The 144,179-nt window shown below is 27.2% G+C and overlaps 7 protein-coding genes and 1 long non-coding RNA gene across 11 annotated transcripts in view; 5 read left to right on the forward strand and 3 right to left on the reverse strand.

Moving 5' to 3' along the window:
• The first annotated feature begins 11,104 nt into the window (after window positions 1–11,104).
• LOC113555701 (glutamate decarboxylase) lies at window positions 11,105–43,111 on the forward strand. Its single transcript, XM_026960214.1, has 10 exons — window positions 11,105–11,147; window positions 11,856–12,092; window positions 24,449–24,646; window positions 24,805–24,923; window positions 29,879–29,958; window positions 32,887–33,126; window positions 37,838–37,916; window positions 39,609–39,758; window positions 39,869–40,063; window positions 41,438–43,111. Exons 1-10 carry the CDS (start codon window positions 11,105–11,107, stop codon window positions 41,609–41,611), a joined length of 1,515 nt encoding a protein of 504 aa, XP_026816015.1. The 3' UTR covers window positions 41,612–43,111.
• On the reverse strand, window positions 13,681–21,915 carry LOC113555495. The gene is made up of 4 exons (XR_003405396.1): window positions 21,602–21,915; window positions 14,215–14,273; window positions 14,028–14,088; window positions 13,681–13,964 (listed from the first exon to the last, which is right to left on the reverse strand). It is a non-coding gene; the product is annotated as an uncharacterized LOC113555495 (long non-coding RNA).
• Window positions 43,112–52,932: 9,821 nt separating the features above from the next.
• On the forward strand, window positions 52,933–55,389 carry LOC113558876. Of its 3 annotated transcripts, none has more exons than XM_026964461.1 (5): window positions 52,933–53,145; window positions 53,966–54,164; window positions 54,422–54,524; window positions 54,967–55,040; window positions 55,248–55,389. In XM_026964461.1, the coding sequence occupies exons 2-5, from the start codon at window positions 53,972–53,974 to the stop codon at window positions 55,301–55,303; spliced, it is 426 nt and encodes a 141-aa protein (XP_026820262.1). In that variant the 5' UTR covers window positions 52,933–53,145; window positions 53,966–53,971; the 3' UTR covers window positions 55,304–55,389. The 3 variants fall into 3 exon arrangements, with proteins under 3 accessions (XP_026820262.1, XP_026820264.1, XP_026820263.1); XM_026964463.1 differs by having other exon boundaries at window positions 53,966–54,143; XM_026964462.1 differs by having other exon boundaries at window positions 54,967–55,044; window positions 55,248–55,311.
• A 3,869-nt stretch (window positions 55,390–59,258) lies between these two features.
• Window positions 59,259–77,062, forward strand: LOC113557434. The gene is made up of 9 exons (XM_026962953.1): window positions 59,259–59,378; window positions 59,440–59,620; window positions 59,713–59,877; window positions 60,740–60,927; window positions 74,292–74,457; window positions 75,306–75,501; window positions 75,751–75,853; window positions 76,595–76,668; window positions 76,923–77,062. Exons 6-9 carry the CDS (start codon window positions 75,312–75,314, stop codon window positions 76,955–76,957), a joined length of 402 nt encoding a protein of 133 aa, XP_026818754.1. The 5' UTR covers window positions 59,259–59,378; window positions 59,440–59,620; window positions 59,713–59,877; window positions 60,740–60,927; window positions 74,292–74,457; window positions 75,306–75,311; the 3' UTR covers window positions 76,958–77,062.
• Window positions 77,063–81,498: 4,436 nt separating this feature from the next.
• LOC113556088 (5-aminolevulinate synthase, erythroid-specific, mitochondrial) lies at window positions 81,499–86,453 on the reverse strand. Of its 2 annotated transcripts, none has more exons than XM_026960825.1 (9): window positions 86,156–86,453; window positions 83,818–84,077; window positions 83,423–83,633; window positions 83,148–83,332; window positions 82,859–83,070; window positions 82,642–82,774; window positions 82,303–82,571; window positions 82,028–82,237; window positions 81,499–81,936 (listed from the first exon to the last, which is right to left on the reverse strand). In XM_026960825.1, the coding sequence occupies exons 2-9, from the start codon at window positions 84,071–84,073 to the stop codon at window positions 81,805–81,807; spliced, it is 1,608 nt and encodes a 535-aa protein (XP_026816626.1). In that variant the 5' UTR covers window positions 84,074–84,077; window positions 86,156–86,453; the 3' UTR covers window positions 81,499–81,804. The 2 variants fall into 2 exon arrangements, with proteins under 2 accessions (XP_026816626.1, XP_026816625.1); XM_026960824.1 differs by having other exon boundaries at window positions 81,500–81,936; window positions 83,818–84,082; window positions 86,156–86,452.
• A 16,456-nt stretch (window positions 86,454–102,909) lies between these two features.
• Window positions 102,910–119,578, forward strand: LOC113555468 (reticulocyte-binding protein 2 homolog a-like). Its single transcript, XM_026959780.1, has 16 exons — window positions 102,910–103,650; window positions 107,815–107,926; window positions 108,053–108,228; window positions 108,315–108,450; window positions 108,527–108,623; window positions 108,970–109,150; window positions 109,240–109,326; window positions 109,450–109,496; window positions 111,040–115,391; window positions 115,469–115,591; window positions 116,210–116,261; window positions 116,327–116,400; window positions 116,532–116,576; window positions 118,080–118,217; window positions 118,678–118,855; window positions 118,924–119,578. The coding sequence occupies exons 1-16, from the start codon at window positions 103,623–103,625 to the stop codon at window positions 119,206–119,208; spliced, it is 6,111 nt and encodes a 2,036-aa protein (XP_026815581.1). The 5' UTR covers window positions 102,910–103,622; the 3' UTR covers window positions 119,209–119,578.
• Window positions 119,579–127,321: 7,743 nt separating this feature from the next.
• LOC113556817 (cuticle protein 8-like) lies at window positions 127,322–130,674 on the forward strand. Its single transcript, XM_026961977.1, has 2 exons — window positions 127,322–127,557; window positions 129,256–130,674. The coding sequence occupies exons 1-2, from the start codon at window positions 127,546–127,548 to the stop codon at window positions 129,871–129,873; spliced, it is 630 nt and encodes a 209-aa protein (XP_026817778.1). The 5' UTR covers window positions 127,322–127,545; the 3' UTR covers window positions 129,874–130,674.
• A 1,289-nt stretch (window positions 130,675–131,963) lies between these two features.
• Window positions 131,964–144,179, reverse strand: part of LOC113556052 (arylsulfatase B-like) — a 20,105-nt gene continuing 7,889 nt past the window's right edge. Inside the window, exons 2-8 of the mRNA XM_026960772.1 lie at window positions 139,115–139,274; window positions 138,101–138,327; window positions 136,857–137,121; window positions 136,129–136,319; window positions 134,735–134,870; window positions 134,173–134,331; window positions 131,964–133,946 (exon numbers count right to left, since the gene is read on the reverse strand). Coding sequence (XP_026816573.1) covers window positions 133,492–133,946; window positions 134,173–134,331; window positions 134,735–134,870; window positions 136,129–136,319; window positions 136,857–137,121; window positions 138,101–138,327; window positions 139,115–139,274 — 1,593 coding nt within the window. The 3' untranslated portion in view covers window positions 131,964–133,491. The remainder of the gene's footprint in view (window positions 133,947–134,172; window positions 134,332–134,734; window positions 134,871–136,128; window positions 136,320–136,856; window positions 137,122–138,100; window positions 138,328–139,114; window positions 139,275–144,179) is intronic.

The raw sequence follows: 144,179 nt of genomic DNA on the forward strand, positions 1-144,179 counted from the left end.
CTTTAAGTTAAATATTTTGGTTGTGGATCTTTAAAATTGAATTCTATAAGTCATTAAGCTAATAAACCAATTATTTATAAATCAGAATTTTCTTACAAAAGAGATTTTGGAATGAAGAAGTTAGTTTGTGAAATTAAGGTTTAAGAACTTTATTTTAGTTTTAACAGGTTTGATAAATTACTTCTAAACAAGAAACGTAGACTGAACAGATATCAGATCATATTTTCATATAACTTACAACTTAGGTAGTTAAATATTCGTTTATCATTATAATTTCTGAAATTGTTGACTATAATTTAATAATATCGTTTTTACCTAACACTGAGTTTTGACAAGCCAACCATAAAGCGCAACATGCGTACATAAATTAATTTTGAATCAATGATAGATTTTATTTCCTATGGTATTATACTTTCATTTTAAATTCCACATTTTCTACTTACTAGTTTTGCAGTAAACGTTTTATCATGAATCATGATTTTTAGTTTAACTATGTACTTACGTAGTGTACTGCGATGTCAGCTGCAGCAGTCGTTTTCTGAATTCACCACATCATATGTGATGCGTATAATTTATAGTTATTAAAATGTTAGCACATTTTTTTTATTTTATCTTCCAGTATATATTGCCATTGTTATATTATTCCGTCCGTATTATTAAAACAGAAATATATAAAATATAAATCATGAGAATCGGATATACATCATAATACTATTATAATTCCTAACTAATTTATTGAAGAAACATTTATTAAATAGTAAAAATTTTTAGTGGCATGATCGAATGATATGACTAAATATATTCATAGTAAAAATCATAAACCATATTTAAATGATTTGTTTAGAGATTATCTTTACAGGGTAATTCAATAAGCATTTTTCAATAACAGCGCAGTTATAAAAATCTAATTTTAGAATTTTAAAATATATTTAAAACTCCACAATTCATTTAGGTTATAATTGTTACATAAATAGTCCGAAATATAAACAGTAAATGAAAATACATAATTTACATGTAACTTATAATTATTCAAAAGAATCCTGAATTAGTACAAGTTTGCTTAATTGAAAAAAAAATCTTTTCAAAAACACACGCGTGACTTTGAACAAGTATTAACGGTCATTAAATAATTTTGAAGATTTATTTCCAAGTTTATTTGTCATAATATGTTACATAACTTACAGTATGCGTCTAAAATAATAAAATACTTTCATTGGTAAATTGTCCATGGTCGATAACCAGAATATTTTCAATCCCATCAACGAGAACACAAATATATTCTTAAGACTTTAGATGAATATTATAAGACATAAGTATAATACGAAAACAAAAATAAATTAAATTAATTTCGTCTTGTATTTCCTTCATCACAATTAATTTCGTTAAATAGTTATATTACTTTTCAAAATAATATAATATCGCCATGTGTACAATATATTTATTATATATATATAATACTATGGTCCTGTAGCATATACATTCGATCTCGCGGGTAATTATCCCGCCGCATATTACATGGCGAAGTCCTTTTGCGAGAGACTCGATCCTTATGTATTACACATAATATTATACGATCACCGAACGGGAAGAATGTCTAAATTCCTCTCTTCTTTGGTGTTTCGGCGTGCGCGTATTGTTGCAGACACACCGACCCTGCAGCCGATCGCCACCCTCGCTTGGGCACAAAACGGAGTGCAACGGCGGTCCCGGACATTTTGCAAATAAGGGTAAAAAAATAAACACACGCACGCTGCACATGTATATCATATATATATAATAGCAAACTCCGTACGAATGAATGAAAGACGCGCGAAGGGTGAAAAATTACTTTTCGCTGTTCAGCAACAGATGTTCCACATCCGCGAGCGAGAGCGAGCTCTCGTCCTGTCCCCGGCCTTATGCATTCCGAACCGCAGTTGTTTTGATGGGGAAGAAAGAAAAATGTATATATAAAATCTCTTTTGTTATCCCTCCGGGTTATTGCAAATTCCTGAACACGCGTTAAGCTCTTTAATTAAAATGCCTGCCGTTCTTGGGCTTTACGATATATGTATATATACGGTACCATCGTCCACCCGCCTATGTAAACGCATTTCACATAAAACAGCCCCTGTTTTACTAGTGCTATATTGTTGTATCGATATATTGTGTAATAGTGTTACAGACCATCGTCCGTCATGCACCGGCGGTGGTGATACGAACAAACGCAACTGCAGATGCCTGCAGCTTAGTCGAAAAATAAACGGTCTTAGCAAAATTCTAAATAAGTGGTTAACTAAATGATAAACTCTAATTACAATGGTTAATGGAAATTATAAAAAAATCTCGCTGAATGAATGATACATTTATTTAATTTAAATAATGATATTTATTTATTCTGAAGTATTGAAGTTTACAAAAATAGGTTAAAATATATTTTACTAATATTTCACCGCATCATCTTCCAGTGACTTCCACTAAGAATAAAATCCTTGTGATAGACGAGTCTTCAAAGAATAACATTAATTTAATATTATGAAATAATAATAATATAATGTGATTACCTAATAAATAATAACATATAAAAATGTTATAGTTTATAATAATATTCTAAGTGTTTATAATATTATAAAATTATTTTCATGTTTATGTCATTGATTAATAACCCTCTCTGCTATAATCACAACTAAACATTTACAAATTCTTGTCATTTTTTTATTAGAGTAGGGAACATTTTATTTAATATTAAGCTTGTTACGTATAACATTTTGCAGTGTTTTTTTTTTTTTTTTGAGAAATATTAAATATAATAAATTAATTCATAATTTATAAGGAGAAATATTTTCAACTTTTCATGTCTATCATAATAATATTAAATTACGCATCTATAAATAAACACTGTGTAATATTAAAATTATTAATTAAAAGATAATTATGTACTACAATATTTACAAGTGATTGGTGGCATTTGCTAAAACTTTATAGTTTGTAACACTGTCCTATTGGCTATTACTTTACAATAATGTCGATTTCGGCCTAAATCGAGCTTAAATTCAATTTATCAAAGCCATCATCGACCCAATAATAATAATAATATTATTGTATTGTTACTGGACCTTTGCGTTGAAATCAAAATTAATTCCTCAAATCATATCATAAGATTATAAATATTTTTTTTTATTTTATATTTAAAATCCAAGAATTTTTTTCTAAAAAATTGTTTAATAGCAGTTAAAAACTCATAGCTCAATCAATTTTATAAAATTTGTATGATACATCTTAGTTCTTATAGTTTGTTTTTTAATACATTTTTAATGCACAATAACGCTAATTATTAAACAATCGCTTACGTATTTATACAAAGAATTAAAACACGAATAGTTTGAAATTCAATCACTCATCAAATATCAATTGTTTTATATACTTTCATTAGAAAAAATTTATGAGAACCTTGGTCTTCATTTTCATATCATAAGTATAAATATTATTTTATACATTTTTACTTCAAATTGATTTGCAAATTTTTGTGATTTTTGATCGAAAATTTTCATTGATATTTATAGAAAAAAATCGGAACTTTCAAACTTCTTTAAATAGCTTAAAATATAATATACTATAAAAATTCTAATATAAACATTTTTGTTAAAATTTCAAGCATGCAGTTATTGGTTGTGTATGAATTATAACAAACAAAAATTTATTTTGTCAACTAATAGGTTTGCGTAAAAATTTGTTTTTCCCAAATACTAAAAAAAGTATTGGACACTTTTATTTTTATTCCCCTTCCAATATACCAACTAGATTCACTTTTCTACCAAAAATAGAAGATTGAAGCATTTTTGCTACTCACAAATGTAATACACAGAACAAAAAAAATCAATAAAACTATGCTTTGCTCAGGATTTAAAAATTAATTCAACCGTATTTTCTACACGTTCTATTTATACACATCCATTCTAACACTTTAATATCCAACAAATGACTTGCGTTCTTCTAAACTTTAATATTTAACAATATAATTTGATATTAAATAAACATACAGTGAAGTTGTATTACAACTTACATTTTTGACTATCGATACATAATAAGCATCTGGCATTTGAAGCAATTTTCTATTTGACTGTATTGTGTCATACGCTGCCATCGTATTGTATAGTATGCTCTGCTTCTATATATATCTACTGCAACTATGTCACTACTGCCGAGCGATAATAGATTATACCCTTGGGGTGCAGACTCGAAAGGGGTTTAAGGAATTTCCGGTGTGGCGTGTTGTATATACAGGAGTCAGTTCCTGTGGATAGGATACACGTTTCGAGTCATCGGTATACGAGCTACACACACCACACACACACACACACACACACACACACACACACACAAATATACACACACAGACACGTATAAAATATTGGAATAATAATATATCATCCAGATAACGACGAGCTGCGGTCGGTATGTGTATATGGCATAATAAAGGTAGGTACTTAACTTTATTCGGAACGGGAGCGATAAAAACCATACGTCATACATACACGTTCGACTGATACCGACATGAATAATAGGATATTCACATAATATAATATATATTTTTATTACTTTGTGGTCAAAGGTATTCTAAAATACTGATTTAATCATTGATTAGGTTAGCTTTTTCTATTCTAGATGTAGATCATATTATATATTTATAGTAAGTTAAAATTATATAAAAAAAAACATATTATATTTGTTCGCTATTTTTTTGTCATGATAGTTTTCAATTTTTTGTTTTATAATTTAAGCAATACTTAAACTCTAATTTCTAATAAAAGATAAGTTTTTGAAAATATTTATACCTACTCAATTATTGTATGCAGAATTTTGTCTATACTGCAAATTATAACTTTAAGTGCTCGACGTTTAGATTAAAATAATGATTGGCAGATAATTAGTAAGTACGCTGTTTATTTAACAAAGATTTGCTCCACTTTTCTGGTTAATTCAAAATATGTTAATAAATAATACTCATTTGATTAAATAATTATTATTATGATTATTACAATATGTACTAAATTACACTTATTAAAATATATTTATACTATGTACATATATTAATTATTATCTATCATGCCTTATTCTAATGACCACGGCCAAATATGAGTTGTCAATTATAATTTATTAACTATCGGGCATTTATTTTTGATTTTATTATTATAATTATTATGTATTATAAATCCTATCGATATATTGAGGTATTATGGTGCATCATATTATAATATAATTATTATTATAAAAGAAAAAAAGAAAAATTAAAAGTACACATTTAATGTATTTTAGTTTTTAACCAAACGTTCATTTTGTAATATATTATTCTAGAACATATTTGGCCATTACGGACGACTTTGAGAAGTAATATAAATGTATATTGTTATTAAAAAAAAAAAAAAGGCCATGTGATACACGTACATTCCAGAGGAATATTTATGTATATTTTTCCATGTTCAATACGAATACAACAAATACAAAGTTTACTATGGGTAAAAAAAACATGTGGGTTGTAAAAATTTGTTTTATACAAAACATAAAATGTTATATTATTACATAATATATATCAAGTGTGTAATTAATTCATTGCCTATTGTTCATTAACATTTTTTGAATTTAATGAAAATTATTTTCACTACAAATATCGAACACCATAATCGTTGCTTTTCGAATAAAAAGTTTTATTATATTTTTCGTAACGGTATCAAACTTTTAACAATATAAATATTTTATAATATCAGGTAACGGACATTACAATACAATATCATCCCGCAGTCACAGCTGACGGTTGGTCCAATCCGTTTTGTTGTGTAATAATGTACATAAATATTGGCCAAATAGGTATTTATTCAGTCATAAATTAAAAAATAGTTGTTATGATTCGTTTGAAATACTTTAAAATGTCATTTACATTATTTTTCGTTAAATTCTCCTCAAAATTTCGTTAGAGTATAGCACTGTTTAATACCTACTAATTATTATAAATTCGTATCAAAAATAAATCACAGATTAGATAATGGTGTACTTATAGTCAGTTTAAGTATAATATGTAAGTTTCGATTAATATGGGTTGGAGAATATTTATTTTTAGAATCCATTAAGTAAATAATGTTGAAGTATTTAACATTTTAGCAAATAAACTCGTTACAATAGTTATCTAAAAAAAATATAGGTACCTAGATACCAAATGCAGTCGAACCTGGTTATCTCGAACTTCTTCAACTCAAAATCGTCAATACTTCAAACTTTTTCCTGGTCCCTGGAATTTCCTATTTAAATAATGTGAAAAAATCTTGTTTAACTCGAATATTTTCGTGAATAACTCGAAGTTTCGAGTTCTATTAATATTATAAAATCGTGATATTTTCCTCGTGTACCTACGTGGCTATGTGTATTTACTATCGAAAATTACACAATCACATATGCATTATAATGAATTGAGGCAATTTATCGAAAACAAACCAGAGGTCAGTGATGGGCTTTTTCGAAGCTTTAATAAAATAGAACGATTCATTACAAATGCTGTGGCGATGAACAGTAAAACTCAAACAAAAGTAAATACCTTTTTAAAATTATATATAAAAATAAATAGTAAATATTTTTTATTACATATTATAATAAATACATATAGTAATTAATATATTGTACTGTTTTAAAAAAAATACCTATATATATTTTGAAATTTTATTTGGATAACTCAAACTTTTTTTCCGATCCCTTCAACTCCGAGTTGACCAAGGTCGACTGTAACTCGTATTTGTATAGCCTACATAGTCTTCGAGTAAAAATTGATGCATCTGCGTGTAATAATAATATCCATTGTATTTCGATAACTTTTCATAAGTATATATCTATTTATAGGCTGATGTCTATAACCATAACAAATAATATATCGTAATATAATACGTTTAATTAATATTCTATGGGTGTACACACAACACCCGCGATAGTACCTCGTGTATAGCCTTTATACTATATTGAACTATATAATATATAATAAGCGCCTTTTTCCGACCAAACCTATATAATATATATATATATATATTATATCCCTCGACCGCACTTGCGGTCGGCACGCAGACGTCGAGTCAAGTACGCGCGCGTAATAATATTCTTCCACCGCACATCACCGCTGCCGCGAGTGTACATGATAAATATACGTACTTGCGAGCGCGTCTCTCGACCGGGAGTGTGTGTACGAGTGCATCGCGGAGGTGTGGCTGTGGCGCGGAGGGGTGGCGGTGGAGGTTGTTAAATTCAGCCCGTATATAATAATACCAAACAATCGGCCGCGTGATTTATAGTGGTGGCAGGACACGCGCTGGGGCGGACGGGGCGAGCAGCGATCGCGCGCGCGCCCGCGCTCGTGTCGCAGAAGTGGCATTTACGGGCGGCGGTTACCATAAAGGGCCCATTGGTTGCAGCTGACGTTACAAACAGGCGGCCGTCATTAATAAAATCTCATCCCACCCCCCCGCCGCCCGCCGACTGCCGCGGCACCGTCGCCGCCGTACCGTAACCCGCGCGCACCGCGGCCGGAGGCTAATTAATTCTGCCTTTTGGCACAGGTGGCTGACGGGTTGACTCGGCTCATTGTTTCCCCGAATAATTCGCGCGTATATGGTTCCAGCGCGCCGCCGGCCGGGAGATTGATGGTCCGCGGCGGCGGCGGTGGTTTTGGCGACGACCGACGACCACCGCGAAAATACAACAATAATAATGTATAGTATGTATAGGTATGGGTATAATTATAGGCAGATATGTGAATAACATCGACAAATGATTTTATTTTTTCGTCCCCGCGGTCGTTCCGCAATAATAGGTAAATAAAACGGTAATCAAACGGTCGTAGTTTTGCTCGGTTCGGTCGTTTTCGAGGAGAGTTTCAAACGGACGCCGCCCGGTAACGTCTATAGTGAACATGATACATATTATGGGTTTTAGTGGTCTTACTCGCTAACTGAGGCCCATTAGAATTTATGAAACATTATAGACGCCCGGTAACGACTACGAAATTTTCAAAAATAAAATACATTTTTTAAGCTTATAGTCTTAATTAATGTATTATAATATTGACAAATTACTGTTACCAATCTGAGCACCTGCTCTAGCTACATATGACTATAAATACCGTAGTCGTTCAATGTGGTTTACGTGTATTTTCGTATTAAGTTATGATTCGTGAAACAAAATAATAATCGTATTGAATTAAATCATAGTAATTTCTTTTTGAAAATATTTCGAAAATACCGTACTATATTTATAGCAATATAAATTTCAACATTAAATAATGACCTAGAGTAAACATATTTTTTACTTATTTATGCTCACATGACGACCTTGTTGTACGCCACTACTTTAGTTAGGTATTTAAATACAGGGGAGTATCGATTTTTAGAAATTGGATTCGGTGGTACCGCAAATGGCGACAAACCGACAAGTATAGTTACTGCATACGTTACCTGTGCAATACCGTAATTGTAAAAAAAATTTTTAGGGAGGGATGAGCGATGATTTTAGATATAAAGTAAAATTCTACATTATAATATTTTATTATTTTAGTTAAACTACTTTTATCAATTCACTGCATTGGTAATTTTATATATCACGTGACCTGTGGTACCTATTGGTTTTATATTCGTCATGGGCTTATTATACATAAATGTAGATGTTTTTTGGAATTTTATTTTTGAATTCTGATTAAATCTCATAAAGTATATTATTGGTTTTTCAATGATTTCAAATTTTATTTATAGAATTTATAAATAATATTATAAAATAATGTATTCGTTTCATTTCTTTCCTTTACTGAAAATCATTTTCGGAGTAGAAGGAATGAAAGGATGATCAAAAAGTATCAGACACTCTAAATTCTGGATATGGTACTTTGAAACTTAAATAGAAACTTGAAATAATAAAATGTTCCTTTTTGGATTTCATAAATAGCTTTTTCAGCGTGCGTAGAATTTTCGCAAGAATTATAAGTTCCATAACCAAATCCCATCGTTTTCTGAATGCGATAAATTATTTATTTTTATTTTTTTGTTACTTGGTTTTTCGGAGTTGCTTAAATTTGTCTACGTTTAAAAGTATAACGTACAATTTTTAATACTATTTCAATGTATATTTTATACAAAAAAATAATATTATATTATTAATTAAAAATACTACTATATTTCATAAGAAATACATGAAACTTACACCTTACCTAACATTATAGTTTAAAAACTAAGATTTATGGATATTAGATACGCTATCATGGTCGAAAATTATAGCGTTTGATTTATTTTTTAACTGGTTTTGAAATCTACCAGAGTGGTATGGAAATTTAAGTATGAATTTAGTAGATATGATTTCAAGTATGCAAATTTAAAGTATTTATTTTGATGCTTTTCAAACCAGAAAAAAATATTGATGTTAAATTCTTAGTTTAACGTTCACGAATAAAATAATAGTATAACAGTTATTAATTCAATTATGTAAATTATTATGGTGCGCTGTATAGTACGCAAAATATTATTTTTATCATATGTGTAATTATCGTAATATACAATGAATATTGTGTAATAGTCAATACATTATAATAGATATTAAACCATTGTATTAAAATACCTTTACGAACGATCCTATATAAAGCTATAAGCCTATAATACATTTTAATTAACCAACTCCTGTGCTTTTTGTCCAAATAGCTTATAATTTTGGTTGCGTTCTCATTGTTAAAATATTTTTGAAAAAAACCGTAATATAATTTCATACGACCACCTAGAATTAAGCAGAAATTTGTCGCCATAACTATGAAACTAAAACAACGTTATGTTCATTCTACTGGAATAAAGTAACGGCTAATTGTAATTTGTGTTGGCATTATCTTTTAACAAAATTATAATTAAATTATTCGTATAAACAGAAAAATAAAACACTATTACTCTTGCTGTGTCTATATATATATTATACTTAGATATTGTGCACGAAAAAATATGTATAATGAAAACATTTTTATGGCTACTAAATTCGCTTTTTTAGAAAGAGACCTCTTATTAAAAGAGGTTTTTTTTCAATCAAATATTTTAATTTTTTAATTTAAAACCAATTTTTTAGTAAAACAAAATTACACACGTGCACAAGCCAAGATAAAAGTGTATGCAAATAATTGTGTAATTTAATTGTCAACGCTGTATTTACAAGCACTGTTTTGTTCAGATGATATATAATTTGTATTCAAGCAATGTTTTTGAGCCCTGACAGCTAACACAACACGAATATGATAAATATTTATGAATCTTCTCCATTATTATACAATACAAAATACAGACCGACGAATATTGTATATCACAGTTATTTTGTTATTGTATTAACGCTCAACCACAGAACCTGTGCTTGTACCCGTAACTGCAGTCTGCAAGTGTCGTTGACAATTATTTTACTCTATATTAATACAGTATAGCTACTTTAGAGCTTAGACGTTGTTCGAATATGATTAACTAATAATTTAGAATTTTAGAATATTGTATATCTTTGCTTATTAATACACACACAGCTCAAGATACAATTATTTTGAATAAAAACAATCTTAATTTTAAACAGTTTATTATGAAATAAAATTATAATTGTGTAGATTAATAAAAATAAGTTGCTTAAAAAACTCTAAACACGAATAATAAATTTAAATCCATAAACCATAATCACAATGCTTAAGCACAATTTTTCCCCGGGTTGTAGTTGGATAACACGGTCGAATAATACGTTGTTTCAAGTGAAAAACTTTTCGGTCAGGTCATGATGCTTTCAGTGCACATACAATTCAATATCTAAATAACTTGATAACTATTACATACGCGTATTGAAATCCATTGAAACTCACTCTACCTTACTTGTATGGGTTATTTCCGATTATCAACAATAACTTAGTCATCGGTGGTCGGTTTAGATTCAATTAGACTTTTGAAAGAGGAAAAAATAGTAATAATAATAAAAAAAAAAAACCGTTACATGTTTTCCTCAACAAATGGGGGATGAAAGATTCCTATTTTACGGTTGGTCACACATTTTAATATCCGGCGTACGTCGTTGATTTTCGCTCGACACAATACCGGCAAAAATGACATGGATTATTGGATTTGGACCCATAAGCCCTGCCCAAAGTGGGTTCTATTGTATCGCGGTTCTTGATAAAATAATGGTTTATGAAAATCCAATGATGTTTCTGTTGTAGTATACGTCGTGTTTTAACAGAGGCGACGGAAAACAACAACGACATATAATAATAATAAAAGCCATATATAATACAATCTATTGACAATTCGATTTGAACTTTGGCATTATTTAAATACCATTGGTTTTAATATTTGATCCAAAATCAAAAAAAAAATTGACAATAGAGCTGTTTAAAATTTTTGCTTTCCAAATAAAATTAGTAAGCTATTTTGTATACATATATATAATTTTTTCGTAATCATAATTTATATAATATTAAATTCGGATGCTAATAAAGTCGATCAAAAATATTTTATTGAAGGAAATATTTAGATAGCTTTAAGATAAAAACTTTTTAATTAAAATTTTTAGTTCAACAATAACAATATAAAAATTTAAATACAAATATCCGATAATATTATGTATAATATTTAAAGTTATTTTAAATTTTAATAACAATATCATTTTTAATTTAAATCGATTTAGTAATTATTAAGTTTATAGCGTGTATAATGCATATATTACTAAGACTTTTTACTGTACATTATTTTTTTAAACATCTTAGTATGTAAACATCAGTTGAAGTTTTCTTTTAAAATACAATTTTTTTACAGAATTTTATATGATTTACAAATGTCTACCATTTTTTTTTTCAGATTTATTGCCTCATAATTTATCTGGACAGGCACAAACCAGAGAGTTTCTTTTAAAAGTCGTTGATATCTTAGTAGATTACATTAACGACGTCAATGATCGAGACGAAAAAGTATTGCATTTTAAGCACCCCGAGGAAATGTTACGACTGCTGAAATTAGATATTCCCAACGAAGGTGTGCCATTGCAAAATTTAATCGACGATTGCAGTTTAACACTCAAGCATCAAGTAAAAACAGGTAAGAAAAACGTTTCATTTTTATTGCTTTTCTTAAAATCCGTTTCAGTATTTGAACGAGTGTATACGGTTGTTGTACAGGATTTTATAAAGTTCATAGTCAAACGCGTATTACTGTTTTTACATAACATTATATTACTATACATTACATATACATACATTATAATATATTATATATTTAATATAATATATATTTGGGTTTATGGAGAAACACATGTTCCCAATGTATCATATTATATGGTTTCAAACTTTGTCGAGGGATGGGGTGTGATGATTCTGATGACAAAAACACCCTTGATATTAGTGTTTTGAGAACAAGTGGTGCTCTACACATCATATTGTGACCGATGTACGTGACAGCTTTTAACGCACGAAAGAGCAATCGATTTTCAACAAATACCACTGAACACTTTCAGTACTCGATTAGATTGTTTGATTATACATTATACTGATGTATTATTTAACATTAACACTTTTATAAATATATATAAAGGTACGAGTAGTAGTAGCAATAAGTATTAGGTATTCTAAACACTAAACTTGATGATTTAAATATTGAATATATTATGTAATATTATTATTATATCATCGTTCATTTTTATCTATCAACTGCGCGTACAATATAATAAATAAATAATATTTACTGTTACGCCATTACGGACATTGATATAACGTCAAAAAATTACCGAGAAATTAAACATCAGACGCAATCTAAACATTGATTTTTTTTTTTTTTATGTAGAAAGTAATCATTGTTTTGGAAAGTATTAACCTTTTTTAAAATATCTGTTATTTAAATTTATTACAAAACATAATGTATGATGACATATATTATTTTTAATTCTATAATACAAAGTAGAATAATTATTTGAAAATTTTGATTTAGTTAATTTGTTACTATTATAACGTTGTAAGTATTTAAATTGTATAGTTTAAATTTAGTGAGTTAACATTCTTCGAAGTTTTCTTGTACTACTCCTCTCTATTCGTAAAAACACTAAAAACTTTTATTACAACAATGTGCACTTTATTCTATCATATTATGAAGGTATTTAAGTTATGTTATAAATGTTACTATTTAGCTATACTTTAAAATTTAGGTATTTCCTAACTTAATATAACATTTTATTAGTGGTTGAAACTTTGAAATTCCAGAATTTAACAGTGTCTTGAACTGTTTTCAAAATAATACGTTATAAGCATCCATATATGTTACTTTTGATCAAAGCATGAATAAAATGCAACACATTATCTATACCTAAACATTAGACACTTAGTCTAACAAATATGACATTACATTTGTATGAAATTTGTTATTAAATCAAAAAGCTAGTTTAGCACTTATTTTCTGAATTAAAAAATATTTATATCTTATTTTTAATGAGGTACTCATTTATGAAAGTAAATATATGCATAAGTTAGGTAAGTATATGTCTGAATGTTGTATAAAGCATATGTTTTTATGGATTTATTATTCTTATAGTACACAAAGTTAATAATATAGAAAATAATAATGTATCGACAACCATTGCAGTAGCCATCGACAATATGCATAATATAAATAATATTTTATTATGATGTGAAAAAGCAAAGTACTCGTGGTCATAACGCGCATAATGTATTTGTATAAAAATCTTCACCACGGCTGTTGTGTATATTCACTTGGGGTGAAATCGTTTTTGAATAGTAGTGGTGATTGGTTGGCGAGGGGTGTTATCACCACTGACGTCTGTCGTGTGCCCGCAGTGTAAGTGTGTTCGGTGACATCCGTCGTGCCACGATGTTTTCATTATCATAATCTTGAATCGGATTAATTTCCTGGTACGTCGCGTTTCCGACCACCCCTCGACATTACCCATCCTTAAAATGACGTCTGGAATGATTATGATAATAATTAAAAACAAATTGCAGCGTATACTCGAGGTACACAAAGTACAAGTAATAATGCACACGAATTCTCCGAGTGGCGTCCACGATTTCCCATTTACAGTTCATCACTGCAACATTTTGAATCATAAATCCATCAGAAACTCGCATGGTATAAAATCTATTTATTTATTATATATATTACATAATATAAACATAACTCCAATTTATTATTTTATCATGAAGTAGGTACTTACCACTCGTACACGCCCTTTTACGTATTATGTGTACAGGACGTATAGTGTATCAGGAACATCTGGAAAATGAATACAATAAAATTACATTTAAATATTATGTCAGGTCTTCTATAAACATTATGTAATACGTATACTAGTATACATAATATAAAGTAAATACTATCTAGCTACGAGGTAGGTAATCCACGTAACTGAAAACACTAGTTTTCTAGCTTTCTAAGTCAACTTTAGTCTTCTCGAATGAAAAATATATTTTCTTTATCATAATGGTGTTTTACATTTATTTTTATTTTTATAATAGAATTAATTATGATCTTCAAATTTATCTTTCTCGTTGATGATATAATTTTTATAACTACATTTTTGTTTTATAAATGATATCCCGCTGTCGTGTTTGATGACTATTAATATATTAGTCATTGGCTATATTCATTCACTGTTCGTTATGTTACTTGGCACACATTCTATAGTAAAATAATTTTATTAGTTTTTATTTTGCAGACTCCTATTGGCCCTATTTATATCTATAATCTATTATATCACTAAAATATTAGCATGTTCATTTTTAGACCATGCGTATATGACATCCATTTATTATTATATTTAAAGACCACAACGTAAAATAATAATGGATTTTAGGTAAAGGAATACAATAATTATTTTTGCATATTTCAAATCGATTTGACTAAAATAGATATTTCTATATATTTTATGCAGTGTACGAGTGTTTTCTGATTCAAATCTCAGTCACGTCTATATATAATAATAACAGATACGATTCTTTTCAATTTATGTTAATATAATACAAGCAGAAAATTCTACACAATATAATACCATCCATCATCGTGCATTTCTAGATAAAAAATAAATATATTCTCATCAGCCTTTACAGTATTCCTTTAAATCATTTTAGTATAAGTAACTTGATAAATTTTTCTTATTTTTTTTTAAGAGAATGTAATAATTTGGCTGTATTTTATGCCGAACCTTTTCTTTGGCTTTTCACCTTCATTATACGTAAACATTTATGGGCCCCGGTCTAAACTTCCTTATTGTTATTTTTAAATAATATTATATTATATCATATTACTTCCATAAAAGCATTAGATATTACTTATGAGGCAGACCCTATTTTTGTATGTAGTAGCACACACAGTGTGCAATAGCAAATGACAAATGGACGAAAAAACGTTTATGTTTACTAGTTACAAGCCTTAAAAGATGTTTGTCTAGATAGACTAAAAAAAAAAATGGTGTATAGTGTGTGTGTGTATAGTATCAAAATTTACAAAAAATAGGGACTGTTATGAGGGCATAAACGTAGTAAATCCTATATTAAACTCAAATAATAAAACAAAATTAAAAGTTGGTATATCTTAAGGTTTGTTTTAAAAAAAAATTAATAGAATAATAGAGGAAAAAAATCTTAACTTTATAATAATAATAATAAATTATTAATTATTTCATATTTACATAGGAAAGATAATTATGAGTAGAGTTAAACTCTTCAATTTAATAAAAATAGCTATGGTTTTTGATTTTGTTAAGTACAGTTGGTTGAATAACTATCTATTTCTATAGTACGAATCAGTTGCGTGTACAGAATTTTTTTTGTGGATGAGCCACAAAAGTTAAGTCCAAAATGGTTTTACCCCCTTCCTCATATTATAATTTTATCTATTTAATTTTTAGTGTTTTTATTCTAAATGGCTAATTTTAATACTTTTATAACAAATGGTAGCTTATCTTTTATTAAAACATAAACTATATGATATAATTTACTTTGGTTCTTAGATATTTCATTCCTAGATTAACCATAAGCAAAAGAATTATAATAGAAAAAATTATGGAAACAGAAACAATATTTAGAATACAATATCCTGTATAATACAAAAAATAAATCCACAATTTTTCTTTAAATATTAAAATCTTAAATTTTTATTGAAATACCTAACCTAATCAAAACAATTTATTTTCTCACTTTAAATTAGATTTTCATTTTTTATTGAGCATTGGACTTATACTAGTATAGTACCAATAAAAAAATGTGGGTGGATACTTGTCTATCCCTTAAACACGTCACTGGTACGAATTGTAGTAGAATCAAAGTGTTAAATTTTTGATTTATATAAAAGCTGAGATTTCTGTAAAACCAATAACTCATCTCTCGTTCCGATCTAAATTTAAAAATTAATATTGTATCATTAACATAAAATATTTATTCTCAATCCTGTCCGTGTCATACTAGTTTCTATTTGTTCATTATTTCAGTGTTAATATGTTTTTGTGTATAATAACGATGCCTGCATAATTACCCATCTGGTATTCGATGATAAGAGTGAACCCACTCAATCAATTTATACTATTTACATTAATATTCATGTTACAATCCATCATCATTTTGTTTAAACAAATCAACGTATTTCTGTTTTGTCAAGGAACAACAACTATTGCGAGGTTTACATGGAAGACATTGTAAAAAAATGTGTGTTTATACAGCCCTTGATTAGTTTATTATTACACACACGTCATAACACAGTTGGATTCGATTAAGATATTATTCAATATGTCTGTAAATTATTGTTCTCTATTAATGATCACAATCTAATCATTTTTATTTTTAAGTGACTGGGAGCCGGGACTCCGAGGACCTGTACAGGTACAGCTCTATGGCTTATAAATTGTAACTCACTCCAGGATATGTGTGAGTTATTAGTTTTTATGAGTATATTATAATTCAGTCAATATCTATAAAATTACTAAACAAATTGCTTGGTGATACCATGCTTTACCTTGTCAATCAAAAAAATTTGAATATGTTTTGAAGTAAAGCAAATTAGATTTTTTCAATAATATTTTTTTTTTGTACGAAATATATATATAGAATAATTATACCCCCGCGGGTTTGAATTTTCATTTGATATTAATAATTTTTAGAAGTTTGGTGCTATTGTTAAGATCGCTAACAACTTATTTTTTTACTGATTTAATTTTATATAGTAGACTATTTAGACAATCCAAGCTAGTTAGTTGTATCTTCCCACCCAAACAGCCGAAATTTACTTAGTTTATAAGCTACTGACATCAATAAGTACTAGATCATGGATCTTCAACCTTTTTATGCACATATTATTTTTTACAAATATTATGGGTCTTATTTGTAGTAAATAACTAAAAACATGTATTTTATACAAAAAATTAATTTATAATTTTAATGATAGCATTTTAAATTACAATAACTGATAACTGACATTGTTTTTCATTAACTAATTTTTCTATAACTGATTGGATCTGAGACGATACAATCCTCAGCGAGTTTTCTAAATGAAAGTTAGTTAATCAAGCTCTAATTTTTGAAAAACAAAGGTATTCTCGCTGGTAGACCGTTACACATAAATTTATAGTTGGTAGGTATATGTACTAAACTATTAAATTGTATTATTTTCCGGGAATATTATCATCTTATATTGATGACAACGAATGCCGAAAACAAATGTCAGTATACGTAAATAAATTTTAAAATGCACACCTAAGTATAGTAAACATAAGTTTTAAATGAAAAATAAAAACGGATTCACGCGAATTACAGTATACGTATATCTCCCTCCCTCACACAATTGTAATCAAACTACGGATGTGCGATTGTGGTGCGGGCGGTAGCGTCGCGTATAGGGCGGCGGGAGTAATGTGCCGTATGATTGTGCGCCGCAGCCGCCGCGGGATTACGACGCGCGAGCGGTTTTACCCGTATGATGTGTGCGCGCTGCGCACGCCCTCCACGGAATCCGCCCGGGCGCGCGCGATTTGTATAATACGTGCGCGCTATCGTCCGCCCGCCCGGCCGCCAGCATAAAGGGCCATTAGCCAACCGGCCCGGAAAAATGATCGCGAACGATTTTCCCGGACGATTGTCCGCTGCAACCGACGGGTCACGTCAAAGACCGCTCTCACAGTCCGCTGACGATGACGGTTCGCCGTTTCTCCGCGATCCGCGACAATCTTATACACTCACCCCGCATCATCACAATAAAACCAGTGCGCGGTGGTGTTATTTAGACAATATAAGACAAGGGATGAAAATATCCCTATATATATATAATGAAATTTTTTGATTTTAATTTCAATTCCGGTTATCGACGTTAATTTTTTTCTGATTTATAAATTTGAAATAATATATTATAATATAATATACAATATAATCAAATACAATCAATTTTAAGCCCTTACGTAAGTTATAAGTTCGCGTATTTTAAGTTCAATATCAATGTGATAATAATATAGTTGCCTGCTTATTCAATTGGTTGACCTGAAAAATGAATATACTTTAGACAGGGTTTGTGACCCAGATAAAAATATGTATCTTAAAAAGAAAAAATTGAAATGACGTCGCACTGAATAAATACTAAATTCTAATATTACAGTAATATGAGGTACATACGATTAATACGACCGTATTAAAATAAACAAAATGGATTACTGGCGATGTGACTATATTTCATCGACACATGTATCCGATCACGCGCCTACTTCTCTCAACCGGACGAAGCACTTCACACATTAGTATTTTTTTTTGTTTTTTTTTTGTAAATGCTTCAACTACACAGAGTAAAAATAAGTTAATAGTAGATAAATAGACAATTTTTAGTTAAATTAAAAAAAAAAAGAAAAAGAAGAATAAGATTATTATTATTATTAATTTATTTCTCCAGAAAAGAATTTTGATTTTTCTTTAGAATAATTGTACTAATTACAGTAGATATATATTATTAATCAAAAGATAACAATACAAAAAAGGTTAATTGAGTTCAATGAACAAGATACACTTAAATTTATATGAATATAGAAACTAAATAGTCAGTTTTTTTGTCGTTTAAATAATTGTTTTAGAAATTAGGATAAATCATATTTATAAAATAAAAATATAATATACTAATATTACAAAGAATATATTTAATTAAATAGCAGAAAAATGCATTAACACTCTAGGTATGACATGTGTGTCATAAACTGTGCATAGCTAGTAAAGCGATAAATTATAATATTATAAGCAATGACTGTTAATTATTGTGGCCTTTTTTTAAAACAATAAAAATATTTTTTTTTATATAATTAATATATTATAGTTAAGCATTATTCAATAACGAGTTATAATACTATACGATTTAGTTAATTATCTATTTGTTGAATAAATTAGTTGTTGTCATCAATCACTGTAGGTATAATATTATGTACGTTCATCAATTTTAATTACAAATTAATATACTTTAGTCAGTTTAGTCCCTTATGCAAAAAATAGTTATTCGAAAAAATAAAAAATAAATGCTTCAAATACATTTGTTTAGGTAACAGAAGAGCCGACAGAGGTACATGAAACCAATATATTATTATTAAAAAGAAAACAACACAACTAATAAAAATAAACAGAAAAAATCATATACAAAAAAAAACATCTTAACGATATATTATAATAATAAGCATATTATGCTTTTCAAAAAAAATTTTTATAATTCTAGAACCGCATAAAGTGTTAATGCAAGCAAACTTTTTGTACGCTTTAAACTGTAGACTTTAAATATATTGTTAATATACTTACCGAAAATGTTAGTATTTATTAAAATTTGACACACAAATTTAAATATACTAATAATAATTTCTTATAACATAAACCAAGTTATATTTGAGTCATTCGAGATTTAGAGACCTTTTTTCCAACACATACTTGGGTTAACTAGACTTAATGTAGCAAATCGATTAGTTAGTTAGGAAATAAATGTATTAGAATAACTGAATAACCTATTGAACAAACACTGATATACTCAAATTCATAACGAAATAATTCTGCCCCGTTCCGCCATGCAAACCGATCAAAATCTTATCTCGAAAGTTGAAATATATCGTTGCTTTCGCAGACTTGTGACTATGGCAGTAAAGATTCCCATCCAATTGTAGGTTTCTACTTATCGTTATTTATCAGTAACTTTTCTTTTCAATAGTAATACAAATAATACCATTGCATTGTGTCTACAAGACGAGATAATGAACAATAAAAAAAATTATATAGCTGGTATTTTTTTATAAAATTTTTTTTATTTAATAAGTTTTTATCACATATATTAAATCCATGGAAATCGGAAAGAATGTTTTCAAAGAAATACGCCCTAATGCTTGTCCATTTCTTATCTAAAAAAGAGTACGCTTTTCCGAGCATCTCATCATTGTGACTCGTAACGCTTAATGTCGGTTTTGTAAACGTACATAATTTATAATATTATTATATCGTGTGCTGAAAACTTTTCTAAGAAAAAATAATAAGAAAAAATACTAAGAAAAACTATTATTGTGTATAAAATAATTTCCTAGGAACATTTTAATCTCATTTCCAGTACTTTGGGTTTCCGAAGCTTTTAGAATTTAATGTTAAACTTTTTGGATTAATAGTATTCAAAATATGTGATGTAATAGCGTAAAATATAAAAATTAAATATGAATTTAATTTTGTAAATTTATAAAACATTAAATTATTTTTTTAATTATATTATTTTTTCTGTATAATATTATAGCTTAAAGAATTAATAAAATTTAAATTAAAACCATTCATTAAAGCTAATATAGTATTGTAAATAATTAAGTTTGGTAGTTATTATATGTATAAATTAATCTACAAAATAAATAAATAGTTGTTAAATTAAATTTTTATCATTTAAAATATAAAATTATATAAAAAAAATTTTAGACCATTTTTTATAATTGGCACCTTCCACCTATTAAAATAAATTTATTAATCAATTACTGTATTTTTTTAATGTCTTAATCCTTTAACATAGTTTTATATTTTATTTTGAATATATAATGTAAATAAAAATAAAAAATTTCATTTTCTTATATATTTATACATTAATCTTTGGAAAATAAATCTACTGTTGTCACTCTTTTAGCAATATAATAATATTTCAATTTGATGAAGAAAAATTAATTTAAATTCAATTTCCCGCAATTATTAATTTTTATTTAGGTATTTATTATTTTTAAACTCAAACTACATTTTATTTTCAGAGTAATTTCACTCAATGTTTTTCTGCACTTGAAATATTATGCTTATAACGTAGGTAGTAGGTACCTAATCGAAGCATGAAATTACAATAACGTTTATGGCGTGGAAAAGCAAACGTAAAGCTACGTTTTAGTAAAAAGAAAAACACAAATAAAAAATAAAAAAATCTAAGTTATATATTATATATAGGTATAGTGGGTGGTAAAAGAGTGATGACTATTCTGTGTGACAGACGTTGACTAATCGCCAAAGAGAGGCTACGAAATGAACGACTGTTCGCGGGTTACGTATAAAATAAATATAAAAAAACTTAAACACATTGTATATACACACTACCTGCAGCGGCGACGGTGTAAATCCGATTTATTTCCCGGTCACATCGGAAGTATATGTGTTTTGCAAAAGAATCTGAACGAGGGCGATCCGTCCGAAGGGATTGTGTGTATACCTATATATATATATATATATATATACAATATATACTTTTCGGTAAAAACGTACATACGAAGGAGAGGAAGTGTGCGAGTGTGTGAGTAAGGATGGGCTATTAAGTGGTCCCAGGGGTGGGTGGTAGTTTGGAAGTTCTTGGTATATGTATATATATATAATATATATAAATGTATTAAACAGGCGCGGTGAAAGTTTCGGCACGCGCTCCGGTGCATGATTGATGAGAACTGGCGTTCAGTGTTAATGACGTCTAACAAGCTGCTATTCAAACCGCTCGCTCTTATCGGCAAACCTCTTTGGCGGGGGCGGAGGGATCAATGCGGTGGTGTGAGGAGTGGTTGAGTCTGCCGGCCGAGTGGGGACTGTGGCTGTGTACATATAATATAATATACGGCTATATACGTCGCGTCGCTGTCACGTGTGCCGAAGAGATTCAATGAAACAATATTATTTATATATATATATATATATTTTTTTTATGTTATTTATTTACACCAAACGTGCACGCTCCCGGACGCACCCCCCCCCCTGCCCCGCTATTTCGTGCTCGTATACCGATCAAAACCAGTGCATCGCGGTGGACCCGGCACCGAGGGGATGGTAGCAAAAAACAAAACCGATGATATACGACGATAACCACACAAATATAGATCGATCGTTTTCAGTCACGACGACTTCGCGATCGTCGCTCTCCCCAATCTCTATATTATAATGTATTATAATAGTATATTATTATTATTGTATACTTGATATTATTACGGCGGTTGTTATCGACGCGTGCCGTCAGCTATAGTTCCGGCCCGCCGGGAACGCGCGTTTCCTCGAGATAGCACGGTCAGCAGCGTCGCGCACCGTCGTTTCCTTAACGAAACAAACCTTATAATATTATAAATAATATGTCAGCGCGACGACTGAAAGCTCAGAGTTATATTCACCCGATGAAATATCGTATCGCATATTATTATTATAGTATACGTACAATAAAAAACAATTTTTTTGTTATTTTTTTACTTCCCCAAAAAAAATCGCATTGTAGCCATGTATATAATATATATTTGATTCGCCGAGGGGACTTTTGTACATACATCGCGATCACCTCGCATATATATTATACAAATTGCTATAAGGGGACGATCGAAATTGAAAGCCGTCGCAAGAAGAAAAAAACATAATTTAAAGGATACGCGTATTTAATTAGTTTGGTGAAACGTTCTAGCTCTATATATATGAATTAATCTCCGTGCTTCATTTGTGAATACTTTCTTTCGTAAGGAGAAAGGGAAAATCTTCAAGAATGTGTATACTCAGTGCATTATTCGAATTTTCACCGTAGGCGGCAGGCATTTTAGACGAAAGTTGTGGATATCTACCCATTATAATATAGGAACAAAGTTAATACACTATAATATCAAAACTTGTAAAATATTATACAGAAATAATAAAATAATCTAAACTGTTTGAATATATTTCGATTAGGTACGATTCAAATACAATGAAAATACATATACTATTATGACTGGACAATGTCTGTTTCCACCAAAAGTAGACCTTTCCTTTTCCATCAATATCCATTTCCACCAAATAAGATATTGACCACGTTTTCATCAAAATAACCATATACTACGTGTATATTAATAGCTACATACATCTAACACTTTTATTTTAACACACACAGTTGTAATCTACAATTTAAACTGTGCAACCTTTTCACTTGTTCATAAAATATTGTCCCATTAAATATTATCTTAGTTCATCGAAGTGCGATAAAAATTTAACATACAATATTATACATTGATTATAATATGTGTAGGTATACGTATATTTATAAAAACTCGCGAAAAGTATATTCTGCAGTTTAAAATAAATATAATTTTTTCAACCCAGCATTATTATGTTAAATACATTTTTTACTGTATTAAAGGTTTTAATAAAAGCGTAGTATACAAATTGATTTGGTAAAAACGTGGTTAAGTTTAGTGAAAACGGATATTGGTGGAAAAAGGAAAAATACACTTTTTGTGGAAAAGGGAAAGGTCAACTTTTGGTGGAAACATATTACGTCTTTATGGATACCTACATAATACATTTATTATGATTTATTTTTTTATAAAAATCTTATTATTATTATTATTATTAGTTTCTCCTTATACCTATATTTATTTTTCATTTAAAATTAATATTATCTTTAATTTATTCTTCTAGTTAGTGTATTATAAAGTTATCCTATGTAAAAAAAATTTCAACTTGTTGTTAATCGAATACTGCATTTTATTCTGTAACTGGACCTAGGTCCATGATTTATAAAATAAATAAAACAGTTATCTATTATAAAATTTAATGAAATACATATCCTTATTTTAATATAATATTTAACATTTTTTTTTAAGGAGTTTTTATGTGAAATTTATTGATTATGCATTAATTAAAAAAACAGTCATATCATTATTTAAAAAAAGATTATATTTTAATACTTTATGTAGATACTATATTACACAATTAATCACTAGTATTCTTATAGGTGTGTTTTTATACTCAAAATTCGGGTTTACCTACCTATTAGAGCATAACAATGTTTAAAAATAATATAATCTATTGCTATAAGAATATGGATCTTTCACGTTATGTAGTGATACACTCATGATAAAACTATATATTATATATTATAAAAATAAATTATAATCATATATACCGTGCATTGTATATTTATATATATAAGTTGTATTTATATTGCAGGACATCCGAGATTTTTCAACCAGCTCTCATGCGGTCTAGACATCGTGTCCATGGCGGGTGAGTGGCTAACAGCAACAGCAAACACGAACATGTTCACGTACGAAATCGCTCCAGTATTTATTCTTATGGAAAACGTGGTGTTAACCAAGATGAGAGAAATCATCGGGTGGAAGAACGGTGACTCGATTTTTGCTCCAGGTGAAATCAATAATGACATTATAAAATATACGATTAATAATAATTATTCATTATTGTGGTGTTCGTAGTTGGGAAATTGCGTAATTTACGCGGGGAGGGAACAATTATTTTTTCTTGATTTAATTTGATTAAATATTGTAATTGCGTTTTCCCTGTAGGTGGATCGATATCGAATATGTACGCGTTTTTGGCAGCCCGACATAAAATGTTCCCGGGGTACAAAGAACAAGGACTCCACTCAATCAAAGGACAACTGGTCATGTACACATCGAACCAAGTGAGAACCCGCAATCCGTCTCATACAATATACAATTACAATATTAACTGTACGAAATGTTATTTGAACGTTTTCGAACAGCTGCTGTCTGTCGCACGTGTCACGGTTTTCAAAAACGTATAGGGTGGGAATAAATGGGTTAAGTCGCTTCGACACTGATGAAATAGGTACCTAACGTAGAATCCGTTTACACTGACGCGGGCAGACAGTTTTGTTTGACATGACGTGTGGCAGACAAATGAGAGGATTAGATTACGATGGACATACATATATATTATTATAACGTTCTCTGTACATAATACAATATTATTTTTATCACCTACAGGCCATTTTTGTATGGATAACACGCTTATTGTCAATAAATCGTTGGTAATTTTAATGCGCATCTCGCAGTAGTGCGTAATAAACTGTATTATTTACTTAAAATGAATAAGTAGCTACATGCCTACTTGATATAGACTATTGAGGTGTATGATATATTACCTAAATTTGTTGAGCCGATGATTCTGGACTTGCTGTACAAGTTCGATAATATTTACTATTTATGACACCAAAAGACACCCGTATCTATAATTTAATACTTTTATAAAACATACAAACATACATACTATTAACGTATACTTTGATAAATAATAATAGCCAACTGTAAGTAGAAACTACAGAAAACAGTTTATGGATTTTCAGTTTTTCGTATTTTTTGTAAGGAAATTAATAGGTATTAATTTCGTTGTTTTATTGTGATTTTGTGAATATGTGTGCTTACAATTTTTCATTGACTAAAAGGTATAATAAATACTTATTTAAAGATTAAATTATCTAAGGCAGCTGTTGAGTAACTTTAAGGTAAAGAATAAATCAGAACTTTTGGAACATTTTTCTTTGTATTAATTTATATTTTTATTTTGTACACATATTCGACCTGATTAATTACTCTTTTTCAGAACTTGTATGCGCCCTTTATTTTGTGGTGGGTACCCTTATTGTACATTTCTATAGTAACTTTAATATGATTATATTACACTTTTGGTCTTATGTTCAATGCAAGTAATATAATTGATTCAATGTCAAATTATAATAAAATAAGTAAATGCAATTAATCTAGTAGTGATGTTATAGGGGAGTATCTGGAGTATAGTATATAATAGAAATCAATAGAAAATCCCTTTAAATTTAATACATTTATAACTACCTTTATATACTGTTGTATACATTTGGTATAACTTATTATTATTTTTGTCTTTTTTTTGTTTAATTTATTAGTTCAATTAATCAAATATATATTTATGTCAAATTAATTGTCGTAATAATATTCCTACATGACTGTAGTCAAAATATTAGTACTTATTAAGTATTAATTAAAATACGCATGTTTATATCTACATACTATTTATGGTTTTTTAATAATTGTCAAGGAGGATCTCATTTATTATTTGAAAAAAAATCTGACGTTTGTATAATAGTACAAACGCCAATATTAATTTGAACGAGGGCAGGCACACATATTTATATTTTAATAACACATCGCTCGACATACACAAAACAATCGACGGTTTCTGTGATGCAAATGCATGTGGTGCAACGAACTAGAAATTAAACTTCGCGCACTCGTCTACTGAAATGAACAATATGTGCATAAACTGTGTGCGTGTGAGTGTGTTATACTTCCGCCCCTAAGCGCTGCAATGCCACGCGCATTACCATTATAGGGGTGTATTTTTATTTTTCTGATTTTTTTTTTTTTAATTTAAAATAACACAAATACCAGAGGCACCGACCATATATAAAAATACGACTAGTGACTACTCGGTCGTGCAGCATTATAGATTTGGAACACCGCGTGTGATACGTAGATGATATAATAAAGATATATTCTGTTTAGGTACTATATACGTATCAAAACTGGTCTTAGGACGTATAATATTAGTCGATAATCAATTTATAGCCTTTACACCGTTCCAGCTTAGATAGATTATGTGCTTATCAAAATAATTCAACAATATAATTTATAAATATGTTAAAGAATATCGGATTTTGTTATTGGTACTTCCAGTTTTTTCTCGATAAACTGAAATATCGCGAAGTATAATAAAGCGTGGATACGGTCCGCAATTTATCGTATATGTGAAAATAATAAGTTAGAAATATTTTAGCATAATATTACACTCTTTTTTAGTTAAATACTTCAAGATATTCGATTATTTGATTATTAAAACTAAAAAACAAAACATGTTTCAAGATATTTTACAGTTAAATAAGAATCAAAAAAAAAAATTTAAATAGGTAAGTACATCTTTTAAAAAAAAAAAATGTAATAACTTAATAATATTTTAGGTTTTGGTGAGCTTTTATTATTTCCTTTATTCTTAATATATGTATAAATACGAGATACCCATGTTGTAAAAAACGTTTAACCATTAATATTATAATTTATAACAGTCAGTGGCCTTGTCTGTACCGTGGACCATAGTATTGAACAAATTAAATTGGTATAATATAGGTAGCATTGTGTGAGATGAATATTTGATTTTTATTTAAATACTTAAATCGACATAAAATCGAGACTATTTATTATTTAATTTAATGATTGTATTTAAAATTATATTGATACACCATTTTTTAGATATATTATCCGCCCTCAGTGTTCAGTGAAAAAAAAGACTAGATTCTGAGAGAGATATGAATCATATTATACTGGGAATTTTTGAAAAATGAATTTAATAGGCTTTGCCTAAGCTTTAACGTAAATATTGTTCATATAGTTAAAAGTTATTTATTTCAACATCAATTTTATTGACGAAAAATGGAAGTATATTTATTGAAATTTATTAATTTAAAATTATAGATGCTATCTTTATAAACTTTAATCATCGATTAATCATAAAAGTTTTTTTTTCTCAACGCTTCATACCACGAATTTTGATTTATTATTAATATTTTACAGTTTTAATCATTTTCGAGCTGGCACAATATTACAATCTATTTTATTCGATTTTATAGTACGATAATATATTCTTGCCCTAAAGTAATATTTTTATTCGTCATAAAATATACGATCGCAATGCCGAATCGTATAAGTATTATAATATATATATATAAGTCACACGATGTATCTATATATATATATATATATATACTTTTTCTGTTCAGCCTAAAGCCTTAAATCTATATATATATATATTAAACAGACGGTTTTTTCATACCCTTACAGTCTTACAACTATGTATAAGGGTGCGTGAGCACCATTTACCGCTCTTATGATTTCCGTCTACCCGAACAGATCGAAACGTTGAGGCGTATATACAAGATCGTGACAAGAGAACGGCTCCAGATGTTGCTGTGCCAAAGCACTTAGAATTTTGATTCGCTTGAGTAACGCGATGGGTTTTCGCTCACAACAACAATAATAATAATGTGTATAACAGAGTCTAAAACAAATCTATTGTTTTCTGCGTATTATGTTATAATGTGTAGAGATACCTACTGCAGTAGTCCTGCAGGTCACAATATGACATCTTTAACCAACAAGAGTATTGTGGTGGTGTACGTATATGTCATATGTGTGTGTGTGTGTGTGTGTGAGAGAGAGAGAGAAACAACCCATTAAGAGTTAAGAAATTTTACATGAATTATAAATTTATTACTATTTAGTGTTTTATGTTCATTATAATTTGTATGTACCTATCTGTGATGTGTATATCCGCTACCTTCCTAATAAGAGAAGTGTGTTATACATAGAGCCATGTTAATGAGTAAATGACAAAAGGGACATTTTCCAGGAGGCGCCTCACTTTATTTAATAAACTATATAGCCATAATCTGTTTTCACACATTTTTAAAACTCTATCTGAAAATTGGTACACCATTTGGATACAACTTTATTGGAAAAGGATTTTGATTTTTTAATTTATTATAAAACGTCCTCGTGAATTTTCATAATTGTGTACTATATTGTTGGCACATTATTATTTTCCTATAATATCCAATGAACAAAATTTTTACCTCCTTATAAAGACGTACAGAATACACTGAATTATTCCTAAACAAACGGTTGAACGGATAACAATTAATAGTAATTTCACAAATTAAATCGGATATATTACGATATTCAACTTGTTATTTATATACCACTTGCGGTTTGTTTGAGTATTTAAGTAATTTTTAATGTCACAGACATGAACCGTATATTTTATTAAAACACGAATTTATCTGACATTTATTTTACTTACATAAAATTTAACATCAATAATTTTATAGCTGTTATTCAAAACTGAACAAATCCAAAGACCAAAGTCATCAATCTAATTTTCAATACACGTTTATGTCAAAAACTGAATGACGTCATATTAATTTGTCACCCCTAAAATATTTCCATTCAGAGTAATATTGCCACTTCGCATCATACTTATTATAATTATTTCGGTATCTATACAGATTTTTGTTGCTTATTTTTAAATAAAATATTAGTAATATTACGATTTTTTTAAACATAAATTATTTCTATGTAAATAATATGTATATTTTTGTGTTTAGTGATCTTATAGTAAAGGATTAATACTTAAAATTAAAATTAAGAGATTTTATTTTGAGTGTTCTATGCCTTTGTGATAAAAGTAAATATATTCTTTGCTAAATAATTTTACCTAAAATTTGATAATATCGGGAAATACTTTTATTAAAAATGTATAGGTACATTATAATATTATTATTGTATCAGAATTTATTACTTTTTATCTTACACGGGAAGAATACCGTACTATTTCTATTATCAAAAAATAATCTAGAAAACACTATACATTTAAAGAATTTCTAGTTTTTTCTTTAAAATAAAAATTCAAAAAATTGGCATTTCGATTACACAAAATTAATATTACGGTATCAAGTATTAGATACCAATTGTATTTACCTACGAGATAATTGTATAAATATATCATATTAATAAACTTGTTGTTTTGCAGTCTCATTATTCGGTTAAGAGTTGTGCATCAGTATGCGGGTTAGGAACAGAAAATTGTGTCGAAGTACCTAGCGACGAAAGGTAAAATGTATTCTATTCTTATAATTTTATAAATTTTAATCAATTTATATTTATTTTTTAATGGTTTTATTTTTCGAAAAAAAGTTTAAACTAAAATGAAGTTTAAAATACTCAACTTTTAAGAATTTTGAATTCCTAAAAGTATACGATGATTATAGATTTTAAACCTAATGGCTTACACTATGTATACTATATTTGAACTTTCAAATACTTATAATTTATTTATTTTTTAATAATACTGTAATTTTTTTCACGATAAATTATAATATAATGGTAATTTGCTTAAAATCAAAAATGCTATAGTATAAATGACTCACGTTTAATTTTTACCAAGTAATTTTATCGTTTGTTTAATTTGAATATTTTTTTCAGTTACTTTTTTATTATAAAAACTGATTAAATATTCAGTTTAAACTATAACATTTATTAGGGACCTTAGTTACTGTACTTTTCAAAATTTAAAATTACAAATAATTAGTAAACACAGTTTAGTAAATAAACATTAATAATTTATACATAAATGGTGAATTTGTTTTGTTATCTTGTACATTTAAATTGAAATAATAGAATACTATTATAGAAGTAATACAAATATAATATATCATAATTAAAATAACAATATATAATAATGTATTAGAATCATTAATGTTAAACAATAAAAAATATGTTATCACGTATTTTACATTAACATTACAAAATACATTTTAATAATTGTTGTACTTATTGGCCTTATTTCAGATGTTTGAATTTTAATTTATCAATGTAATTAAATATTAATAGTGAAATTATAACTTCTATTATATTGTATTTCCCATAAAAATACTATATAATTATAAATAACGCTTTAATAATTGTCCTATTTTTTATAATATTATTACAAGTGTAAATAAATACGTAATATAGATCACACAACAATAATTTGAATTATAAATATAACTTTATACGTATGACAGAAACTTTAATTAAAAATTAAATTTTCTTAATTTGTAACTTATTTTTCAATCAACTTTAACGATATAAATAATTTTAAATTATGATGTTAGAAATGTATAAAAAAATAACTATCCTGTCATATATTTGTACACCATATAAACATGTACTAATAATATTTTTAAATATCGTTGTTTAAATTTGTTGAAAAAATGAAAATTAACTAAATCGTCTGTTTATGAATACCTAATCTACTTTTTTTCGCCTAATTTCTTCAACAATACGCTACAAAGATTTATTTTCAGAAGGAGTTATACAGTGTATAAGCTATATTAATATGAAAAAACTGAACCATTCCTTAGTGGCAATTTACAAATGTTCAAAAATAATAAACCATCAGGATATTTTTGAGATTTTAAACCATGATATAATATTATATATGACTCAAGAGTTAGTATTTTAGTTGGACTAATTAATATTTGGAGTTTAAAACGTAAATTTCTAATTTCTAAAAAAATTACTATTCCTAAATAATAGAAAATTAAGTAAAATTCTATTAACTATAAATTTATCACCTTTTTTAATTGTTGTGTTAATATAATGCTAGACTCGCATTTTTTTCAGTCTAACATATAAAATTTAAGTTAAGTAGATCTCGTCTAATTTTGTTAGTTTTAATAGAAAAGTTGATCGACTTGTTACTGAAAGAGGACAACATATTTTTCTTACTATTTTTACTTAAAAACAAGTTATAAGCTTGTAACAAATTTGTATTAAAATAGCTTAGATCCTAGACCTCTTTCTCTATTTCTTACTGCTGTTAGTCTATTTCTTTATATATTTACATGATTAGTTATATTCACGCACGTGTAGCCTAATAGCTTCAATAGTTGTATCACTGATTATGTAAATAATAAACTGCATAGTATTCATCTTAAAATTATCTGTATATGTGTATTGATTTGTCAGCTAATCGAAGTCAATCTGAAGTCAGTAAAATCACAATAATAATTTAATATTATACTCGAATAATTCAAGTGTAATTTTGTTTGTAATTTTTGTTATTATTATAAAATATGGTAATTTTTATAGACATAAACCCTCCTATATCTTCAAGAGTAATGTCCATCACATGGTACCACAATGTAATTGTAGGGGTGAAACTTCACCCTACATGAATGTGTATATTAAAAATGCTTAGCTCCCTCAAAACTTATTGCCGTATTGCGTCCATAAAATACGAACATAAAATACAATTTTCTAACTTCTGCTCAGATTGCAGATCCGTGTAATCCATCAGACCGTCATTATACACACTATCAAAATGTGTGTTTATAAAATATATATAAATCTGCTTAAATGTATAATAAGTATTTAAAAATAGGATTTAAATTGGTGTTTTTTATATTTTTAGCGGTAGAAAAATTACTCGTACTTTTAATTTGTATTGTTCTTAATCAATATTTACCTACTTATACTATTGTAATTCATAGTTTAAATCTTATTTAAAACTCTTCATTTTAATTTATGGTGATGGAACATATGATATGTATATATCGATCAATTTATAAATGACTATTTTATTATATAATGAATCTATTTGTAATGCAAAAGCAGTTTAATGTTTATGTTTTCACGTACCTACTTAAACTTAAGTAGAAATATAATAAATGTCGGAAGTACATAGAAGTAAAACTTACCTATTACTTGTAATAAAGTATAAGGCGATTACGTAAAATAAAATCTTAAAATTAAACATTAAATAACAAGTCATAATAACTTATAATAATAAAATCTTAAATTATTATAGTCATTAATCATATTTTTTTTTTTTTATTATCAAATCTATCAAATAGAACAATTGATTTGCATTATAAATAATTATAATTGATACCTATTATACCTACTTGACGAAAAATAATATAAGCTGTTGGGTTAGGATTAAAATTTGTTTTCTATTTTCCATTAAGTTTAATTTTAACACTGTATATGACATAGGGGCCGCATGATACCTTCTGAGCTGGAGCGCCTCATATTAGAAAGAAAGTCTAAAGGTCACATACCGTTTTTCGTTACTGCCACAGCGGGTACAACTGTTCTTGGTGCATTTGATCCAATCAACGAAATTGCGGACATTTGCGAAAAATATAAGCTGTGGCTCCACATCGATGCTGCCTGGGGTGGTGGGTTGCTTCTATCTCGCAAGTACCGATATCCCCGTCTGGCTGGCATTGAACGGTAAGTATTTAGTATTGTATCAGTGTATATCTCACTATATTATATTAAGTTCCCATCGATATTTTTTCATCTACACTACAATAGCATATATGTACGACCAAATAAAGTAATAATATTATTACAATACTGTTGGTTATTATATTTATTAGTACTTAAGGTTCTACGACAGTTTTAATAATAAATATAAAATCAAGTTTTTATTTATAATACTTTGTTCATTTTAAAATGTCAATGAGAAAATACATTTTATTAAAATATGTATAATAATTAATAACAACCTAAAATTAAATTGGTATTATTTAATTATGTAACAATTGAGCAATATTAAATACTTACGAATATTATGATTCTGTCAACTAATAATAATTAATAGCACTTCTTGTAATTTACAAACATTTTCAAAGATAATTCCAATAATCTTCTCTAGTTCAGTTACTTTATAATTTTTATAATTATTATTTAATGGGATTATTTCCTTTTAATTATCATATTATTTATGTATAATTATTATATTCAATTAATCATATTAGTAATTTAGTTATATATAGGCATATGATACACAGGTTAGGTAGCAAGATGTATTTTAAGACATGACTAGTTTAACTTTCAAAATAATTTCGTATAAATATTAACTCGTGGAATATATAGACACAAACACAACAACTTGAAGTTTCTATAATATATGACTTTTAATTGAGTTATCTTAAAAAAATCATACTTATTATGAATAAAAACTATTGTCAATTATTAAAATTAGAAAATTTTAAGAATTACCCTACCTAAGTGCCTATAAACAATAAACAAACAGGACGCCAGTCAGTACGTGATGATATAGGTTGAAAAAAAAAATGGTAAGATTCAGTGTTTTGATTAATACAGTTTTAAATTATAATTATTATTTAGCACTCCGCTTGTATTTATATTTATTATGCACCTGTAATGTGATGTAATATAGATTCTTTTTATTGCACATTTCTGTTGTCGACGGTCAGTTTTGTTGAGGTCCTCGAAAACCTGTGGTAAAACTACGAGTATGTATAAAATACAAAACGTTATCATTTTTTTCAAAACAATGATTTGCGACATAATATGCTAATAAAGTGACGGGTGGTTTTTTTATTATTATTATTTAGCAATAGGTGTAGGTTGGCGGTCGGCTTAGTGGGCGATAATTAGATTTCGAGCCGGCACGTGTCGTGTGGGCAGACGATGATAAACGGAGCCGAACCAAAGGGTTTTATGTGTAAACACAGTGCAAACTGCACGATAAACACATTCCCGGAGGACTCACTATCGTACGATTCAATATGTATGTGTCACTGGGTGGGCTCTACGCGCGCGCGCGCGCGTGTGTGTGTGTGTGTAAATCTACTACCGCTAATATCACGTACTGCAGCTATTATATTTACAACACACACGCTGTTACGACGAAACCCGCGTGCCCGCAACAGTAGCCGCGTTTCCCCTACACGTTCGCGTCCCTTCGAAGCGCTTAATTGAATTTTAATGTCCGTTCATTAATCAAACGTCTACCGTCTGCCCTGAACACACGACCCTAACCCCGCTGTAAACAATATTGCTCAAAAAAAAAAATTAGATTTCCATTCCCGGCCCCAATCAGTTCGACGTAATCCTTTCGCGCGATCCAGCAGCGGTTTCGTCCGTTCGTATTTTGCTGCCAGATCCATTATAATATAATGTATATAGAAAACGAAGACGAATATGCTGCAATAACACGCATCAAATTCGATCATTATTACTTTAATATTGTTATCGTTGTAATAACAAAATGATCATCGTTCATATCTTATCGGTATACTGACACACACATGAATTCATGACATATAATTTATTGTATAATATGCACGCATGATACTATTATTGTAATATAAGATATTCGATCATAATATTATCTTATGATTCCCGATTTCTTAGATTTTTATTACTTATAAGTTATAACTAAGGCTTGAAACTTAATGCACTAAAAAAAAAATCAAAATTATGCACTTAAATATGTTCTGAAAAGAGTTAAAATAATATGAAGTTAAGGGTTAAAGGATTCATTATTAATGAAACATAGATACAACAACAAATTTATTAAAACCTTTGTTTTTCCTTTTTAAATTGTTTGTCTTCTCATCTTATAAGTAAATAAATTTACTACGATGTAATACATTATTTGTTTATGATTATTTAAATTATCTAATCAACATTTGTTTTTTATTTCTTAAAATTAACTAAACTTCACTTAATTTTTAAATTAAATTTGATTATTATATATACATCTATTAAAAGCACTGGCATTAATTAATTTTTTTATTAAATAAAATAATAACTCAAATAACAGTAAGTAATAGTGACATGTTAAAAACAATTTCAATCTATATGTATTCGATTTAAATTATTACACTCGCTATGTACATTGTACAATAATACTTCTTTATTTTTTCAAAATTAACTATTAATACTATTGCTGGGGTGAATTGTCTACAGTCGGTCTAGGAGCTTAAGTCCCTCCTATAAATCCTTTAACATAACAGTTGGCCCTACCAACGATGGTTCACACATAAATGTGACAACTCGTCTAGTATAGATCATACATTAAACATTTATATTAATATGTTAACAAAATGCCTTAATTATAAATACGCATAATATGCCAACTATTTTACCTATAACCAAAGACCGAATACTATGAGAAAGAAAAGATTGTTCAGTTTGTGTAATGCGTACAATAGAAAACCATAATAATTTTATAATAGGTACATTATAAATAGGATATCGCGCGCGTAGAGTAATATTACACTATTAAATGTCTATACGTCTTCAAAGTCACATAGGTCACATAGGTCACATTTTCATAAATATCTCAGTTATGTTGAAGAATGAACTGAATGGAGGTGTTTCCGAAAATTCACAAAACTAATTAACAATTTTTCCGTTTAAAGCTGCACACGCTGGCTAGATTAATTAAAAAATATGACGTAAAAACTATCCTCTTCACTGTTAATTGTAATTTTTTTAATATTTATGTATATAAAAGAGGGAAGAAATAGTTTATAATGTAAATGTCATCACAGAATGCTTCTTTAATGATACAAAACTCTAAGTATTTGAAAATATGATATTAATAACTTATTTATAAGTATCCTTAAAAATTTCGAAAATAGGATTTTAAATAAATGTTTTATTATAAAGTAAAAAAATAGGGGCGAGTATACTGGTGAATCATGCTGTAAGTATTTATATCCCTCATGCGCAACGATCTCAAACTTCTCGGTCCTCGATAACAACAGTGATAACTGCTTTAATAATAATATGCTTACGCAGTACACGTTGATTATTTATATAGCGTAGTCGCTTAGACTATTATATGAATTGGGAATGATTCGAATTTTTTTCAACTAATATCGCCGAAAGTGCCGGGCGTATGATTATAGTGTGGAGTGGAAGGAATGTGTGCGTTTTACTGCAGGTCGTATCCTGTAAAAGGTAACTCACCCGTCGTCGGAATGAACATTACCGAAGCGAGCTCCGCAGTCGCGTGCTCTTGTTATAGTTTTTCGCGCGGAATGGATGCGAATTAGGCGTTGGGACCAAATCCGGGATTATCCGGAGCACCGCGAATGTCTGGCTTTAAACGTGAACTAAGCTCGTCCGCCTCACATTAATGCGTTCAAATCGTAAATATCCGACTGGGTCCTAATCCACCGCGCCGCCATCCCACCGCTACTTCAGCACAACCCCCGTAAAAGGATCGTAGGTCTTTTTATATACGTTTTCGTTAGTAGTTTTATTTTTTTTCCTTCTCTCCCTATTTTTCCGACACAATTTTTCATCATTTGTGCAAACATTTTGTTTACCGACGGAATTATCCTCGGCACAACGCCCCATTTTTGTGGAAGTTCTTATACCTATGAGTACCTTACTTATTAATTTCCAACCACAATATGTAACCACACGTGTTCCGTCATTTAAACTGCAATTACGAACATTTTCATTATTTACTATTGATTATCATTCAATCAACTCTTTTCAGTTATAATACTAACTATATCGATACCTATGTCCAATAATACAATTATTTTGACTTATTTTATATCTCATTCTCATTTAAGACTTAATTATAGTTTATATATACTAAATTATTTGCAGCATGCTTTTATACATAACATGTACGCTTAATGAATATCTTGTTTTATAATGAATATTTATAATACCTAAACAAATAAATAATAATTTAATAGGGATAGGAAGTTAATGACTTAAATAATTATTTATTTATTTAATTTTAAATTAACAATTATAATTAAAAACCAAACATAACCAAATAATTTGGTTTAAATTTAATTTCTGCACTATATCTTAAATTGTTACCGAAAAGTAGTATTAGTATACTTAGATACCTATGTATCTATAATATAAAAATAAATAATTTATATTTATAGTTACATAAACAATAAGGCTATGAGGCATTATATATTTACGACATTTTATAGGTATACTTAATCGGTAAAAAATAGTTAAAATTATCTGAATTTTAAAATATACAAATGATAAAAATTACTTATTTAATTTATTATAAAAATACATTATTGGGTAGAGAATAATATATTTGTCTAGGACGTTAAAAAAATGAAAAAAGTTATCAACTTCCGAACCCTTAGACTAATATTAAGAATATAATTTAGTTTTTCTTCTTTTATTTAAGGGCTAACTCGGTGACTTGGAATCCACACAAACTGATGGGCACCTTACTTCAGTGCTCCACAATACATTTCCGAGAGAATGTGAGTATTAAATCATTATTAATCTCAAATGGTTAATCCTTATAAATTATACAATATTATAAAATATTATATAGGTAAAAATTAGAATAATAACTAATAGTATATATAGTAGATATATGGGTTTAATTTAAACTGTACAATGTGTTTAATACTTTATCGTCTGTATAAATGTCTATCAAATATATTATAACCTATATTTATTATTTTTATATGTTTTGTATAATGTAATATTATTGTTGGTTATTTTATTATTTTACTGAAATAACAATGTCTGATTAACTAAAAAAATTTAAACTAAACTTTAAACTTAAAGTATTATGCCCCCCAAATAACTATAAGAAATAAATGGAAATTTAATCTGTGTAATGTTCAAATTTAAGAGTTTTTTTATCATCCAATATAATTTAACTAAAAAATTGTCTCCGTATTTTGCTATAATGGACTAAATCGCTCCTTTCGAGTGACAAAGTCTTCTTGAGCTTATTATTTTATGTATACAATGTATTACCATGATGTATTTACATATGATTTGATGTATAATAAATAATAATGTTTTTATAGTTATGGCTAAAACTTTCATCTTATTTAGTTATATACCTACCAATAAGTGTTATGTTTTTATTTCAAAACCATCTATAAATAATTTTATTAACTTTACGACGTAACTGCACCTGCAGCTTATGAGCTATAGCACTTAAATCTCCGCTAATGTTATTGTAAAATCTTATGGTAATTTATATTTTATTTATTATTGTTGACATTATGGTATGAATTATAAACCTAGAAAAAACAACAAGTAAATACTATACATAATACATAATACATGTGTATGATGTATATTTTCAACCTCTTTTTCATTTACATATATATATATATATATATATATATATATATATACATACAATTTATATTGTTATTTAATTTTAACAGACTAAATATTTATTTATTTTACCTAAACAATTTTGGTAAAAATATCTTCAGCTTACAATAATACAATCAAATACGACTAACACAGACGATTTTTCAAATATAATATGTAGTAATCAATAAACTCATATTATGCATTTGTTCAACCTGTATCCCAGATTCCCAGAGCCTTAATAATTGGTATATTTTAAAATTAAAAAAAAAAACAGTATTTTTTGTTTAAAACGTGTAGTCTTTTGATCCCACTCTGTAATACGGACAATTAATTTTTAAATCGCTTTAATCATGGTAAAACGTCAGACCCCCGTTTGACGATAATGTTTCTTAAAAAATAAGTTTGAGATTTTAATAATTTAAAAACAAAAAAAAACTTTTTTGACAACGTTAAATTATCCGACACTTTCAAATTTTTTGGTAATTAAAATCAGCTTTTATCATTTTTAAAATTGAAATAATACAATACTCATAAATTACTTCGGTCATACTATTCAATTGACGTGACTGTGTGGAGTTCACAATAATCGTTGATTGTTATAAATAATACTTTATACCTATGATATAAAATGTATGCAAATATTAGGTATAGCATAGCCGCATAGGATTATCCCAAATTTTTAAATAAATAAATTACTACTCACTCAGATACATAAGTACAAGTTAAATAAAAATTGTCTACACGTTATCCCTTATAAAACAGCAGTGTGTTCGAGAGGACTGAAAATAATCATAATAAAATTTCATATAATAATAATGGTAAAATTTCAGGGACTTTTGATCAGCTGCAATCAAATGAGCGCGGAATACTTATTCATGCAAGACAAACTGTACGACGTCCAATACGATACAGGTGACAAAGTAATACAGTGTGGTCGTCACAACGATGTGTTTAAACTTTGGCTACAATGGCGTGCCAAGGTATCAGTATAATAACTGTTTGATTTTTGTTGATAAATTGTACCGTTCTTTTTTGGCTTACCTAATTCCGATGTAATTTTTTTCACTCTACACTACTGTGGCATATCCAGGGTACTGAAGGTTTCGAAAAACACATGGATCACTTGATGGAACTCAGTGAATATATGGTGGAGAAAATTAAAGCATCGCCAGACAAATATTATTTACTCCTTGAACCGGAAATGGTGAACGTCAGTTTTTGGTACGTGCCGAAACGCTTGCGAAACATTCCACACTCGGCAAAACGAGCAGAAAGTCTTGGCCAGGTATAAGTTTCTTAATTAAATTCAAACAGTATTAAATTTTAAAAAATATACACAATAATAACGAATGTCTACTAGATACATCACAGTTCTGAGTTTGAATTAATAACGTTTAAAAATGAAAACACCGGCAATATGTTTATATATATAAATATTATTTTAATATTTTTGTAATAATATTTAATTTAATACCATTGATTGTAATCTTCTTTAAAATCAAAACTAAATCAGTTTAACAAACAAAATATAATGCTTTCAGTTAATATGCATTACTTATGCATAGCACGATTATTATTATTATTTATTAGAATAATACATAGTAAGATACTTAAATTGTGTTGAATTCAAATAGACATTAGGTTTCAAACGTGTTACCCCTTTTATTATTTTTACTGTGTAAACAATAATTCCGATAAGCTTGTTTAAACATATCATAACAAATCACTAAGTCCCTTTATATTGTGAGGACTCCCTTTTATACTCCCCAAAAATAATTATGCAATAATTCCGTCGTAACCATAGAATTACTTCCATTAAGAGTTAAAATAAATTCTCTCCTTAATAATTTAATTTTCTAAACTATGTTTTAATAAATAATATTATACAAGTATATACGTGTATACTATAATAATATCTGATTGACTCATTTAATTATTCTAATTACATTTTAAACAACAAATATTTTATCAAGAATAAATAAACTGACATTTATATTCGTGTTTGAAAAAAAGAACTAATGAAAACAATTTCTAAGCTAATATTGATTGTATAATACTTAATATGTACCTATATTTAAATATTAGCATAGAAAATATAAGTATATGTAAAGCTTATAAGCTATATAAGTTAATATTCTAATAAATATATTACGAAATACGGGTACCTATATATTAACTTAAAAATTAAAAATAAATTAAAATAAAGACTATAAAAACGTATTTCATTGGTCGTATTTTTAATGTAGCTTTTAATGTACATACATTTATTCGTTTATCTTAATTATTAATATATAATATTAGGTACTTAAAAGTTTTAGGTATTATCGATAATCTATATATATTTAACTTTATATTTGTAATCAACGATAATATTGATATACATACAAATACAATAGAAACTAGAACATGATCATATACAAAGGCTCGTTTGCGTTACACTAATGAAGATTTAATCTCAATAATACAGTAAACAGCTGATATTACATTCAAAATAAATACTAAAACGTGTTTAAGGTATAAAATTAAAAATTGTTTATTTCAAACAGATAAATTCTGACTAAGTATTTAAAATAGCATTTGGTCAGCCCTTACCTGCAGTTATCATCGTACGGCTATATAATATTTAACCAACTATCTTCCGGTAAAAAAATTGTTGCAGATCACGCCAGTTCTGAAGGGAAAAATGATGGAAGTCGGCACGCTAATGGTCGGATATCAGCCACTGAACGAGATACCGAACTTCTTCCGGAACATTATATCCAGCGCCGCAGTTACCAAGGCGGATGTCGACTTTTTGTTGTCCGAACTGGACCGCCTAGGACAAGACCTTTAAATCGGGAGGAAAAGAAACGATTAATGATAAATTTCGCTAGTCTCTATAAAATGTTTAGTTATTATTGTGTTATGTTTTCGTAGACACTATATTATCACGATCCCCGGCCAATGGCTCTATTCCAGCCGTGCGCCGTAAATAATAATAATAATAGGAAGCCTGTACAGACAGGCTGTCTGTGCTGCGTTTATAATATATAGATAAATCCCATAGTTATTAGTAATTTTTCGTTTTAAATAAATAATAAGTGATAAGTGTTATCCACGATTTTTCTGAATTATTATTATTGTTGTTGTTGTATAGTTGTAATAAAATAAATAGTGTGCCTACTATATTATACTATTATACTGTATAATATATTATTATAATATGCGTCGACCGCACGTTATATTATATTACAAATTTACAATATTATTTTTGCTTTTAAACATCGACTTTTCTTTGATTGCGAGTATTTATTATTTTCCTCTCCGTTTTTAAGACCGCATCTGGTATTTATGTGATGATGGAAATCGGCTAATAATTTTCTTAAAGGCGTGAGTTGTAACAACAATAATAATAATAATTATTATTATTATATAGGTACCTACTAAGATTAAACACTTCTGTCTAATGACCACACGCAAATCTAATATCGTTTATAAGTCTTCAATATAAAAACCGTTCGATAGCATTGTTTTATTGGAATAATAATATCCCTTAAAATCAATAGGGTTAATAGTCCATTTAAATGTATCCAGAACTTTTATTCTTAACCTACAATAAATACCAACCTCCCGATAACTGTTCAATCAATAATAAATTGTTTCAATCGAATGATGGCAATAATAATAATACGACATAATAATAAACCTATCCATTACGGTTTGGTACACTAAAGATAATCACGTAAAACGTGAACAATATTCGAAACGAAAAATTGGTGTCTGTTAAAATAAATAAGTAATATTATTAATTACGGTTTATCTTAACTTTTGTACACGATTTTTCGGTTCGAGTGGGTTTGCGTCTTATATAACCAGGTTTAATATATATATATATATATATATATGTTTGCATGCTTCAAAAACACTATAGTGAAGAAAATCCACAAACGTTTTTCAATGCACTTTTTTTTATCTTTAGATACACCGTTGTTTTTCCGCACCGTTTTATTCGCACATTTGCACAAAAGTTTTTTATTCGCACTGTTGCACTTCAAAATATTATGCACTTCAGTCTTACACTCTTACACAATTTACACTTTCTATACTTTTTAAGCATATATATATTATATGTATAATATAATAATAACATAATCATGGACGTTCTTAAATAGCTGAGCGTACAAGACACGAGCGACAAAAAGCCCAGTCCATCTCCGAATCTCCCAAGCTTAATATTTAATATATTACTACATGACTATTTAAAACACAAAAAGTGTTAAAATCTGTTGTAAAAATTTACTTTTTATAATTTTAACGTTTTTAATATTTTCTAAAAAAAAATGGACGTTCTTGAATATGTACCTATCGTATTATTATATTATTTTTTATATAAAATATATACATGACTATTTTAAACTTTTTACTCAATATTATAATATATAATATATATACATAATATATACTAGTAGCACCGTAGCATATAGTCACTTCAAATGCACTTTATACGTTTCGCACTTTTTATTAATTCATAATTATTGCACATTTTTGTATATTGATTCAATATTCTATTTATAAAATAACATTTAATACTACGATGTTTATGACTATATTGGCACGCTTACTTAAGCATGCGATTAGTATCATATAAAACATTGCAATATTGTTACATAATCACTAATGACTAATACTAATCATTAATGACTTTAAAAAAATGTTTTCTTTATAACTATACACAATATTATTATTGCCATTAAACAATCTATCTGAATATCTTTGAACACCTTCCAACACCTCTCCATTAATCATTATAATATATTACAATATATATTGTTCATCTCGTAAAACTTTCTCTTCTATAGGCACCTCACCCTCTTGCTGAACCCTATTCTAATTTGACGCCCTTCGGTAGACCATTCACGTTTTCCAAGCTATTCATCAAATCTTGAGTACCTATAGGCACCCATCGTAAAGAACTTTTTCCCTACGGCGTGCGTTCACGATATATTATTTTATTGAACGGACTTCGATCAAGACATATTGTTAGAACCTAACTATCCGCATTTTTAAAGACGGTAATCTACCGTGTATCGGGTTTGTATTGTCTGTTAATGTTTTCTAAAAATTAAATCTATCCAATTTAACTATAAGTTATAGACGATTGTATAGTGCATGTTCAAATCTTGTCATCGATCACACATCCGCATTATATAATTATAGTTGCGGGTACAGCTTAATGTAAACCTACACTTTCGAAAGTAAAATAAGTGGCAGAAGGAATCTGAGATGAAAATATCACTATTGGTCTCAAAAGTAGCTCACTTAAACGTTCCAACTCTGATATTGCACGATTTAGTACCAGATACACGTGCGGAAAAATAACGTTTTTGCCTAAATACCATCCACTTTATCCATACTATAACATTATAAAATACTTAGATTTTGGCAATTTTTCACGTAAATGTCCAATAATTTATCGGTTCACCTGATTCAAGAAGAATCAAAAAATATATAGATAATATTATATAATTAAAGGTACCAGGTTTACTTATTATATTAAATTTGTTATCGATTCCACTGATTCAATGTATTATTATTTTCCCTTAATAATATTATAATTAAATATTTCGTTTTTACTGTTTATGTTATTTATTTTTATGTATTATATTCATATTATAGTCGTTATATCATTACGTTTGAGCTAATGTCGGTTTTATGTGAAGTGTCGGCGCGCATCGGTTACATATATTAATATATTATTATCTACGTTGAATTTCATTCACATATATAGTATAATATTAGGAACTAGGAAGTATAAATAATTATAATATATAGTAGATAGTAGGTAGGTGTTTAGTAAAATAAAAAAATATATAAAGGCGATTTTTGTTTCTCCAGCTGCGAAATAAATCATAAATACTGCAATAATAATATGATACTTAGAATTTAGATACCATGATCGAAATCGATCACACATTAATACATGAAACACCTGATTTATTATTATAGAAATATTTATATTACGCTATATTGTTCAACAACTGCCCTCTTAAACCGCAGTCAATTGAAGCTGAGAATAAACTTAATCGTCCGTTTGTTGTACTAATAATTTTCAGAGTGATTATAACATTTTTATGACATTTAACAGATATTATATAATATAATAATATAAATACAATAATGTTAATATAATATCCTGTATTATTTAAATATTATTGTGATGACATTATACCGTTTTCTAGTGTCTCGTGTAATCACGACGTGTTCAAGGAAATACAATACCTAATATTATTCATTATAATATACTCATAATTATATTTTAATAATAATGTAAGTACCCAATTTAAATACCGATTCAACAAGAACTAATACATATGTCGTAATTCACGTAGCATTACTAAACATTTTTTTTTTTTAAACACTTCTATACTTAATAGACGTTTTGATGTCATTTACACTATTTTATTTTCGTTTTATAGTCGTTATAATATATTACTATTAAATAAATATATATATATATATATACAAACGTATAATATAAACACAGCACGACACACTGTGCTAATATATTATATATTATTATTATTATAGCTAGATATATTCTATTATATACATACTTACTGTTATTAAAATTTTAAAAACGTAATGTGTTGAATATTATTAATCATTATTTTATTGTTGATCATGTTACCTATATATATTATATTATAATATATTATTATTATACCTATATTATACAATACTCCTTCAACATATAGTATATTACTGTTTTCATTGATAGCCGATCGATGGCTTAGTTGATAGCGCACGCGATATCATTTTTATCGCTTTTTCAAAAAAATTTTAATAGCATTAAATTAAATATTAAATTCTCTATTTTTTGTGATACAGGTTGGGTTATACTTTAAAATTGTAATTCATTTCATAAAAAAAAAATATATATTTCTTTAAAGATAATATATCATATTTTTTAATAGTAATAAAACATCATTTGATATTTCTGAATGATTTCATACTTTTATTAATTGATTTATAATAATATGGCTGCGCTAAGTCATCGATATATAGACTATTTTAGTGTGTAATTTCCTCAAGTATTGGGTAACACCGATAAGACTTTTGTTAATTTTTGTTTCTGATCTCTTTTGCTATTATTGTACAATAAATAAATGACAATAATCTTGCGTATTACCACTATTATTAAACTGCATGCATTTAAGTTATTATTATTATTTATTATGTTTGTAAACGTATCAATGGCTGTTCAAGTAAAATAAAGTGATCCAATCACTATACTCAAACTCGCGTAACCAATAAAATTCGTATCTAACGTTTTCTTTTCGTTGTCAAATATACAATATATTATATGTTACCCGCCTAAAAATAAAATATTATTACCGGAGCGTATATTCGTTGATGTATAAGTACATTAATAAATGTAGGTCTTGTGTTAAGCCTGATGCGTATTTAATGCCGGGTTTTGTTGATTTGTTTTAAAACTGTTACCTGTAGAAAAAGTATTATATTATAATATAAAATATAACCTAATACATAATACAATATCACTATCGTTTGCTTTATTTTACAATAAATTATTATTATATTAAATGTGTCGATTTGTGGTAGTAGGTATCCGTATCTTTATAACCTAAGTATATATAGGTAAAATAGTAGACATTAGTAGTTAATATTATGCGTTACCTATATAATTAATAATTATTTTGAAATTATAACTTAAAAAGTGGTACGCCGATGACAGTTAAAAAAAACAAAAAGCGTTTTTAAACGTTTGAGTATATACTATTCGCCCAGTTGTTAAACATTTAGGTATATTGTGCAATTTGTGATTTTACTCATCTTTTGTATAATAATTAACAGTAAAATAACACTGCAATGTCTGCAATTATGTTAAACAATATAAAATAAAAAATTATAGAATAATCGTTCACAAATTCGAAAAGAGTATTTTAAACCTACATTGCTGAAATATTTGATAGATGTGTCAAATGTGTGATTAGAAGAAATACCCTTTAAAGAGGGAATCTAACTTTTTTGTTTTTTAAGTTATGATAAGGTATTCAACTTTTTTTAAATAAAACCAAATCTACCACGCATTTTATTATGATGTTTCTCCAAAATTTTTGAACACTAACATAATTTTTTTTTTTTTTTAATTTAAAGCTATTTAATTATCCTATCAACCAACTAACGCAATTTAACCAGAATTTAGTATGGGTTTTTTTGTTTGTGTATTATTTTACTGAATAATACCTAGAATACCTTGTAAGTGGCTTTCATATCTTCCATAATTGCAGAGTTATACACAACTAATCATAACAGATATTTAGTGATCGTAATTATTGGCTATTTATAATTTTGCTAAACATGAGGCATAAACTCACCAGAAATAATAAAGATAATTTAATAAGTATTAGTTCATTTTTTAAATATAACATGGAACCTAATTAACGAAAAAAACACAAACTAATAATAAAGTAGTTTAATATAAAAATAAATAACAAAGAAATAAATGTTATGTTTATTTAATTAGTTAATCAGATTTTCAAAGTTCCCCACCTGACTGTAAATAAGCTTGAACTCTAAATGAAACACTTTTTGTACCTATTCCTTTGTTTAAACGACCGATATTCGATTCTAAAAAAATTAAGACAATAACCATATTAACAAACAGCGTATAACTCTGCAATTATAGAAGATATGAACTCCTAACTTATTAAAAAGTAAAGAGTATTCTAGGTATTATTCAGTAAAGAAAAACCCATACTAAATATTAAAATATTTTGAGTAAAACAAAATTTATTTTTAAAAATTCTAAATTTTGATAATAAAAGTTTACTTTTTTCAATTTAATAATAATAATTTTCATAATTCTGGTTTAATTGAGTATATTTTTTGATAGGATAATTAAATAGCTTTAAATTTAAAAAAAATTATATTAAAATGTTGAAAAGTTTTGGAGAAACATAAAAAATGCATGGTAGATTTGGTTTTATTTAAAAAAAGTTCAATTGTCCATAACTTAAAAAATAAAAAGTTAGATTACCTCTTTAAAGGGTATTTCTTCGTAATTTTAGGTATACTTTCATATAACGTCGGCCGATCACTTCCCCCCGAAACACATTTTATATCTATATTCTTATGGAAAAAATAGTAAGGAATCGATTGAGTTATTTATTGTCAAAACGTACGACTATCCAACTAAAATTAACCTACTTAACTTATTTTTCAAAATGTATTATTTCTTGTACTAAAGGTCTTACTTCGCATATTTTTCCAAAACGTAGTATAAATATCCTTATGAATTATTTCCTTTTTACATCAAAACAGTGCTGTGTTATAACCAATGTTATTAATATTGAACTACATTTTTTATAAAATGTGCTAATGCCAATACTGTTGAATCTTTTAAAATTAAAATTATTTCATTAATTCGTATTAAAATATGATGTGGTTTAATAGTTTAAACGGTTTAGTACAAAATCAACTATAATAAATAATATGAATCAACATAAAAACAATTATATGATAAGCCTATCCATATTCAATGAATAAAAATTATTCATATGATTGTAATTTCCCGCCAAAGTCCGTGATAGCTGTTTTCGACTTCTTTGTGATTGTAAATACTAAAGGCTGTGTTATCGTCTATTCGTGTAATATTCGTAATTAAAACAATGAAAAATCGAATTATGATTTTGAAAATTAAAAATTAATAAATTGGAGTTTTGATTTATAGTGAAGATACTCAACAATTTCTATACTCTTTTATTATTTTAATATTACCAATTGGTACTTATAATATTATATTTATAATTTACATTATATATATATATAGTATGATCTCGTATTCTCATGAAGAACCGTACATATTATGCATAATAGACAATAGTAGAGTACCTTATACAGTTATACCTACTTATAATGGCTATACTAAATCTTAAATTTAACAACGATAACTAGGGCTGAGTTTACGATGCACTTTGCATTGTTCTCAGAAGCTTTCTGTGCGGTACTTGTTTTGTTGCAAATACATTTAAGGTACCTATTTTTGAATAAGAAATTTTATTTTGCATTTTTTGATTTTAAAGTAATTTTTGGGCATTATAAGGGCTTATAGATCATTTTAATGATCATTTTAAAATGGGTTTTAGGCTCTAAAGTTCGAATTCAAAATTTCTGTCTACAAAAACTTGTTGGCGGATAAGAGGTTTTTTCTATTCGAAATTATGAAACACGCTCTCGTAATTCAATGTTCAATAAAGAATAAACACTTTTTTCAATACATCCAATAAAATAAAATGTTTATGTAATAAAATACTATTTAAAAAGTAATATTATTTTTTTTTAATTTTTAAGCTATTATAAATAAATTTCAAAGACATTTTTCCATGCATTAAATTTCAAACACATTAAAATCCCGGGCCTAGTGATAAACTGATAACTTTATAACAATTGGTTTGGCTAGGCGCTAGGTGAAAAAAAGAGGCTTATTTTTCGACGACAATTTTGTAGTTTACTTAAAATCCATCGGCATTATACAATTATTATTTATTAAAAAAACAATAAACTATATTTGCATCTTCATAAAATTATAAATACCAAGTCATTTAGTTGCCTGATAAGTTTAGCTCTTTTAATGGAACTAAAAATACCCATAACTTTTAATAATAATAAAATTGTTCTATCATTATTGCTTTTATTTGAGCATTATTATTTTCAGGTGCACACAGCTAGAGTCGTGTAACATATATCACAATTTTTGGTTGGTTTCACTTTCCTCATTTTCCTCGCAACATATCTAGCAAACACAGTTGGCGTATGAGGATTTAAGGAAAGCACAGTGTAATAATTATTATCAGTTTCCAAACTAAATAAATAAATAATTAAAATTCAGGTATAATTATTACCTGTAACTTTTTTTCTTAAAATATTTCAAATTTATTATATACTTCTAGGATATCTTGGTTGATACGTCTAGTCATTAAATACTTGTAACCAACTTTCTTGGAGAGATATTGTATTAATTCCAAAGCAGTATATGTTTTGAAATTTTTAAACCAAGTGCTGTAGATGTTGTTAATTTTTGTTTTGAAATCTACTCATCCACATACATTAAAATATCAGTAAGTACCTAACCAGTTATAAAATATTTTTTAAAATCTATATTTTGAAAACTAATTTAAATTTAATTTTACTTTGTTTTGAATTGATTCAGGATCTGGTCTTAAAGCACAAATTAGTAGCTTTGAATTCATATCATCTACTGTTTTATTAAATTTTTTTATAAATGAAACAGTAGCTTTATAATCTGTCAAGGCGGGAATCGAATCTTCATAATACTCCATTCTAGCTGCATAGATCCAACAAAAACTAACTACAAGTATAGATATATTATGTACATATAGTTATATGAGTATTGAGACTGATTTGAGTATATAAATTAAGCTAAAAGTTATTAATTATTAATACTATATAATAATATACTATTGAGGATTAATGACATTTAGTATTACCTACTTTAAATTTAAAAATAATCATGTAAATGTTTTTTTGTCCCTTGTTGTCTTAGTAAAGCTTGAAATAATGAAATAGTTTTTTCTTCACTTCCACTAGCGTATCCTGATATACAGCTCGGTACAAAGCATTTATTAGGCTTTGTTAATTAATTAATTTAGCTAATAAACTTTTGAAAAAAATATTATTTGTTATTTAGTAACTCAACAGTCAATAATAGACATTTAAATGGACAGTCATAGTTCTTAAATTTACAGTTCTAATAAATTTGGTAAAATATTGGGAGATAATTTCTATTTTAAATATTGTTTGTTATGACTGGAAATCTACCTCTATAAATTTATTTCATTGAATTTATGGCTATATATAACGTTTCCATAATTCTGTAACAGTGAACAGTCAATCGTAACACATCACCGCTCTTTGCGCTCACTGCTCAATAAACTGATGATATTCAACCAGTGTTTATATACTGTATATATTAAACCGTTATTTAATTTATAATTGTATAAAGGACTATAAGAAATAACAAACTTAGACCATAGTACTTAATATAATATTTAGTATCAAGTAAGAATAGTAAGAGGAAAACGGAATAAGTATACCATTAAAAATGTAATACATTATCTGTTTTCTCACTCTAGCCTATGAAAAACGCTGACAAAACATATTTACTAGGTATAGTATTCCTAATTCGGTTTATGGCGAAAAATACTTAACATATTAGGCTTGTGGATTAAACCGAAAAATTATTTATATATTTTTAATATTTATAAGATTATATGTTATAAAGCTATAAGGATATTGCACATTTTGATTGTCGGTTGTAAGCTATTCGAAGGGTATAGAATATTATTTTCAACAATCCAATATAAATAAAAGTATATTGTACAAGGCTTTCTTTTCTATAGAAATACTATAATACATATAATATATTATATATACATACACATAAAACATGTATTTTGCTTCCTTAACCTTGATCCTGGAATGTCAGTGGCAGGTGAAATGTGTTTGGGTATCAAAATTGTTGTTCAATAATATGCATTGTAAAATGTTGGCCGGTGGTTGGTGACTGTATATAGACACTCAATATATTGTCTGCTTCGACGCAGCTGCCAACTGGTTTGTGTCAATATATCGTATATTCGTGTATACAATATTAAAATCCCAGTTTTGTCAATATATATGCTACGAGTATATCTAACATTCCAAATAAAATACATATCTACGTATAAATAATGGATATAAATATGTTGTTAATGGTGATATTTTTTATGTAACACTCATTATTATGAAATACCTACTAATGTTTTGCAAATATTTAGTACTTAAAATGTACTATACTCTAATTTTTTAAAAAAGTTTATATTTCCCAGGTAATTTTTCTAATAAAAAAAAAATATATTAATAATCTGTATTTATTAATTTTTATACAGAAAACTACTGATTTAATTTCTTCAGTTATTCAAATGCCAAGTGGCCAAAGATATATTATTGCAATGGCTTCATTGAATTTTTTTTATAAAATCATGGCCATGATTTATACAATTTATATTTATAAAAATAATGACAATATCTCTGTTCATATTATTCAAATGTATAGGAAGTGTTATAAAAAATATGGGATATAAATGTACATTTTTTCAATTACGCCAGTATAATCTTGATCATAACATCTATAACCTATATGAGAAATACAAACAATTTCTGGTTTTTATTATAATATAATATGCCACTGAGCCTATCTGGCATCGACTGTAATTTAATTTTCTAGTTTGTTATCGCTCCGCTATCGGATGATCGTTCCTTGTGTCCTCGTACCTACTGTGATAAATGTATTATAGTATTATTATTACAAATGTTACAATACTTATAAAAGTAAATACTATCAAAATCTTCTGCCATCATAAACAATAACATACCTAGTAACTATTTACGAATATGTAGATAATGTTTCAAGCATAATAATTGGTATTATTTATTTTATTATTACTAACAAATAAAATAATAATGAAGAAGCATTACTTCGTTAATAAAAAGAGCAATATTTTAGGTAATAATAATTAAAATATTATTTTTTTTTAAATATTAAGAACATTTAATTCAACTTTATTTTTTATTTCACTTGTTACATTTTATGCCTGTATCGTTTAGTTATGTTATAGGTTATATAGGTACAGAATGAAATTCATAATGAGTAATGTCTAAAAAAGTATGTATGTACAATATACATATACGTTAATCGTTAATCTACGTTAAATACGCATTTGAAAGATATGTAATTCCATTTCCGCTATAGAAATAGAACATAGGTAAAAACAGTGTTAGGGTTTTATCGATTCCGCCGTTTTATTATCAATAAATTCCGCCCGATATTTTTCTATATTGATTCTGCCGTTGAATAATTGAAAATTATTTATTTTAATAATAACAAAATACAAAATGCTTACATTAATATAAAATTAATTTTTAGTTTAATTTTAGCAATATTACATTGCTAATAAAAAAATTCAGAGGAGCTGATATGCAGCGCAATCGATAGGTATCTTACAGGTCACTTAGGCGCAATCGATATACGTCCGTAGGAAACTTCTACCTAAGATAACGTTTTAAGGTTCCGTTGTTCTCTGATTAGCCATGCCGATCCCCACTACTAAATCTTCTCAACCTATAACGATCATTATTCAAACTAATAAATACCGCGGGCTGTGCCATACCTCAAACGTGAAACGATCGCAATTCAGTTTAGCTCCAGTAGTCCAGTCTTAGTACAACCACTAAGCGCCGTCTCTTCGTGATACTCTCAGCCATCACCATCAGTTACATTGTTCACGAAAAGTGTTCTCTGAGCAAGTATGTTACAATAATGATACTATCAGCAGTATCAGCATAATATATTTTATTATTTTATCAATCACTTATTATTTGTATAATTTTTTTGAACATCATACAGAATAGGTATGCTAGATTTAGCATTTGTAGATAGATTCATTAGGTATATCAACTACTATACTTTATTTCACAAATTTTGAAAACATTAAAAGACTTATTTAGATACTGTTTAAACCTAATCACATATATTTATATATTATATAAATAATATACTAGTTATAAAAAACAATTATAAATTATATATTTATATTATTATTATTAAATTAATTTTTTTATTTATAATGTTATTTTCATATATTTATATCATCATATTATATTAATAATAAGGATTTTTATAATAAATTATCTATCAAAAAATGTAAAGTAGGTATTTAAATTAAATGTTAAAAAAAATGTATATATTAATTAAGTACCTTTATAAATTATGACAAAAGAATTTCAAAATTATCCATACTTTTATTTTTCACAAGTACATTTTATAAACATCTTAAACTATAAAAGAAATCGTTTGATTATTTCAATGTCACCAATACTTTTTAATTTAACCAATTTTTGATCAAATTACATCTTGATAACAGTTAGCGATTTTTAGAATATTCATAATCAATCAATAGTATTAACACTCAAAACTGTACGATACAAATGTATTTTTTAATTTATTAATTGATCTTAGTTACAAATAAATGCATTAACACACAAGAGCAATACTTAAAAGTTATTTTAATTTAATTTTAGTTATACATATCTACTTCTAATCCATATTATGTTTTTTATGTTTCAGATAAAAATGAAGACATCAATCAGTATCACTATTATCCTAATTGTATGTTTGAAGTGTTTGAACATTGTTATGGGGTCACCCTTACATCAGCCGTTACACCGTGATGAGCATTATATGAATCGGATGCAACAGTTTTGCGGCCAGCATCTAACTCAAGAGCTTGAAATTTTATGTGGGGGTGATTACAATGATGTCAATGGTTAATATAATTTCTCTTTAGAATCTATTATAGTATTATATTATAACTATAAATATTAATTTAATAATTGTTATTTATTTTTATTATTAGTTATAAAATATATTTAATATTTATTATTTTATAATAAACTGTAATTTAAAGAATTGTGTAAATATTACTATCCAATAATCAAGTAAACTCATCATATATTATATTATTTTCATTGGCTTATTTAATATCTATATTTAACATGATTAATGATTTACCTGTATTTACAGATAGTGCCCATCCAATGCAAAAAAGGATCACTGAAGAATGTTGCAGTAGACAATGTTCCAGAAATTACATCAAAATGAACTATTGTAGTCCTTTAGCCGAAGAGTAAGTAATTTGTAATTAAATTAAAATTATAATGATCGTGTGATTAATGATTTTTATTAGATATCTCTAATTTGGAACTTAAATCAACTATTCAATAAAACTAACATACTTGTACTTGCAAATTTGTAAACAAATTTGGTATCCATATATTTTTAAAACTTTTTTTTAATATCATCGTTAAAAAACGTTTATTGAAACAATTTGACATTTGTTTTAAAAAAAAAAAATTGTTAACTTATTTTAAAACTTAAAATTGATAGTTGGAATAATAACTAACTTATAATAATGTATTTATTTTAAAAGATCAAACTAGTAAATTTTATAGTAGTTAAGTTCAATTTTAACAACTGTTATGAAAAATACTCATATTTGAGTGAATTCTTTTCAAATTATTGATTTGATTTTTTTTTGGCAATAAATTAATATGTTTTATAAATTACAGAAAGATATATACTGATTCGCCAGATCTAAATCCAATAAAAGAAGTTGATTACCTTGGATATTATTTTGAATTGCGTAAGTATGTAATATTTCCTCAGTTTTAAATCAATGTATGGTGATATTTATGACAACTAATTTTTTATACTTCGATTGATTAAAATAAATTAATGATCGAAAACCTCCTCTATCTATTCTTCCTAACTGTAACAATGAATACACTTAAACGTTTACCTAAACTCATGAAGTGGAATATTTTTAATAATTGTTATCGATATTTTGCAGTTGGACGTATATTGGAGCCTATGGTGGAGAACACCAGTACACCAATTAACCATTGACAACAACAACGAAAACACAATATATATATTCATTCAATTTTTTTTTATTAATATTATGTATATGTAGTAATGTATTTATATTTTATAATAACAATAGTATAATATTTTAACACAATAAATTATTCATTTCAAGATATCAATAATGAATTATTTTTAATTAACTTTTCCTTATAATTTAATAGTTTAATTTTTAAAATAGCTGTTTTTTCAACCATTATTTGATATTTTTATTTTCTAAGTTATTTTTTTAAATTTTTTACACTTATTACAAGGTAGATTATCTCAATTCAAAATAATCAGAAGATTGTGCCTCTTTTTAAAAGATTTATAGCTAATTTAACTAGTAAATTGTTAGAAATTAAGAAAGAATTATATAATATTATTAACGAACAGTACATAAAGAATATCAAATAATCCCTATAATAATATAATATATTTGTAAATAAGTATATTTTCTTCAGCAGGAAAATAATCTAATCCAAAATATTTGTTAGATATGTCTATACCCGTGTTATTTTTTTCTTACAAATTTATTATTATTCACAATATTATAATATGTCAATTGATGTCATACAAAATTCAAGCATTTATATAACTGTATAAAAGTAAGTATGATTTTTTTTAAATGATTTTGTACATTCTGGCATGAAAAATAAATTAAATAATGTTGAGGTGAATTTAGTTTTTGTTTATTGATTTAGATTTCATTAAATTTGTGCAATTAGTAATATGAAAATAACTATTGAACTTCTTAAGATTGATCAAACATCTAGTTGTGCCTCTAATATTTTTCTAAATTTTGAATTATGTAACAAATGATATGATTTTATTTTCTTAATATATCAGATTTGTATAAAGAATAATTCTGTAGAACATGCTTAATTCACGTGTGCAGTAGGACAAACTAAATGTAGCTATATAAAGGCTTTATTGTTACATGTCTATAAACATATATTGGTATTAGATAACTGACTGAATTTTCTTGGAGAAAAAAAAGAAAAATTGTTGATGATATTGTTTAATGTATTGATGGATTTTACTTAGATTTCTCTGAGAATGAAATTCTCAGAATTGACAAGTTCTATGGAATTTCTCCATCATTAAAAATTCTAACAGCGATTTAAAATAATATATTTTAAATAGCATAATACAAGGAACCATATAGTAGAATTTTCTTGGTCACTGAAACCCAAACCTATTAACCATTGACATGATAATGTAAATTTACCACCTTTAGAGTTAGAACTTTTTTAAAAAGAATTTGAATATGCTTTCAATAAAAAAGAATTTATTTAAATTAGACCAAAATAAAATAGAAAAAATAGCTACATTCACAACCGGCATTAGAAAATATAAAATGGTCTCTTTATAGACAGTATAGAATTACTGCAACTAATGTCCACAAAGTTTTGAAATGCATTAATCGAAACAAGTTTCCTCCATTACTATTTAAACACTTTTAGCCATTTACAATCTCAATTCAAAACGAGCTATTCAATGGGGTAAAAATCATGAAGAAATGGCATTAAATGAATTTAAAATCAAAAATAAACTTTATATTTCATCTATACGTATTTGGATTCATGAAGCAGAAAAAATAGATTTAAGTCCTCATGGACTTACTACTATAAATAATAAAAAATATTGTGTCAAAATCAAATGTCCATTTAAATATCGTAATATAAATTTAAAAGAGTATTTGTAAGAAAACTCAAATTATATAATCAATTTAGAAACAGATATAAATGATTAAAAATTAAATATTCTAAACCACGAATACTTTGATCAAATAAAAGGTTAAATATATTTAACTAAATTTGAAGGTTGTATTTTAATCATTTGGACCATTAAAAGCATAAAATAAGTTAAATATATGTACTAAAAGGTCTCAGTGAATTTTAAAATGATTTTGCATAAATACGTATTATTAAGGTCAGCAATATAATAAATTTGTTTGGTCACTGTTTAGATTCTCAGAGAGTTTATTCGCTACTTGGAGAAATGAGAACAATTAAGCCAAGACAAAAAGTTTTGTTTTATAAGCCAATGTAATAAAAGATTAATCGTCACTGTAAAAAGTACATTAGAGTAATTGATTTTCTAAGTGAAGATATGTGTTATATATTATATAATTTATATCTTATGACAAAAACAATAAATCAAGATAAACTAAAGATAAGTTAGTATTTGTAAGGATAACCTCATACCAATATTTGATTTTATACATTATTATATTAAGTTTTTATTTTTGTAAAGCATTTCTTAGGTATTGTGCAACAAGCATATGGTCAAACCAACATCCAGATCCTAGACAATTTGTACAAATATATCGATTACTATCATGTTACTTTTTGATCAAAGCACCAAGAAGTAGTAATTTAGGTGGTGGAGAAATAATTAAAATAACCAATCATGAAGTTATCCAGAAAAAACAGACCTAGAAGTGAAATTAGATTACATGTCTAGATAATAGAGATTTGGAAACCTTAAGTGATCACTTATACTATCAAAATATACTAAAACTAAATATAAATAAATCAAGTATTGATTCAAGTGCCCTTACTTATTTTGCTGGTTACATTGCACGGAATGTAAAAAAAACATTCATCTCCAAAAAATTGTACAGTTTGTTTTAATTCAATAGTTTCAGAGAAAATTAATTCTTTAGATGATACTACTATCTTAAGAATTTAATTTTTTTAAACATTTAATAATTTAACCGGAGTACGACATGTTTTAACAAAATCTTACTTTTTTCAGATTTATTGAAGCCTATTTGTCAACCGATGGAAGTGGCAACATAAACTTAGGTAATAAATAAAAATAATCACTATTTATTATTAATACCCTGGGGCTTTATTAAGCAATGTTACATATTTTTTATTTTAAATGTGGTGAAATGATGATTTGAAATAAAGGATTCTAACTACAATCAGCAAAGACAACATAAATATTATTTATTTTAATTTTTATTAATTTTTTAAATATTAGGCGTCTTACATAATGTTTTTCTCCAAAAACTTATAATACCCTACTGTTAGTTTCTTCTAAAATAAAGATGTATAAAACAATAACAATTAATTACCTACCATATTTTATTAACAATATAACAATAATATTTATTGTATTTATAATGTCTCTCCAAAAGTTTTAAATAGTAATAATTTTTTTTAATATTTCTGAAGGTAACTAATAAAGTATTTTAAATTCTCCTTTCCGTTATTGTGACTTTTTCATTTTTTAATAATAGTTATATTAAGGCCGCACTAATGGTAGGGCTAATTATGAATACATTAGTACATTGCATTTTTTAAATAATCAAAACTGATAAATTCAATTTTACATTTCTCTTACTATAGTGAGTACCAGCTATTTAAATAATAGTATACACTCATAGCATAATAATGTAAAAAATATAAAACATATGAGATTATAGTTATACCTACATTAAAATACATTTTATTGTCTCAGTAGAATAGAAAGTTGGAAAAAATACTTTTTTAAATAATAGTATTTTACTTGGTAAATTTTAAGCATGACTAATACTAATCAAAAATTAAAGGAATTTGCTCAGCTTTTAAATCTGTCAAATAATGATGCTCAGTATTGTGGTTACGTCAAAAAAGTACACTGCAACCAGTAAAAGATAAAATACAGTAGTTTATATAGTAGTAGTATAATTTTTTCAATTATCACTTAATATTTTTCAATCCGATTACAAGAAAAATAAAACTTATTCTAACATGATAAGTGGAGGTATTATCATATTAAAAAAAAATTTTAATATGGACAGTACAATAATTATGAACAGTTTCGATTTCGAACTCATTATCAAGGAATGTGTTGTTTATTTTATCTTCCATTTCATTTCTGTTAGAATGTCTATCACACTAACACGGACAAAGATAAATATATCTTTATCCGTGCATACTATCAATAGCTTCCAAAAGTGTTTCTCCTAAATCATTACTACCTTTTGGAGGACGTACTAGTGAATATATTGACTTCAGTCTGTCTAAAGAAAGCTATTAAAAAAAAAATAATAATAATAAATAATTCATTGATTAACATTCAGGTATAATTATTAATTGTATATTTTATTAATATAATATTTCAGATTCATTGTATACTTCTAGGGCATCTTGGTTGATACGCCTGGTCATTAAATACTTGTAACCAACTTTCTTGGAAAAATATTGTATTAATTGCAAAGGAGTATGTTTTGTAACTTTTAAATCAAGTGCTGAAAATGTTGTTAATTTTTGTTTTGAAGTGGTCTGTACGTTTTCACATCCATCCCCGTACATTAAAATATCAGTAAGTACCTAACCAGTTATAAAATGCTTTTTAAAATCTATATTTTGAAAACTAATTTAAATTTAATTTTACTTTGTTTTGAATTGATTCAGGATCTGGTCTTAAAACACAAATTAGTAGCTTTGAATTCATAGCATCTACTGTTTTATTAAATTTTTTTATAAATGAAACAGCAGCTTTATAATCTGTCAAAGCAGGAATCGAATCTTCATAATACTCCATTGAAGCTGCATGGATCCAACAAAAATTAACTGCAAGTATAGATATATTATGTACATATAGTTATATGAGTATTGAGACTGATTTGGGTATATAAATTAAGCTAAAAGTTATTAATTATTAATACTATATAATAATATACTATTGAGGATTAATGACATTTAGTATTATCTACTTTAAATTTAAAAATAATCATGTAAATGTTTTTTTGTCCCTTGTGGTCTTAGTAAAGCTTGAAATAATGAAATAGTTTTTCCTTCACTTCCACTAGCGTATCCTGATATACAGCTCGGTACAAAGCATTTATTAGGCTTTGTTAATTAATTAATTTAGCTAATAAACTTTTGAAAAAAAATATTATTTGTTGTTCAGTAACTCAAAAGTCAATAATAGACATTTAAATGGACAGTCATAGTTCTTAAATTTACAGTTCTAATAAATTTGGTAAAATTGGGAGATAATTTCTATTTTAAATATTGTTTGTTATGACTGGAAGTCTACCTCTATAAATTTATTTCATTGAATTTATGGCTATATATAACGTTTCCATAATTCTGTAACAGTGAACAGTCAATCGTAACACATCACCGCTCTTTGCGCTCACTGCTCAGTAAACTGATGATGTCCAACCAGTATTTATATAATATTATATATCTTAAACAGTTTACTTTGATTTGTTAATTGTCGAAATGGGATATTAAATGTGTTATTAGCTATTATAATATCATATTGTCTTAGTTCAGACTTCTGCCTTATGTTGTTGTTTGATTCGAAATTTTAAAACTACTATCTACCGTTATGTAATTATTAAAAATTGATTTATAGTTAGATATATAATTTTGTATCATGTTTAATATAATACTGATTGTTATAACTATGTATAATGATAATTCTTTTCAGGACGATTCTGATGTTAATGATGATAGAATTATAATTTAGCCACGAGGGCTGCCTCTCTTAGATTCTTCATACTTCAAAAAGATCCTTATTCTTATTGGAGTAATGACAAATTTTTCAACAAATTTCAAATGAGTAAAATTCAGTTCTTTTTGTTTTCAAACGCCAATTGCATCTGTAATAACTAATTTGTAAGTATTTTCTTATTTTTTTTTATATTTAATTGTTTATTAAGAGAATTCATAAATTCATAAAACCATCAGGCGCGTATACAAGGAGAGGGGGCCATGGGAGCGCCCCTAAATCACGAAAAAAAAATCAATTTACTTTATTAATAACATGTCAAACGATGAAAAAAATTATATTTTTTTATAATTTAGGATCTTACATTTAGTTTTTATTTACCTTAAATAATAATAAATATATTGTTTAGCGGATTCTTTAATTTCCAATTGTGCCGACTGACGCTACGGTTGCCGAACGAAGTATCAGAATTTTTTTTATCTTGACCCTAAGTATATTTATGTGCTTAAGAAGATGGTGTGATTTAAAATTAAATATATCTTGTTGTTGAATACATATCATAAATTATAATTTAGTAAAATTATTGAGTTCACATTGTATTGCCGCGCAAACCAATTTTTTTCATTATTATTTAACGCCTGTATCTCTTTGAATAATTAGTGATTAAGTGTGAGACCCATACCATATTATAAATAATAGATGTATTTTAGTCAACTTTTTTCACACACTGACACATATTGTAATAATAATTTATTAATGCAGAGATAGTTGTATAGATAACACTTACAATGAAAATGTCTTCAAACGAACACTAAATATTTCAAATCAATAAATAAAAATTTAACAAATGTCAAATATTTTTCATAAAAAAAAAGGAAATTAGATTTTACTTTAGAATTATTGTTGGTTTATTAATATTCAATAGTTTTTAGTAATTGTTCTTAAATAAAGAGTGTTCTTTTTAATGCACCTACCTAGGTTTTTTTTATTAATTTTTAATTGTAAGTTAATTCCTTTAAAATAAAATAAAATATTTATAGTTATAGCATTACTATATAATAAGATTAAAATAATAAATATATGATATATATATATTGTATATATAATCGATGGTAATAATTATAATATAATAATATAATTATTGTACAATATATAATTCCTCCCTCCTAATAATTACTCTAGATCTGCGCCTGAAAACCATAATAAAGTAATAACACACATAGTTATATTTTCATTTGTTTTATCTTTATATTGACCTATATTTTCATCTTTTGTTTTTCTATTACTTGTTTTAAATATGAATATAGTATACAAGGAATGAGTCTTAACAATTTAAACACATGTTATAGGGTAACATGAAACTATGGCTCGAGTTCAAAGCATAGAGTAATTATAACACTAAGATATTATGCAACAAGTTCAATGTTGATTGACTGTGAAGATTTTAAGGAAATTTGTCCATTGGCTTCAAGGTTTATAGTGAACAAAATTTCACAGATCATTGCTACATTTTATTCACAGTTTATCAATTTTCTTGACAGTCAAAATGGCATAATGAAGCTGAAACAAGATTTCTATAGCATTGCTTATTTTCCGATGGTTATTAGCACATTAGACAGTACTCATGTTAAGATAAAATTACCTAGAGGAGTTACCTATGATGAGGCACACAGAGATATAAAAAACTTCTTTTCAATCAATATTCAAATAATTTGTGATTCAAACTTGATTCGATTCTCAATATAGATGATAAATGGCTAGGATTATCACATAATTCTACCATTCTTGATAATTCGATCATACGAGAAAAAATGGGAAGTAGTGAAAAGAAGAAATGCATTTTAATAGCCGATGGTGGTAATACACAACATAATAATACTGTTATAAAGTGCTACACTAATTGGAAATGGTGGTTTCCTATATTAGCTACAGGAATAGATTTCAAATTACATCATCACAAAATATAATTACTGCCACAGCAATATTACATAATATAGCTCATCATTTTAGAGATGATATACCTACAGTTACAATTAAATTTTTATAATCAAAGCAGTAAAGACATGAATTCAGCTATCAGATCAAAAATTAAATTCTTTCGATATTTTAACAATTTAAGATAAACATAACACAATAATAAATATATGTACATTAAAAATAAACCTATGACGTTGAAAAAACAATATTTACTAAAACAACTTAATATTTTATGTATGATAAATACTAATGAGATATTTTTTAAAACAATATTAAATATATTATTTAAGTAACAAAACATATAAATTATAATAATAATATCAGAAATTTAATTTAGTAACTAGTTTTTTTTCAGTTTCATTTTGTATTCGTAAAATTATGTTTTTCTTTTATAAATTTACAATTTAAATATTTTATATTTGTCATAATTTCTTTAGTTATATATTATTTAAGTTTATACTAACTAAATAATAAAACATTAATAAACTAAATATTTGTGTAGAATCATAATAATTATTCTTATAAAAGGATTAGATTTTAAAGTAGGTATTAAAATTTTATAAACAATAAAAATTGATTCGACTATGAAGTACAAAGCCTTTGTAATAAAGGATGTCAATGTAATTAAGTTGTATATTATTAGAATAATTAAAAAAAAAAGAAGAAGATTTATAAACATTATTGAACTTTTGAATCAATAAAAATGTGATTACAAATGTATTTTGTTAATTCTGGAGACCTTGAAGGTTTTACCATATTTTAATTTTAAAACAAGCTTTTATTTTTACAATAATAAACTTCGATTTATTTAAACTCGGTTATATACATATTGTGTATAATTTATAAAATTAACTAATTAATTCAATTTAAACAGTAATCTAGTAATCTACTAACCACATTCTACTCTAACATCTATAACTAATACGGGAAAAGTGACAACTAGCAATAATAACTTGTGATCCGCAAAACTTTTTTTACGTCCTTCAAAGTGTTTAAAAATCTTAATTTTATATCTCAAAATCTCAAATTTTAAACACGAATCGTCACGAAGTATTCATTTTATGATTTTGATTCGTAGTTATTATATTTTTACAGTTATTTTACGAGCTTATCTCAAAAATTGAGGTCAAGTTTTTAATAATATACCCAAATATAGTGACATTACATTACACACGATTAGAATACGCCAATTACGACAAATATTTTTCTGATTGTCGATATTGAGAGTTTTTACACTCGTTATTATAGCTATGTTTTTGTGCAGCTCTTTTTTAAACTTATCAACGTTCAGATCTCGTATAACCTGAAGTGTATTATAATTATCATCATTACAATGTCAAAAAAATGTAAAATATGCTATGAACGTCGTATCATGGATGTATAGATTTATATCAAAGGTGAACTTTTATGTTTAATTTTCCAAAAAACTATATTATCCGTAAAAGAATATTATAATTATTAAAGTAGGTAATAAATTATGAAACAGAGCATAAATGATTAAAAGTATTCAAACTCAAAAATTCCATTAGAAATTATATATTTGTAAACCTTTTTCATAATTATTTTTTTTTTATTCAAAGCAATTATTTTATATTACCTTCTTCTACAGGTGGAATTACTATCAAGTGTTCGTAAATTACTATAACAATTGTTTCTCTATAAAGTAAACCTTGTTAATCGTGTGTATGATAATATGTGTGTGCTGATAATTAATTCGATAGTAGAGATAAATGATTTACTATTATAACTATTAAAGTATTAACTATAATATAATATGAGCTTATATGTCAAATATGGCCTAAGGAATATTATAATAGATGACCGATATATACGGGAGTTGATACTAAAAATGTCCTGGCAGATGATCTGTTTGGAGGGGCAATTTATACTATTTTTTTTTAGGTCAAATCATCCCTAGTGTAGTAGTGTGTTACCTATAATTTTATTGAAAACAATTTTTACAGTTATTATTATAAATAAATATTGTTTTAGTGTAAATATATTACATTGATGTGAATTTTATTTTTTCTTGATACTTTGTACATATAACATATGTTATTTACATTTTTAGTCATGGTATTTCTAATACTACCTATAATTTAATAGTTAATAAGAGTGTTTGATTAAAATATGAAAATGAAAATATACATAGTTTATTTGTATAAAAGGCGGTTCACATTCTTATAATTAAATATTGTTTTAGTTTAAATATTACTTTTATATGAATCATGTTTTATCTTAATACTTTGTACATATGTTATTTACTTTTTCAATGTTGGTATTTTTAATACTACCTATAATTTAATAATTAATAAGACTGTTTGATTAAAATATGAAAATTTAAACATATATAGTTTATTTGTATAAAGGGCGGTTCACATTCTTATAAAGATTATTTTAATGTAAATATTGTAACGGTGAGAAAATAATTTTGTTGTACCTACTATACTATATTACTATATTATTTATAATTAATGCTAATATAGTGTATTCAAAATTATTTAATAACAAATTTAATAAGATGTATCTACCAAGGTATTTTTATTAACGATTGTTTTAATTTTTAATGCAGTTTTTTAATGGCCAATCACTGTACAAAAGGAAATAAATCTTATACATTGGATTCAGATATTCAGTAATACATTTAGCCAAAAACTCTTTAAAAAAAATTATAAACCAAATGGTTTATAACCAGTAACTAAACATTAAATAATAGTAAAACTATTTTTAACCTTTTCTAATTCAATAAAAACATCTTCAAATATTTCTATTTAAAATAGCTCAAATAGAAATCCATTTTGCAAATTTCTATTCATAAACAGTATTATTTAAAAATATAAAATATTTAGGAGTTACATTCGATCAACTATGCAATGAAATATTCATTTAAAATTATGTATATTATATGCTTTCTATAATATGGAAAACATAGTTTAAATGTGCTCTAGTTAAAATATACATATATTGCTTTATCACAACTTATCATAAAATATGGTATTGTGGTATAGGATGAAGCTCGAGGTGAAGCTGTATAAACCTATATTAACTGCATACAGATAACATAAAATACCACTCTAAAAACTATTAATCATAAACCTAGACTTTTTCCTATTTAACAATAGTATATTCAGAAATGAAACTAGGTATTAACCGTAAAAGTTAAATTGTAAAAAACTATCACAATAAAAGCACAAAATTGCCAGTTATCCATAATTATAACATGAAAACTGAAAATCAATTATTTCCCAATAAAAATATCGTAAAATATTAAACAAGTATTAGTTTATTCAAAAACCTCCATATACAAATAAAACGTTTTGGTATTAATTAGTGAACTAAATTTGTAAAATAATTTTATCAATAATTTAAACTATATTACCATGTGTAATTTTTATTTTTTAGAGACTTTAGTCTATTTACTATTAAAACACGGATTTTATTCTTAGTTATATGGTGTGTAATGTAAATATACTCAACCTATTCTTGTAAAACTAATAAAAAAATATACTATTATTATTTATTATTAAGGTTTCTTAAAATATAAATACTTTTGACTGATGTTTTCCAGTATCCTATTTACATCAGTATACTAATTAGTCATTATATTTTTCTAAATTTTGTATACTTTTATATACCTACATAAAAATATAGTTTATTTATACAAACGATAAAAATAAATATTATGTATTAACACCGATTAATATTTTTTCTTAACGTCTTATCTCAGATTATCTGCGGTTGACGCGTTACCCAAATATTCCGTGAGATGCGAATATTCAAGTGTTTACTGTATATGTGTTTATTTATTTATCAAGTTGTTTTTTTATGACCTAAAAGTTCTTAATTTGTAAAAAAAATAAATAATCTTCGATGTGACGAATCTAAGAAATAGTATACGTCTAGGTACGGTCAGTACCGGCGCCAGGTATTGCGAGGCCCTGGACAAGGTATTAGCCATTAGGTACCCTATTTTAATATTATACATGTGTGATGTGTAGTATAGAACAAGGCGCACCCAAGGGGGAGGCTAACGGGCTTCAGCCCCCCCCCCCCAAAAAAAAAAGGCTAGCCCCAAACATTTTGATAATTTGATTAGGTATATTGACTTTAAATTATTATATAAAAAAATTATCAACTAACGAAATTGAAACATTAGGTATAACATAATATTATATATTTATACCTGTCATTCCGGGCCCTCTGTTTATGTTATTATAAATATTATTAATATTTAAAAATAATTTGAATTTAGCCTCCCCCCCCACGAAAAAAAAAATTTTCCTCGGTACGCTCCTAGTATAGAATAATACATTTATAGACTTATAATTTGTTTATTTAAATTGTAATTATGTAAAATGTGTCTCGCGGTATTAAGATGATAATTAAAAATCGCGGGGCCCTGGATATTTGTCCCATTTATCCTCCCCTAGCGCCGGCACTGGGTACGGTCGATGAAAAGTAATAGTGATTAGTGATATGATATGAGTAGGTATACGACCCATTTTTAGTAACCACTAACCAGACATTCAAACAAAATTTTTAAGGTGTTATTATTTTCTTAAGGGTGTTTATACCACCGTGTACTGTTATTTTTCACAATAAATTTATTACTGCGGCTCGTAAAACAGTTATCGTGTTGGTCATTATTAAATACATAATAATAAATAAATTTTACATTTGTATATGTCACATAAGTAACGTTTACAAAAAAAAATGTTCTTCAAGATTATCTATTCAGACTATTACATTGTATGAGTGTATAATAAACATTTTTTTCTTGAAATTTTTATAGGTACACATTTTAGCAAGTGTCGGGAACCTGCGGTCTATAAAAAATTCATCAATATATCAAGACCCGTAAAATATTAATTATATTACACCTGTGTTGTTATAGTGATAATATTTCTGAATTAAATAATATTAAATTTGTATAAACAATATATAATAATAATAATGAATTAATGAAATAAAGTAATTCTTATTAATTCTAAAATACAAGACCTATTATTATGTTTTTAATGCCAACCAATTTCTCAATGAAATAATAATACTATTTTTATTCTAATATCTATACTAACAACTTCAAGAAAAAATTAAAAAGTTGTCCAAACCTTGTGCGGCTCCCTGGACATATAATGGTTTTGTAATTTTTTGAAAAATTGGCTCTTTCCTACAAAAAGGTTCCCGACCCCTACATTATAGGAATACTTATAATGACATATGGGTTTCGTTTTTTCCATTTACTACCACCGATTTCATATACATTTAATTGTTTGGTCCTATGCGGTGTTCGGAGTCCACACGTGCACACAAACGCGTTAAAAATCATGGACGCATATTTTATGTTCACATTCCGTAGCCACAATAAGATATACTCTATGGAGTCCTGAGCACAATGATCAATGATCACGAACAGTACAAAATATATTCTGTCACCTTCCTATGTACACATGTATTTTGGGTATATCAGTATTTTAAGTACATAGACTTGTAACACTAAAATGTATAATATTATAATAATAATGATGTTCAACGACCTTCCACCTTGAGGGTGATTTCTGATGGCAAATTGGATCTAGATGGTAATTTTGAGAGGTAAAAATTAAAAATTACCGATTTTTTTATGTATTTTGGTATAAACAAAACGTTAACATCCATTGCAAATTCAGTAAAATTAGATTTATTTTTGCAATATAAGTAATCAAGTTAGCATTTAATAATAATATTGATATTTTTGTTTCTCTCACACTTTATTTAAAGTGTATTATTAAGTTGTAATTTACATTCAAGTTTGATAATAGGTCATTTTACTCTAATATTTGAGCTAAAAACACGATTTTTGGAGGGGTAAACGTTAAACTATTTATTTTTATTTTAAGTACTTATTATCTATTTAGTCGTGTGTACCATTACTGTAAATGTAATTGTAATAATCTTGTTTTCTTTCTTTGAAATATCAAAATAAATTATAACTATAATCATAATCTATATTTTGTTTTCGTTATTTTTTTACTCAACATTTTTTTTGGGAGGGAGAGGTATTTGTTAATATCTAACCTGACTTATGGGTAATAGTCTCAAAAGGGTTAGGAACTGTTGGTATAGAATATTATCTTCAACAATCCAATATGAATAAAAGTATATTGTAGGTACAAGGTTTTATTTTCTATAGAAATTCCATAATATATATTATATACACATAAGACATGTATTTGGCTCCCCTAACCCTCGCCCTGGAATGTCAGTGGCAGGTGCAATGTGTTTGGGTATAAAAATTGTTGTTTAATAATATGTATTGAAAAATGTTAGCCAGTGGGCGGTGACTGTATAGTATACCTACACGTATATACACTTAATACATTGTCTGTCGACGCAGCTGCCAACTGGTTTGTGTCAATATATCGTATATTCGTGTATACAATACTATAACCCCAGTTTTGTCAACATATACGCTACAACTCTACCAGTATAACATTCCAAATAAAAATATAAAATACATATCTACATATAAATAATGGATTTAAATAAGTAGTTAATGGTGATACTTTTTATGTAACACTCATTATTATGAAATACTAATGTTTTTACAAATATTTAGTACTTAAAATGTTCCATTCTCTAATTACTAAAAAATGTTGATATTTCCCGGGTAAGTTTTCAACTAAAAAAAAATATATTAATAATCTGTATTTATTAATTTGTATACAGAAAACTACCGATTTAATTTATCCGGGTATTCAAATGCTAAGTGGCCAAAGACAGATTATTGCAATGGCTTCAGTGAATTTTTTTTATTAAGTCATGGCCATCATGGTCATATTATGTTTATTGTTTCAATCAAATCTGGAATGGACACTTATTTTGCTATTTTTTAGAAATTGTTGATGCGGTTATGATTTTTCAAAATTTCAATGAAATCATTTATTCACCCGGAAACATTAAATTTAATTCAAATAAATTAGTTAAGGAACTCCTATTATTTTCAAAAAATTTTAATGTGAAGGAATTTATAGCAAAAAACAATCAATGTACATATTTCATATCAAAAGTGACTAAATGTATTCAAAAAATTTCAATTATACTCAAAAGTTCAAAATGTAAAAACTTATTATGCATTAATGATTCGATGTAATTATAACACCTATTAATTATTATACTTATGTTATTTAGAGCGCGGATTTCTATGCAATTTCATATTATTTTCCTTTTCATATTTTTATGAATAAATAGGAAGTACCTAGTAGAAATGGAAATTAGTCTAAATGATTTAAATCGCTGTCGTTTTATGAATAATAATAATAATATGCATATCTACATTTGTCGTTGTTGTTTTTCTAATTTTCTATGTACAAATAGTCGTAATTAATACACTTATAAATAATAATTACATTGTGATGTATATGACGGATGTGCGTAATGCGATGTAGAGGACTTTAATTATATCATTATTTCTTTGAGTGTGAATTCTGGATTTCTTATTTTTTACTTTAAACGATAACTAAAATGTATAGTTATTTAGGTACTTATACAAACGTCTACGGTCATTTGCAGCATACCAGTGTGCATAACCATATGAGGTCAGAGGGCTCACACGTCGTATGCATTTATTGTACGTATTATATGCCATTGGTCGAGTTCTCAGAATGTTATTATAATATTTTATAAATCTTTATATAATTTCAAATACGGCCATACGATACAGGGACCAGATTTAACGTTTTCGATCATTAAATAATGATTTACTTACAGCAGTATTCTTATTTCCTACATTATATATTATACATATTATATACAATTCATATTTTGTTAGTCCTCTATTGTAAGATTTCGTATAAGTATATTATAAATGTACAGATTTAAGTTGGGCGGGTTTTAGTTCGTCCTTGTTAAGTGTATTGTTATTGTGTATGGATTATCTACGTGTGCGGTCATTTTTAGCGCGAAAGAAAATATATTTCTGTAATTTGCGCCACTTTTTAAGTTTATAGTTAGCGCCACATAAAACTAAATAAAAGGCATTATGTAATGTAATCTGTGCCATTTTGTACCTACCTTCAAAAATTGTAATTTGTGCCAGTAGGAAATGAATATACAAATTATGGCGTATGGATAGGCCATATCACGACAAATAATGTTTTTTTGTAATGCAGATATACGTGTTTTAAACATACTCGTAAATCTTTTTGGCACCAGTACCTAAGCGAGAATTTAAAAACTCACCCTCTGTGGGTCGTATATATATATGTGTGAGTGTTTATGAATTACATGTATATATATTTACAGTAGATTCTCGAATCTCAAAAGAAACATGAAAAATATTCAATATCAGATTTTATTAAAATTCTTAAAAAAATTGGTAAATAATTTGAATGCTTAAAATCAATTATTTTGAATACTTAAAGTACTAATACTAATACTACATACATATCAGTGGCGTAGCCAAGAGGAGGATAAAGGGGCTATAGGCGCTATAGCCCCCTCCCATTGGCTGTATTATTTATATTGTTTTGAAATATTTAAATTTTATATATGGAAATTGTCTTAAATTTTAATTATTTAAAATAGTAAATACGTTCGACAATTGTAAACTGCGCCTAATTTTTTGAGTGAAATACCTGCAGTGTTTTCGATGTCTATAATTATTATTAAAATTATAGAAGTATTTATTTATTTATTTATTTTTATTGATATTATCTGTTTAAAGTGAGTTATGAACATTTTAAAGTTTTTATACTTTACATAGCTGTAACTCACTTTAAAATAATAATATCATTAAAAGCATATACCATTGTCTAGATAATATTCTTACCTTTAAATTAGATAATAGATAAATTTACTCTAATATTAAAGCTAACGTAACAAAATGTATTCTACTGAACGAAAATTTGTTTTGATGTACGTTAGTAAGACAGAGACAACACATGCGGGTATGGCGTACGCTTAATGTTTCATTATTATAAATTTATAACTCTTCATTATCTTTTATTTATTTACGTATATTAATTTTATAATTATTTAGCTATTATTCTTTAACTATAATAGCAGGGGAGAGGGTGATTTAGCAATTAAGCTATATTTCAATAATTATCTATAACAACGACTACATCAGTTGGTGAACGCTGTAGCATGGAAGTATTGGAATCATGTAACATATTGGCATATGGTATAATATGCTATATGCCAATTGAAAATTATTTTTGTTTACCGTGAAACATATCTAAAAACTGTTTACACGAAGATAAAATTATTTATACATTTAATTATTATAAATAATATAATAAGATCTCTATTATCATTTATCACTCGCTGAAAAGTCGTATTATAGTTGTAGGTACCTATACGATGAATTTTCGTGGTCTGAAATTACTACGCCCAGGCACCACTTATTACACATTGCATTGAAGTAGGGACCTACCTACCTATGAAAATTTATAAAAAAAACATCTACATCGACTACATGCAGTACGTTTGGGTACCTACGCTAATTGCCGATCGCAAAAAATAAAAATGAATAAATGATTATTTTTTCTTTATAAAATATGGTTTGTGTTTCATATATTTTAAACGTTCAATTTCGATTTGGCTTTCTAATCGGCAGTATCTTTATAAGATTATTCTATTCGTTGTAATTATTATATGGACGTGAGCTCTGAGCAAACAGCGATGTCACTTTTAAAGCGCAAAGCAATAACTAGATACCTACTGATCGTGAAGCCAAATAAGCTTATCCGACAAGAACTAAATAACTGCACAGTTAGAGCGTCTAAATCATTCAAAGTTAGATTATTCAGGAAAAGTATGTAAGTATGAAGCTAGACGAAAAATATTTCTTAAAATACTTACCAAAATCTTAATTCAAAGCAAACGCTATGATTTTCAAAGTAAAAAAAAATTTGTTTCATGGATTCAGAAAATAGTGTACCATACTACCATAATATGTATATACACTATGTAGGTACCTAAACGTGTTATTTTTCTAGAGCTGATGTGGTGTACGTCGTGTACCCAAACAGTATATTCATTTGTACCCAAACGTTTTGCATTTGGGGTCCTAAATACTGTACCTAAATGCGTTACGGCCGATTTTTCTCAAAATTTAGTTGTACTTAAAAAAAAATAGTTACTCAAACTTCCTCCGGAAGTTATGTTAAAAAAACTTCAAAATAATTATTCGCTAATTCGCTAACTGTAGATGCCCTGTCACATTATTCCGCAGATAATCGAGAATACAGTGTACTTAGATTATTATATTTAATGACTTTCAAAAGGCAATAGAACTAATAATGTTTAATTTTCGTGAACAAATCTTTCATTTTCCAAACATTGATAACTCTTATAAAATAAATTAACACAATATCACAACTCGACTTCACAAATCACAATATCCCTCGGCAGTGACTACGAGTGTATCGGCGGCACTCGTCGCTACGCTCCTCGGCGCCGTCGCTTCGCTCCGCAAATCGAAAATATCTCTCGACTTACTATGCAAAACCACCACATATAAGTCACTGGGTAAAAACTAAAATATGTATTAATAATAATTAATATTAATACGAAAACGTAGGAAAGCAAAGTATACAGCGTTTCGCGTATGCATGCGTAAATGCGTAAAATCGTAAACTTTGGAAGTAGATAACTTCTAAAATAATAATTTGCGAGAATTTTTGAATTAGATTTTTCTATTCAGAATTTTAAAACACACATTTTGGTGAGAAAAAAAATAGAAATAATCGAATGGGAACTAAACTGCATTTATACCCAATAATTGTACACAAAGTAAGCATTTAGAAGTTTAACATAATAAGTAAAGTACGATAGATAAATTTTGATTTTATCAAAATATTTAGTATGCAAACATTAACAATAAAATAAAAAAAAAATTACAAAATTACAAGCTTTCGGTATTTTAAATTCAAAAATTTGATTTTTTAGAAAATCGATTATTTTGAAGTTTTTTAAACAAAACTTCCAAAGGAAGGTTAGGTTAGGGACTTGTTTTTTAAAGTACTACTAAATAAAGCATACAAAAACACACATTTTGAGAAGAAAAAATTCAAAAAAATCGCTTGGGAGCCAAACTAGAATTATGTCTTATATTTTTCTTTATAAACTAACAAATATAATAACAATGGAGAAGTATCATTTCGTTAATAAAAATCACAATTATTTAGGTAAAAAAAATTTTTTTTCGGAAATGTTAAGAACATTTAATTCACCTTAAAGAATAAGTTTATTTCATTTGATGCATTTTATACTTGTATCATTTAGTTACTTATACAAAGCATATACGTACATTCGTACATGTATGTTAATCTATATTCTACCACAGAATACCAGAAATATCTTACTACAGGCCACACTGATATTCCAACAGATGTAACAAATCTGTGTCCCATATTAAGAACCCGTGTTAAATTCAAAAAGTGTCCCATCTGGTTATTCTGTGGTTCTACATTAAATACGCATTTGAAAGGTATGCAATTGGCCATACCAATCCCCACGACCCCACTCCTAAATCTTCTCAGCCTACAACGATCATTATTTGAACTGATAGATACCGCGAGCTGTGACATACCTCAAACGATCACAATTCAGTTAAGCTCCAGTCTTAGTGCAACCACTACAACCGCTGTCTCTACACAAATTCACATTACACCGAGCCACCACCATCACTCATCACTCATCGGTTATATTGTTCACGGGAAGTGTTCGCTGCACAAGTATGTTACTATAATAATACTATTATACCATGTTACTGTAGTTATGAATTTATGATACTATCAGCATATTAATTAATTATTTTATCGGTCACTTATTGTTTTTATAATTTTTTTAAACCTTGTACAGAATAGGTATGCTAGATTTAGCATTTGTAGATAGGTTCATTAGGAGGTACCTATATCAACTACTATACTTTATTTCACAAATTTTGATAATACTAAAAGACTTATTTAGATAGTGTTTAAACCTGATCACATATATTAATATATATTTATATATTATAGAAAAAATAAACTAGTTATAAAAAATAATTATTAATTATATTAATTTTTTTATTTATAATATTATTTTCATAAATTTATATTTATATCATCATATTATATTAATAATAAGGATTTCTATGATAATTTTTTTATCAAAAAATATAAAGTAGTTATTTAAATTAAATGTTAAGAAAATTTATATAATAATTAAAGTACCTTTATAAATTAAGTCAAAAGAATTTCAAAATTATCCATAATTTTATTTTTCACAAGTACATTTTATGAACATCTTAATGCATTTATTTGTAACTAAGATCAATTAATAAATTAAAAAATACATTTGTATCGTACAGTTTTGAGTGTTAATACTATTGATTGATTATGAATATTCTAAAAATCGCTAACTGCTATCAAGATGTAATATGATCAAAAATTGGTTAAATTAAAAATTATTGGTGACATTGAAATAACCAAACGATTTTTTTTATAGTTTAACACGCAAAAGCAATATTTAAAAATTATATTAATTTAATTGTAGTTATACATGTCTACTTATGATCCATATTATGTTTTTTATGTTTCAGATAAAAATGAAGACATCAATCAGTATCACTATTATCCTAATTGTATGTTTGAAGTGTTTGAACATTGTTATGGGGACACCATTACATCCATTGCATCATGATGAGCGTTATATGAATCGGATGCAACAGTTTTGCGGCCAGCGTTTAACAAGAGAGCTGGACATTTTATGTGGCGGTGACTACTATGACACCAATGGTTAATATAATTTCTCTATAGAATCTATTATGATATAAGGCTAAATATTAATTTAATAATTGTTATTTATTTTTATTATTAGTTATAAAATATATTTAATATTTATTATTTTATAATAAACTGTAATTTAAAGAATTGTGTAAATATTACTATCCAATAATCAAGTAAACTCATCATATATTATATTATTTTCATAGGCTTATTTAATATCTATATTTAACATGAATAATCATTTACCTGTATTTACAGATAAAGCTCATCCAATGCAAAAAAGGATCACTGAAGAATGTTGCAGTAGACAATGTTCTAGAAATTACATCAAAATGAACTATTGTTGTCCTTTAGCCGAAGAGTAAGTAATTTGTAATTAAATTTAAAATTGTAATGATCGTGTGATTAATGATTAACATTAGATAATTTGGAACTTAAATCAACTATTCAATAAAACTAACTTGCTTGTACTTGTAAGTTGGAAAACGAATGTGGTATCCATATACTTTTAAAAAGTTTTCTTTAATATCATCGTTAAACGTTTTACTAGATGTTTTGTTAAAATATAAATCAATATAATAATAAATGTTGCTTGATATTATTTAGATAAAATTAGAATTAATTAATAAATCCTAAAATTAAATTACAATTTTCATAATTATTTTTATAAGTATCACAATTAAACAATAAATACTCACATTGAAATCTGCCTACAAATTTTCAAAACTGTTGTTAACATTGTATTCTTTGGTTATCGAATATATTTGACTAATTAAATGTATAAATTGGGTTAAAAAAAAAACAAAAAAAATAGGTATATCATTTTTATCTATTTTTTTTTATACTCAGATAGATTAAAATAATTTGACATTTGTTTTTTAAAAAAAATTGTCAACTTATTTTTAAACTTTTATTTGATAATTGGAATAATAACTTACTGATAATGTGTTTATTTTAAAAGATCAAAGTAGTAAATTTTATAATGGTAAAGTTCAATCCTAACTACTGTTATGAAAAATACTCATATTTGTGTGACTTTTTTTTCAAATTATTGATTTGATTTTTTTTTCGGCAATAAATTAATATGTTTTATAAATTACAGAACAATATATACTGATTCGCCAGTTATAAATCCTATAGAGGAGGTTGATTACCTTGGATATTATTTTGAACTACGTAAGTATCTACTAAAATTATGTAATATTTCCTTAAATTTAAATCAATGTATAGTGATATCTATGACAACTAATTTTTTATACTTAAATTGGTTAAAATAAATTGACTTTAAATGGAAACAAGAGGGTTTCGATCAAGAATGATCAAAAACCTCCACTATCTATTCATCCTAACCGCAACAATGAATACACTTAAACCTTTACCTAAACTTATGAAGTTGGAGAATTACAATAATTTTCATTGTTGTCTTACAGTTGGGCGTGTATTGGAACCTATCGAGGAGGATTAACCAGTACAACAATTAACTATTAACAACAACAACAAAAACAATATATATTCATTCAATTTTTTTTTATTAATATTATGTATATGTAGTAATGTATTTATTTTTTTTAATAACAATAGTATAATATTTTAACACAATAAAATATTCATTTCAAGATATCAATGAATTATTTTTAATTAACTTTTCCTTATAATTTAATAGTTTAATTTTTAAAATAGCTGTTTTTACAACCATTACATGAAATTTTTATTTTCTAAATTATTTTTTTTAATTTGTTACACTTATTACAAGGTAGATTATCTCAATTCAAAATAATTAGAAGATTGTGCCTCTTTTAAAAAGATTTATAGCTAATTTAACTAGTAAATTGTTAGAAATTAAGAATCATATAATATTATTAACGGATAGTACATAAAGAATATCAAATAATCCCTATAATAATATAATATATTTTTAAATAAGTATATTTTCTTCAGCAGGAAAATAGTCTAATCCATAATATTTGTTAGATATGTCTAAACCCGTGTTATTTTTTTCTTACAAATTTATTATTATTCACAATATTATAATATGTCAATTGATGTTATACAAAATTCAAGCATTTATATAACTGTATAAAAATAAGTATGATTTTTTTTAAATGATTTTGTTCTCACCTATGACACAATCCTTAAGTATTCTGTTGAAATGTATGCTCTTCTATGTCTGCTATAATAAGAATAGTGATTAGTGTGGCTCAATTATAACAATTACATAGGTTTAATCATTTAAAGTTTAAGTCACTGTAAAGTTAACTATTAAACAACAGTTTGGTTATAAAGTGATTGTAAATGAAAAGGAACTTGGTAATAAATACATTGGTTTTAAATATAGTGCAAATCAAACAGGAGAAGCTGCAAAAAAGAAATCAATGTATTATGATGTTATGCATGCCATCAAAGATAAACAAACATAAAGTCCCTTCCTATAATATTGCTAGTCACCCTTAAGGCAACAAGTGTCAAGTACAATAACAACTCCATTGAACAATACATTAGAAAGTACTTGACAGACTAATGTAGTAAACTTTGAAATAGCTAATCCGAGTATAACAAAAAGTATGCATAATAATCCCATAAGTAGTCTTAAACTTTTAACTAAAATCTAAGGTGAGTCCATCCGATATATTCAATTAAATGACCAAACAGCACAACGGAGTTTCGTCTTCTCGACGTGCATGAAAAACATTAAGAACGTACCAGGTGCTATCAAAAAAATAAAAAAATATAATTTAATCTATTCTGTGATATGATTACACAATTCACTTTGAAAATAATCAATGTCAAGAATTAATATATTTTTTATGCCATTAACATATAATAAGAAAGATAGAGTGTAGTTCAAAACAAATGGCTATTAGCGCTCATTCCATAAAAAAATCGTTGAGTGTTGAATTTTATTTTTATTCATTCCGATTTTTCATCTTTTCAATATGCAATTGTTTTTTTATTGATCTCAGTGTTGTATGCATGTTTAAATATATATTTAACCAATGAACATGTGGATAGATTCGCTTTTATATTTAATACTTTTGGCCTAAAGCAGGCATGTCAAACGCTACGTTGACCGTTTTTTTTTCGATTCTCATTTGCATAGTTTTTTGTTCATTATTGTTGATACTTAATGTTTGAAAAGCTTAGTCTAAAGTTAGGTATAGCATATAATTATATTTAATTGGTAGGTATATGTTATATTATTCATTATTCATTACAAAAAAAAATTAAATATATTTAACTAAATCTGAAGGTTGTATTTTAATCATTTGGACTGCTAAAAGTATTGTAGCTATGGAAACTGGGTTTCAAATATTGACTGTTAAATTGATTTTTATTTTTCAGTATGTACTCAATGGTTATTAAACAATAATACAAGTACAAATTAAACATTAAACTATTTCACTATAAAATATTATATTATAAATTAATGATACAATTTATATACATATTAGTATATTACTTTTTAATTAATAAACTAAACTGTGTCAAAAAATATATAAATTATATATTTAATCAATACCTAAATTGTTTTATTATATACAGATAGACATAACCAAAAAAAAAAAACATTGCTTCTTAAACGTATGACAAAAATTATTAATATTATCTGATGAGTAAATAATTTAAGAAATATATTCATGTTTGCAAATTCTCAAAAATCATATTTTTATAAACAGATTTTACGTTCCAAATTAATTGAATCATAAAATATTAATAATTTTGTATGAGGTATTTTAATATATATATATAATATAATTTTATACCGACATAGTTGTGGTTACTTACTTGTTAAAGGTTAAAACCAGGTTATTCAGCTAGTATAATAAAATATAAAACATCATAGGCATGTTTAGACTTGAGGTAAAAACACTAAAACTTAAAAATGTATTCAATTTTAAACCTTTATAATTATAATACACGAGGTTACTCATAGTTTATGAGTCACAATAGTTACAGACGTTATAGTTTTTACAGAAATTCAAAAATATTAAAACTACGTTACATTATTTTTATAGGTAATTTAATTAAATTTTTTATGACAACATATTTTAATATTTACATAGTATTTACACAAAAAGTAATCTTTTAAGTTATTTTATTGTATTTTGAACAATACTAATCCTAGATATGAAACTTTTTGCTTGTATTGTATTATTATTTCTATATGCACTATGATTGGTACTGTATAATATCTATCGATTTTCACTACGCCATGGCTATAGAGTAGACTCTATGATGGTTACTACGCGTATTTACCTATAATTCGTAAATTTATTATTTATACTCTACTATTTTTGTTTAATTTTTTAAAATAAAATATACGAAATTGTGACTAAAACATTATTATTTTCCATTTCCATTTCCATAATATTTATTTTACTTTTATAGTGTACGTCAACGTATATACCATAAATATTGGCAGTGAAGACTTTTCCTTTAAAAAAAGTTGTTTTCAGCCGCCATAATAAATACACTGACAAAATTAATATATACCTATAATCTATATATAATTCATGACCAGTGCCAAATTGTGAAATAAAAATGACCAGTTAAAATTAAAAAAATGGCTCGACGCCCAATTAATGAGTATTTTTTTCCATAAAATGTATAAACGACAAATTTTACTGTTAAATTTAAATATTTTCTTAAGACTTCTAAAAATGCAATCAAATATTTTGTTAAATTTACAAATTGTCAATAAGTTTTAATTGTTACAATAACACAGGATATTGTGGGTACATTTATGCTAGTTATAATATAATAAATTCATATGTATGGAAATATGTAGACATTAATAAAATGATATATTCATCTTTGTTATCTTATTCAGCCTTAATTACTTGCCAAATAGGTAGTGCCATTGGTTATAAGTATAGTATTATAGTATTTATAATCAATGGTAGTGTATACATAGAAAGACCGGATTAAGGATCGATTGGGCCCCAGGACACCCTATACTTGGTATCACTACATTTTACAAACTATAAATTATTATATAATTTTGTACAATACAAAAAATATATATATATATATATTAATAATTATAATATATACAAAAAAATTATTTGTTACTAAAGAATTATAAGTTATAACTTAAATTTTTTTCCTTGATTTTTCTTTTGCAAATTGTGGTATAGTTTCATTCAAACAGATATCATTTTCTGAGTATAATATCATTAATGATGTTAAATTTTTTTTGGTCTGGCTTGTTCCACACTTATTTTTATTCTTGTTAACTTAGGAAATGCTCATTCAGCTGAACAATTGGCTACTGGGATAGTTAAATATAACCTAAAATCAATTAAAATGTTTAGGAATACTTCCTGCAATAATTTTTTGTAAAATCATTACACTATTATTTATTGGTACCTCTACGAATAGATCAACATTACCTAATATCAAGTATTATCATATACATGTTAATACATAATAATTGATTTATTAGAATATCAATTTAATATTTATTATCATTTAGTAATTTTTATGATATGAAATTAAGAAAATTTTTATTTTATAATCATTAATTAGTTACTCTACTAATTTTTTTTAAATCTATTTTAAATGCATTCAAAAAAATATATTTGGGACATAAAGATGGGCCCCCAAAATCAATGTGCCTCGGGAACATGTCTTCCTTTAATATGGGCTTGATACATTGTAACACATATTATAAATCATAAATTTATGTAAATATTGAGAACCACATTAAGAGATCAAAAGTTAATTAACAGATGTATCATAGTACAATGCATATACTTGCATTTGATTAATAAAACAATACTGAGTAATAAACATAACATTAATGTTTACCCATTTAACATATTATCGGTATTACATTCATTCATTCATACAACTATTTTCATAGTAAAAACAAAGCATAACATAGTTTTATATAATGACTATATTTTAATTACTGCAATGAGAGAACAAAACAATTTTGTAAAATTATGTATTAAAAATTAATAATAATAACAGAACTATTGTAACAATAACAACTCATAGATGTAAAAAATTTGTGATCAGTTATAAAAAAAAAATTTGGAGTGTAAGTTTTGGTAAGTAATATAATTTAGCACAATTAATGTATTACAAGAACGATGAATTGTATCTAACTATTGGAAATATTATATTAAATAATAAATTATTGAAGTTTCAGAACTATTATTAGTTAAGCGGACAATCCCCAAATCATGTGTGTAAATACATGTAATAACAAATATTAAGAAAAATAAGAATGTTTACCCATTACCAAAGATTTAAAATCAAAATAAAAGTTTAGTTATTTAAAATAAGACATGACCAGGAATACTGATTTTAAGCTGAGGCATTAACTAACTGATAACAATTGGGAGCCAGACATGACTCAATAGTAATTCTACAGTTGTTTTGTATATGGTTGCTGATTCGAGCACACAAAGGTTTTTTCTTGCACATACTACAGCGAGTCTGAAAAAACAATAATCAATGGATAAATTTTGAATAAACATGTAATATAATAAAGAATTTTCTTTTAACAAGAATAATATTGATTACTTACAGCTTTAAGAGGAATGCCAAGTGTTACCCAGACATCAAGCATGTCTTCCACAAGCGTATCAATCATTTCTGGAGTATGGTGTGGTGTAGGTGCCAATCTTAATTTTTCTTGGCCAATTGGTACGGTGGGATAATTGATGGCTTGTACATAATGTCCTTTTTCTTGAAGTAGTATATCAGATATTTTTGAACATAAATTCGGATTTCCAATCTAAACAAAATATATTTCATGTATAAAATTAAATAATTATCATTAGTTTTTATTTAAACTAAAACCTTAATGGGTATGATATGAGATGGTGTTGACTCAACGGGTAACCCAGCAGCATATAATTTTTGACGGAGGTACGCAACATTTTCCTGATGTTTTTGTCTGAGCGATCTTCCTTCTGCTGATGCTAATACACTGACAGCTGTCCGAGCACCGGCTAAAACCATGGGTGGTAATGATGTGGTAAAAATAAAACCAGCAGCATAACTACGGATCATATCAATTAAATTGCTTGAAGCAGCAATATATCCTCCCACATTACCATAAGCTTTACCTAAAAAAAATATAAAATAATAAGTTACACAACGTGTACATTTTTTTTTCTGTCTTATTCATATAATAACCCAATGTGCCAGATATAATGTCCATTTGATTCATTAGACCCCGCAGTTCACCAACACCAGCACCATGATCTCCGTACAAACCAACAGCATGAACTTCGTCTACATAAGTCAACGCTCCATACTTATGAGATATCTAAAAACAGTTGAATAAGTTTATAATATTGTTATAAAATATAAATCATTTTTAAATAGACCATTGATAGTATTTATTTTTTACCTCGCAAAGCTCTTCGAGTGGACATATTGCACCGGTCATAGAGTGAACTGTTTCAAATGCAACTATCTTAGGTACAGCCTTATCAACGGACATTAATAGTTCTTCCAAATGTTGTGGATCATTGTGACGAAATATATGCTTGGGAGCCCCACAATTACGAATACCTTGTATCATTGATGCATGATTACCAGAATCCGAAAATATATGTAAACCTAAAATATTTAACAATACAAAATTATTAGTTGATACAACAACTTATTAAATATTCATAAATATCAATTGTTTATACCTGGTACCATTTTCCCCAACGTAAATAATGTAGAGTCATTTGCAACAAAACATGACGTAAACAATAAAGCCGCTTCTTTTTCATGGAGTACAGCCAAATCCTTTTCCAAATTCTCATGAAACATTGAATTACCGGATATATTACGTGTTCCTCCAGCACCTGACCCATATTTGTTTAAAGTTCGTCTAGTAAAATAATTAATATCCAGTTTTGAGTAATAATTACAATTAAATAAATATATTATTAAGAATTGAATAATAATAAACACATCTTACTGAACTGCACCCTTCACTTCTGGATGACAAGACATGCCCAGATAATCATTTGAACACCATACTGTAACTGGCTTTTCATGTCCTGTGTATTCAACCGCATATGGAAAATCCATAGCCAATCTATTCACTTTTTTGAAAATCCTATAAGAATGATCTACCTTCTTACGCATAATTTGTTCATGGAAAAATTTTTCATAGTTGTAGATATTTTCTTAAAACACAATAAAAATTAAAATTATACATTTATTACAAGTCCATAAAATTGGTAAAATAATTATGTATCTATCAATTCAAAGTATTACAATGTATATGTATACATAAGTACTAAATAAATGTGCTATGAATTATTCAATTAACAGCATAAAATATTGGTAATATTAATAGTAATTTGGTACCTGTTATAGATTTGGGTTCAATAACATCCTCTTGAATTTCTTTGCTAACTTCTTTAACTGCTTTTGCAGTACTTTCATTTTCTAGAAACGGGCACTTTTTTTTATTATCAATTTTTTCATTTATAACACTTGCAGGAGATCCAACATTTATAAATCTAGACATAACTGGACACGAATGACCATATGTCTTAAGCAAGCCCGAAACATAGTTCTTGACATAAGTAGTTGGCAGTTTAGACATGAATGGGCACGCCATGATTCTGAACTAAAAAAATATGTAAATAATAATTAGTATCTAACTATTGATGACTTAAATATTAATTATAAATTTAAATTACTTATATTTTTATAAAATATAAAATTATATTATTTTTAAACAGTATCTACTCACAAAAAATAAATGGAAATATATATTTTTATTTGGTTAAAATAAATACAGTGAAATTTGATTATAATGATTTTCAAGGAACCTAGAAAATCATATTGTTATGCCCAAATTTAGTTATATCTCTGGAGTCTGGATATATATAAAACAATGATTATACAATTTTAAAGTTTAAAATTAATTTTTTGAAATATATAAAATATTATTATTTGTTTATTTTATTATATACCCATAAGTGTTCTCTTAGTAAGTTTTAGCTATTTAAAGTACTTAAAAATACTCATATCTCACTATAAAATTATAATATCAATAAAACCCTATGAAATGCCCTAGATTAAATTTTTATCTTTAAGTTTGATAATTGGTAAATTTAATTAATATTAAAATTAACAACATAAAAAGGATTTCATCTGAATACAAATTTGCACGTTGTGTGTTAGTAAGATGGAGACAGTACATGCTAATAGCTTTTTATTAAAACATAATTTTTATTGTATAGAATCATTATTTTTAAATTAATACATTTATTTTTTCGTCATACATATTTTATGAAGAATAACAGTTACAGTAATATTACCTATATGAAATGTATAACATAATTAGGATTTATTAAAACAAATAATTAATTATAGTTACTATAGTTAAAACTACTCCATATAAGATAGAAAACCAACAAAATGTATTACTGGAAATCATTATACCCAGAATATTGTAGTATGTAGTACAAAATTATAAGCTAATTTGTTTGCACTTATAGAATTCATTAATGCTTTAAATGGTTAAAGAAGGTCCTCTAAACCTAAAGGTAAGTACATATAATAAAATAAATGTCTACAATACAAAATTTAAGTATGATATACACACACAAAAAAAGATCAATATTAAGATTATAGTTACTGTAAAATAGTTAATAGCTACTTATACAATAGAAAAAGAAGTAAATAGAAAGTAAAACCATTACCCAATATACTTATAACATAATTATTTATGCTTAATGGTTTATTAAAATACATTAAGATTTTAAACAAGAAATTAGTTACAATTGTTCAACATTAGCAAAATACATAAATTATATTAAAACTATAATCATATATTATTACTTATTAGCATAATAAATTATAAACTTTCTAATAGTAAAAAAAAACCTGTTATAAAAAAAACATCAAGGATCAACAAATACTTAGGTAATTATTACATTAAATGTTACCTATGGTAAACAAAATATAATATAATATTCACCAATAAGTAAATTATAATATTAACATATTGGCTAAGAATACCAAATTAATGGATTGTTGAATAATATATCATTCAATGTCAAACATTGAATTATATTATAATTAGTTAACCTTCAATCTAAGTGTAATAATATAAAATATTTATATATTAGCATAATAATTAAAATATTATAATTAATTTCAAATATTTTTATTATAATTATTTAATTAATTATTCCATTTTACTGAGTTACCGTGTACAATAACCTTTAATTAGATCAAATAGTATAGAATTGTATTGGTCTTGGCCAGTAACAATACAATTTAAAAATCAACAATTTTAACGGGCACAAGGTTAACCGGGTCACCTTTCACCCTAACCATATCAAAGTAATATAATGATCGCAAAGAACCTTTTATTTTTACATTTTTAAATTGTCGAGAAAAGGAATGCCTCAAGTTCATACGTTTGTAAGACATGTTAATGTGTCTGGCCACCATGACAACAGTCGGACCAGTAAATTAAAATCAATTCAAAAGTGATTTTTAGATGATTTTCCTTTTTTTTTTTTTATGAACATAAGATAGAAAGACTAGTGTCAACAAGTAGTAAGGTTCGGGCAAGACGCTACGGCAAAGTGTATATATCATTATAAAGGTAATATCGCGCAATAGTCAGACCGACGATTTTCGTAACGGCACAGCGCCAGTGGACATTTGAAGCAGATACACTCACCTTTTACACTACACGGGGTAACACGTCCAAGTTGCTCTGCTCTCGACGGATATCCGGACTTAGTGCCTGACGTGTAGTCTGGGAACTGTGAAAAGTGAGAGTTGGACAAACGGCGACCACCTCTGACGTCAGAGTGCGAAGAATTTCTCTCGCGTCAAACGTACGCCAGCGACTTGTCCGTCCGGTGTGAACGGGACGAGGTGAAGATGAAAATGTGCACAGGTCGCGATCACAGACGACTGACAAGTGACGGTGATAAAGCGTGAGCGTTAACACTATACTTTACAGTTATCACGGTCGTCGGGTGGCGGCGGAGGACTGGCAGTCAGTGTAGCAGTTGTGCGATCGTCGGCGGCCCCTCCACCACAGATATCGTACAACTATTATTGTTATCAACGACGGCGGCCTCCACCGCCTGCCCCGCACTCCACGGACGACGGTCGTCATACGAACGTCCGGCGCCGCCGTCGTATTATTTTTTTCACGATCTTTTTACTCTGTAATTATTCAAAGGCGTATGTGCGTGACTCCGGAAGGGGTGGAAGAAGCTAAACCGCTAAAAGCCCGACACGACATCCGCAACTGATTGAAAACCACTCATCAGCTTTTCTGACTAAATGTATATGCGCTTTATTACATAATATTATTGCTAACTTTGTATAACTTATGTTACGTGAGTACTTTCAATTTTAAAAATACCTATTGTGTTCTATGAAGTAACGTAAGAAATATTTAGTTGGTGGTTGACCAAGACCTGATTTGGGCATTTTGAGTTTTTAGGCAAAATACAAAATTTGGCCCCTTGTCAGTTGTCAACAGTCGTAGCATATAATATAATCCCTTTCACATATGAGTTGTATAAAACAAATCAATTTACCTATACATTTTCTCAAAAAAAATTACGATGAAAATTGTATTCTACTTAAAAAAAAAGGTTCATACAAATCAGTCACCCTAATAACGGGGGACATAGGCAGTTGCCTATCCTATCTAATGTTAAATAATAAATATAGCCCCGCAGTGGTTCGGATTCAAATCCTATTTCAAATGTTTTGAAATAATAAACAATATTGTACTTGTAAATTCTAATCAAAATAATATCAGTAGGTATATTAATCGTTTTAGTTAAAGATAGACGTAACTAAACGATCGACAATGTTGTGATGCTGTCATGCCGGCGTGACGATAATATCATAAACGTATTTAAGATTTGTTTCTCGGTTTTTGTACATGACATTTTTTTATTGAATTCGTTTTTAAATTTTAATTATTTTGTGAAGAGTAGTGTTATATGAATTATATCATAATATTATGATTATAGTCGTATTTATAAACTAGGTAGATAGGTAATTAAACTAAATTTGAAAACAAAAAATTTTCGAAAAATGTTTGTTAATACATCCTATTCCTATGACATCACGTAATTGAGTGTTTAAGTGTTATATTCTCATAGGCACTTAAAGTAAAATACTAAATAATGTTAATTGCAAGAGTACGAGCTACTGAACTAGTATAATTACTTTCCTTGTCATTAAATTATGAAGTATGTATCATCCAATATTATAATTATTATTGATGCAATTAATAAACAATTTGTGTAAAAGCACTGTCTATGACGGTGGGTAAAACCAAGTATTTTGATTTAATAATGTAATATTATATGATATATATATTATATATTACATATATGTGAGGGTATTAAATTAACGAATTTAAAAATATTTAAATTTAATGTTCTCATTGTATTTCAATGTAATATTCATATTATAGTGTTATAACTTATAAGTTGATAACTGTGTGAGGGCGGCTTTATATTTCCCATACCTTATTTTGTTATCGATAAATGTTAAGACTCCCCCCCCTCACAAAGGCCTAGTTATGCAAATGATACTTCAAATTTACTGTATTAAAGTACATTTTAATATACTAATACTATACAATATTATTATAGGATGTTGGCATTTTTAACTAAAAATAATTTTTTTCACAACTACTAGAAAAAAAAGCTAAAATATATACAAATGTACTAGGGCTAAAAGAAAACTATAGAAGCAATGATCCTCAATTTTAAAAAAGTAGGCGAATGGGTACCGATTTTCTGAACATTAGGCGTTGAGAGGGCCATTATATAATGGATTTTATGAATGTATTAAATTTGAATTTAAAAATATGTATATATACATGTAGCATAGTGTACGTAAAAAAGATTCTGAGCGGAAACCATCTGTCAGCCTATAAATTATAATAACACCAAGTATAATGTAATGTAATGTGTTTTTTTTTTGTTAATATTTTGATATAGCTATTATACATGTTTTACTTTTAGTATTCTGATAGGCTGATCTAATTTATCTTAGACAATGTAGTATTTAATTTTTTTAATTATTATAATAATATACATTTATACAATATTGTACAACTTTAAATAATTTGAAATTTAATTTTATCTTTCTGTAAATACCGTAAAACAGTAACAATATAAATTCATAGTATAATTAGGATAATTTTATAGATATTATCTTAAAATAAATCAAAAATGTCATTGCGTGTAAGAAATTTCATAATCATATAATTTATGTAGAAGTAAAAGGAATGTACTATAGTTTTTCAATATTTAGATATAAAATGAAAAGTTTTTATGAATTTCTAAGTTCTAATTATAAAATAGTTAGTATTTTTTATGTGATTTTGATGAATTTTGTGAAAATTCTAAGTTCAAATGCATATTGAAATAAATTGTGCCTAAATATTTTTAATATTTTTATGAAAATATAAGAACAGTTTATATAGAATTGTGTATTCAATTTTCAAGATTCTTAACCAAGCGAATAATTTTTAATTAACATTTATAAAAATAGAACTAAAAAATATCGCAAATTTACCATGCCTATATAAATAGCTCAAATAAATTAACAATTTTGACAATTTTATCATATAATCAAAATTATAATATATGCATTTTATGTAAATTTCAAGTATTTACTTGGTTATTCGCAAAAAAATATACACAGATGACATATGTTACAGTGGTTGCAGATGTTCAAATATTCGATACCTTTAATACTGAGTACCTACCTGTGCGTTTATGTATTTTATAATTAATTCATTATAATATTACGGTACTTACTTTATTTACAACTAAATACTAATTAAATACAAATAAGATAATATTAATAAGCTGCTTATTTGATTAAAAAACATATGATTGATGCTAATCATATACATTTGTTAATATATTTCCCAATTCCCTTTATATACAAATCACAATATACCTAATTAGCAATAACAAATATATTAAATAATAGTATAAATCGATTGGAATGAATGATATGATAATTGACAATCCTCGTTTCATTTTTTTTTTAATCTCATTTAAAATAATGGCTATACACAATACGGTTTAGGATGAAATCAAATTATTTGACTTTATATCGATAACCTTATAATTATTAGTAATTTTTATTAAAGTATTATTTATGTAATAGCCAATTGGTTATAATGTCCACGTGTTCAATAAAAAAAGATTGCATAATTTTTTTCTCAAAAAAAAAAAAAATAAATAAATAAATAATAAAAATCTTAGTAAGATTGGTATGAACTCCAATTTAGCCATTTAAATTATAAAATAAAATGATTAAGGTTTGCGATTATGCAATAATACTTATGTGATTTATCATTAAGAATATGAATACAATTAGATGAAATATGACATCTCGTATAAACATATTTTTTAATATGTTATGTATGAGTATATATAATAAGGTTTCAGTCTTCAGAATACAGAATGTAAAATTAAGTACACACCCAGATTCAGTAGGTATTTATACTACTACAGTATTAGGTACATGTAAATCCTTCTCGTTAAAAATAATTCATTAAAATTGTGAGTTATAATATTTAGGTTAGTAAAATACTAAAATTCTAAGTTAAACTGTAAAAGGTGTATCTACCTATAAATTAAAATTTTTATACTATTTTTTTTAGCATTATTTCGATTATCTATGTAAAATTTAAAATGTATATCTTGAATGCTTGAACATTTGATACAAGGTTCTCTACAAGTTTGTCATCTAAAAAAATTGAAAACTCATAAGCACAATAATTATTTTTTAAAGACATCTGGAAATTCTATCTGGAATTCTGAAGTTTTATTTTTGATTTAATTGAATTAAAAAATATTTATCTTAGGGATTTGAAAATTTTCGTTATTATACGCATATCATTATTGTCTATAGTCTATACATAATTCAATTTTTTGTGGGAAAACACAACTCCTCTATTACTCAACCCGTATAACGTTGCAAAAAATACGTCCGGACGAATACGTGTCGGCATTATAACGACCCGCTTATACTAATAGTAATAATATTGATTAATATAAAGATGGTAATAGGTATTATATTATCGTATATTGACGAAAAAAATATATTTACGCGATATTGAGCTGTTCTCGTAAAAAACTTTTTTTACTCATGAGAATTATCAAGAGAAAATAGTGTTTATGAAATCAAAACCAAAAATAAATTCAAATGAGTTACAAAATAATATATTTTTATTATAAAACATTAAAATGTATTTACATTATATTTTACAGAAACATTAATTAACATATAAGAGAACTAAAAGAAGATTAAGCGGAATCACATGAATGACATAAAGAGAAGACAATTCATTAACAAAACCTAAACATTTAAAATTTAGGAAAATTATTTTCCTTTTCTATTTTATTTTTTATTTTTTCTTATAACTTACATCAAGAGATTTCTATTCGACTATTCCAGTTTCTTTTAAAGTGGTGGTGCGTGGTTATGTATAGGACATTTTTAACGAAAGGGTTTGTATACGACTATGAGTACTGATCTAATGATTGATTTGTACTCGAGTAGTTAATTATTAAAACAAATGTTAGATTTTAATATAGGCCGAAGTAGGTGGAGGCAAAAGTTAAGTTATTTTAGTTATTGTTTAGTGTAATTTGATCATGTTAACCTTTTATTAAGAGTGATACCAATAAATACCAAAGTATTTTGTAAACTGATTAAGTCGAATTTGTTGTTAAATACAAGTGGGGACATTCCTTTCTCTTAAGAGAGAAAAAAATAATTGTATATCTTATCAATCGCTCTGTAGTTTGTAGAAAACACACTGTATACATCAAAAAAATATTTTATAATAGACCGTTTTATATTAGTAATAATTAACTGCTGGTGGATCTTGGTGAACCTCGAATTGAATTTGTATTTCGTAGTACGGTTCGACGATAACGTTTCGTACAATGAATATAGTCTACTCTATGAGAACGATTCTAAATCTGCGGTCACGACCCACATTAGGGTCACGGAGGTTTCGTATACCTAAAGTGGTTTGCGATTCACGAGTGCATAATTCACATTAGTATGTTTTCGGCGTAATTTTTAATGTATATTAAAAAAAAAAAATAATTAAATACCTAATTAAAACGATCGAAGATGAAAATCATTATGAATATTATATTTATATATTTTACATCAGTATATATTATAATAATATACTATGTGTATCATAATTGTTATAGGTACTTGTAAGCTAGACAATTTTAACACACCTCTCTTCCTTCCACCTATCAAAGATATTATGGTTTTATATGTTATCAGAACAATAAATTAATATCGATTAAAAAGATTTAGCTATAAAATGAAAAGTTTGCCAGTCATGGCACAGAAATAAAATAAAAAGAATGATATCGTTTCACCGTGGTGCGAATATTTATATGTATGAGTTTTCCTTATTGTTTTCGTTTTTAGGTTAAAGTACACACATTTAAACAACAATTATAAACATTTCAAAATGAAACTATTTAACTATACCCTGAAAGTTTAAAGTGATTATTGAGATGTTAGTTTTTCGACGACTAACAAACAAGAAAACATCAAATGAAAGTTAAATTTAAAATCAATTCATCTCGTATTGTTTGAAATGAAAATTATGAACTAGAATTTGTACGTAAAATTGGTCAACATTTAAATATGTAATATAATAATTACCTATATTGGTATATATTTTAAAAATCAATTTTTTATTATTATTAAAATAAATTATTTTTTACTGTAAACTATCATGCTTGTTATTTATATTTTTATATTTTTTACATTCAATCTTTCGTAGGTACACAACAAACGTACAATACAATATTATGATCATTTGAAAAGTTTACGTTCGAAAAATAATCTTAGGATAGATCACATTCGAACATTTTAAACTAGTAACTTTACCCTTGATTAGACGTTTATAGGTACATATTATTACGAATAATATACGAAAAACTATTATTATTTTGATATTACATAATATTTTTTATTAAGGTTTCACTAATCAAATGCACATTAGTTATGAATTTGGTTTTATTTTTCTAACTTCCTTAAGAGTTAAGGCGTCTTTATTTAAGCAACCAAAGGTCTTATAAATACAATATAAAATAGTGAGTGTAAACATGATAATCAGTAAAAAATTTAATATAAAATGTGTAAATGAAGTGACCTGCTGCAGTTTATTGAAACGAAAGGATATTGAAAAGGGTCAGTATGGTTATCAGTATTTGTATTAAAATCATAAATTGGAAATATTAATGTGTTACAAATGAAAAGCAATAAATAATAAGTACTTTAAATGTTTTAAAGTAAATATTAAGCTATGTAGGCACTTGTGTGGAAATAAAATGTCCGATATCGTAAAACACTAGGTAGAGGTCACTATTACACTATAATACTATATTGTAGTACTTACACTGAGCTACACTCTATAAGACTATATTTGCTGTGTAGTTTACACAACAAATAAGTAAGGATATAAAATTGAATATAATAAATTTATACATTTATGAAATATTTTAGACTCTAGATATATTTATATCAATATTAAACTTGTTTTTGCTTTTCCTAATTATTTTCTAAATTAATGAGGATTTTTGTATTTGACCTCCTAAAAATACAAAATAGTTCCATTTGCTAACAAAAACCACTTTTGAAGTTGAATATTGAAGCATATTTCCTATTATAAAACGTGCACACAAACACAAAATAAAAAGCATACAACATTGTTGAATCATCGCGCCGTTCAGAATTGAATACCAATATACACATATACATTGCCTTGGATGCCTGATACTAGAGACGTAAAGATATTAAATGATTAATTTAAGAAAAAATATTATTAACAATATAAGTTTTTTCACAGTTTCATAAATATAATGTTTAAAATTACATACTTTTGGCTAAGACTTGTATTTCTTGTTTTGCTCAAAATCTAATTAGTAATTTTCAAATTTTTCCAAATCTTATCAAAAAATATTAAAAATTGCGAAAGTGTCACCCCCACTAGCCAGGTGACGCATTACTAAGTTTTGCCTCAGAATAAAAAAATAGCTCGGTACGGCTTTGGTTAAATTTATTTTTATTTTATTACCTAGGTATACTAGATAGGTATATAATACAATTTCCTAAAAACTCAACAAAAAAAAATAATTTAAAAATGACCAAAAAAGTCTACTTCAATAAGTGAAAAACATTTAATTTAAATATAATATAATTACAATTTATAAATATAATACTCGATAAACGTTAGGTTTGATAAGCGTGTATGTGTGTAAAAACACTTGTAATATAAGTTATAAATTATAATAGATACATCATACAAGTGTTATAATTTAAACACGTGAACAGCATAACTGTATCAGTATATTACTTTTTTATACATACGAATTTATTTTTAAAAATGTCCCATAACATGAAAAATGACATAAAAATATAAAAAAATAACGTTAAAAATTAATATTGATATTGGTCTATAATTAAATAAGATAATTTTCACTACCTAATCTTTGTTCGAGCTTTTTTTCAGAGATTTTTTAGGTATTTAATTAAACTCATTTAAATATTTTTAAATTGTTTATATAATTTTTCGAAATTAACAATAAAATCGCATGACAAAAAAAGAGAATTTTGCCATATTTTATTTTATGAAAAAAATATTTTTCTACGATCAGGATAACCGCTGTAATTTATAAAATAGAAAACTATGTTTTTATGTTTGAATTTGCAGTGTGATTTCCTTTTCAAATGTAAATTTATATTAGTTATACGCGCGCATATACAATTATTACGTATACCCACCTATTACACAAATTTATTTTAAATTGTGATTATTAAGCATGTGTGTTGAAAACTTTTACGAGTAACTACAGTATATTTTACTTCATACCATATTACGTATCCGTATAAGTAAAAAAAATATAATTATTTACCTATGTATTAAATTTTTCTGAATAATTTTTTAAATAAATAAAATATGCAAGTTTTAAAATGAAATAAAAAATTACGTACTGTTGTAGTAGTTTATATATAAAATTATGTAACTATAGATAAAAATTATTAATAATTAGTAGTAATTAGTATATGATAAGTTTATTTAATATTATTATCACTATATCTATATATACAATATTCAATACTTAATTATACAATTTTGTTAGTTCAACCTTCAACATATTACCTATATAGATATAAAAATATTATTGCTCTTTGCAATTAATTGTATCAAATTCTGCAGGTACCTAATACAAACCTTAATACGATATCCTCGGTAAAATAATATTACATTTTAAATTTTTTATCTACCTACCAAATAATATACCAATATATACAATATGCCTACATAATATTTATTATTAATACAATCATTTTACAGAGAATAGATAAATTATGAATTGGTTGACTTAAAACTTCTACATTTGTATGTAGTATGTACAGCATGTAAAATCTACATATCAAAATAATTATTAAATTAAAATATATTTGCAAAATTTTGAAAATTGTATGATATTGTTATATTTACAAATATTCTATACCTACGAAAATATAATCTTTAACCTCTAATATGTGGAATTTTAAGCAAACTATGATTATGGTTTTATTCTTTCAGAATTCTATGTCTTATAAATCGTAAGAATATATCTTATGTTTAACTGAATAGTGACTATAAATACTATAACTAATATAGACTATGAGCAAATATACTAAATCATAAAATTCTGACTTCTAGTCTTATTTGCATTAGGACAATCCACTACGTACGATTAAAGACACTTGTGGTGTCAATAAGTAATAATTATTTTTTCATATTTTAACGCCTATAATAATATTTATTTAAACCAAAATAAATAAAACCTGCGATTGTAAATGTATTTTAAATGAATATTTATAAAATAAAATTGTGTTATAAGTTAAAATAATTATTTTTCTACACTATAAATTAATTTTTATTTTATTTTAACTTTAAATAATTGGCAGTTTATTTAACACATTCTAGATTAATAAACATTTTTGAATTTATTTATAAATACCTTTTAAAGATTTTTTCAATAGTATTAACTTTTGTCTCAAACTCAAGCCTCTTTAAAATACGCTTTTAATTTTTAAATTACAATGCAAAACAACATAATATTTTTACATCGAATGTTTTACCTTTCTGAATTTCATATTAAATGATAATATTTTAAAGAGACGAATGTAAGATCCTTTTGTAGATTAATTTTGTATCTATAGTAATAAAAATTATAAGATATTAAAAAAACAAAATGTTTATCTACACATTTTTAAAGTTTTTATGGCCATGGTAGGAGACTTGTAACAAATTCAAGGATAATATGCATTTGAATAAAATATAATAACATGTGTGAAATTTAATAACCGATATTAAAGCCACCAGTTATGAGTATATGTTATGAAGAGTCATAACTTAAAAGTTATAAACTTATAGCCATTTCTTAATAAACTGAATAATGAATAAATGAACAAATGTCATACATGCTTATATAATTTTTTACGATCCACGTATAAAAAATAATAATAATATTTAAGATAATATTGTAATTAATTGTAGATAATTAACTGATTTCTATCATTTTGGTTTCCAAATCATTAACTACGCCCACATACCTAAACTCAGAAATGTTTGACTTGAATATTTTGGTCAATAAATTTATTCACTAACTTTTACATACACTTTAGATCAGTGTTTCCCAACCTGGGGGACGTGAGCACATTTCTAAAGAGGCACAAGATAGTCATCACGAAACACAATTTGTATTTATTAAATTATTTGTATTTTACATGAATGAAAGAAAAACGAAAAATTAATAGCGACTAGTTACTTGATTTCCAAAAATATGTAATAATAAGCTAGACTGGGATTTTTATAGAATGTCTTTTTTTTCCAACGCTTTAAAATTAAAACTAAAACGTATCTCCGTAAATGGAATGTATATTTTAGGAAATTCTGTATATTTTATACCTTATTAGCATTTTGTGTATTTTGATAAATCAAGTTTTTTACACTTTTCATTAATAAATTAATGTAAATTGTAGAAAAAAATGTTAATACAGTTGTTATAAAAACTTTTATATTAGTAGAGGTACATTGCACTTATGAGAGAATAGTGTCGATCATGTAGTAGATATAAAATACTGGTCGACCGCTGTTTTCATATTAACAAATAACAATAATAGATACTTATATTTTAAAGTTCTTTAAAAAAAAAAAAATGCAATAATTTAACTGCACGTTCCCTTCGCGTTTGAACTAAGGCCTAAGGGCAATATTATGATATGCGTATACACTTAACATGAAAGATATTTTTATTTAATAAAGTGAATATACCAATAAGTAATAAGCTTACTAGATACTAATATTAATTATTTAAATATATTTACCAAAAAAGTTAGATAAAAGATTCGATAAAATAGGAAAAATAGATTTAATTTTCTATTTAGATTATTTAAAAATTAACGTAGGTAAGCTTATCTGCTTATACATGACTCATTTAACAATAATTTCTAATAATTGTATTAAATAATAAGTTAATAACTAATTAGAATATTAACACAAACATTTTTATTTTATGTATTATCATAGGCCATAGCCTGGACTATAAAATGTTATGAGCTATTTCCTTAGTACCTTAATAGGTAAGAAACAACTCGTTCAAACTTTAATTTAGATACATGAAAATTTTCAAAAAATTTATCTTCTGAATAATTTGAAATAAAAGGGGTTTTTCATTTTAAAACAGAAGTTCTATTGCCACAGAGCACCTCAATAAATATTAAATAGTATAAAAATCTCAAGTATTTAGAAATATGATCTATATAAAATCTAGTATATAATAAACAAATATGGTAGATAATAGATAAGGTATATTATACAATTTCAAAAATCAGATTTTATATAACTGCATTATTAAAGATAAAAAGGGTGACGAGTGATTATACTGTGTGAATCACCTCATATATTATCAAATTTACACTAAGTAATAAGTATCATACTAATATTTTGCAAAATTTTTAATCATGTTCAACACTCTATTTAATGATTTATTAGGTACCAGAAATGTTTTTAAACCGCCAGCTACTCAATTGTAAATTTAAAACTATATGACATCACAACAACATGTAGATACCTAAGCAAATTATATATTGTAATTTATTCATATTAGCCATGTCTATACAATTTGCAGGTCTATTGTAGTAAATAACAGTGTTATTAAATTATTATTATTAGTTTAAAATATATTTTGAAGTCTTAACAAATGCAGTATACTATATACACGAATAAACATATTAACTAAAAAAAAAATTTTTAAACAAAATCATCTTTCAAATATTTAAACCGCGAAAAATTAAACCTTGCTGATACACGCCTATTTGTTGATTATAAATAATAACATTAATAACTAATAACTAGTTACTAGTATAATTATTATACTTATTAATTATATGGTATTGTGGACTATGGTCTATGGTTGGAATTTAGTGTATAGCAATTATTTTGATTTGAGTATAGCATACACCGATGACATTTTTTTTTAACTTAATAACAATTTATAGTTGCAACAAATTTGTTCCCCAATAATCAATAATTATTTGCCTATATATTCTTATAAAAAATATTCATAAAAAAAGTGCAAGTAATAATTGAAGACTGTAGTAGAGGTATTATTATGATTTCAAAATAAAAATTGCGCCCTTAGTTAAATTGAAGCTAATTAATATGTATAATATCAATTAACAGCAATAAACTGATAACTAATAACTACGATGACTACTGTACTAGATATTATACATACATAAAATAAATGAAGGGAACAGGTTTTTTTTTTTTTAAAAATAAGATAAAAAAGGTTAGTATCAACTTCAAATTTTGTAAAAAAAATCCTAAATAAAGTGCGCGAGAGTATGAGTATCTAAAAAAATTTGAAAAATTAGTTAAAATACTCAATCCCTCTCCACCCCTCCAGTCAAGCACTGAATACCTATTTCCATAAAAGCTGTGTATTATAAAAAAAAAAATAATGTATAGTAATATATTATATATAGAACTATATATTTATAATAGTGTCGACAGTAAGGTACTTAAATAATAATAATTATAATAATTAACAACATTTCTATACCTAATTCGTTTGTTGTAATTTTATCAATTTATCAAAAAGTTATTAATAATACTGACGTAATATTACGTCACATAGAATTTTAAGTATTTTAGCCAATATAATAATTTAAATCTAATGTCTATAATAATTTATTGCAATTAAACATGTATAAAATTAGAAATGACAACAATAATTAAATTAAAATTGTATCAAATAAATGTAGTATGGATAATTTATTCGAACGGAAATATATATGTTAATTTAAATGTTCATAATAAAATTTCCTTATCCTTATATATAATATATATATATATAAGAAGAACGGGCATTTTTTTTGTTTCAATTTTGTGACGATATTATTTAATATTTTTCTAATTTTTTTTCATAAATATGTTTCAATGATTTTATCTTCTGAGTGTCACTACGTCATCTAATTTTTCATTTTTTTTCTAAGGGAAGGGAGAGGGGGCTACGGTTTTTTAGCGTGCTATTTAAATAATTTAATGATTTTTTTTTCACAAGGTCGTACCAAATGAGCCTACGATGAGTAAATCACTCTTATTATTTATAATTTCATTTTATTTGTAATTTCAGTAATAAATATCATGAATTAAGTTAAATTATAAAAAATATTATACATATTACGTGACTAGACTTTAAAAAGTTTAATTATAATAAAAAAACCAATTTATATACGAATCGATTATTTAACACACAAGCGAAGCCGGGTTATTCAGATAGTTAGAGAATAAAAAAAATGAACAATCATGGTCTGGCTGAATTGTTAAATAATATTTTAAAACTTATTTTATGAACATTTTGTAATTTATTGTTACAATTGCTGTGATAACAATTTATTCTGAATGTTTTGGTTCATAATAATTAATTAAATATCTGTTAATTTTTTTATAATTGTTATACCAGTGTTTTGTTATATACAGCGTAAAATGTATATCTATATTAGATAAGTATAAATTATTATTAGTTATCATTATTATTTAAGTACACATTTTTAATGACATAATTAATGATACCGCATTAAATGAAATACCGCCAATACCATAACATTTTTATGGTTTAAGTTGGAAAAATATTGACGTTATAAGATGTTATTATAATTATACAATAATACATAAAACTAAATATTAGGTATAATAATAATAATATTGTATCAAATATCAATAGTTTAAGTATAAGTATCCTTCAGACAAATTATTAGAATTGCAAAATAAAAAAAAACTTTATCTACATAACATCAAATATTAACAAAACAATTGATTTTATTTCTTAGTTATTATTCTTATGTCTCGACTAAAATATGTCATGATAAATTTGTGTAAGTTTTAAAGTTCTTATTGTTACATTTAATCAATCTGAGTATAAAAATCATCGATAAGCCTTTAAAGACAAGGTTTTAGTATAATTTACCCGACAGACAGACGTATTATTATACTATTATTATTTTATTAATCATAAACTCTTTAAACAGTTCACTTTAGCTTTTAAATATTAATAATACAAATTTACACCACATTATGTAATATAGCGAATATACATAGATACGCTGTAAATGTGTGATTTAAAATGTATGATTCAATAAAACATGTCTCCTCCTTTAGTGTAGGCTACTTGTTATGCACCAATATTATAGTGTTTTAGTGTAGGCCATGATCAGTTTTTAACGATTCTAGTACAGTAGATACCGATGGAGACTGTTTTGTTACTTGGATGGCAATACGTATCGACATCGTTGCATTATCGTAGGCACAGTAATTACAGTGGAATACAATCATTTTATGTTTTTAATTTATCATGTTATATTCACCGAAAAATTGAAACCATCTCTCGGTCGTAACTCGTCGGCGACAATATAGGAGGTATACACACTCGGAACGCAGAAACTTGTACAGCGCTGCCGTCGTTCAGCGTTCACAGCGCCGTGCGCCGCCTGTTCCGAGACCCGCGGCGATATCGAGGTACACCGCTTCCGCTTCGAATCGTTTGCTGGGGACGGGTGTTTGGCGGGGGTGGATTTCGGGGGCGCGGAGCTCTGCACGTTTTAATTTTTTTTTTTTCCAAGACACAGAACGCGGTCGACCTGAAAACCGCTCACGAGCTCCGCGGTTCCAGACCGGCGCGTCTCGATCCGGTGTGATTACGCCAGGTGGGTGGTGTGCTGAAACGTCGCTCGCGGGAGACAACAATTATTTCAGTTTCGGTCCGCCGGGTACCCAAATGCGAATAAGTGTTGCCAGACTGCCACGACAAATCTTCGCTGAAAGTGTTGCCAAACTAATATTCTATAGCGAAAATTATTTTGCCTATGTAACACGCCAACGATTTATCGTCAAATTATATTATAGTATTTTATTTGCACGTAATAGATGTACCTACTTTCGTTTTATTTTTTCACACCCATGCCGCTAATATATCATATTTTTTGTAATGAGCTACCTATATGAATTTACTGGGTAAATAACACATCCGCCAACCGTTTATTTGTATACAAATTTTGCTTATTACAAATAATGGGTAGGTACACATTTGGTACGTACTACATACTCCTAAATACACATTTGTACGACGCTTCTCTAATAGTCGTTGGTATGATATGTTTTTTTTTTTTTTGTAATTTTGTTATGGGCCTCAACTGCTAGGACTTTGGGGCGGGACAGAAACAAAATAAAAATTAGATGTTAAATTATAATAATATAGGTATTTAATACAATGTAAAATAAATTAACCACCAATTTGTGATTTGTTAATTGTTTCATCGTAAACATGAAAAAATTCTTAAACATTTCTAACTAAACAGTAATAAGAAGTTGCAAATATATGCCAATGCATATAAATCCAAGCCCAATTCTTTAAATATTTCAAATCCACTTAGGTTATTTTTAAATGCAATTTTTTATTAATAATTTAACTAGATTTTATGCAAAACCTACTGTAAAATTATAATTTGTTAGATAAGTTAATATTCTATATTTTTTTTAAATAATTCTCGAGTGGAAATAGAATGGACTTATTAAAAATGAAAATTATTATTATTTTTTAATATGTACATATTATATTTTCCGCTGGAACCGTGGAAATTAACATCATAGGTACAAAGCTAATTTTTCCATTTTAAATAATATAATGGCAATTCAATTTGGACTTATTTTTATTAATTCAAAAATAAGATCAGTTCATAAAATGCCATTTATTATGATTATATAAAAATAATGCAGTCTACAATACTATAATGATATTTGGCAGTATCGTAAAGAGAGCCTAGATATCTTGATTGGACATTTACCAACATTTTTTGAACAATTGAACATATCATATTTGGCCTTCAAGCCATCGATGCATGGTATCTGTGAACAGTGCCTATACCTAAGAAACGTCTAAATACAACGACGCAATAAATTGTATAAATATAACCACGGATATGGGTAACAAAATCGATCGATAGAGCTGTTTGGAATTTTTGCTAATGTGGGACATAAACGGGAACATTTAAAATGGCAGACGCACGCTTCAAATGAGCAACACGGTCCGGCCATACCAATATTTTTGAAATTTTTAGACAATATTTCCTTTGTGGGATTATTATCGAGGACATTAATCGACCCTGCGGCACATGCACGTCGAGACCATCAAACATTAATTTTTTTCGATAAAAAGAATTATTGCATTCGTATTCTCACTGCAATAATATTGATAATATTATAGACAGGACGCACTACATAACACCGGCTATCGGCGTCGTATCGTGACTACCGCGTGTTCTAAATAATATTATTATCGTTGTGCACAACAGAAAACACGATGTGCCGATAACGCCCATCAATATTAGAAATATTGTGGTTTGCGTACCGTCACCGCGGTCGTCGTGTACACCTACCACAAGGTATGTGTGCATGTATAAAACAGTGCGGTGCGCGGAGAAAAGAAAAATCACCGGCGACGGTAACAACAACAATAACAAATCCCGGTAAACAGGTCACGGGCGAGCGAGAGCTACAACAACTACGTCTACAACGTCCCATACGATCGCGGCGGCGCGTACGTCTTCTCCAAACGGCAACGCCACGGACGGTGTTACCATATTAATGAGATAAACAACCGTGACGGCGCGGGAGTGATAAGGAAACGCGACGTCCCATTCGTCGTGGTCCGGCAAGACGAAACAACAAGCAACGACTCGCGTCCCGCACCGCCATATTAATATCGTATATATATAATTTTATTATAACATTCACGCTACGCGCCGTCAGCACCAGCAGCGCTGCGGCTGCCCAGGACGTTGTTCATACGTTCAGTGGCTCGGTCGCAGACTCGTACGCTACGCTCTACCGTCAACATCGTTGTCGTCGTTGTCGTCGTTGTCGTCGTTTTCGTCGTTTTCGTCGTTGTCGTCGTTGTCGTCGTTGTCGTCGTTGTCGTCGTTTTCGTCGTCGTCGTTTTCGTTGTCGTCGTCCAGTGTTTTTTGCCCGTAAAGCGCGTGCGTGCTGATCCGTTTGTGCGCACACCTGACCGTGTGTTTTACTTTGCGCGCGCGTGCGCGTGTACCGCGTCTTCATTGCGTTTGTTTGCGCCTCTTTGAGTGGTGTGCGTGTGTGCGCGTGTGCGTGTGTGTGTGTGCGTGCACAACGCTTTGCCGTTTGGTGTCCCGTCGATTTTCCGCTGTTTAGCAGCGTCCCCTTTCGCCTTCGTCGTCGTCGTCGTCGTCATCACCGCGCCGCTGTCGTTTTGAAACGTACCACCGTCGTCACCGCGACGGTTACTGTCACGCAGCGAAACACGCCCGCGTGAACGATAGGGGTTCCCAGGGACCGGACACGCGTCGTCGTCGTCGGCACGCCGTCGTGCGGCTGTGCGCGCGCGAACGCAACCGTGGAAACCGCACGCTCTCGGAGATGTGACCGTCGGACCCGTGGCACCGCCGCAGACGCCACCCGCAAGCACGCCGTTCAGTTGACGCTAGCCGCCGCCTCCGCAGCCGCCAGCCGCAACATGGCGTCGTCCAACACGGATTCGCCTGGTAAGTGTCTTCTTCCCTGCCACTGCCACCCGAACTCATAGAGGCAACACGTCTCCTCCTCTCTTTCCCCGCTAACAACGGTCCGAAGTGGTTGACTGTCGCTCGCCATGTTCGACCGTTCAGCACTAAGTACCTACCTAGTGATACATATATATATATTTAATATATTACATTGCCTACCAATGACGCGCATCAAGCCGGGTTTACACGCTCGCAATATTTAGGAAGCTAATTCTGCCCTCGTACAACATTAACAAATGGTATGCCATTTGAGTCCAACGCTATTACGGCTTGCAGTATTTACATTACATTCAAGAACTTGCATGCGTATTCAGATCCGTACGATTTTGTTCTTGGCACGTATAACATAACGAAAGCGAGATGAACCAGTCGCAGCGATATGAACTCGGCCTTATGCAAACATCGACAGCTAGTTTGAACGCTGTTTGTGCGATTGGTCATTCATTCTTTTCTCCATCACTAGGCATCACAGTGCCAAGTACCCCACTGTCTTTTGTTGGTGCTGCTGCTGGATGCAGATGTCTATTAAAAAATTGTAACATCGTGATACACAATTTATTGCAACTTATCATCCAATGTTATCAGCCTAGCTTGTGTTTATTTTTTTACTATTTTGGTTCCTTTAGCATAGGTATAACCTTTTTAATATTAAAATATAACTATACTCTGTCCAGCTAGAAAACCCACCGCAAACCGACCAAAATTGGCGCGGTCTCTCGCTGGAGAGACTATAGATATACATTTTTTCTATCTTTTATTATTATTTGATATTTTATTTACCAATTTTCTTTATTGTTTTTTTTGTTTTAATAATATCAAAATAAATTTCAGGACTCAATATTTTTAGGAGAAGGCTATTCTGATGCTAAATTTAAAATAAATCTTCTTAAATATAATTTTGATTATGTTAGATAAAACTGGCCTTAAGATGACGTTATTAATATTAGAGTAAATTTACCTATTATCAAATTTAAAGATAAAAATATTATCTAGGGAATTTCATAGGCTTTTATTGATATTTTAATTTTTAAGTGAGTTATGGTTATGTAAAATATTAAAACTTTAAAATGCTCTTAACTCGCTTAAAAATTAAAATACCAATAAAAACCTATGAGATGCACTAGATAACATTATTACCTTTTAGTTTGATAATAGGTATATAATTGATTCTAATATTAAAGCTAACATTACAAAATGTGTTATGCTGAACAAAAATTTGCTATGTTCTACACTAGTAAGACAGAGACAACACATGTGGGTATAACGTGCTCTTAAACAAAAACTAGCAGCAAATTATTGCACGTAAAAGTAGTATTTGTAAACCTGGGAAGTCATACTATTAAGTTCTTTCATAAAAATTTAATGATGAAGTAAAACTAACAATTTATTATTTATATCAATTTTTGAACAGGTCATGATAAAATTATTTTACTCATGTTAGTATTATTGTAACTCATCTAAAAACACTTATAAAGAAATCGCTACTGTATATTTTTAAGTAGCTACAAAAAAATCTTATGTGGAATCTTGTATTACATTTTCAAGCATTTGGTCCAAACCTAAACATTTGTATCAACTATTTTTAATAAAAAGACTAAAAAATACTAAAAATATTGGAAAATGTTAAATTACTAGGTATAAATTGCTTAAATTTATTTTAAACATTTTATAATTTTTATGAAAACCTATAGAAAATGATAATTTAAGTAACTGTGGAATGTTTTAAGTTTATACCGTAAATCTTTTATTTAATTAGCTATATATAATAGAAAAATTATAGTCGTTTTCTCATTAAATTGATATTTTACTCATGAATATTATCCGAGTAAATATCCAATTTTATAAAAATTTTAACTTTCCTAATAAAAAATATTTGTATAATAAAATTCTGCCCTACATTTTTATACATAATTCTTTTAATAAAAATGTATTTAACTTTCTAACCTTTTTCAATTTTTATGTTGGTATGAATATTATAAATGATTTGATTTTCAACTATAATATAATTTGGAAATTTGAAAATTTTGTCCACATTTTTAATATCATATGACCTTAAGAATGTATTTTAGACTTTTTCTAAATATGTGGTCTACTGTAATAATATTAATAAATATAATGTTGGAAATTAAAACTTTTTTTGAAGGATTATTGTTGTCAATGGTAATCTTACAATATTAATACATATTTTGTGTTATACCGCTGATCATAATACACATTAAATGTTTTTTAATTTAACATTTAAAATAATATTTAGTTGTATTCCTTTATTAATTATTTATAACCAGGGCTCGGGACTTAAAGCATTTGTTTATTTTTATGGATTGACTTAAAATGTTGCAGGGCGTTATAGAAGTGTATGAAATGTTACAACATGTTCAATTATAAAATTTGAGTGCTTTTTTTTATTTTTGGATGGTTTTTTTGAAGAAATGTCATGTTCAAAATTAAAATTTCAACTACCTACTATTATTTTTATTACATCAAGATTTATTAGAATATGAAAATAAAATATTTGTTGCCATTTAAAAATATCCAAAAATAGGTGTTTTATGGTCTTAATTAATATGCAAAAATCATATTTCAGAAATTTATAATAGGAGGGTAGATAATCTACCAATTCTAAACATATTGAACACTGCATATTATAATAATTAAATATTTTATCAATTAATTAAATGTAATGTTTTCATTAAAAATCAACTTACGATAATATTTATAGTAAAATTAATTACTTAAATGGCAATATCAAAAAACATCATCAAACGTACTTAGAGGCTTTATTGATGAAAGTTGTATTATAATATTAGGTTGGCATCAAGTTTGTTGTGGTATTTTGTTTTTGTCAATACATAGGTAGAAGAGAACCCAGTTTCATATATATATTTTTGCTGTTAAATACTTTGACGTCTATGGGAATAACCTCTCCATTGTAACTAATTCTATTTGTATGTTTATCTCTTATTACGTAATCACTATGTTCATTTATATTTTGTGTATACTTATCTTATATTTGTATCAATGTTATATTATTGTAATCGTACGATTTGTACTTATTATTTTCATCAGTATTGTAACTTTATTGTAATTGGACATTGTCCATAATATTTAATAATAAATAAATAAGTAAGTAATATAAGTGGTTGCAAATAGTAAAAGTCTCAACATAGCTTTTTGTGACAATTGAGGATATTCATCTTTTGAACTAATCTTTAGTTGGATATTTTAAATTAATTTTCTTGAAAATTTAAAAAAAATTACTTAAGCTTTGCGGAACTCTAAAGTGATCTCACACAGTTTAAGAAACATTGGTTTATTGAAATAATAGTTATGCATTTTACAAGTAATATTTTAAATTATTGGTATAATTTATAAGGGTTTTAGGAATTACAATTCTTAGCCTTACTTGTAACTAAGGGTTAGATTTTTATGTATATCTATAATCTTCTACAATTTACCTAGAATAATTTTAATTAATAATGTCGATGTTTTGTAGTGTCTAAAGTCTATTGTCAATTTTAAGTTGCATATTTTATAAATAGTAAATGAACATTTTTTTAAATTTCGCTCTGATTCACAAAATTAATTTTTATTATTTGAATATTATTTGACCAAAATAAAACTAATAATCAACATCTAAATGTATTTAATTAAGATATTTGTACCTCTATGATGGAAAATTATGTTTCACTGTAGAAGTTATAAAACTCAGAATTTAAATGTTTTTTTCAAAAAATATATTGAAGTTGAATCACCCGAAAAATTGTCAAAAAACTATACTATGTTATGAAAATGTGGTGTTACATAAAATCTCAAAAAAAAAAAAGTAGGGGACTGTTCTATTTGGGTATCAACAGATCTTCTGAAAATTTTTCTGTCATTAGTTTTACATTTATATTAATTTTAATTCTATTTTCTATTACTAGTTATTATTTTTTCATTATTTGATGTGCATATTTAACAACATTTGTTGCATAAAAATCTGAACCCTACTTATAATAAAGTTTTAACTATTACATTTGGCTAGGTTGAGTTAAATTATTGCAAGGCATGTTATATTTTTTAACTTTTATAGTGCCTTATTTATTTTTATAATTCAATTATTTAAAGCGTGGCTAATGATATAAAAATTGAATTTTGTTTTAGGTACAATTTATAGATGGATAGAGAAAAAGCCTTTAACAGAAGCAGTATCATGGACATCAAAAGAAAAATTTTGGTTATCTATAGCTATGTGTCATTATGGGACTCATGATTGGTAAATATAAATCTTTGTTAACAGTCACATTCTAGGTTTTGAAATTAATTCAAATAGTATAAATTCATAAGAAAAAAAATTTAACAATTTGCTTTTTATTGAATTCCATCATATTATTGTTTTTAGGAAATCGGTTGCTCAAGTTCTTAGACATGTGGGAGAACCTTATAGACCTCGAGAATGGTTTACACCAAAAAGCTGTGAACGCCAGTTTAAAATTCTTGTATCTAATCTTAGCAAGGAAGCAAAGTCATTGCCCTATTCTGAAATGGTGCAGTACATTGCTGATGGTTTAAAAAGTGGTAAATAAATAATAAAAGTATAATATTATACTTAAAAATTGAATGGAAGCTTAAAGAAATATATATATTTTTTTTAATGAATATAGATTACGTACGAGAAATTAATAAATCAAGAGACACATTAAAATCAAAGTACTGTAATTTATTCAGTATTTTGAATCGTGTGAAACAAGGAAATTTGTCAAGAAATGAAGTTGTTAGCCTTTATTCACAAGCAAGAAGGTTGAAATTGTTTGTTTAATAGTAAACAGCTCATATATTACTTAAATTTTATTTGTGAATATTTTTATTTTTGCAGAAATGAAATTGAGGGTAAACAATATATGGATCAACTTATGACTAGGCAAAATGCTAGTTTAGCTTCTGAAAATTCAAGTTCTGGGTTAATAGAAGAGGTACAAAAAAAAATATATATACATTAAATTAAATCAATTGGTTGTTTATAAATGTTGTTAGGTTAGGTTCGAAAAATAAAGCATTTGGGAAATTAAAAACATTACCTGAACATCTTAGAACTTATTACTTAGAATTCATTTGTATTAAATTTGTAAATTATGATACTAACAACTTATTTCAAAAGTAAAAATCTGTCCTTAATCATAAAATGTATTTTAAAAAAAATAACTTTCTAAAAAACTGTTGTCTATCTTTCTTTATAAATAAATAATTTAAATACCTTATCAATAATTTAAAAAAAAAATCAGTTTATTATATTCATAACCATTTATGTTTATTCTACAGCCAATTAAATGGAATACACCATCTGCACCATTATTAACGAGTCTTCTAAGATCTCGCAATACCATACCAGCTAATAGAACTGCCACTACTATTACTTCTTTATTACAATCTCCTGGTGGCACATCAAGGACTAGATCTGGAAAATTATTACCATTAACTCCTAGCATTAGAACTACACAAGGTAAGTTTTGATTTGTTTAATATCTTTTATTATAATATGATCAAAAATATGTGGTTTGATTTTATTGACAATATCTTATAAATTATTAGGTACTCCTACACTTTCTAAACTCCTTGAAGCTCCAGCAAATCCTTATATACCAAGTCCACCGCAAATAACACAGAAGAATAAGCTAAGTAAGTATAAAAATGTTTATAGTATATTGGGCATTTAAAGTTATTATACTATAAATTTATATTAATAACATAGTTTTATAAATAGTTTTCTTTGATCAATATTAACTTCATTTTTATTTTTAGGTGAACTTGTAGTAACAGAAAAGCCTCCTGCGAATACTTCTAGAAAAGTGAGTTCAAAATTATGTGATTTATTATGATATATCAAACTAGTGTACTTTGTTTTAATATTTGCTTCATAAAATCATTTCTATGTCTGACTGTCATTTTAAAGTTCTATAGGTATGAAATCTGATTACATCATATTATTTTTCAATATATTACAAATAGATATCATTTTTTTTAAATTAAATACATTTTTTATAAAAGTTCATTATAATTTTGATTATTACACTAAATATTAAAAAATAACTAAATTTAATCTAATGGTAAAATAATATTACTCATATATATCTTAGTTCTTCAATATTGTATTTAAGAGAGCATCATACCCGCATGTATTATCTCCGCTTTAAAATTATGTAATAGCAAATTTATGCTTAGCAAATTACATTTAGCTCCATTAGTTTAAAAAATAGAGTGAATTGATCTTTTATGAAACTTGATGGTAAGAACATTACCTGTGTTTGTATGTTGGTTTTTTAAGATAGTTCAATTTTTTTACAAAATGCGTGAAATATAGCGTTAATTAATAATGCTCATAATTCACTTAAAAACTGAATAATTATAAAAAAAACCAACGTACAAACATAGATAATGTACTTACGACCAAGTTTCATAATAGGTAGATTCACTCTAATTTTTAAACTAACAAAGCTAAACGTAATCTGCTGAGCGTCAATTTGCTGTTGTACATTTGTACGATGGAGACAACACATGCGGGTCTTGCATCTTCTTAAGTATAAAACTAATACATTATATTATTTATTGATTATAAATTATTTAAATTATATTAGTTTTAATAAATGAGATTTAAAGATTTTGTAGAATGTAATGATAATCAAAAAGCATTTAATTTTAAACTTGTATTTTTAAAAGTTATAAAACAATATATTTTTGTATATAACCTTTCTATTTATTTTAAATAAGAAATATATTGTAAGGTGTTGAGAGCAGGCCTTTTTAAGGTAGATAAATCTAGTAAATATCTTTCAATGTTTATGTGAGAGTGTTGTAGTATGAGTGTATACTTCATCAGTCTGCATGCTGTACACAAAACTCTATTAGTAAGAAACTATTGGTCATAAGGTTGAGAAAGAAAAACTTTAAAATATTGTATGCATATCATACACATACATATAAGGTAATAATATCCCATTTATGTGTGTTTAAGTTTAATATGTTTATATTCTGACACTACTATGGAAGGTTAGGTTAAAAGTGGAAGAAAAATTCACCCAATATTGATCGTCAATTTTTAATTATAAAAATATTTTTCATTCCTTCATTCTATATTTTGTAGAAAATTTCTTACGTTATGATTATTTATTATGGTGCTTTTATATTATGAGTCCTTTTTTTATTAAAAAAACTTACTTTAAATAATTTCTAAAATAAAAGATATAAGTTTACAAATTTCAACTAGTTCCTAAAATAATTAATTTTTCTTTCACAAGTATGAAGAAATGCATGTAAAATTAAACTGCTTTAAATTGCTTTAATATTCTTATTTAATTGAAAACAAATTAAAATTAACATGTGAATATTTTATAGGAAAACTCGCAGTCACCATCATTAAATAAAGTACGAGTAGATAATGTGACAACTCTGGGGTCTTTTAATCAAATCAATAAATCTGATTTATCAGCTTCGAAGAAACAGATATCAAAGAGTCCTATTTTAGCAGTTAAAAATGGATCTAAAGCAAATTTAAATGTTCATTTAATAAGTGACAGCGAAAATGAAGAAGATAAAAATGTCAGTCTCAAAAGTTCATTTGGAGATAAGAAGGATACAAGTTGCAGAGTGGAACCTAGAGCAACAAGAAGTCAAACTAGAGCAGAAGGTGGTTTTAAACAATTCAATGATACTAAACAATCTGATGGAAAGAAAGAACGTGAAAGTTTGCGACAACAAAGTGGAGGATCTCAAATTATTGAAACACATTTACTTGATGATGTGGCTGATATTGATCAAATTGAAGTTGAACCGTTATCATCTGTTCAAGATGAAATACCAATTCAAATTCCCTCTAAAATGACACGATCTTCCTTGCAAAAACTTCGTTTATCGAGTCCAGGAGATAATTCATCAACAAATAATAAAGTTAATAGTAGTAAAGAAATAAGCAATAAAATGTTGGAGGAAATATCAGCTAATTTTGTTTTAAAGCCTACAGAACCTTTATCTATAAAATATCAATGCTTGTTAGGCACACCTCAGAACAATGCCAACAATTCGGAATGCCTGATTCCTGTTGATAGGAATGCTGTTAAAGATGCTATTTTGTTACGCAAAGATAGTCAATCTTTGCAAAATACATTGAATACATCTGATGGAAAACAATTAAAACAAAAAGGTGTAATTGAACTAAAAGCAGCAAATATAAGGTGTGTTGATAGCAGAAATGATTCAAAATTTTTGTCATATAGTAACCAGCCTATTGTAGTAGTTAACAAAATCAAGAAACCATTTAATATTAAACTTACTTCAGAGCAGCGAGTGGAGGATATTCAAGTCACAAATGCAGATGTAAAAAAGCCTACGAAATTAAATAATAGTTCTCAAAATGTGGTTAAAGTAATTGACAATAATTGTACAGTTACTGCTCCTGCTGCTGCTGCTGCTGCTGCTGCTGCTGCTGCTGCTGCTGATGATGATGATGATGATGTTATTTGTATTGAAGATGATCTTAACACAAATGATGATAATAAAACAACAATGAAAACCAATAATGTTGAATTACAAAACTTATCATCAATAGTTGTTGGTCCTAACATTTCAACTAATTCAAGATCTTCCTTACATCAGTTAGATGGGAAAAAAAATAAAAATGACAAAACTCCATGGAACGTGTTTGGTAAACCACAAAATATTTTAGATTCTACAAAAAAACAGTATCATCAAGATAGTGTATCTAAAGGTAGAATTAATAGTAATGTAAGTGAGACTAACAACCGATTTATTAAAGAACTAGATTTTGATTTTGATCAATCAATCTCTCAAACATCCTTGGCTGAATTATATAATGGTGTCGAAGAAATTGTTGAAATGCATTCTTTTGATAATGAAGAATTGAATTCTTTAATTGAATGTGGTTCATTAGGTAGTAATGAAACAGAGGAACGTCGAAATATAGTTAGTGTAGACCAAGGTGATTCTTCTGTGAGTGAAAGTGATTCAACTATTGGAGCTTTTGACACCTTTGCTCAGATCACGAGAGTACGACAAAAGTCATCGATTTCTAAAGACATTAAATTAAATACCAGAGAATTGAAGACTACTAACCAAGGAATAAAACATTTAAAAGAAAGTTTTTGTCAGTCTGATAAAATAGAAGATGACCAAAGCTCTGTAGTATCTGTCACTGGAATACCTGTTTTACAGGGTATAATATCAGATGTTATGAATCAAATTGGTTTAGATAGTGTTGCATCACTTACAACATCCAATTCACATATTCCACCTTCTAATGATGTTGTTGAGATATTAAGCAGTGATGATGAAATGACTATGAAGAATTTAAAAGCACGTCCCTTAAATGTACAAAACAAACCTATTCGAACCCAGGATAAAGAAGGAAATTCCTATAAATTTAAGGAAGCTGAGTTGATAAAATTACAAGAAGTAGAATCCAAGATCAAAGGTAATAACACTAATTGTGGAATCAGTACTATTAAACCTATTGATATTGAAATGCCACCATGTATTGTTGTTTCAAATGAAAAAATAACTGTTAACGATAGAATGAAATTTAACGAAATATTAGAAATTAAAAAAGAAGTGCATCAGGATAATAATGAAGTGGTGTATGATACAATTCCCGATGAGATAATAGTCTTAAATGATGACGAGGACATGGAACCAAGAGGAATAGCAGTTAAAATCGCTAATGAAAAATTATTAAAAGAAACTGAAAGAATGAAAAAAGAAGCTGAAGAAAGAAAGAAGAAAGAAGAAGAAAGAAAGAGAAAAGAAGACGAAAGAAAGAGAAAAGAAGATGAAAGAAAAAGAAAAGAAGACGAAAGATTAAAAAAAGAAGAAGACGAAAGAAAGAAAAAAGAAAATGAAATTAGAATGAAGAGAGAAAACGAAGAAAGGAAAAAAAAAGAAGAGGAATTAAAGAAAAGAGAATTTGAAAATATGTTACTCATTGAGAGAAAGAAAAAAGAAGATGAAGATAGAAAAATCAAAGAAGATGATGAAAGAAAGAAAAAAGAAGAATATGAAAAAAAGATGAAAGCTTTACAAGCAGCAATGAAAAAAGAAAAAGAAGATCAAGAAATGCTAGACGAAAAAGCAAGACAGAGAAGTATAACTGAAGAAAAGTTAAATCAATTTCATTTAAGGATGAAACGTGATATGAATATTTTAAATAATAGAATGGAAAAGAGAGTTGTAGTTAAAGAAGAAATCATTGACGAATGTGTTGATAATATTTTGGAAGAAAATATAATAGATGAAGATATTTTGGAAGATGATTTGTGTATAAACGATGAATATTTAGATGATATTGTGGGAAGAGTAAATTTGTCAAACGTTAATAATAAAACAAGAGGTATGAAAAATATTTTAAAGCGTACAGAATTGGCTCAATTGAGGGATTATGAATCACAATTGAAAGAAGAATCCCTTAAAAGTCGAATTAAAGTAAAAGAAAATAATCAAGTTCAAGACTTGTTGAATAAAAAAGAAAAAATTAAATTATTAGAAAGAGATGTTCCAGTACAGAAAACACCAACTATGATTAACAAGTTAGACTTACAAACCAAAGAAGCTGATCTACAAAAAAATATGGAGGTTGAGAGACAAAAAGCTTATGAAATTATATCTAGAGAAGCCAAGGAAGCTGAAATGAAAAGAGTAAAAGCAGCTGAATTTGAAAGAATTAAAAACGAAAAGATAAAAAGAGCCGAAGAAGTTGAAACAAAAAAGTCTAAAGAAGCCGAGTTAAGAAAAAATATAATTGTTAAAGAAACTGAAATAAAGGGATTGGAAAAGAGAAATATTTTGAAGAAAATGAATGAACCAGAGAATAATCGATCTGTTGCACGTTTAGAGGTCAATTTGGTTAGGAATTTTGGAATTGTTCCTACTGTAAATATTAAGAAAAAGAATGAACTTGTACAGAATGATACAAATATAGAACAAACATTAATTGAAACTAGAAAAGCAACAGCAAAGGAAGATTTTGAATCATTTAATCTTAGAGAACGAGGAATAAGGAAGTCTATGGGATCTGAAGGAAAAAAAGTCATAGAATCTAAGTTACCTGAAATTAAAATGGTTACTAGAACAAGGGGGCTAAAGGCGGAAGAAAAGCTTAAAGAAACAAATGTTTCTAAAAATATGTCCACTAAACTACGACCACAAGTAAAATCTTCTGGATCCACATCTTCTATTCCAAGTTCAACTATTGATGAAAATCTATCAATTTCTAGTTATGAGTATAAAAAACAAACAAAGAATGCTGATGATGGAAATAAACGGAATAGCACTTCAAACTTACCATATGATAATAAGCACTTTAAAGATTTGAATGTTAATTCTAGTGCCATTGTTAGAAAAGAAAATTTGAATCATGAAGCTATTGGTACACCAAGAACTCGTACCCGTTCTTCATCATTTAAACAAAGAACAATTTCAGAAACTAAGTCTTCTAAGCAAAGCCAAGATAATGGTGCAGCTATCATTCCAAAAGAAACTATTGGAACAAAGACTATGTTGACTTCTACAATCCCTGAAAATCAGACAAAAAAACATATTTTAAATAAACATTCATTTAATGATAATAATGGTGGCAAAACATTGATTGTCCCTGTAGTAATGTTAAGTACAAGTGATATTCCAGCCAGCATATCTCAACGATCAGTTATGAACTTTCTCAAACAACGACAAAATACTTCGTAAGTAAATTACACTTTACTAATATAAAAGTTAATGTTAATAATTACTTATTGCAATTATTATTATTTTTTTAAAGAACACATAATCAAGTACAAAAACCAATTGAAAATATTAAACAATTAGAAAAACCACCTCCTAAGAAACGAGGTCGTAAACCTCGAATTGATGTACAAAATGAAAAACTTCAAGAGTCTGTTAGGTATGATAAACTAATTAATCAATATAATTTATGACATGTAGTATGGTGTATGATTTGTTTCTATACTATTATTAAGAATTGGTAAAAAAAAATTTTTTAATTGATAAACAAAGACCTTAAACAAAAAAATGTATTATTTTAAAACTATGAAAATATTAATTTTAAATAGATTTTTGGTTTTCAAATTCTTATTTATATTTCTAGATTAGTCTTCTGTATAGTTGAATTCTTTTTCTTTTTCTTCTTCTTTGGTTAGTAGACTTTCACTAAGTGAATATCTGTTAATTATGTTATATTGAGTAAAATTATTATTTGAAAAACCGTTTTGTTTTTAAATAAAATCTATAAGTTAAATGTTATTACAATAATTGAAATATCATGTTTTTCATTGATATTCAAGAATTACGGGTCTACTACATTAAAACTTTTATACATATTTATTTTTTATTTATATATCATTAACTGTAATTGTTTTTCTATAATTAAATGTGCTATGTTGATAATTGTAAATTCTTAGGATACAAAAAAAACCAATTGTTGCTAAATGTATTCTTCTTTTGGCAATAGGTATTATAAATTATTTTAAATTTAAATTTCTATTATGTATGTTAATTTCAGAAATAATAAACTAACGCCTCAAAATTGCCGAATAACAAGAACATCAATCAAAGTATGTTTAACTATTAGTATTTTAAAATTATATTATTTTGTTAATTTTTAAATGGTTTTCTTTAGGAGGTAGAACCCCTAGCTAAAAGAACCAGAAGAAGTCTTGGGCTACTTAATATTAAAAATGAATCTGCGAACAAGTAAGATGCAATTTTATATTAATTTTTGATCAAAAATTTTTAAAGCTTAAAGATGGATGGTTTATGCTTTTATACTATAAATATTTGTATTTATTTTATTATTATTATTATTGTGTTATGTGTTTATTTAGGAAATCTGTTCAGCCACGTAAATTTAAAAAGGAACTTGTGGACAAGTAAGAAAATATTATATTCATTTTTAATAAAACTTTTTATTACTCATTAAAAGGATGTCGTTCTTGTATGTATTGTCTGTGTATTACACATTCGTAACCGATTTTATATACCAGATTTTTCCTATGGCTTGTTTAATATTTTTATTTTACCATGACGTATACATTTAAATATATGAAGAAAAAAATGAACATGAACAACTTTTTAAAAAATTTGTTTCAAAATAAAACATTTGATAATATATACATTTTCCCTAATATTAACCATAAATGAGCTGTTGCAAAAATTCTGTAAGTAAATTTGTATAATAAAATTTAAATTTGATATGTTTAAATCGACTTATTTCAGTTTTATTCAAATTTCTAACATCCAAATTGGATAATTGTTATTTATTTTATAATAATAGAAGATAAGTATAAATTAAAATGGTTACTATTAGTAACAATGGTATCAATGTGGCATATACCTAAACTTTGGAAATGCTAACCCAATAGTATATCTAGCATGGAGATGGCTTATTTTGTCTATATTATCTATCCATGCGTTCCATTTTTTTAAACAAAGTATACCATATAGCAATATCAAATTTATAGATTTGTTAAAAATCTTATACTTTATAAGTTTGTCCTTTCTAATTGAAGTTAACAAAATAATTGTTCCTAGTTTGGTCTAAATATTACATTTGCTATATAACGACCTTCAAAATCAGTTGTTTCATCAATATTATTGAAATCCAAAGTTTCTTGCCATTATCATTGTTCTCAATTTAATTATTGTGTTTAATAACACAATGATAAATAATTTTTGAAGTGTATTTTTTGCTTGAATATAGTATGCATATATTATATTCAATTAATTATTATTAATATAATTCAATCTATTATGTAATCTTTATCCAATTCTCATGTTTGGAATATTTTTTGATTCTATAATCCTTAGGGCTTTGACATACATATTTTTCCTTAAAATATATCTGTTACCCGTGACCTATTTTAATACTTTTACTAACCAAATAATATTTGTACAAAATTTGGGGCCAATTAATCAAAAATTGTAGATTTGGTTATGCGTAATTTAGATACATATAACTTGACTAATAATATACTGCTTATCTATCTGTCTATTGTTTTGCTTTAGTTGAAGTATTCTCAATTGTGTTTGTTATTTGATCATAATAATTATTTTATAAAAATCAATGGTAATCCTGTATATTAATAAAAACATATTCAATGTTTGTTAGCCGAAATAAAACCCAAGTGTGTGCCACTCTATGTGGCAATATTTATTATATGAATTAAAAAACAAACGACATACTATCCTTGAGTCTTAAGAAAGTAGTTTTTAAGTATTTAGTGGACAAAGAAAAAATAAATAAAAATAAAATTTATTTTTACTAATAAAGATAATATTTCAACTGAGTTAAAGTTCTATATTTCATTTTGAAATAAATATATATTATTTTAATATATACATAAATAAAAAAACGATACATTTTTTTTTTTTAGGTCTATTGAAAATATTAAAACAAACAAGAAAGTTTTGAAGTTTGTTTTTGACAACTTATGTGAAAGAAGCAAATATATTTCAAGTCTCGACAAGGCAACTAAGAATTTACCTAAAAAATGTTTAGACATTGTAAAATTGTAAGCATATTTTAAATTAAAATTAAGAACTATAAGATATGAATGTAATTAATTTTAATAAAAGCTTATTGGTTTAAACTTATTAATAATGATTAATATTTGTGCCATCATATCAATACCATTATCCTGCAATTTTTCCATACTTTGAGTTTGGAACGTACCTATTATATATTTTACAGGATTTAACAATCTGATTAATTGCAATTCAACAGTAAAATGTTTTAATATAAAATATAGATTAAAAAAAAAAAATGAATTTGATTAGAATTATATATTTATTTTTACATTGTGTTGTATTATTTATTTAAATTATTATTTTATTAATTATAAATTAACTATTGTTTAATTAATATAATTAATATAAATATAGATGGATGAATATTTATTATTGTATATGTTTTATTTGTGTTTAATCAACTTTTATGGTGTTCTTATAATTTAAGATTTGTTTATTTTACAGTCCAATTGAATTACAAGAAATTAAAAGAAAGATAACTGCAGGAAAAATAACAAGTATTGCTGAACTTCAATCTAATCTTTTAATCTTGTCATATAATGCTCTAATGACTAACAGATCTGACAGTAGAGTTTTCAGTGATGCTTCCAATTTTCAATCTGAACTTGAAGAATATTTCCGGGTATAACATTTTATCTTAAATATTGTATTTAACTGTTTGTATTTATATATTTATTTGTTTGTTTTTAGTTACTTAAAAATACATTTAATGATCAAAATGTTAGGAAGTGTCAAGGTGAAGATGACTCATTTTACATGTACAATAATTGTTTTAACAAAAGAAGATATTCTGGTTCAAACTACGATTCCAATAATGCGCTTATAACGGTTAACAAAAAAACAATTGCTAATATATATAAACATATAGATAATTCTAGTGATGAGTCAAGTGGTTCTGAATCTGATAGTTATATGCCACCTAAAAAGAAAAGAAAAAAAAATGTTTCTGATTCTTCCAGTTCAGAAAGTGACTGAATCCTGTATTGTTTAAGATAACTTAAATAATTAATCATACATACCTTTATATATATTTATGTAAATATATATATATATTTATATATATGTATATATATTCTATTAATAACTTTAATTCATATTCATTATTTTAGTTAAGAATAATTATTTTTAGAGCCATTTTTTTTAATAAATTATATAGCATTTAATTTTATTTTTATTTGCTCAAGTCTAAATTATTTTGCACGCAAACCTACAATTTAATCTTTTTATTTCAGATATATTAAACTCATGGCATTTTTTACCGTAATATCTTGATATAACTCTCTGTGTTATTGTACATTTTATGATTTTAAAATAAGGAACAATAGTAAACTGTTTTACTTAATGCTTACACTAATTTTTAACCTTGAAAAATCTTAGAACCTAAATATAAAAACAATAATAATTCAAATTAAATTATTGATTATAAAAAAAAAAAACACAATTATCAGTTGAATACTCACTGTGTATAAATATAATATAGAGTTAATTAATATTTCAAAATTTGTTAGAGAAAATTGAAATGATACCTAGGCAATTTTAAAATATATGTTTCTAATTTAAATCATGGATGTGATTAACTCATCAATAATTAATTTAACTAATTAATTTTACTAAATCACATGCTACTTACTATGAAAAAAAACCAGATAACACTAATAATATTTTAGATTTACCTTGTGTAAATTACTTTATTTTATTTTAAATTTTTTAAAATTATTTATGTAAATAAAAAAAGAATTAGCACCTTTCAGAGCAAATAATTAATCCGTTACAATAATTTATTATTATTAAATAAATCAATACAAATGTTTAAAATAAGTATATTCAATTTTTTTTTTATTTAAAATTCTTTTTTCATTTTAAGTTTCAACATTATTCAATAATTTTGATCTTAGTGTAATAAATTTAACATTTTGAATGTGATGATTAGTTACACCTTCTTCACATTTAGATTTGTATACTCATAATTTATTTAAGAATCCAGTAATAGTTTTATTTTTGGATAACTAATCTTTTTTATGACTTATGCATAAAGAACATTTTACATTTGTTTCACATCAAGAATGATTTTTATTAGGAATGTTTCTCTTGTATTAAATTATAATTTGTTTGTAAAATATTGTAGGCATATTGTGATTGATATTTATTTAAGAGAAATATTTTATAGGGAAACATGGTATTAGTGTGTAAGGTAGTAACTCCATTAATTGAAAATTCAAAGAAATCACATTCTTAAATGATATTGTAAATAGTCAAATACCAATGGCTTTTACTGCTACGTAACAATCTATTTAAGTATAGTTTTTTTTTTAAATTTAAGTTAGATTATGTATTATTAATACCGTTTTGTATCAATATTTTTATAAAGTAATAAAATGTTTATAGCAGCTATTTACTATTTTATTTTTATTTATCCTTAGATTGTTGAATGTACTAAGCTTAAAACAATAGCTTTTTTCTTTTGAGTTTAAATTTTCTTTTATTCAAAAAGAATTATTTTAAACAATGAGTGTTAATTTCAAATCAATATAGCATAAAATAACTTAATATGTGTATGTATTAAATTCACACATACCTTTAACTTGCCAAAATAAATATAACATTACGTAAGTCGTAAAGTATAGTTATGATTGGAATTATATTATAAGAAAAAAAAAGAAATAAATAAGTAAGAACGTTATTAATTTTAAAAAAATCTGTTGATATTATTATTGTATTTTCTTTTAAAACTTCATATCTTAAAAATAATGGATTATACTTTTGTTTTATACTATTTAAATTGTTATGCATTAAAATAATTTTGAAAATAAATAAACGGTATTTATTTGTGATAGATACATGTTTAATAAATAAGAATTGTATTTTTTTTAAAGTTATTTCACGTTTGACCAAGTTTATTTTGCTACTTTCTAGCATGTTTCCATTTTAACTGAATTTTTAGGTAAACCTTATATATAATAGTTTCTTTTATTTATAACTAAAATTATTTTATATTGGCCAGTAATATTTGTTTAAACGGGGATTATTATTTTTATTGAAAAATAGTTTGTATTAACTTAAAAATTTGGAGTGATCAAAATTGTCATCATGTTGTAAAAAGATAAGTAAAATATGAATTTAATTAGATATGTAATCATGTGTTACCTATTACCTATGAGTGTTAAAATATTATTTTATTATTCTCTAATAGTCAAAAAGTTGCAACTCCAAAGAAGATTTTTGCATTACATGAAATGGAAACAAATTTTTCTCGAATTGAACAAACTTCAATTCTATACATCTTTTTTACGTCTTATTGTCTTTCATCCATGCATAAAGCATATTTTTTATGTTCTATACTACTTTGAGGATGTCTTGATCTTCCTTGTACAATAATACTTAAGTTTCTCAACTTAATTAATCGTGAAATTAACAAACTCTACCTCTAAGATAATTTTATTATCTTAAATTTATTTTATATTATTTTCTTTATCTTCTTTTTTTATGTATTAAATACTTTTCCTTGGCTGTTAGTACTGTTAATTTTTGTATAATATATTAATCTTGTATTTTCGCAGCACTCCCGCTAAACAAATATTAATTAAATTTAAAAGTAAATATAGTAAATGGTTAGATAAATTAAATAATTATAGTTCTTGTATCATGATTAATATACTGATACATTTATTTGAACAAAGGTGATGTGAACAATCAATGATGAAGCCGGTTTGCAAGAAATTCATTGTGATTAATTTTGATTGAATGTGATAATTAATAATAAGTAAATAATCAAAAATGGATTTCGATATATATATAATACAAAAACGATGAATACTATTGTGAACTTCTGAGCTTCTTATAGTTATTTACGTGTAGACATGCAAACAAATATTACGGATCGGGAGGTAATGCCGACAAGTCGGGGATATTTTTTCACAAATAAAATTCATTATTTTTAATGGCAATGTATCCACTCTCACTATACTTTCTTAGTTAGCTACAACTCAGATAAACTCCGTATACTTTTATTATTTTTAATTGACATTTTACCCGTATTTATTTTAATGTAACTATTCAAATATTTCTCGTTAATTCTATATTATTAACCATTGCTACATTATTATATATTATTATAAAGTAGATAGTATTTACTATTTGGTATTTAGTATACCAATTTGTAAGTTATAAGTCATAAACTCATAACAGTCATAGCCAACCTTACCTATTATTATTTTATCACCGCAATTTAATATTAGGTACCTATCTACTTTTATCTTATTAAAATGGTCAACATTTAAAACCTGTTCATATATTCATAGCCAAGGGTAGAAACAACTTGTTCTAAGATAATTCAAAAATGAGAGTCCAATGTGACCTAAATAAAGTTTTCCTCTTTTAATATGTAAGAAAAAAAATAAGATTGAAATCCGACTACTTATTCAACGAAGCGTGATCGTCGTTCATGTAATGTCTTTATGGTCATATAATTCCGAAATCGCTTCAAATTGTCTTTATAAATAACTTTCTACGACACCTTTAATTTTTAAAGTTTTAACACCGACAGTTGTTGAGAATTATAAAATATTAGCTCCATGAATCCTACATTAGCACATCGCATAAACTACACATAAAGTCAGTATATACCTATAAATAGTAATAGTGTGAAACGATGTGTATCATTTTCATTTTTCGGTTACGGCACTATACCTACATGTGCCACCTGTCATAATATTATGTTTTTCATAATTCATTTTCATTTAAAATTTTCAGTTTACCTACGTCATATTATTATTTAAATCCGCTAACTTAAAGCAACGCAAATTGACTATCATTTAACGATGTAAATCAATCTACTAGTTAAATAAGTACAGGTCAATGGTCAAAAGTGGTCTAACGGGGGAAATGAGAGGGATAGATCCTCCTTTGAATTTTTTTCTTTAATATTTATAAAAATTAAATTTATGTATATTGTACTATAATGTCAATGTATTAAATTTTGATTTATTTTAAACACCCACTCCCCCCCCGTGACAAAATCATTTGACTGCACTGATTCAGGTTGTCAGATTGTTAAACCTTTATTTTTAACGCTAAGTAATTTTTAATTTTTGTGTAACCATCTTCACGGTAACAAAAATTTAATTTTTAAATCACAACCTAATATATTTACTATCAACTTTTTAACTATTAGAGAATAATACAATAATATTTTAACACTCATAGGTAATAGGTAACACATGATGACAATTTCGATCACTCCAAATTATTAATTTAATACAAACTATTTTTTAATAAAAATAATAATCCCCGTTTAAACAAATGTTACTGGCCAATATAAAATAAATCCAATCATAACTATACTTTACGACTTACGTAATGTTATATTTATTTTGGCAAGTTAAAGGTATGTGTGAATTTAATACATACACATATTAAGTTATTTTATGCTATATTGATTTGAAATTAACACTCATTGTTTAAAATAATTCTTTTTGAATAAAAGAAAATTTAAACTCAAAAGAAAAAAGCTATTGTTTTAAGCTTAGTACATTCAACAATCTAAGGATAAATAAAAATAAAATAGTAAATAGCTGCTATAAACATTTTATTACTTTATAAAAATATTGATACAAAACGGTATTAATAATACGTAATCTAACTTAAATTTAAAAAAAAAACTATACTTAAATAGATTGTTACGTAGCAGTAAAAGCCATTGGTATTTGACTATTTACAATATCATTTAAGAATGTGATTTCTTTGAATTTTCAATTAATGGAGTTACTACCTTATACACTAATACCGTGTATCTCTATAAAATAATATAATTATAGATGGTAGGTAGGCGATAAGATTTAAAAATATATAAACAATACAAAAGCTTAGCCCAAAACAGGTGTTACTTATTGTATATATATTATATTATATTATTAGGGCTAGAGACTTAAAGCATTTGCTTATTTTTATGGATTAACTTAAAATGTAGCAGAGTGTTATGGAAGTGTATGCCGTGTTACAACACGTTCAATTATGAAGTTTGCTTTTTTTTTGCTTTTTACAACGATTTTATTTTTTTGACTAGTTTTTCTACTTTTTATAGTTTTTTCAGAAAATTCCTCGGAAAATCTTTAAACAATAAGGCAAAATGTCTCGGTAGTGAAGTTTGATTTTTTATAATATAAATATTTATTTCATTTTTTTTTTATTTTTAATTAGAAACTTTCCCTAATCATTTTGTTTCAATATTTTTTGTTATCCTTAATTATATTATTATTTGCACGGTTACAATCTTATAAATTAAATTTAGGACTTAAGTACCTGCTTTATAATGTGAAAAGAAAGTTTTTTTTTAAAATTAAATATTTTTGCTCAAATTCAAGTTTTTTAAATGCTTATTTGAGTGCTTATGATGATGAAACGCTTTTTTAAGCCCTTATTTTAATGATTTTAAGTGCTATAAGTCCCGAGCCCTGATTATTATATGTGCAATATTAAAAAAAAAAAAAAATCGGTAAATTTCTTCTTTAATTTGAATAGTCTGTACCTATCACACGTATCAAATGCTTTTCAACGACTTGATCCTTATTGGCTAGTCACTTTTTTTAAAAATTATAATATATTGTTAGGTGTTCTTAAAAATTGTTGTTATTCTATATACATGATAACCAGGGCTCGGGACTTATAGCACTTAAAATCATTAAAATAAGGGCTTAAAAAGCGCTTATAAACATCATTATAAGCACTCTAATAAGCATTTAAAAAATTTAAATTTTAACAAAAATATTTAATAAAAAAAAAAATAAATTCTTTTCACATGATAAAACAGGTACTTAGGTACTAAATTTAATTTATAAGTTGTAACCGTGCTAAGAATAATATAATTAAAGATAACAAAAAATATTGAAACAAAATGATTAGGAAAAATTTCTAATTTAAAATCAAAAAATAAAAAAATAAAACTTCATTTTCAAGACATTTTGCCTTATTGTTTATAGACTTTCCGAGGAATTTTCTAAAAAAACTGATTAGAAAAACTGGTCAAAAAAGCAAAAACAATCAGAAATACTGCAAATAAGCAACTTTTTAAAAAATCGTTGAAAAAATCAAAAAAAAGCATTTTTTTTTAAATGTGCTATTTTATATAGTTGTAATAGTTATTAAAATTATATTTATAATATATAATATACATTATACATTTATACACCACATAACTTTTAGGAAAACAATAGGAATTATTACTGTAAGTACGATGGCTTAAGAGCAAAAAGTAATAACAAAATAATATAATTATAGAACACATTTTTATTTAAAAAAATGTATCTAATACATTTTTAGAGCTATATTCTTCGGTTGGATGAACCACAGACTAAGATCTTAGTCCGTGGATTGAACCCATTAGAGTTATTATAGTATACCTCGTATAATAGGCGTATAAAATATGACGTATAATAGCTAAATGGTATATCAATATGAGCTGCAACAATAGACTCCGTAATAAGAATGCTTATTATTCTTAGTTGTTGGTAAGTATAATGGTTTATGGCTACAAGTCTACAATGTTCAATAATAATAAAAATAATACTACGATAAATAAAATTTGTTCATTTACGAATTACATAATCTTAAAAATACGAATACGAAATTTGCATCATAAACTATAATAATACTGATAAAGCTTAAAAAAAAAATAGGAAATTTTTGGGGGAGGCTTAGCCCTTAAAGCCCTCCCTATTCACGCCTATGATTGATAAAAATAAGTAAATGCTTTAAGTCCCAAGCCCTGATGATAACAATGTGTGTAAATTATGGTAAAATATATTATTAGTGTTAATAATACACTGCTCTAATATTATTCATATAGACCAGACTTCTTTGATTTCACGAGTAGGTACACAGGACATGTTTTAAATTTTACACCGTCAAGCGCGCGATACCGTAGTTCTAATGCGGCGGAGCAAGTGTCATCACACTCGAAGCACAGGCCTAATATCTACGCCACATCGGATAGGTAAATAAAGACACCAAATAGCGAACTCTGAATAGTTACAGATACCGTTCGCATTACACACTTTTGCAGCTCAGCCAGCCGTATAGAAATTAGCAAATTAGGCATGCTGCAGCCAGTAGCGTAACTACCCTCGTCAGCGCCCCGAGGCAAAATATATTTTTCGCCCTACCTAATATAAATTCGATTCCTCGACCTTTGTCATAAAAACTTTGCCGTGACCAAATTTATAAAATTAACCCAATCACATTTATATCACATTAAATATTTTATTTCAAATCAAATAAAAATAAATTTACAATTACACAAAACCAATATTATTTTATTTGTTATTTTGCGCCCCGAGGCAGCTGCCTCTGTTGACCCTGCGGTAAATACGCCACTGGCTGCATTGTAACGTGATATACAGCAGCGATTAAGGCTGTACCAATGCACCGCGATGCATCTATAAAGAGATTCTTCGCAGTCCTCTCGATGCGCATTATAGCTGCCTATCTACGCGTAAGACCGCGCGCGTGATCATAATACAAATCATCATCATCATTCGCCGCCGCCGCCGTAATTGATTTCTCCTCGTTGTCCGCAAAAAGAGTACTGCTACGCGTCGTCGTGTTTCTAGTGTTTCTACTCGTGTGCATTTCGCCTCCTTCCGCTAATTTCCTCTTCGAATACATAACAATATTATAACATTTATCTTATCTTTTTATAATACACATTATCTTGACATGTATAACATTTTACGCAGTTGGAATGGCGCGTGTTACGTTATTAATTTCCCGGCACGGTCGGTGTGTACCTATACACCCGCAGCCGCGCGTACACGTAGGCGCTTACACCACATGTAAGTACCTATCATAATTGGGCGATGTGTTATTTAATTACCGACGCGGTTTCGTGGACCGCGGAGATGGCCGGACACGAAGACTCTTCGCTCTTCGCCATCATAACATAAGTATATAGAAGGTCCCTTCTCTTCGCGTAGGTCGAATCGTAATGTTATTATTATTTATATTATTCATTACACGTTGTTGTAAAAGTGTGCCTACTGTATTGTAACGTATAATAATGTTTACGCTTATCTACTTAAATAATATATATAATACGTAGTTTATGTTATATTTTACGCTGCCTTACGTGTGTACACTTTTACATCACGGGACGGTTTGGGTATAAATAACACGCCGAGCTTGAGGATAACCACAGTCATCAGTCCATCAGTGCACCGAAAAGAACACCGAGTGCAACACAGTTTATATATACATATATATATAGCGTCACGTCAAGAAAAACACCTGTTCATCAACGACCATTATACTGCAGAAAATAATATGGCCGCTAAAGTGAGTACACATGCAGTATACATGTATAATACATCATGGTATGATAATAATATGGTGGCCACAATTCAAATTTTCTACGATATTATTCCATTTTTATTATTCGTTAAAGTGACTGCTCTCTGGAGGTCTGGACAAGTTGGTTTTTGCAGCTAGTAATCCATGCAATGCCTTGGAACTTTTTCATTTGTGTTTTAACTGACATTTTTCAAATCGCGTCTACATATGCAAACCGCTTATTTTGGCGTTCGTATAAGTCTTACGTCGCATACAGTACATATATACAATACCTATACTTGCTTACCTACTTCGAGTTCGGGTATTTCCGTTCGAGACTTCCATTCTATTATAGCACTCCTGGATGAATTTCGCCTTCTACTCTTCTCATGACAGTGCCAAGTGTTTCGATTTTGGTTCATAATTAATTATTTTACTGTTTTATTTTTTTTTTTTGTTATACGTATTGGAAGTTTATTAAAAAAAAAAACAAATCAACATAATATAATAATACATACTATTATAATATAATTTCCGGATTAAAAGTAATAATTGGGTTAAAATATACAATGATAAATCTATCGAAAAATAAAAATATTTCACAGCCTAGGTAGGTATAGACTATAGGAGTTTAATTTTTAGAAACATTTCCCATTTATATAGATCATGTGAAATTAATATAAGTGTATTAAATTAAAATATTTTCCAATTGTTCATTATTATTTTAATATCTATTATTAATAATTTTATTCGAATTTTAAGTTAACGCACGCCAATTTGAACGTAGGTCTGACATTGTAGAATATGTTTTTAAATTTGAATAAAAAATAATTGACGGTAACCCGCTTAATCTTAACTAAAACAAATTATTTTATCGAAATAAACAGATAATTGACTTTTTATAAATAAACACTGTTGTGTGAAATAATTTTCATGCGAAAAAATGATAATTTTTGAGAGGGATAGGTTTTATCTACACTACTAATAACTGATAAGTAACAACAATCATTCACAAAATATGTTTTTAATACTCAGATAATCATGCAGGGTTTTTTTGTACATTATACTTTGATGAGCTGACAAATTTGTAAAAAATATGTCTTAACTGCTCGATCGAATCATCAGAGCTATTTTCGTTTTTTCAGAAAAATAAACGTATGTCATAAATCAAACATTTCTCATTAACGAGAATTTTTAGATATATTATTGTATTATTTTAAGCATATATTTATTGACAGCTCGACAAGTGAAAAGATATAAACAATTTTTCAACCACACAAAGTACAAAAAAATAATATTATTTCGCATAATAGTCGAGTATATTTTAGGGATATGAGAATATTTAGCCTATTTCCACATTTCAAAATATATTGTAAAGGTATTTATATTATAAGATTATTATTTTTTGTTGATGTTTACATTATACGTTACTCGTGCCATAATATAGAATCAATATTATTAATAATCGTGCTTATCCTAAGCGATTTTATTATTTAATTTAAATTAAATAATAATTTAATTAATCGTTTAATTTTAATTAAACGAATACTCAACTCTATTAGGCATAAAGATTGTTTTCGAATTAAAACCAATTTATTATTTTCCTGATCGTAGTCATCATATTATATTATATAATCAATGAACCGAGGTCGGAATACATAGCTCTACATCATCATCATATATTATATTTATCGCGTTTTTCAGTTGTCGTATTGTCGCGCGGTCACGGTCTTCGTCGTAGCTGTATGCGCCGTAGCCTCGGCGTTTCCGTTTCAGCCGTCGCAAGACGAGTACCTCACGCAGCACGAGCACGACGGCGCATCCACTGCTGAGCACGGTGACGACGATGCAGCTGCAAGTCACGGCGGCCCGGTGCCTAAGCCCGGGTCGACGTATCACTTCCAGTACTCTGTGCACGACCCGCTGACCGGCGACGAGAAGAGTCAGAACGAGGTGGGCGACGGTCACGGATCGGTCAAGGGCTCGTATAGCCTGGTCGAGGCGGACGGCTCCACCCGGGTGGTTGAGTACACGGCCGACGACGTGCACGGGTTCAGGGCCGAGGTGAAGAGGATCGAAGCGCCGGCGCACCGTCAGCATCTGCACGACCAGTCCGTCACTACCGCCGCCGCAGCCACCGCCGATGCCGACACCCCGTCGTACAAGTTCGATTTTGCTGCCGAAAATGCCGCCGCTCGTGCAGCCGCCTCAGCTCAGCCGGCAGCCGACTACGAACTGCAACAGTCATTACACTACAACTACCCGTTGCAGCAGCAGCAACACCAACCTGAATTACACTTTTCGTCGTCGCACCGCCGTTGAAGTCTCTCATCGTTCGAGTCGTCGTTGTAGCCGTTTCTATAAATACCTATATTGTTATTATTATTATTGTTATTATTATTTCACATATGTTCACGCGACGCATAGTAAAATATGTGACGAGTTCGGATAATATAATCACATCATATTATTATCATACAATATTCGATTAAACTTTATCTTCCGTGTTTGTCAAATTCGTGAGATTGTTTGTATACTAATAATACTGAGGAGTATCGAGAATCTTGAGAATTTAAAAATACGGTCATTGAGTATATTTAAAAATGGCGATTATCAGATTTCGAATAACTATACTTTTTTAAAGAAAAAAAGAGGAGAGCATGTTTGATGAATCACTCAGTATGTAATATACGTACGTTACATGTACTTACTCGGACTTGAAAATATATAATACGTGTTCTCTTCTCCCCACATAACACATATTTAAATAACTAGTTTATATAATATTAATGTGATTGCATGAAAAATTGATTAATTAAAAAAAAAAAATTAAATGTTCAGTGATTGTTCATGAAACTTGACATAATATATGTACCGTTCAATAAATATTTATATGTGTTTAAAGAAAAATTTTAATGTTTTGTTTGAATCATTTATAGCGGTAATTGTTTCCATTTTGCATATACTTTTAGTGTCAAATGCCTATTCAAAATATATATCCATTATTCTCTCTTGTAAATACTTCCACAAGTTGTAAGTACCAAGGCTAATTGGGCCATATTTTGTAAACAGTTTTTGCTATTATTTTTATACTCGTACAGTATTGTGTAACAATTTATAAATATTTTGTAATATACTAATTACTAATATACCTAAATCTATAATTATATTGTCATTTTAACAAGAACGGATTTTTTTTTAATGATTTATTTCGTGATAAGGTTGATGATTAAGGTTTCACTATATGCAAGAGCTGACGCAAATCATATATAATTATAAATTATAACATAATATAATATATTAAATATCAATTAAGTACAGAGTACCTATAGTTAGTTGAGAATCACTGACCATACATATAAAGAGAAATATTCATACATTTTGTGTTTGAAAAGGAAGATAGTGACAACTGACAGCCTTCTATGGGTTATATTTTAATCAAGCAAGAATATTTTCCTATTTAGCACTTTATCAGTTTTATATTGTAGTATTAAAAACATACATTTTTATTCCACTTAACCACCGTCCAATATGCTCATAGAACATAAAAAAGATTAAATATTAATATAATTAAATATATTTTTTTATTAAGTTTAAAGTCTCTATAATCTCTATAATCATTACGTTACACTTACCTGTTCAACAAAATTATTAGGAAAAGTTTCTAATTAAAAATCAAAATAAATCTTTATAACTATTATAAAAAAATCAAACTTAACTTTCAAGACATTTTGCATTATTGTTTATAGACTTTCCGAGGGATTTTCTGAAAAGACCATAAAAAGTAGAAAAACTGGTCAAAAAAGCAAAAATAATCGGAAAATCTGGAAATAAGCATCTTTTAAAAAAATCGTTGAAAAAAGCAAAAACAGCACTTTCAAATTTCATAATTGAACGTGTTGTAACATGACATACACTTCCATGGTACTCTGCTACATTTTAAGTTAATCCATAAAAATAAGCAAATGCTTCAAGTCTCGAGTCCTGATCATTATATAACTAAATACATATGTAGTTACATAAGTAACTACAGCTGATGTATTCATAAATATTCGTGTCCTAATGGTATTTCAAGTTTTTTTTTTTTTTAAATAAACATGTCAAAAAATTATAAAAGGTTGTTATTATGATATAATTAATTATATCTACTAAGCATTTTTGATAGTAAAAATATTTCATATTATTATTAATCAGTATAGATAATATAATAGGTAAGGTTAACAATTAAAATAAAAGTTTATCACAATAATCGTAATTCCTTTAATTTTGCACTATACTGACAAACATACAGGTTTGAATTACCATAATAAATACTATAGTATCTATATAGTAATATTAATATAAATAATATAAAGTTAATATATATAAAAATCATAGATGTATTAAAAATTAATATGTGTTGTATCCTAAAATTAAATTTGTCAGTTCTTTAAAAAAAAAAATAATGTTATTACGCTTAAAATAATTACCTATACTTGAACGAAACATTAAATCAAAAGTAAAATAGTTATATTAAAAAAGAATAATTAAAATATATCGAGCCAAGATCCACACAGTTTAGAATCTAAAGTTTAGATCATAGTGTTAATTATATTAACATTAGTGCAATATTTGCAAAATTACAGGCATTAATAAGGCTATTGCGTATGAATAATTTATGAACGAGCATAGTGGCCTGAACTTAATAGGCTAACGACCTAGTGGTTAATGCCTCTATCCCTAATTAAAAAATAATAATAATATTTAATATGTGTAATTGTAAAATTTATAACATAGCATGCAATTATTAATATATATTATGTATAGACATTATATTGTAATTATTATAGTCTGCAGTCTCGAAGCATCTATCTATCTGTTTATCAGTTATATATAAACGTGTATATAGGCACATAGGTATTTATCATCAAATATAAAATGTCAACTAAGTAACCTAAAAAATAATGAAAATACAAAGAAAACAGTTCTCAATAAATAATTGAAAAATTATACAAAATTGAACGACAAAATACAATTTTACGTTCTGTCTTTCGTTTGATAGTACCTATAACTATTTATATAAAGTTACACAACAATATAAACATTCAAAAGTATTATTACTAAATTCATCCGACATACAGCATGTACAATAAATAGGGACGTGTAATAATATTAATTAATAAATTATAAAAAATAAAAATATATACTTAATAATTACAACTACTCGTACGTGAACGAGAGCCTATATAGAAATACTTAACTATACAATGCTCAAAAGTAAACACTATACGCACTTATTATTTCCCCGAAAAGTTTCAAAAGGTCAAGATACTAAATAGACACCAAAAATACGAAGTGGATGACACATTTTCTGTACAGTGCATTAATCAATAGTCGACGGGTTTGTTTGTTCGCGGACGTTAATAATCGTCTTAAGCTTCTTTTTTCAACCCATCATATGGGTCGCTACAGGGGATTTAGTTTTGGCAATCGAGTGTAGATACTTATATATATATACATATTATATGCTTGTAGTTTATGTACTATAAAATTGTGGTACCAAATTTAAAGAATATTATTAATATTTTTTTTGGGGAGATATCAGGAAGATTTAAAGAGTAGTCGGCGAATCACGTTAAAAAACATGCCGCGAGCGCTATGCAGGCGAATGAATTCACAAAGGGACATTTGATGTTTTAATAATTTACAAGGACCTACACGAACACGTACAATTATTATTACGACCGTCGACTAAACACGAACGTACAGAATATGGGCTTTTCGTCCGATTTACAATATAAGAGACTTTAAAATATCGATGCGTCTAATGACCATTATTTTTCGCGTTTAATGCGTATATTCTCAAGTGGATTTACCGGAATTATTTTTCAGAAGAATCTGTGCGGGGAATACGTATACTAAGTACGCCTATATAGTGATGCACATTTACAGCGACGGTCATCAGTACATCCAGGTGGACCACGTGTTGTTGAACCGGGCCGGGTTGGCGGCCGGGTCAAACGGCCGGTTGGTCTGCGGCACCAGCAGCCGCCTGTAGTACTTGAGCGCCTCGTACAGCTGACCGCTGACCGTCACGTATTTCTTGGCCACGTTGTTGGTCTCGCACGGGTCGGCCACCAGGTCGAACAAGCACGCCTCGCCGGCCGGGCACGGCGACCGGGCCCGCGGTCCCTCGGGCGACGGGTTGCACCGGACCGTCGACTCGTACCGCATGGCCAGCAGGTCGCGGACGCCGCTCATCGGCCACGCGGTGCCGCCGGTGGCGAACGGCAGCGAGTTGGACAGCCGGGCGAGCGCGCGGCCGGCCGGGCTGTACAGCACGGCGGTCGCGTTGTACGGGGTCCGCGGTCTGGTCGCCCCGAAGAACCCGTCCAGTGACCCGTTCGCCGTCGAACCTGCCGGAGCGCAACAGACGGTTTTACAACGACAGTCGTTCATAATATTATCATCGATAAAACGAGTCGCCGTAAATCATACGACGACCAGTTTCACTAATTATTATATCGGTGATTCGAGATATGAGGTAATACATTTCGTAATAGTTATTTAATTATATATATCGTATATGTTTTGTCTTTTGAAATGATTGTAAGTTTTTATTAAAATAATATTTTAACTTACCGACAATTAATTTCCAGTTGTCTTTGAGAATACCCGCGTAACGCTGTTTTTCGTCTATATTGAGTAAAACGAAATTACGAAGCGATGGTAAATTTAATGTGAGAGATGTCCATTGATCGTATCCGTCTAGATTTTTTGGTAAAAATCCAGCATTTCCGCCTGAAAAAAAGTTACCAATATTACCGTGAAAACATATATAATACATATTTTATTGTTTCTGAAGCACCAATATTGAATATATTATAATTTTTTCAACACAAATGTGCGTTTTATTTACAAGTAGATATCCATTTTTAAAACAAAATTAAATCGTATTTTTGTTTTGGATTTTAAGTAGGAGGAAGGAAGCTGTTAATTTAACGATCAACTCCTTTATTGTTTATACAACCGTTAATCATTGTACTAATGTAAAGTAGTTTGTTTAATAGAACGTGGGTAAATTGCTATAATGCGACATGGTCAACTCAAATCTTTGCATTGTAGAATCGAGTTGTTAAATCTAAGTCGTTAAATGTATGTACCATTACGCGTCTAAAATACGACGCTATACACGAAGACGTACCTGCAGCCGAGTATAACGTCGGCAACCAATCAGTTATGTGCATGAGTTGTTTGGAAACTCGAGGATTTTCCTGGAATTGTGGAGCCCAGATAAAAGACGCGCTCTTAACGCCACCTTCCCATAATGTGTTCTTTATCTGCGAAAAAAATTCAAGCCGATATAAAAATTAATATGTTATATTATTAATTTATATAATGTAGTTATTATATTAACACCAAGAGTCGCATATTTAATAGATGACGATTGTTGCTAAAGAGGGTATGTGTGATCAAAGTCTCTTTTAATACTCATTAAAGAGTATTATATTTTCAAGATTTTGAGGTGCTAATATAATACGTATAGTATTTTTAAAAATATTTTTATAATCATGGATTCGTCGCCTAATTATGTTCACGAACCAGGGCTGAGATTTCCACGCACTTCAATTTTTTTCTAGAGTCAGTATTCTTTATTGATGTACGATTAAGTTAGGTGATTTCTGTATTGGTACAAATTTATATCATGGCTTGTCAAAATTTATTTTATTTTGAATTTCTTGAAATTTTTGATTTTAAGCACATTTTAAGAGCATTTTTTTATGATTTTTTAAACATTAGTAAATTTATATTTAAAAAATAACTTATCTTACATATATATATATATATATATACTTATTTAAAATTGTGATAACATAAAACAGTAGTTAATTAACCATTATTCGTTATAATCGTAACATTACAAAAATTCTGATTAAAAAATAGTAATAATAACAGTGTGACTAGACACTATAGACGCGTGGTCTGAATGTAACGAATTTAGATAACGTTTGAAATCGGTCAGAAAAAAATGTTGTATCCAGCTCAAAAACACAATATACACGTTCAAATTGTATTTATAAATTTTAATCAAATTCCAACATCAACATTAACGCAAATAAGTAAAATTGATCTAATCTTGCATTTTAAATTCTATACACATATTATACAACTACTCAATTATACTGGTCAATACAGCCGATACAGGCCAACAACCAACAGGCAATAATATAAAATTTATAACATAGCGAACTGCTATGGTGGTACTTAAATACTTTTATGACTATTGAAAGCAATTAATCAGACCAAATTCAGCATAATTAAAATTAAATCAATAAAATCATTATTGCTCCACATTATCATAACAATTGATGAATTGATTCTAATGTATAGATACAATGTATCCAATAACAATTTTAAAGATTTTGTATACTTATACTTAATAAAGTTGTCTTAATAATAGTTTTCTAGATTGTGATGTTAAATGTTGTTTAGGTATTTTCTTAGATTTTTTTAATAAGTCTAATTCCTTGCTTAAGATCTAGCAATAAAACATATTGAAATTGAATTCAAGGCACGATTTATATACACGAAACTTACACCTCTGTATGGGAAATTGGAACCCCAGTTGGCTGTTACACCGACGTTGGGTCCGAAACCTCGACCAGAACTGTCGAATGACGGCGACCCGTTGTCTGACATGAACACGATAATAGTGTTTTGCAACATTTTTTTTTCCGTTAGCGCCTCCACTACTCGACCCACAGACTCGTCTAGTTTGGATACCATAGCTAAAACAACATGATATTAACTATTAGGTTTTTAGTCAGTAAAAATCTGTCTTTTACTTATGTTGTTTTAATCCAACAACGTACCTATATAATATTATTAGACTATACTTAATCTGTACTACAGTATTAATGATTGAGCAAGTTTACACGTTAAATGAGTTACCTACCATATTATTTATATAGATAATATTATAATCAGTTTTATAATTTATAACGATCTTTGTTTTACTGTTGTAAAGTAAACATAAATAAAATAAACGATTTTATGTATCTATTAATCAATAATTTGATCGAGTTGAAAAAAAAACTATAGCTATTAACATCAAGTTAAAATGTACTCGATTTTTATCAAGTCATTTTTTTACTTTTATTAAATTTTTTTTTTTTTGGAATTTCAATTTTTGTAAATAATAATCTTACTTTTTGAAAAGCAATATGGGTAAATTAACAAAACTTTAAAGAACATGATTAAATTATTGTTAGAAGAAAACGATTCATCATTATTTATTAATTACTAATTGCGGTCTGTCGTCGTACCTGCGTAAGTTCGGCGGTTTGGATCCAAAATGTGATTAAACTTGTTGATTTCGGACTGAGGTGCCTCCAAATTCTTACCCCTGTTGCCCGTGTGCACGGCCACGTGCGCTAAATACATGAACAGAGGCCGGTCGGCTGGTTGTTCTTTGATCAATCGCACAGCTTCGTCGGTAAATACGTCAGTGGCGTACTTTCCGGCCACGTCCCAGGCGATAGTGTCGTTTCGTCGCATGTCAAACCCGTGGAACTCGCCAAAATTCTGGTACTGTATAGTAACAAAAAGTATAGTATAGTATAGTATAGTAAGTATAGTATTTTACTGTATAGTAAAATTGTCGTTTAAGACAATTGTAAGTTTTTTTTATAGCATGCCGGAGCCAACTTGTTTGTTAGGAAAAATTCAAGCGTTTGGTAAAATAGTAGAATTTCTATTAATTATTTTTTTATTTTAAAGGCGCAGGAGACTTTTTCAGGTCGCATTGGACTTTAACTTTTAAGACTTTATATTTTTAAAAGTTTAAAAACTGTATACGCGCACACAATATTATCACGTATTTTTGTAGTATTTTGAAAGGTATTTTTCTTAGTTGTTCAGTGTTCATTCAAATCTTAGAGTTCAATTCGACTTGAATAAAGTTGTTCACGTTTAAAATAACAAGAAATTTTATAAATGACTATTCAATTAATTTGAATAATATTATAAGAATATTTTAATTGCCTGAATTTTAATTTTTCAATAAATAGCCGGCTGTTATTATTTAATAATTATCAGTACACGAGTGTTTATTTGTTCCGATAATTTTGTATTGCAATAATAAGCTTATAGAAATATAATATAATAATTAATAAATAATGTTATGAATACTATGCTTTAAAAAAAGTCTTAGATATTATTTTAAAATCTAAAATAATGCATCTATCCATAGACTTTATATACACTATAAATCACGAAAATTGCTAACATTTAAGCATTTTTACTGGTCCATAAGGTTATTACATATTGAAGATATTCCAGATATTGTAAAATAACTTAAACAGGCCAAAAAGATCTAAAAAACCAAAAAATAATAGATAATGTCAAAATAAAAGGCTCAACATTGAATTCGTTTTTAATTAATTAAAACTTTATGTCAAGAAAGCTATATGTTTTTCGTAGAGCTAAAATGCATTTTCATATAAATTCACAAGCCTAATACAATATTATACGTTGAACTAGCGAAACGAAATGGATGTATTCGACTTACGACGTCTTGAAGTATGTAATCGTAATAACTGACGTATCCTGTGTAATAACCAAAGTGCGAGTCGAAACCTCGTCGTGTAGGCGTATAGGCCTGTTTGTAGAAACCCAAGTGCCATTTTCCTATAGCTCGAGTCGTGTATCCCAATTCTCTGAGGTATTCCGGTAATAGTTTCTCAGACAGCGGTAAGCCATTTGGTTCGGCGCCATATGTTGGTGGACCTTGCATACCTGTTCAGAATTTTTATCATTTATTAGAAGTTATCACGTTTATTAATAGTCAAAGTGCAGTTGCGTTGATACGATTTTTACCAGGGAGAGAAGTTTTAAAATTGTATTTCATTTATTTGTAACTCGTAGATAATTTAAAATGGATAATATTATATTATATAAGATTAATTGATAACGTTATTACATTTAATACGTATACACGTATTTTATACCACTTGGTATTAATTTAAAATACAATATACTACTGATTGATAATTTTATAAAAATAAAATCTACCCTCTGCTCATATCGTACAACGAATACATAAATGTATATTGTTAATTTATATTATAATATATTGTTATTTAACAATATTTGCATGTACAAACTGGAAATAAAATAATAAATAAGTAGGTATATTCAATAACCAAAATAATAGTTTAAGTGAAACTCATAGATTTTATTGATATTCACAGTTAGGAAATTAATTATTATTGAATTTCCTGAAGTTTGTTACTCTCTACTTTTTTAAATTTCTTAATATTAATATATAATTATTCGCATAATAAACTTGATATATTTATTCATCTATTTTTCGTTTGGGGAGTTCGAACTCTAATAGCTCCATACTTTTCTCGCCTAATTCTGTAGTATATACGCAACTAATAATCTAATATTACTAGAAACTAATAAATATTTTTTTTTCTTTTTTTTCCACAAACCAACTTTTACATATTTTTATGAAACCGGAGAAAATTTGATTTAATTAATTTCGTTACATTTGCGTGTCTTGATAATGATTATTTACCTAATTTAATGGGATACTTTCCAGTCATCAGTGCCACTCGAGACGGCGTGCATACCGGTTGAGTGTATAAATTGTTTAGCACAACACCGTTGAATGCCAGCGCATCAATGTTAGGTGTCGGGATTTCATCAGAACCGTGAAAACTCAAGTCATTCCATCCCTGTAAATAGGAAAATTATTATTATTAATTTTTTAATTTATTTCATCGTCATTTATTAATAGGTATATGTATATGTATATAGAGTGAACGAGATTTAGAAAAAGGTCTTTTGAAGATTATAAAAAAAATTTTAATTTCGGTCAAGATTTCAGTTAAAATATATATCTGCAGAAAAAACATCTGATAAATTGGAAAAATTATAAAAAGTTATGGTCCACTATAATTATATAATTTTTTTTTATACAATGTAGAAATATTTAAATTTATTTTTTTCAAACATGATCATTTCTTTTAAAAATGTCTATTTACTAATTTTACAGTTGTTAAAATGTAAGTAGTCATTTTCCACTAAAATTTATTTATTTTCTTTTTGGTGGTGATACACAAAATGTCAAATGCCATAGTTTAATTTTGCTCTACACTCAAAAATTACAAACAGATCGCAAATTCGCAACAAATGACGTTGCAACTTTGCAAGAATAAAATGTATTAACTAATATTAATTAATTCACATTATTACAATACCCATTGTAAATAGTCATAAAGAGATTTTTTTTCGGTGCCACGCAAACATATTTTTTGGCAAAAATTTCAACTTTCTATTTTTTTCCTCGATTCCAAATAACAATCAAAGTATTCAAAATAAACCAAACTATGCTACATAATTCGACCGATATACGTGCGATTTTATCCCATGTGACTTGTTGTAGGTAAGATGTGAAATAGTTTTGTTTCAGTTTTAAGCGATTGTACAATTGCAGTATTTTCTTGTTATAAGTGTTTGTATTTTTTATTTGATTATTATTTAATATAAGTACCTACCTATATAATGTTAACAATCAGTGTACTTATTATACATTCGTAAGATGTAGGTATAATATGACAAAGTTATTTATATCGAAAATACACAAAACGGTTGTTTTGTGAAATGCATAAGTGGGACAATAAAATATTATTTATGGATAATATTGTATTGTTTCTGATACGGAACGGCGGGACGCTGTGACTACCAAGAACCAACAAATACAGTGTGTTATAATTTATATTAAACGACTAATAGTTATAATATTATACTGTACTCAGAATTTGTTTTCCGAATGCAAAATTTATACAGATTACAATCAGTAATATGCTTTCGCCGGTCTCGTGCCGAATTGAGCGAAGCGAAAACGTTGTCGTTTTCGTCAACACGTATTATCAAGGTCAATGTCAACGTATTATTTATACAGAGATAATTTAGAGTCTGGACAAAACACACACACACACGCGCGCGCACGCGAAATATTATATTATATTCACGTAAGCACAGTGAATATACTAATATTGTCGAAACACGGCGGCGGCATATGCGGTCGACCTATTGCGCTTTCTATATCCGCAAGACTAAACGCCCGCGCCGCCGTCATGACTGCGTGAAGCAACGCGTGTTGTTTGGTTGTCGTATCATTATGATATATAATACAGAGTTGTGCAGCAGGTGGTCGGGTTACGCGAAATGGAAAACGAGCGAAAAACTAGCTGTCATCTCTCGCGGTTTTATAATATAACCATAAAAACGTGCCTATTCGATGTAAGTCACCGTATTTTTCAGTTCGGTTCCGTTGACTTTATCTCGGAGCTCGGGCTAAAAATATAAACATAAATCAGTCGATACCGTACGCGATATTGTACGTAAATTGCTGTTGTAACTACTAGTCTAGTGGCGGCCAGTAAGTAAATATTCGGGGGATGCCAGGTAGATACTGAAATTAAACTATTATAATATGTTGTAGATATCAAAACAATAATATACCAAACCAAAGAAAAAATTTCAATTATCTATTTCTAATTAATTTAACAACTGAACTTCTAGTATGGGTATCCGATTAGTAAGTTAAAGTACAATGTAAAATTGTATAAAAAACATGTTATGATGCTAGGTTTACATCGAGCCGACAGAACATAAAAAAAAAATCAAAAACAAAATGTACGAGACAAATATAGGCGTATAAACACAGTATTAAACATGTATTTAATTTGTAATTGACGATGTATACAATTTGTTGGATGTTGCGCTAACAGTCGTTTACATCTAAAAAACTATAATGTTACAGAAAACAGGAACAAAACAGAAATCGTGTGATGTTTACCACTGCGAATATTTATCCAGAAACACTATTACTGTGCATGTTGCAAATTTGGATAATGTCGAGAAAATGTTTCCATTTTATTTTTTACTTATCTCAGATTTTTTGGAATACGAAAAGTTGCTTTTTTAACGGCTTGGTGTAAACTAGACATTACGGTTAGAAAAATAAAAGATTTTTTATTACCCATACAATAATATAGATATATTATATTTTTTAAATGTTATAATTTTTTCAAGATAAATAGGTACATATTGAAAAATCAACCAAAAAAATTTGAAATTCATTTAGGACTTTTAATACATAACTATATTATAATTTTAACGTGTTTCCCAAAGAACACTATCAGTTTTCTGTTTTGTCTAATTTTAAAAATTTTTTATATTTGAATACTAATTTGAGTATTATTTTTGCGCTAATCATGATATTATACTATTGACCATTAGCTGTGATATATAGTTGGTGAGGAGCTGGTGGAGTCACTTTATTACAGCATTACTGCGAAGGTAAGAGTGGATAGATTGTAGTATTTGACTGATTTTTAATTAGGTATATTTGTCATATTATTAATCTTATAGAAAGATAAATATTTTACTCAAATCTGACATACTGATTTTTTTTCATTAATATTCAATAGTTTTTTTAAATAATGAGGTACATAATCTGTCAATATTTAATTCTGTTATATGGATAATACACCAACGATTATTATTATTATTATACGATGATTATTATTTATTTTAATGATGGGCAATGGACGATATGTCGTTTAATCTTATTGACAAATAGGCGATAAATCTGAATTTAATATTATCTAGGACTGGTGAACATTTTTTAAATATTTTTTTATATTTTTCAAAATATCCCAAACTTCATATTATTTTTTATGTGTGTTACACGTTAGTTAAGTTATAAAAGAAAAAATGTTCTGATTTTCAAATTCATATATAAATTCTGGTAAAAAGTTGAATTATTTTGATGCTTTTGAGGAGTAAAAATTAACAATTTTCAAAATAAATTGAATAAACATAGAAAAAAAGAAAAATAAGATTTAATTTTCTATTTTTTAATTTCTGTTATATTGTAGTTACACACGAAAATTAAAAAATATTAATCGTAGAAATTTTAAAATATTTCAACTTAAATTATAAAGTTACTTAAATTATCACTTAGGTAATAAAATCTATGCATTTTTAAAATTATTTAAAAATCAACTTAATGCTCGTATATATATGGTCCAACTGTGTCCGATCTATATCTGTTAAGATACGCTCGTCACTTACTGTGTAATAGTGGGGTTACTTATTTGTTCATTTTAAACCTTTTATATACACTTGTTTTCATTTAAATACTTTCATTAGATTTGATTATTTTGATTTTTTAACTTTGTAAATATTTAATTTAAAAAAAAATATAGCTCATTTATAACGAAGCTTAATTCCTCTTTAGATTTCGAGCGGAGTTATGAATGTATTAATTTTACAATAATACATGTTTTTATTATACTGTGTACTTAAATTTATCTTTATTAATTTAACTTTAACAACCTTGAAAATTTCAACCTTAGATGACTTAAAAAATGTACGTTTGATTAATAATAGTATTTGCAATCAATGTTAAAAACAATTAATAAAAAATAAAAAGTGTGTGATACTGGATATTTCCTGTTAATATTTTGTTATATACTGTTGAGATTTTTATATATTTATCGTAATACTCTGACACTTGATATAGCTACGGTTCTTAAAAATAATAAGCAATACATGGGTTAAAGAGTTTAAAAATAAAGAGAATAAATTGGAAAACATACTTTCGATTAATTTTAATATTATATTAATTTGCAAAATATCCAATGTAAAAATAGAAATATACATTAATAATTTCGTAATAATATCACGCATATGTGTAGTTATTTTTGGCGTGTTACAATATTTTAATCATAAGCGGACCGTATTCAAGAAGATCGTTTAAAAAATACCAAATGCGATTGACATTTAAAAAAATAAATTCGTACAATTCGTAAAACCAAACACATTTTCACCGCGCGTTAATATTGCCTTAAAAATACGAGCTCTACTTATGATTAATGCGTACGTGTTCAACGGACCGGGACAAAACAAAGTGTTCGTTTTGGAATGTCCTCTCACGCGATGGTTTATCAATACTCGCTGCAGTACCTATCAAACGGTGATCCGCGGACGGCGTATATGACAGCTGCAACCTTGTCAACGGATGAAAATTTATAAAAAAAAAAAAAACCATAATAGAAAATATGTCTCACTAAATACTATTACTACTCGTCCATTCACGTGATAAAATGGCCCATAGAAATGAAGGTGAAAAGTATTATAGTAGGAAATAAGTAGGTACCTATATATATACCCACCTATTATACCCATCTACATAGAGTGTGTATCACAATGAACACATTAAAATTACTTTTTATTGTAAAATTGGCATAATATCTCCATGATACGCCGTGTATTTATATTACTATGATTTATGAATATGGGCTGCTGCAGTGTATCGGTACATGTCGTAGTTAAGACCGCTGACTGCTGAAAATTATAACAATATACTTATATTATTACAGTTCTATGAAAACCATTTTCGCATCTATCAAACAGATATAAGTACTGTTTTTGCCAAACGAATCTCAAACTGTTATCATTAGGTAGGTATTCAAAATATATATAGTAGAAGATTCTCGTTATGTCGAATTTCAAGGGGAACAGGGAAAAGTTCGGGATATCGAGTTTTATTAAAATTCTTAAAAAAA

This window comes from Rhopalosiphum maidis, chromosome 3, assembly GCF_003676215.2.
Source record: "Rhopalosiphum maidis isolate BTI-1 chromosome 3, ASM367621v3, whole genome shotgun sequence".
NCBI lineage: Eukaryota > Metazoa > Arthropoda > Insecta > Hemiptera > Aphididae > Rhopalosiphum > Rhopalosiphum maidis.

Coding starts and splice junctions, on each gene's coding strand:
- LOC113555468 (XM_026959780.1), top strand. CDS start 103,623: ATGGCGTCGTCCAACACGGATTCGCCTG. Junction 109,327..109,449: donor AACACAGAAGAATAAGCTAA/GTAAGTATAAAA, acceptor TTTTATTTTTAG/GTGAACTTGTAGTAACAGAA. Junction 118,856..118,923: donor AACTTGAAGAATATTTCCGG/GTATAACATTTT, acceptor GTTTGTTTTTAG/TTACTTAAAAATACATTTAA.
- LOC113556088 (XM_026960825.1), bottom strand. CDS start 84,073: ATGGCGTGCCCATTCATGTCTAAACTGCCAACTACTTATGTCAAGAAC. Junction 83,071..83,147: donor GTTGGGGAAAATGGTACCAG/GTATAAACAATT, acceptor TAAATATTTTAG/GTTTACATATATTTTCGGAT. Junction 82,572..82,641: donor CATTATATCTGGCACATTGG/GTTATTATATGA, acceptor TATTTTTTTTAG/GTAAAGCTTATGGTAATGTG.
- LOC113557434 (XM_026962953.1), top strand. CDS start 75,312: ATGAAGACATCAATCAGTATCACTATTATCCTAATTGTATGTTTGAAG. Junction 75,502..75,750: donor TGACTACTATGACACCAATG/GTTAATATAATT, acceptor CTGTATTTACAG/ATAAAGCTCATCCAATGCAA. Junction 76,669..76,922: donor TGGATATTATTTTGAACTAC/GTAAGTATCTAC, acceptor GTTGTCTTACAG/TTGGGCGTGTATTGGAACCT.
- LOC113558876 (XM_026964461.1), top strand. CDS start 53,972: ATGAAGACATCAATCAGTATCACTATTATCCTAATTGTATGTTTGAAG. Junction 54,525..54,966: donor TGTAGTCCTTTAGCCGAAGA/GTAAGTAATTTG, acceptor TATAAATTACAG/AAAGATATATACTGATTCGC. Junction 55,041..55,247: donor TGGATATTATTTTGAATTGC/GTAAGTATGTAA, acceptor GATATTTTGCAG/TTGGACGTATATTGGAGCCT.
- LOC113555701 (XM_026960214.1), top strand. CDS start 11,105: ATGACATGGATTATTGGATTTGGACCCATAAGCCCTGCCCAAA. Junction 11,148..11,855: donor ACCCATAAGCCCTGCCCAAA/GTGGGTTCTATT, acceptor TTTTTTTTTCAG/ATTTATTGCCTCATAATTTA. Junction 29,959..32,886: donor GAAGTACCTAGCGACGAAAG/GTAAAATGTATT, acceptor TATATGACATAG/GGGCCGCATGATACCTTCTG.